The 101,562-nt window shown below is 41.4% G+C and overlaps 2 protein-coding genes and 1 long non-coding RNA gene across 5 annotated transcripts; all 3 read left to right on the forward strand.

Moving 5' to 3' along the window:
• Positions 1–4,424: 4,424 nt before the first annotated feature.
• SUPV3L1 (Suv3 like RNA helicase) lies at positions 4,425–39,478 on the forward strand. Of its 3 annotated transcripts, XM_050959389.1 has the most exons (16): positions 4,616–4,702; positions 5,098–5,225; positions 16,182–16,259; positions 17,674–17,781; positions 18,992–19,106; positions 20,985–21,153; positions 24,314–24,425; positions 25,575–25,652; positions 26,684–26,775; positions 27,706–27,886; positions 28,302–28,395; positions 29,534–29,753; positions 30,467–30,547; positions 31,626–31,802; positions 38,385–38,533; positions 38,910–39,478. In XM_050959389.1, exons 3-16 carry the CDS (start codon positions 16,226–16,228, stop codon positions 39,409–39,411), a joined length of 2,112 nt encoding a protein of 703 aa, XP_050815346.1. In that variant the 5' UTR covers positions 4,616–4,702; positions 5,098–5,225; positions 16,182–16,225; the 3' UTR covers positions 39,412–39,478. The 3 variants fall into 3 exon arrangements, with proteins under 3 accessions (XP_050815344.1, XP_050815346.1, XP_050815347.1); XM_050959387.1 differs by lacking the exon at positions 5,098–5,225 and having other exon boundaries at positions 4,425–4,695; XM_050959390.1 differs by lacking the exons at positions 4,616–4,702; positions 5,098–5,225; positions 16,182–16,259; positions 17,674–17,781; positions 18,992–19,106 and having other exon boundaries at positions 21,040–21,142.
• Positions 39,479–46,522: 7,044 nt separating this feature from the next.
• On the forward strand, positions 46,523–94,497 carry HKDC1 (hexokinase domain containing 1). Its single transcript, XM_050959337.1, has 18 exons — positions 46,523–46,744; positions 54,767–54,929; positions 60,327–60,475; positions 60,566–60,685; positions 63,801–63,896; positions 64,837–64,936; positions 66,166–66,349; positions 69,150–69,305; positions 70,933–71,166; positions 72,383–72,687; positions 73,330–73,478; positions 73,565–73,684; positions 80,365–80,460; positions 80,539–80,638; positions 83,213–83,396; positions 84,186–84,341; positions 86,767–87,000; positions 89,092–94,497. The coding sequence occupies exons 1-18, from the start codon at positions 46,682–46,684 to the stop codon at positions 89,234–89,236; spliced, it is 2,754 nt and encodes a 917-aa protein (XP_050815294.1). The 5' UTR covers positions 46,523–46,681; the 3' UTR covers positions 89,237–94,497.
• Positions 75,644–76,994, forward strand: LOC127054094 (uncharacterized). The gene is made up of 2 exons (XR_007775170.1): positions 75,644–75,737; positions 76,380–76,994. It is a non-coding gene; the product is annotated as an uncharacterized LOC127054094 (long non-coding RNA).
• Positions 94,498–101,562: the final 7,065 nt, after the last annotated feature.

The following is a 101,562-nucleotide window of genomic DNA, read 5'->3' on the forward strand; positions in this document are numbered from 1 at the left end:
GAAGGTTCATGTTGGCTCCTTTTTAATACAGAATTTTTTACTTATTTAAAACCATCTGCAGTCAACCCCTATCGCTTAGAAGTCTTTTTTTTTTTTTTTAAATAAACCTTTATTTTTTTGAATCAACCATCCTCCCATCTCTATTCCAGCTGGATTTATAACTTGTTATTTTCAAAGCCTTTCTAATTACTAGTTGGGGTGTTTCTTTACAACATATATTCCTTAACCAACTTAAGATAACTAATTTTTTAAATTTTAATATTTATTCTACAGCCTGTATCTGTTAACAGCTAGTCTCAATTGCTCTAACATGTCAAAAATCTGAATTAACTATACAAGAAGCCTTGATACTAACACATGAAAGTATATTCAGTCTGCTCCTTGGAACAGGTGTGTGGTGAGCTGTCAGCTGAAATTGCTTCTATGTAGTAGATGGAAGCTAAAAAAAGGCACCTATAAAAGGCATCAGTAAAGTTCAGTTCAAGCCCACCATATTAGCAGTGCAACTTAAATCATATCCTAACCCTATCCTTTGTCCTTGAATATTTTGCTGACCATGCTCAACTCCTACTCTGACTTATGTGAAATATTAAAATATGTATTCTAGAATCTCACAGAAACTTCCCAATACAGTATCTGCATTTATAATTCCCTTCTAATTTATCATCCACATGCCTGCATTTGATTAATTACTGGGATATAAGGCCTAGTTTTCATTAGCACTTTTTACTTGATAATCTTAGTGTTGTACAATGTTGATTACAACTGCATATACAAAAAATGCTTTAGTATTTGAGATTTTAAAATTCCCATAATTTGGGTGTAATTCATTTATTCATAACAAAACCCATAAGAGATACGGATTTTACTATTGTTGGCCTTCAAGCTCAAAGCTTTTCCAAGCGCATCACAGATCATGCATTTTTGCAAATGGTTGTTAAGAAAGTTGTGTGAAATCTGACTGGAGAAGAAAATAAGGCTAAAAAATGGGCAGCCTTTGGACAGGAACGTATGTCTTTCACCTAGGGAGGAGTTTCAAAAGGTCGCCTCAGGTTTTTTTACACAGTGAGTGAGTGGTGTCTAAATGGAGTTATTTTCTGCAGGAAAGGCTGTTTATTAGTGACAATCCAGGCTGAAATATATCCAGCAGCTGACATAACTAAACATTTTTGTGGCCACAAAACGCATTTATTGTGGCTTAGGCTTATGTTTTTCATTAATGAAAAGCCTGAGATGCAAGTCAAGGTAAGAAGGAACACCCAGCTTGGGATACATGTCGCACAGGGTGGATATAGGGTTGCCAGCTCGGTTTGGCTCTGTTCCGGAAGGTTCATCACATGATGTAATGGCAGTAATGACTGACCTTCTGTTCTCAAACTCATTCACTCCAGAGCCATCATTTTGCCTTCGGTGGAAATAAGGAGCATTGTATGAATCAATTTCACATTTTAAACATATTGCATAAAAAATCAGTATTACAAAATCTACAGTTGTAATGTGAATCTTATTTTTAAATAGCAAGATTGGGTTTAGGTTACTTTGCTTGTTAATGCATGCTTAAATGTTTGTGTGTTTACGTGTGTTAGTTAATTCCATTATTTAAAAATACAGAAAATAAAATACCGTACCATTAGAAAATGACAGATACAGCAAAAACATTGATTTGACTTGAAATAAAATATTATTGTATTTACATTATAGAAGCTGGGTTTCCTGTAGCAGAGTGCCTTTGCTCAGAGTTTTTCTTCTTAAATCTGTACTTTAGCTGGCTTCTTGCTGCTTTGAGCAACTCTGGAGACTTTTTGACATATTCATAAAAGTCAGTGCATGACATACTATAATTCAGTTGCACCTGTAACTCTGCTTTCACAACACTTTCACTCAGTCTGTTTCTTTCTTTGCTCCAAAGCTGAGTCATTAAGCTGAAGACCCTTTCACAGTACGCATTTGAGACTGGAATTGAAAGTGTGAAAGATACAAGTTTAAACATTTGGCTGTTTCCACTTTCTGGAATTTGTTTGAAAACTTCTACCCATCTTTGATCTATTTTTTGCTCCTTTGAAATGATTTCTCTTCTTACTTGCTGTAAAATGCAGTAATCATCAAACAGCTTGTCAAAATCAATCTCAATGCGAAGAACTTCAGCCAGCTTCTCAAGATCAGACCATTTTACTTCATTGTCCAGTGAGAGGACTGACATTTGTTTGAAAACAGATGTCTTGAAATCATACCATTTCTCAAGGTATGCAATGCATCTTGAAAACGCCTTATCTGCTTCTTCCTTAAATTTCCTCTTGTTAGATGGAGAGACATTGCACAAAATAGCCTGAACTGATCTTCCATAAAAGTTATCCTCTTTCCTTCTCTTTAGTTTAGAATGAAGACTTTCCATGACACAATCCAATTCTGTACAGCTGGCATTATTGCATTCTAGCTTTTTTAGTGCTTCATAAAATACTCCCATTAGGTTATGCAGAAAGTAAACATAACAAAGAGGGAGAGACTCCTGCTCATCCTCACTGAATGCTTCCCATACAATTTTGACACATTCTTCTTCCCCCTCTGATATGAAATATGCCTTTAAAGCAGGCCAGCATTGTAGGACTTGTTCTATCGCAGGCAGAAGGGACAGCCACCTAGTTGGTACATGATGCAGAATTTCCTTATATTCAATTTCTACAAATTCAAAAAATGAACTGAGAGATTCTGACTTTTTAGCAGAGGAAGAAAACTCGCTGTATACTTTCAGGACAAGACTTTCAACGTCAAAACTCAAAGCTTTCATGCCATTTTTAATACAGTTATGAATTACATGGCATTTGCATCCAACCTCAATAATTCTGTCATTCAATTGTTTAAGCTTCTGATAAACTGACCTGTGTTTCTCAAAATTAACAGATGCATTATCAGCTACATAAGAGGATACGCAGTTTATATTAAGGCCGTTTTCTTCTATAATATTTGAAATGCGTGCAGCAATGGCCTCACTTGTCTCATCATTATCACGGTAAAAATCAAGCAAGCCATATTTAATCCCTTCTGTCTTGGAAAAATAACGAACAGTTATTGGGAAAAACTTTCTATTTCCCTTATTAGAGGCGTCTGATCCAACTGAAAAAAACCCTGCTAATTCAAGATCATTAAGCAACAGTTCTTGTGATTTTGGTGCCAAAACATTCTCAGTTATACTAGTTGCTTTTGTCCGTCCACAAGACATTTTTCTTGCAATTTCTGAATCCGGTAGAAACCTTGGAAGCATATTGTTGCCACACTGACTAGCGTAACTTAAATGATGAACCACACCATGGTAAATTTCTCCAATTTCTGCTGCTGTCACTAGATTTACTTGAGGTGCATCCTTTTTTGTAAAAAAGGGTGCAATCTGAGGTGTTCGTTTCTGATTTTTTACAGCTTCCTTGTGTTTTGTACATTCTGCATGGATATTAACAGCTCGTCTCCCTTCATATTTAATGGAAAATGTCTGTCGACACAAAATACATTCAGCTGTAAATTCATCGACTTTGCGAAGCCAGTTTTTATAGTCTGGGTCTTTACACCAGTTGTCATTGTAACAACAATAGTATTTTTTCTTTTTTACGCTACCTTCAGAGCTGTTACGTTTCGAGGAGCCCTCACCCTCATCCATTTTCGTTCTCTTTTTCTGAAAGTGCGAGGCAGTGGAGCGTAGACTAAAGAGACCAGACAACGCAAACGTGCGTGCACGGATCAGTTACGGTGCACAGACTTTACCTCGTGACAAAACCCAATCACACAAGATGAAGAAATGCACGCACAGTGCACCTGGTGGGCAGAAAAACGCACATTGCCATGGCATTTAAAACCCCGGCGGGACTACTGCAGACATCGGATTCACCGTTCAGTATTCACGTGCAGAGTGCCCTAGGCGGTCTGGCCCCGGGTTCTCCCGGAGATTTAGATTTAACTCCCGGAGACTCAAAGGCAACGCTGGGGACTGGCAATCCGGAGCCAGCCCGTAGCTACCAGGCATCCCACGAGCCAGCACGGCAGCTGGGGGGGGGGTCCAGGCCGCCCCTGCTTGGGAGCGCTGCCCCCGCCCGCAAGTCCGGCCCCGCTGCCGCTGGGGCTCGCTGTTGACACCCAGGCAAGTCCCCGCCCTAGGCCCTTCCGCTCTAATCTCGTCATTGCTAATGGCCGGCGGCAGGCGGTGCTGCCTGTCCCGGTGTTAGTGACCCAGGAGGGTGCCGGCCGGGTATTGGCGGAAAGGGCGCGCCGGGTTCAGCATTTGCGCTCCCTGTGGAGGCGCGGCAAGCCCGGCGGGGCTGCTGCCGTCTCGGTGAATATTTTCCCCAGTCAGGCACTTGGCCGGGCAGCCCTGCCCGAGGGTCTGTGTCGCTCTGTGATGACGCAGTAGGGCTGCGCCGCCAGTTGCCGGCGGAGCGGAGTGTGTTGCGTCTATGAACCGCTGTGTGTGGCTGCTGGCCCGGCTGCCGGCCCGCCCGGGACCCGCGCCCCGTCATGCCGGCGCCGCCTCTGCCGTCTTCCGGAGCCTGGGGGGCCTGCGGCACCCGAGCCGGGCCGCCGCCTCCTCCTCGTCCGAGCGGAACGGCGGCAGGGCCCCGGACACCTCCCTGTTCGTGCCCCTGCACGTGCAGCCCGTGGCGCCGGGCCCGGAGGGGGACATCGGGGCCGAGCTCACCCAGCCGCTCAACAAGAGTAAGTGGTGCCGGGCCGTCCGGACGTGCGTCAGGTAACAGGAGAACAGCGTTTGGCGTAGTCCTGAATTGAAACAATACTAGCAAATAGCCAAGACAGCGTGTCTGAAGGGATCAGTCTAGTTCTTGGTATTGCTACAATTCAGGCCTATGCTAAACTCTCTTTACCTCCTACCTGACGCAGAAGTCCGTCTGTCGTGCTGTAGCAAGCAGCTGTTAGAATATTATCTATTTGTGGAGAACTGTAATGTCTTTTTAACAGTAGGGAAATGCAGTATTACAAGAACAGAAATGTATAAGAAATCTATTCTCCTTTACAGTGTCTTCATGATTAGTATAGGACATATCTACTCGTACATTACTGAATTATTTACCAGTTTCATTTCCTTTTAACGGACCTGAGGCAACGATCTCTGAGTTGTTCAGACAGAGTGATTGTTCCTTAAGCATAGTGGGGAGAAAAATGGAACCAGGAACCTACAAATCTTAATTTGTCAGGATTGGCAACATATTTTGTTAAAAGTCCACAAGGTGTGTTGTAATTGGAGGAGGAACCTGTGATTTTGTTTTCTTTGCCCCTTATTATGGAAAATGTTGTATTACCATAGAGGGCACTTCATTGGCTAGGTTGAAATCTTGTGGGCAGTCACTTTTATATGTGGTAGCTTCATAAGTTCACTGTCACAGATCCTAACCAGTCTGCATCTGAAATATTAGTTTCCTCAAATTTTCACTTTGTGATGGGCAGGTGGTAATACTGCCAGATGTCTGAATTTTCTCCAGATCAAAATCAAATATACCTGCTCATGAACATTTCTAGTAAATGCCCAGCTATGTAAGAAACTTAATACACACACCACTGTATCTTGGAGGATCGTCTTCAGACACCAGGGTGATGACTTGGGGAATCTGTTTATGTGCAACATATGAATTCTTGTTGGTGTTACAAAGCTGTTATGAATTATTGTATTATGGCAGGTGTATCCTCTGTGAATGGTGAATTCACTATTTGCTGAGAGGAACTGTAGCACATCTATCCCAGTCCAGATACAATGGTGGTTTATTAGATTGTTAATGGTTGCCTGTTCAGGTAAAACCATCTTGGGACAATGGGTATGCAAAGGAGGATGTCTATGCAAAGAAGCTGGTCTCTTCTTCTTCTCTGCAAGGGAAATGGAAAATCACCAAGGAGAGAACAAAGAGCCCAGGTGTTGATATAGGGATAGATAAACTCAGGAGACTCTCAGATAAATAGGAAGCTTTGTCAGGAGAGAAGAAGAGATGGGTAGGATTTTGTGGCAGGTGGTCAGTTTTGGGTGAGCAGCCAAGGTCAGAGATGATCAGCCCACATAGAAAAAGGTTCCAGGAGTCTGAAGAAGAACCATGATCTGCAGGGGAAAGATCCTGGACAGCCCAGAAAACTGGGCCCAAGGCAAAGGAATTCTTCAGAGTAGGGAGGAATCTGAAGCATGCATATTGATGTATTTATTATTTTGTATAGATCTGTGTATTTCTCATTTTAAATAAGTAAAGAATAATTGTGTTTAGAATCCTGTACAGAGTCTGTTTGTTTGCTTTCACTGTCATGTACCCTTGAAGAGAGAACCTGTAAACCAGAAGGCTCACAGCTTTGGTGGGATTCTGGGGAATGTGATAGAGCTGCTGGGGAGGTGGCACTAGTTTTAGGGCCTAGACAATTGGCCTGCAGGGTCCCCTGCCAAGAGTAGCATGAGACACAGATCTGGGTCTGTGCATGCCTAGAGGGCCAAAGCCAGGATGGTGCCTAAACTCTTACCAGTCCCAGGAAGCTAAGGGCACATTTGGTTCCCCTCACAGCAGTCTGATGAGCGTCCAGCAGGGGGAACTTGACCAGATCTGTGATAACCATAACGTTCTTTAACAGCTGTTTGTAAAAGACTGAGATTATTTTTTTCTTGGTTTTGGACCATTTTTAAAGATGAGCAGAAACACTTTCTAGCTGGAACAAAAGTGCAGGGTTCTGTGTGTGTTTCAGTGGTTAACATCATACATCTGAAGAAGTGAGGGTTTTTTTACCCACGATAGCTGATGCCCAAATAAATCTGTTAGTCTTTAAGGTGCCACCGGACTCCTTGTTTTTATCATTAACAACTAAACCCTTGTAGGGAACTGTATTCACATTAATGCACTCTGTGCTACTGAAGCTGTTGAGTGTTACAGGAGCATTATGGAATATTGAACTCTGGCACTGCAGAAAAGAAAAGAATCTCTTGCGCTAGTTTATTTTAGAAGTCATATATAGTAGTTGTAATTCCTGTCAGCTAGCATAATCCTTTAATTTATGTGGAGTTTAAATTAAAACAAAATAGGAAATGCTTTGTACCCTTTCAAACATTTTGTTTCTTTTCTGTTTTTCATGTCCCCAAATATGTGATCAGTATTTCCCTAGAACTTCAAGGCTTTTTTTGAGAAGCTCGGTATAATCCAGTTTTTCTTTTAAGTTTTTTTTTTTTTTAAACCATTCACTTATTAATTCTGAATATATTTGTCCTCTTCCACGCAGGAGCAATGTTATTTTATCAACACATGCCATAAAAACCTTAGGACTTGCTAAACATAGCAATTTTGTTGAGCTCTTGGTGCTGTATAAAACTGAAGATGACACTGGTGCTCTAAAGAGTGTAGGATCTAAATGAAAACAGTTTTAGATATATAATGCATTAGATTATTAGATGCAGTCCTAATCTAATGTTAGTTTAGACAGTAAATGGTCTGTGTGAAACATGTCAGTGGGAAGTGGGAAACATATCAAAATAATAAGAACAAAAGAGCGGCCATATTGGGTCAGACCAAAGGTCCATCTAGCCCAGTATCCTGTCTTCTGACAGTGACCAATGCTAGGTGCTCCAGAGGGAACAAACAGAACAGGGAATTATCAAGTGATCCACCCCCTGTCGCCCATTCTCAGCTTCTGCCCATTGTGGCTAATAGCCATTGATGGACCTGTCCTCCATGAACTTATCTGTTCTTCTTTGAACTCTGTTATAGTCTTGGTCTTCACAACATCCTCTGACAAAGAGCTCCAGACTGACTATGCGTTGTATGAAAAAATACTTTCTTGATCTTACTTTGTTTGGTATTAATTTATGGCAAGCTAAGTGGTTAGTGGAGCCTTTCCAGGAAGAGACTGCATGGGCTTGGTAAATAAATAAATAACAAAACAAAACATGATTATTGCCACACAGAGTGTTAGGTGGAAATCCTGAACTATTGTGCCTTCCTAAGGCCTTGGCTACACTTGAGAGTTACAGTGCTGGTTGTGGCTTTACAGCACTGTAACTCGCTCCCCGTCCACACTGACAAGGCACATACAGTGCTGTATCTCCCTGGCTACAGCACTGGTTATACTCCACCTCCACAAGAGGAATAAAGAGAGTAGCGCTGCTCTGCAGCGCTGGGTCGCCAGTGTAAACAGGGAATAATCTTACTATGCTGTAACTGACCTCTGGAAGCTTCCCATAATGCTTTTAAGTAAAGATAACTTTCTTTGTTTTGTTGTGATGCCTCTGTTTGTTTTGTTGGTGAACTGGGGGCTTCCAGAGCTGCTTATCAAAAAAAACAAACACAGCTACTGTTTGCTGTGAATGAGCTTCCTTTGGAACGCCCACAGCTAGTGTTTGCTTGAGGAGAGAGGAAGGAAGGGGCTTGAGGAGAGAAGCACTGTGGCATACAGGAGCGAGGTCATTTCTGGGAGGCTGCTTATCTGGTCTGTGAGGAAAAAAACAAAGAGGGCTATTTGCTTTCAGTGAACAGGTCAGAACTTGCAAGGCAGCTGCTGACAGAGTGTCAGCTCCAAAAATCCACTCTGTCTCTCCCCCACGCTCCCTGTCACATTCCACCCCACCCCCTCTTTTGAAAAGCATGTTGCAACCACTTGAACTCTGGGATAGCTGCCCATAATGCACCGCTCCCAGTGCTGCTGCAGATGCTGCAAATGTGGCCACGACAGTGCGCTGGTAGCTGTCAGTGTGGCCTGATTGCAGCGCTTTCCCTACTCAGCTGTACCAGACAGGTTTAACTCCCAGTGCTGTACAACTGCAAGTGTAGCCATGCCCTAAGTCTGAGGTGTGTGAAGAATCCTCCTTGAGTAGCAGCTGGAGCTTGGAATTGGCAGTAATTGAGAACTCAAATACCAGTAAACCAGAATATTCGTATCTTTGTTACATCTTCTAGTTTCCTTCACATGCCTTTAAAGGGCAAAGAGTGTCTCCATACAGTAGAGCTATACTGAAAGGTGATAGCAAGTAGAGCCAGATAACTGGCTAAGTGGGTAGTAGCAGTGGTCTTTATTTGATATGTATTAGAAATGAATTTCAGTATTTTTTGTTCAAAATTATAACTTTGAGAAATGGTTTAGGAAAAACACACATAGAATCTGTTTGATCTCCAGTACCTGTGGGCAGAGAACAAGGCCTACCTTGACAGATTAGTTAAATTCTTCACCTTTCCACAAATAATTGATTACTTTAAAATGTCTAGAAGTTTTTGTGCTCTGTTTGTGAGGAATGCAATGCAAGAACCCTCAAGCAAATGCCTGACCTCTAGCTTTCTCTGTTCTGCTCCCAATAGATTCTGTATTTTAAAGTGCAGCAGTAATAGTAAGAAGATCTAATAACATTTATCTTTTCAAACATTCATCCCTCTCTTTAAAAAACAAGATACTCACAGCCCTCCAACCTTTGCTCTCTATGAATATGCTGAACATGTACTGTGTGATTCCTTTCATTATTAGCAATGTTTTGAGCATAAAGAGTCTATACAATCGCATTCTCAAAGTAAAACTTAGGAAAGAGTTGTAAGTAGATTAAAAGATGTAATAACTGATCCTGTAAATAACGAAGCTGACCATTTTCCACAGTGTGCGTAATTCTGTAATTAATCACTTGTTAATTTTAATGAGTAACAGTTATGTAGTAGCCAAAAATTCCAGAAAACTCAAAGGGACATTGGCAGCTTAACAATTAAGGTTATGAAGGCTTTGATAACGGGCATGCTGCTTAACTTTAAATTCTAAATTCCACACATCATGCAGACTCAAAGATGCACACTATTAAATTTTGTACATACTGTAACTCCATAGGACCTATAGGTGCCATAGGCTTTTTATGCAAGAGTGGGTTAAAATTGGAAAGGCTATAGATTCTGAAGTCTCCTTACATAGATTTGCTTTACATCTTTTCAAACAACAAAGTTTATTTGAAATATGTTCCTGATAGTTAAACTAAGTACATTTTAAACATAGAATGTCTTTCAATCTGCCTATAACTAACTGGAAATCCTGAGTTTCTTTATCAAGTTCACTAGAAGAAGTATACTTTTTAATTTTAATTTTCTGTCCTCTCAGAGTTAGGGCAGAGTTAGGGCAGGAAGGGCAGCCAGCACATCCCCCTGTCCGCGCCGCTTCCCGCAGCCCACGTTGGCCTGGAGTGGTGAACTGCGGCCAGTGGGAGCAGTGATCAGCTGAACCTGCGGACACAGCAGGTAAACAATCTGGCCCGGCCCGCCAGGGGCTTTCCCTGAACAAGCGACGGACTGACTTTGAGAACCACTGCTTCAGAAAATGAAATTTCAAGCCTAGTAAAGGAGATGGAAAGGCACAAACTGTGTCAAGTAAAATATAACATGAAAGTTAATTGTTAAAGAGGGTTTGAAGAATAAATAGCCAAGGACATAAAAATAAATAACAAGAAATATTTTAAGTATATTAGGAAACCTGAGACACAGTCAGTTGATCCATTGGTCTACCAGCCATGTTAGTCTGTATCCACAAAAAGAACAGGAGTACTTGTGGCACCTTAGAGACTGACACATTTATTTGAGCATAAGCTTTCGTGGGCTACAGCCCACTTCATCGGATGCATGCAGTGGAAAATACAGTAGGAAGATATATATAATATACACACACACAGAGAACATGAAACAATGGGTGTTACCATACACACTCTAACGAGAGTGATCAGTTAAGGTGAGCTATTACCAGCAGAGGAGAGAGAAACTTTTTGTAGTGGTAATCAGAATGGTCCAATTGCAGCAGCTGACACGAAGTAGTGAGGAACTATGTGTGTGTGTGTGGGGGGGGGGAGGAAATAAATATGGGGAAATAGTGTTACTTTGTGTAATGACCCATTTTTTAAGCCTAATTTAATGGTGTCCATTTTTCAAATTAATTCCAATCAGAGGTCTCTTGTTGGAGTCTGTTTTTGAAGGTTTTTTGTTGTAATATTGTGACTTTTAGGGCTGCAAGCGAGTGTCCAGGGAGATTGAAGTGTTCTCCAACTGGTTTTTGAATGTTATAATTCTTGATGTCTGATTTGTGTCCATTTATTCTTTTACGTAGAGACTGTCCTGTTTGGGCAATGTACATGGCAGAGGGACATTGCTGGCACATGATGGCATATATCACATTGGTAGATGTGCAGGTGAACTTACCTCTGATAGTGTGGCTGATGTGATTAGGTCCTATGATGGTGTCCTCTGAATAGATATGTGGACAGAGTTGGCAACGGGCTTTGTTGCAAGGATAGGTTCCTGGGTTAGTGTTTTGTTTTGTTTTTGTGGTGTGAGGTTGCTTGTGAGTATTTGCTTCAGGTTGGGGGGCTGTTTATAAGCAAGGACTGACCTGTCTCCCAAGATCTGTGAGAGTGAGGCATCATCCTTTAGGATAGGTTGTAGATCTTTGATGATGCGCTGTAGAGGTTTTAGTTGGGGGCTGAAGGTGATGGCTAGTGGTGTTCTGTTACTTTCTTTGTTGGGTCTGTCCTGTAGTAGGTGACTTCTGGGTAATCTTCTGGCTCCATCAATCTGTTTCTTCACTTCAGCAGGTGGGTATTGTAGTTGTAAGAATGCTTGATAGAGATCTTGTAGGTGTTTGCCTCTGTCTGAGGGATTGGAGCAAATGCGATTGTACATAGAGCTTGGCTGTAGACAATGGATTGTGTGGTGTGGTCTGGAGGCATGTAGCGGTCAGTAGGTTTCCGGTATAGGGTGGTGTTTATGTGACCATCGCTTATTAGCACTGTAGTGTCCAGGAAGTGGATCTCTTGTGTGAACTGGTCCAGGCTGAGGTTGATGGTGGGGTGGAAATTGTTGAAATCATGGTGGAATTCCTCAAGGGCTTCTTTTCCATGGGTCAGATGATGAAGATGTCATCAGTGTAGTGCAGGCAGAGCAGGGGCATTAGGGGATGAGAGCTGAGGAAGCGTTATTCTAAGTCATCCATAAAAATGTTAGCATACTGTGGGGCCTTGCGGGTACTCATAGCAGTGCCGCTGATTTGAAGGTATATGTTGTCCCCAAATGTGAAATAGTTATGGGTGAGGACAAAGTCACGAAGTTCTGCCACCAGGTTTGCCACAACATTATCGGAAACACTGTTCCTGATGGCTTGTAGACCACCTTTGTGTGGAATGTTGGTGTAGAGGGCTTCTACATCCATAGTGGTTAGGATGGTGTTTTTAGGAAGATCACTAATGGATTGTAGTTTCTTCAGGAAGTCAGTGGTGTCTCGAAGATAGCTAGGAGTGCTGGTAGCATAGGGCATGAGGAGGGAGTCTACATAGCCAGACAATCCTGCTGTCAGGATGCCAATGCCTGAGATGATGGGGCTTCCAGGATTTCCAGGTTTATGGATCATGGGTAGCAGAGAGAATATCCCTGCTCGGGGTTCTAGGGGTGTGTCTGTGCAGATTTGCTCTTGTGCTTTTTCAGGAAGTTTCTTGAGCAGATGGTGTAGTTTCTTTTGGTAACCCTCAGTGGGATCAGAGGCTAATGGCTTGTAGAATGTGGTTTTGGAGAGCTGCCTAGCAGCTTCTTGTTCATATTCCAACCTAGTCAAGATGACGACAGCACCTCCTTTGTCAGCCTTTTTTATTATGATGTCAGAGTTGTTTCTGAGGCTGCGGATGGCACTGTGTTCTGCGTGGCTGAGGTTATGGGGCAAGTGATGCTGCCTTTCCACAATTTCAGCCCGTGCATGTCGGCGGAAGCACTCTGTGTAGAAGTCCAGTCTGTTGTTTCAACCTTTGAGAGGAGTCCACCCAGAATCCTTCTTTTTGTAGTGTTGGTAGGAAGGTCTCTGCGTGTTAGTATGTTGTTAAGAGGTGTGTTGGAAATATTCCTTGAGTCGGAGACATTGAAAATAGGATTCTAGGTCACTGCAGAACTGTATCATGTTCGTGGGGGTGGAGGGGCAGAAGGAGAGGCCCCAAGATAGGACAGAACAGAGAAGCTGAGTGATCTTATCTTTAGCTGCCTTCAGCATAGGAAGTGATGAAAAGATTCTGCTTTTGGACCTACACCTCTCAGGCTTTATTACCTGAGAGGTGTAGGTCCAAATGCAGAATCTTTTCATCACTTCCTGGTGCTCTTAGAGTTCAAAGTGTCAAGATAGGAGGTGCTAGAACAAATTTTGATTAAAATTAAGAGCAAGAAATCACTAGGATTTACTTAATAGTGTATATGCAAGGGTTCCGAAGGAATTTAAGAATAAGGTGGTTGAGTTTCTAGTGAAAATATCCAATCTGTCATTGAAATTGGCTGCTCTTCAATAAGACTGGAGTGTGGGAAATGTTGATCCTGTCTTGGAAAAAATGGAGGGGGGAGGGTAGTAGTGATGCTAGGAGTTGTGGTCTGGTGAACTTTACTTCAGATTTAGGATAAAGGTTTAAAAATAGAACTAAAAGCACCTAGATGAATATGACATGTTGGGGATAAACCTGCAAAGCCTCTGTAACTTACTTGGAATGTCAAAAAGCCAGTGACAAAGTACATCACAAAATGCTCTTAAAGAAGCAAAGTAGTCAAGGAATGAAAGCTAAGGTACTGTCCTCTGACTAGAGATTGGCTAAGAGAAACAAAGTAAAGAATAGGAGTAAATAGTCAGATTTTCAACTATGCTAGATTGGTCAGAAGGGGAAAGTTCAGAGGTAAATTTGGGGATCATCTAAATTAAGTGCATATATACAGAGAGAGACGAGAAGAGACCAGAGAATAGATCACTATGGGGATTCCTATAGATAGGAAGATGAAGAACCCCTAAAGGTGATGCTGAAAAAACAATTAGAAAGACAGAATAATAATCAGAAGAACACAGATTCATGTGAGTATAGAACATAAATGGTGAGTGCTCAGTTGTGTGAAAGACAACAGAAAGATAAAGAATAATTAAAGCGAAATGCTCTTTGACTTAGCTGGGAGGAGGTAATATTGTTTTATTATGTAGCATACTATCTAGAGGTCCCAATTAAGGATCAGGGCTCTGCTGCCCTTAGGTGGTGTACAGACATTAAGGCTAGATCTGTGCCGTGGACTTTTACTGGCACAGTTCTGTTGGTCAGTTGTATGAAGAGTTGTGATCCCTGACTGACAGAGCTGTGCAACAGAAGTCCCTAGTGTAGATGCAGTTTTACCAGAAAAGTGCAGCTTTGTTGGTATATCTTGTTTCATGTGTGAGGAGTGGTTTTACCATACTGGTAGAAAGTGCAGCTCACAGGCAGACAAACTTATTTTGCGGCTTATGCTGCATCTACTCTTTGGCTCTGCTGGCATTATTATATTGGCCAAGGCTCTGTAATGTAGACAAGCCCTTAGAAAGGAAGAGAGTATGCTTAAAGTCTAGAGGTATGGTGTAGTCCCAATGCCTTACTGCTTAGGATAATAAATAACACTGACCTTTTAAGTTTCGTAACTGAATTTAGATTCATGGACATACTTAATGTCAAACATTAAGTGTATTTCCTGCTCTCCATACTCTTCTCAAAGCTAGTTCTGGAAAGTCCAAAGAAGAATTTAGGGGTTTCATTTTTTATTTTTATTTTTTTTTAGAGAGAGCTCTAGTGAATAGAACATTCTCACCGTGCATTCATAGATTGTTTGAGTGCTGTTCTAGTTCACTCAGGGCTTGGGGTTGGTGTCACTGTATTACATTTTTTGTTCAAAGTCTCCCCTGCAGTATTCTGCTGGGACTTTGCCTTTGCTAGCTGATGCTGCAGGGTACAAGTTAAGGCATTCAACTGTTGCAGTCAGTGTTGGCACCAGGAGATACAAAATAACAAAGAAAAAAATGGAAAGGCTGGCAAAAACGTGGCTGATGGGAATGTGTACAGATCTAAACCAGTTGTACTTAGTGGCCAGGTCAGCTGTTCCATAAAATATATTATTCTTTTTGTGTTTCTGTTTAGGTTTTTAAGCATAAACATTGTTGTGCAGGTGTGCACTATTCTTATGTGGTTCATATCCTGACTACACAGTACTGCCTTTTAAAGGACTTCTTGTATGCTATCAGTACTCTACTTGCTCAAAATAATCTAATGGGCAGAGTGGAAGGATAACATGATGTAGGTGCTTGTCACTTGACATGATGTATGAGCTACTGAGTAACTGGAGGGGAAATCTGCTAATAGTACCACAAGTCCTATTGGAGCTGTACTGCCTGATGAGGAGGACAGTCAGAGCAATAACGCACAGCTCCATGCAGCATATCTCTTCTGATCTAGGTGCTGTCTTCCCTATGGACATGTGAGGTTGGGAGCTTTCATCCCTCCAGTTCCTCTTTGATTCTTGGTGCAGCCATCTTGAGGGATAGTTTCCAGGAAACTTTTTGGTGTGAAATTTGTAGAATTTTCTGTCCTTGGGCCACTACCAGCTGCAGGGGAGGCTCCAGCCCTGTCTTAAATATATTTCATTATTGTATATTTAAAGAATTATTAAGCAGTTTGGAAACTGGCATATTCTTTTTGATTGGGCTGACATAATGTTAGTGTCACAGATTGTCGTTATAGAAGAAATAAGTGATTTGAACAAGCCTTTGACAAAATCTCCAGATTAATAGGAAACTAAGTGGTCACGGTTTTTCTATATCTATATGTGTGTGTGTGTGTATGTATGGGATGTAAACCATTATGCTTTGGGTCACAGCCTACCATTAACTAACAAGAGTAGTAACTGTGCACTACAGATTTTCTTGAACCTTCCTATAAAGTATCTGAGATGGGCTTCTGTCAGAGACAGGATACTGGACTAAATGGGTCACTGGTCTGATCCAGTATGGAGATTCCTCTGGAATCACTTGAGATGACTGTCATCCCCAGTACTAGGCTCAATGTTAATTGTAACTAAACTTAACGAAAGTAAGAGTGTGTTCATGATGACAAGTGCTCATTTTTTTTTACAGACATTTAGACCCACATTTTTAAAGGTATTTAGTTGTTCTGCTCAGTGTGGCAAGGCCTAAATAGACAGCTTTCAACAATGACTTAGGAGCTCAAATACCACTGACTTTCAGTGAGACCTAGGCTGCTAAGTCAAGTTAAGCAATGCCTAAATACGTTTTAAAATCTGGACCTTAGACTGAGTTGAACAAAATAATTGCAGACTTTCTTAATTCTATTTGAGCAAAGGTTAATCTGACATGTCAATTAAGTTAAGAAATTCTAAATTTTTATCTTACAGGTGAAGTCCTGAAAATCTTAAATAAGTTTTACAAGCGGAAAGAAATGCAGAGACTGGGAGGAGAAAATGGACTGGATGGTAAGAAAAATGTAATTTCTGGCACCAACCATATTTTAAAATGAAGTTTATTATCTGGATGTTTTTTCTTGTGTTTTTTTGCTTTCTACTAGAATAACTCACACACATTGTACATCAAACAAATATGTCATCTGGCTGGATAACTGTACTCAGAGAGTAGTTATTAATGGCTCCCAATCCTGCTGGAAAGGCATAACAAGTGGGGTTCTGCAGGGGTCTGTTTTAGGACCGGCTCTGTTCAGTATCTTCATCAACGACTTAGATGTTGGCTTAGAAAGTACGCTTATTAAGTTTTCAGACGATATCAAACTGGGAGGGATTGCAACTGCTTTGGAGGACAGGGTCAAAATTCAAAATGATCTGGACAAATTGTAGGAATGGTCTGAGGTAAACCGGATGAAGTTCAATAAAGACAAATGCAAAGTGCTCCACTTAGGAAGGAACAATCAGTTTCACACACACAGAATGGGAAGAGACTGTCTAGGAAGGAGTACGGCAGAAAGAGATCTAGGGGTCATAGTGGACCACAAGCTAAATATGAGTCAACAGAGTGATGATACTGTTGCAAAAAAAGCAAACGTGATTCTGGGATGCATTACAAGGTGTGTTGTAAACAAGACACGAGAAGTCATTCTTCCGCTCTACTCTGCGCTGGTTAGGCCTCAACTGGAGTATTGTGTCCAGTTCTGGGCACCGCATTTCAAGAAAGACGTGGAGAAATTGGAGAGGGTCCAGAGAAGAGCAACAGGAATGATTAAAGGTCTTGAGAACATGACCTATGAAGGAAGGCTGAAAGAATTGGGTTTATTTAGTTTGGAAAAGAGAAGACTGAGAGGGGACATGATAGCAGTTTTCAGGTATCTAAAAGGGTGTCATCAGGACGTGGGAGAAAACTTGTTCACCTTAGCCTCTAATGATAGAAGAAGCAGCAATGGGCTTAAACTGCAGCAAGGGAGATTTAGGTTGGACATTAGGAAAAAGTTCCTAACTGTCAGGGTAGTTAAACACTGGAATAAATTGCCTAGGGAGGTTGTGGAATCTCCATCTCTGGAGATATTTAAGAGTAGGTTAGATAAATGTCTATCAGGAATGGTCTAGACGGTATTAGGTCCTGCCATGAGGGCAGGGGACTGGACTCAATGACCTCTCGAGGTCCCTTCCAGTCCTAGAGTCGATGAATCTTGGGTTTTGCCTTATTTTTTAGCTGTGTTTAGCAAAACTGTTACAGGCAAACCCTGTTTGAGTAGCTTGCTTTTCTTTTTTAATCTGAATGTTTGTGTACAAAAGATCTGAAAAATATATTATTTCTAGTTAAGTAACTAGATTTAAATTAACATTTTGCGTGTTCTGTTGGGTATTTCAAAGTGAAACTTCGTATGTAACAGTGAAACATTTTTTTTCTCCCCTTCCACAGCTCGTCTTTTTCACCAAGCATTTATAAGCTTTAGAAAGTACATTATAGACTCCAATTTCCTGAGTGCTGATGTACATATTATTCTAAATGATATCTGTTGTGGTGCAGGCAAGTATATAGAACATCTTTTAAAATAAAACTTACCGTTTGTGAATATTTTTGCTTTCTGCTCTGGCTTGTATAAAGGTAAAGAAAACTGGGTCTGAATCTGAGGTGCTCAATGCCCTTGAAGCCCCCTGAAGTGGGAATGGAAGGAGTAGAGATGTACTTCACTTTGTGGGATCTGGTCCTTTAGCACTTATTGCTCTCCAGACCACCATGAAGATGCATCCCTTCCACAAAAATATCTATTCCTTGCAAGTTACAGATTTTTAAGAAAAAGACTTGATGATCATGTTTACTTTTTCCATTCCATATATTTTTCTGTTATGGCTTTACAACTTGTGTGATCTTTAAGGGGCTGTTTGAGAATATTCTGTTGGATTACTAGTTTTAATATTGCTTACTTTCTCTTGATTTTTTGAGAATATGGAGAATATACTTTTGATCCTTTGCGTTGTTTCTTTTGTGTGTTTTTTTGGTCAGTACTAACACTGGCATACGTGTTCTGATAATTACATTCTGTAACATAATTAATAATGCTTGTGCCTGTGAAGAGGAGATGCTAGTTGATGACTGTAGAAACAGCACGGAAATGCACACAGCTCTTCTTTAGTATATGTTCTACAAAAACAGTAGTGCTGCTTTATTTTTAAATGGTAGCAATTCTAAAGTGTTAAACGTGTCAAAAGCTCTGTATACTTGAAATATAATGTAACCTACTGTACTTTAAATTATGGACCGAAAGTATTTGCTAGCGTCCTTTTAAAATTTTCATGAGCTTCTAAAATAGTATATGGTGGCACATAAAATATTTGTCAAAGCAAGTCACCCCCAACAAACCAAATATGAAAGTTTCAAACTCATCTTAATTTTAATACAAAATACTCAGTTATGGTAGTCATACCACACTAGTTGAAAAGTATCAAAAATAAATTTAAATTTTTATTTGGTTTATTCTCAACAAATAATCCTAAAAATCTGCCTGTTCTGGAAATCGTCTGTAACAAAGTTCAGTAAAATGCTGTGGAATAGCCAAAGTCACTGTATTGAAGTTAGAATTTTTTTCTTAGGTTTTTTTTTGATACTAGATTGTATTGCATTATAGGCTTAATGAGTCTATATTATATTATTACTTTTCCGTTTTTCAAAAAACTCATCTCATGAACCCATGACTTGTTAATAGTAGCAAACTTCCTTAAAAGTGTTTGTCTTCCAGGTCACGTTGATGATCTCTTTCCATTTTTTCTGAGACATGCTAAGCAAATCTTTCCTATGCTGGACTGTATGGATGATCTGCGCAAGATCAGTGATTTAAGATTGCCACCCAACTGGTTAGTGTACTTAAGTGTCAGACTTTCATATTATTGCTGTCCAGTGACAGCAGTTTTCATGCTAAAGACTATACTCATTTCATTGTCTGGAAGATGTTGTTATAGCTAGTTATCAGAATTGATACTGTGCATACCTGTCTACTAGTATCAATATAAATTGGAAATAACGTATAGCTAAGAGTAACAGGTTTTGATTAATCCAGTACGGTTTAGTCATGAAAGCTTTGCTATATAATATCTAATCCTAAAATGGAGCTCAGTTTCACATCTGTGGTTGTCCAGTCTTTGGTGGGTAATGATTTCAGAAAAATGTGCAAAACCTTGAAATCAAGGGTCATAGTAGCATAGAATCATAGAAATATAAGGCCCAAAGGGACCTGGAAAACTCAAGTGCAGCCTCCGGCAGGATCAAATAAACCTCGACTGTCCCTGACAGGTGTGTGTTGAAGCTTTTTTTAGAAACTTCCAATCATAGGGATTCCACAGCGTTCCTTGGAAGACTATTTCTGAGCTTAACTACCTTTTATAGTTAGAAAATTTTTACTAATACCTAACCTAAATCTCCTTGCTGCAGCTTAAACAGATTACTTCTTGTCCTGTCTTCAGTGGGTGTGGAGAACAATTGATCACTATCCTCTTTAAAGCAGCGCTGAACACATTTGAAAACTGTTCCCCCCCGGTGCCCATTTTTTTTAAACATTTCTTCATATACTCAGTTTTCCAAACCTTTTGTCATTTTTTTTGCTTTCCTCTTGACTCTCCCCAATTTGTCCACATCTTTCCTAAAGTGTGGTGCTCAAAATTGGGCAGCAGTGCCAAGTAGAGTGGAACAATTGCCTCCCGTGTCTTATATACAACACTCCTGTTAATACACCTTGGAATCATATTAGCCTTTTTTGCAGCTGCACTGCATTTTTTACTTTTTTTTCAATTTGTGATCTGCTGTAACTCCCAGATCCTTTTCAGCAGTATTACCATCTAGCAGTCATTCCCTATGTTGTAGTTGTGCATTTGATTTTCCTTCCTAAGTGAAGTATTTTGTCCCTGTCTTTATTGAATTTCCTCTTGTTGAATTCAGACCAGTTCTCTAATTTGTTAAATTTGTTTTGAATTCTAATCCCATTCTCCAAAGTACTTGCAACTCCTTCAAGCTTGGTGTCATCTGCAAGTTTTATAAGCACACTCTCTCCATTATCCAGATAATTAATGAAATGAGACATTTGCTGGAGCATCAGGTATCGGGAAGAATTGTTTCTAAGAAAAACCAGTTTTGCAGATGCTTTGGACCTGTGCTTCATGACATAAAAGTTCAACAGTGGCTGTCAGACCACTTTTACAATCCTTTTGTGCCAGGAGTCAGACTTCTTTGATGTGATGTCTGTTACTATCAGTGTTCTTTGCCAAAGAATTAAAATTTAAATGAGAGGGCTTCAGCTATGAAATCGTTGTTCCATTATCTGACATTCTTTCTTTCTCCTCCCCTGTTAAATTATTTTAGCTTGTTGATAGCTTTGTATAGAGGTAGTTTCTGTCTTTTACTCACATCCTATTCAATAGATATTAAGTCAAAATCTAAAAAGTAAATAAAAAAGAATGCAGTATTAAAACAACAATAGTAAGAATATTATTTGTTGACAACAATATTCACATATTCGACTTTAAACTTTCTGAAATGTGAAATGGTCAAGAGGTCTACTAATATTTGAGGATTATATTGAAACCTCTTTGTACTTGTTTAAGAACTATCCTCCCAGTCTTTTGTTTTATTAAATAACAATTTAAAATAAACGGGCAAAAAGCACAAATTCATTTGGGATTTCACCCAAATCTATATCTGGATGATAGATTATAATTATTTTTCTTTGTTTTGTATTTTAGGTATCCAGAAGCCAGGGCTATTCAAAGAAAGATAGTCTTTCATGCTGGCCCTACAAATAGTGGAAAAACTCATCATGCTATCCAGAGATACTTGGCAGCAAAATCAGGAATATACTGTGGTCCATTAAAACTGCTGGCCCATGAGATCTTCCAAAAGAGTAATGATGCTGTCAGTGTGTTACTTAAACAATTTCTCTTCAACTTTACATGCATTCATGTCATTATATGAAATATTTTGTTTTAATAAATGTAAGTCTCTGCTAGTCTCTGCTAAGATGTAGTCTTGAATTATGATACTGTCAGTGTTCATTAATACTAGTGGTTCACAGAAACAGATGGAACAGTGTCCGGAGAACTCCATACATTCATGCATGTAGCAGTCTGTTGCCCTTCAGTCATTGGCTCACCCCTGTGACATTGGCTCTTGCTAGGTTTCTTGTAGGACTGTCTGGGGAGTGGAGATGATTGCCTCTGTTCCCCTTGACCTTGCATTAAGGCAGCTGTCCATGGACTGTAACCTTGGGAAAGCAAGGACAGTGTTAGGTTGGGATGAACACCGATTGACATATCAGAAAAAACACCTAATTCAGGTTGTGTTAAATAAAATAAAATTTTTCTTTAGCAAATTACAGAAATAGGAACATGAAGAAAAGTTGATTTTTATATAAATCACTTTATTGGGTCACTGTGTAAAGCAGTGCTAGATTTAATTGGAGAAGTGTTTTTAAACCATGAAAACCATAAGTAGTAGCAAGTTGATTTCTTGCCTTCCAGCTGCCACATTATGTCCATCTCTCTGCTAAAAGCCCTCCAGATTGGTGGACCACTCTCAGGAGCTTGTTGCATGTATTTGCAAGGAAGTATTTGTGTCAGGGGACACCATGTCTACAGAATTTCCTTTCTTTTTGGAGTGGAGGTTTATGCATCTCAGAACGTCGATAGGGGAGGGCATTGCTCTGTAATCAATATATAATATAGAATTATTTATTCCTGTTATATGACGACTTGATAAGCTAGTTTCATTTCTATTCAACATAGCTACCCTGGCATATACTAACTTCTCTCTTCCTGTTTTGAAGTTTATATTAGTACTAGTGGGCATTGAATAAAATGTTTTACTGCTTGCAGCAAATGCTTTGATTTAAAGGGCATTGCCATGGTGTTGCTTTAGGTGGCTTAAATAAGATTTCATTAGTCCCACTGATTGCCTCCAAAATCTTTGTAGGTCTTTTTCTCTAGCTTGTTTCCAGCTGCATAGAATTTGCAGGGAGGCAAACAGAAATGGTATTACAAAGCATTAATTTAAAAGACTAAGTATTAAAATCACCAATGTTTATATAGTAATTACATATAAATCTGTCATAATAATCTGTCAATTAAACATGCTGAGTTTTGGTTAATTCTTTAACAATAGTGATTTTGTAATTCTCATCATTTTAATTTCTAACATATTTTACATTAATAAGAAATTCTAATCCCTAGGACCAAACATATGCCTTTGAATAAGTAGTCTGCAGCAATATATAGTGCGTGTGTATGCATGTGCACCCCTTGTTAGTGGAATTGTCATGAAAAGGTTCCCTAATCTATTGAGGATTATTTGTGCTCAGTGTATTGTATATGGTTTCTAATATGATTAAAGCATATACCTCGTGGGGATGGAGAAATACCAAGTTAAAGCATAATGATACTACATTGCAGGAACTGGGGAATGGCAGGGGAGGGGAGAGCTTCTGATTACAGAAATTAGTAGCCTCTAAATGCTGCATTCAGCATATTAGAATGTAATTGAACATATTAGAACAAAATATTTACTGTAGTCCATTGTCTGTCTTCTGTAAATTACTTTTGGCAGGGATTTCTCAAGGATAAATCTATCCCTGCTCTAAAAGAAATCAAACCAGAGATGGTAATCTTTCTCCCTCCTACCCATCCCTGTGATCTAGTAGATGTTGTTAAGATAACTTATTTTGTTTTAGAGGTAACTATACCAAAAGGCTCCCTTCCAAAGTTTCAGCCACTTTGATGGACTTGTAAAAAGAAAGCACCATAGGAACTGTAACAAAATTGAGCTGAGAGACGCTTTACACCCCTCCCTTGTCCTACTACATCTCATTTAATCAATAGACAATGATCAGTACAATTTAAACCACCCATCAGAGGGAAATTGTATCCTCAACTTCCTCCATCTTCCTCCCCTCCATGTCTAGAAGGTCAACAAAATTGGGCTCCATCCGACCATGTAGGCAGTCATGTAGTATGCTTGGGTTTATTTCTGTGACATACCAGCAAACAATCCAGATATGAGCAGCTGTGTCACCCCTGCCTGGCAACCTTTGTTAACTTACAAAGACTTGCAAAAGTAGCTCCCACCTGGGCTGCTCACAGCATTCCATCAAGCAAACCACATTGCGTGTCACTGTGTAAGTGCAGCCAGTCAGTCACCCTTGGGTTACACTCTGGCTTTCACCAGCTTTGGTTATACGCATGGTGACCCCAAGACGCCTCCAGTCCCATATTTCCCCCCCAGAAATGTGTGTCCAATACTGCTCAGCCCTCTCCTGGACAGTACGAAGTATTTTAAATCTGTTAGTCTTTAAAGGGAACAATGTGCCATCTTATTATCTCAAATAGTTATTCAGACACTTTAAATTAAACACACTGGATTAGATAACAGTAAAACAAGTTTATTAACTGCAAAGAGATTTTAAGTGTTAGAAGTAATGAGGCAGAAAAGTCAGAAATGGTTACAAGAAAAATAAAGGTAAGATATTTATTCCTACCTGATTTGACTTAAATTATATCAGATTGAAGCAAAGTTTCTCACCAAATGCTTTCAGCACTGTTACTGACCAAACCCTGTAGGTCAGGACCCCACCCCCGCGTCCAGGGAATGCTTCCTTTGTTGAGTGAGTTGCTGTGAATGCGATGGGCAGGGAGAGACGGGGTGGTGCTTTGGGGCGTTTGTCCCTTATTTTTACAGTTTCAGTCCCTCTCTTTAAAAACATTTCCAGCTAGGAGACAATCTCTATGTGAGAGGATGTTCCCTGCTGGCTTTTTCTCACCTGTTTGAGTTTTTTGTTTCTGTTCATGCTTCATGACTCTGTTTACTGCTTAAATGTAAGTTAAGCAGAACATACATTCCTTTATCTAGAACAGACCTGTTGCCCAAACTGAAGATATGCCCTGTGCAGTGATTATTACATAAGTTTGTAGGGTGTGAATACAGGGGCATAGTCTGTCACATTTTCCCAATTGTTTTCCCCTTTGGAAAATATTCTAATTCTATTTTTAAGATAATTTAACTTCTACTTCCCTTATTCTTTTAGTGTGTGCCATGTGACTTGGTAACAGGAGAAGAGCGTGTTCTTGTTGATCCAGAAGGCAGACAAGCAACCCATGTTTCTTGCACTATTGAGATGTGCAGTGTTACTACGCCTTGTATGTATGCATGGTTATTTTCTTCATATGCATGGGTTTCTTTATATGCAATGATGCTTACACTCCATGTTGAAATTAGTAATATTTGAAATTATTAATATGGAAAACTACCAAACACTAATTTAATAATAAATTCCTTTATTCAATCCAAAGGCCGAACTTATACAATTGGTCTAAACATGCTTATTAGTTAGGCTTTTTAGCCAGTTTACTACATCCAAAAAGTAACACATCATTTATCAGAATTTGATCAAGATACTTACAAATGGGCTGTTAAACCCAGGGGTGTTTAGACCCATATAGGTCACCTCCAGTGTGGTCAGGCAGGTATTAGCAATGAACCCTTTAAGAGTTTATCTTTTATATCCTTTAACAAGTAGGTGATGTCATTGCCAATTACTGACTTCAGCTAAAAGACAATTCGAGACAATTCACCCTTATTTCCAGTCTTAATCCAGATAAGATTTACAACCTCCTTTCTTCTCAAGGCATTTCCTCCCCTCCTTCTTGCTGTCGAACAGCTTTCCCATTGCACCTGAGTTCACACAGGCTTTAATACTAGTTTGTGGGTTGGGGAAGGGTCGTGTTGGCTCATTTTAAGACAGATTGTCTGTGTTTTATTTAAAACCACCTGCAGTCACCCCTGTTGGTCAGAGGCATTCTTTTTAGAAACGTCCTGTTATCTCATTAGTTGTTCTTTGAACCAGACATCTTCCCTATTTTATTCCTTCTGGCTTTACCACTTATTATTTTCAAGGCCTGCCTTCTGCTTGCCAGGCAGGGTCTTCCTTTACAATGCACATATATTTCCTTAAGCAAGCACAAGCTGACTCTAATTCTTTAATTTCATTTTTATCCTACCCCCTGTAAGAGGTTAAACTTAAGCAATTTATTCTAGTCTTGCAAGTGCTGTATGTATTCTTATTTCTAACTTAGCAATTTCTGATCTCTGCTATAGCACTGTCATCTGAGAGTAATTAAATCTGGATACTCTCAGAGCAATCTTGGAATGCAGAAGAAACTGAGTTTGAATAATTCTTGTAGGAAATAACTTCTATTTTGTATTGTGCTTCTTGGAGATGTTCCTTCATATGTAGTTGTGTCATCTAGGCACTCGTCACCTAGCATCATAATTTTCTTGTTTTTAAGATGAAGTGGCTGTCATTGATGAAATTCAGATGATCAGAGATCCGGCTAGAGGATGGGCTTGGACCAGAGCACTTTTAGGTATGTCCATCAGTGTTGAAACAGAGCCATTTGACATTTAATAAACTAACTCCAAGTGTGTTAAACTTACCACTAATTATGTTGAAAGAATTTGTTGTTTTGTTTACCTGCTTGATTAGTAGAGAAGTCTCATTTTATCATATAATCTACTTATTACACTTTTGTAAATTGAAAAATTGTAATTATAGGTAATCCAACAGAATTTTAATTTAAAGCTTAGTGTTAAATGTGTCTGGCTTGGCAAATAATAAACATTTCTATAATCTTTTAAATTTTAGATTTGGCTGATTATCTCCTCCCCGCGCCCCCCCCCCCCATGGGTTTAATTATAAACCAAATTTCTTGCAGGCACGTGTTTTCAATTTTATGGGGTTTTTTTTCGGTGGGAACTTTTGAATTTTCTTTTGTCTTCAAAGCTTGGAAATCTCACATTTTGGGGTTTTTCTCTCCCCTTTCTTTTACCACTGAATTCAGCAGAATGATTAAAAAAAAATTCTCTCCCTTAATTTTACCTCTTTCCCCACTCTGTGACTTTTGAAAAGTTAGAGTGGAAAAAGGAAACTCTAACTTTTCTATATTTGAGGAAATTTTGAGAAGTTAGAGTAGAAGAGTTAGTTTCACTTTTCCTTTTACAAGTGAAGCAATGAAGCCTTAGGCATGTGTTCCCATGTTGGGCAAATATGAAGATGATGGCATGGCACCAAGAGGGTGTCATCAGAATATTAACTTTTAAGGTAATTATCAGATGGATGATTTGACATTGGCTAATAGTTGGTAAGGTCAAGAATTGCTCCATTAAAACTTAGCAGTGTATATAGTGGTGGTTTAGGTAAATACACAAGAAAAAGTTACAGTGACTACGGATATGTAGGAAGAAAAAATAAACAAGGAAATAAATCCCATCCTTTATTGCCTTCTTCAGTAGGCAGGATTTTTTTATTTTTTTGTAACCACCTCTGTCAGCTGTCAGTATTGCTGATTTGTGTGAACACTTATATTTTAACGCCTTATTTCACTACACTTTTTTTCAGGACTCAATGCAGAAGAAGTTCACGTTTGTGGAGAAGCTGCTGCTATTGACTTGGTGACAGAGCTCATGTATTCTACAGGAGAGGAAGTGGAGGTAGATCTTATACTGTCCCCTTTTTTCTCCCCTGTCCAGTGGCTATAAAGTTGTACACACTTTACTATCTACTAAGATGGCTAAAATTTTGCAGGTATCTACTGGATCCCTCATTTGAGAAAATACTGATCAAATCTACAGGAGTCAGAGTTTGTGTTTGATATGTTGGCTACGTAAGCCTCCTGAATCAAAAGGAGGTTTCTTAGAGATGTTGCAAAATAAACCTTTATTGGCAAAAATATTATTGCCCTTACCAGGAGAACAATGGATCTTACAATTTCTACTGACTTACCTAGAGAGAGTGCTAGATCTATGCTGAGACTTCCTTCACATACCCATTTTCCTTAGAGGTCACAATGCCTACCTTTTGCTCAGGTCACTTTATTTTTAGTTACTTGTTCTTAAGAAATCAAAAATCAGTAGAAGAGTATAAAATACTAAAAGGGTTAACATATGCCAAGGAAAAAAGCTATAAAAAGAAAAACAGACTAACTCCGGCTAGCTACCTCCATGTGCTCGCCTGCAAGGGACATTTTACAAACACAGGTCCCGACCCTGAAAGCATTCTGCCTGCAGGACTCCCATATTGGAGAGCACATTTTTTTCTCCCTAGTATTAATACAGTTTTACTTACATTATATATGTCTGCAGTGGAATCTAATTTAAAAATAAAAGTGGCTTCTTTTCTGTCTCCTGAAAAGGTCTTTAAGTCCCCGGTTTGGAAATGCTCATGAGAATGTTCATTACTGTTTGGAAGGCAGAAGGGGATGCAACCTTTTCTCTTAGTGCTTCTCTTATTGGGATTGTGAGGCACAGCATAATCTTAAAGTTATGATTGATTTTTTCATATGAAGTTAAATGTTCATAGTATTATACATTTTGCAAAGGATTTTTGTGTTTTGCCTTGACAAAACGGCTGTTTGATCCTAGGTCAGAAACTACAAGAGGCTTACCCCTATTACCGTGTTGGATTATGCGCTAGAGTCTTTAGATAACCTCCGTCCTGGTGACTGCATTGTCTGTTTCAATAAGAACGATATTTATTCTGTGAGTCGGCAGATTGAAGCCCGAGGACTAGAATGTGCTGTCATATATGGCAGTCTCCCACCTGGTAAGATACTAGCTTTATCTTACTTTTAAAGAGAACGCTCTGTTTATTGCTGCTACCATATGAAAAGTATTTAATAAAGAGTCTTTACGTTTTTCAAGCTCTATATCTAGATATTGAATTAAGACAATACTGAGCACATTTTCTTTGTCTTGTTTTATAATCTTGGAGTTAGATCTTTATCAGCTGTGTAATCTTAATTTTGTTCTTCCAACAATAAGTTTTATTTTTTTTTGATTTATTTAAAATGCCACCCTTCCATTTTTCTGGCAACACTTGCAAAAATTAACATTCATGTTTCTTCAACCTGTTATGCTTTTGTTCAGTGATATGTAAGAGCACACAATCTTTTTGTATAACCTCTTTTTGTGTTGTAAGTCTGTTACATAAAATCTACTTGTGATTGATTCTGTTCTAGGGACAAAGCTTACCCAGGCAAAGAAATTCAATGACCCTGATGATCCATGTAAAATTCTAGTTGCTACAGATGCAATAGGAATGGGGCTTAATTTGTAAGTACTCTGAATAGGTTAAGGCTTATTTTTCAATGAGACAAGTGTGCTGGTTTTCCTCAGTCTTTGACAGTTTGTTTAATATGGATAAAAACCCTTTATGTACAGTGTGCAGTATGTGTGTACATGTGTTCTCACTAGAATTAAGTGGTGGCTGATCTGACTGGGTTGAGCTATACTTTCTAGATAACTGCTCATTTAGACTGCATCCTGGGTGGCACTGAGCATCTTCAGTTCAGTGGCATTTGAGAATGCTCCGCTCCACACAGGATTAGATTCCTATTCTCTGATGTGAAAACTAGAGGTGTGCATTTCAGAAATCTTAGTGGTCCTAGTCAGGTCCCAGATGTTGCCATATTTTTTTGTGATGTGGTCACCATTGGACTCTGCTGAGACTGCCAACCACTGAATCAGTGGATATCTAATTACTCTGGGGGTATGTCTTCACTATCCGCCAGATAGGCAGGTAGCGATCGATCCAGCAGGGATTGATTTTATTGCGTCTAGTCTAGAGGCGCAAGCAGAGTCGACGGGGGAGTGGCAGCAGTCGAGACACCGCGGTGAAAACAGCACTTAGATCGATCTAAGTACGTCCACTTCAGCTACGTTATTCATGTAGCTGAAGTTGTGTAACTTAGATCGATTTCCCCCCCCCCGCCCACCTTGCGTAGACCAGGGCTAAGTATTCCTTCTTAAACAGGACTGATAGGTGTTGGCCTAGTGCTGTGGGAAACTTGCAGTGCTGCTGCCCATGCTGTGTCTGTTCCATGGCTAAAGGAAGGCCTTCTGTTTCCAAAGCCTTCAGTCTGGCAACTTTGAACAGTAAATTCATATTAGAATAACATCTACAGTCTGAAGACCTCCTGCTTTGTGAAAAGAAGGGACCTTGATAGGAAAAAGGAACTCCTTGCTCTGCAGTAATTAGCTCTATGGAAATAACTTGCATGACTGAAGAGAAAGTATGCAGTGTAGTTGTAGCTGTGTCGGTACCAGGATATTAGAGACACAAGGTGGGTGAGGTGGACCAATGCTCTCATCCACAGAAGTTGGTCCAATAAAAGATACTAGCTCACCTACCTTTTCTCTGCAAGAGAAAGTAGTCAGTGATTTTTGTCTGTTTTTTGTTTAAATGTTTCAGGAGTATAAAGAGAATCATTTTTAATTCTCTAATAAAGCCAAGTATCAATGAAAAGGGAGAGAAGGAAATGGATGCAATTACAACCTCTCAGGCGCTACAAATTTCAGGCAGAGCTGGAAGATTTAGCTCTGTGTTCAAGGAAGGGGAAGTCACTACAATGCATCGTGATGACCTTGTATTGCTGAAAGAAATTTTGAATAGGTCTGTGCCTCCCATAGAGGTAAGAGTCTTAAGTGTTCTGCTCTCACCAAAATGTTCTGGAACTGCCTTGGTATATTGTGATCCCGTATTCTTCTTCACTGTACACTGGGGTGGGCAATCTATGGCATGCGCGCCAAAGGTGGCACAAGAGCTGATTTTCAGTGGCACTCACACTGCCTGGGTCCTGGCCACCGATCCGGAGGGCCCTGCATTTTAATTTAATTTTAAATGAAGCTTCTTAAACATTTAAAAACCCTTATTTTACTTTACATACAACAATAGTTTAGTTGTATATTACAGACTTAGAAAAAGAGACTGTCTGAAAACTTTAAAATTTATTACCGGCACACGAAACCTTAAATTAGAGTGAGTAAATGAAGACTTGGCACACCACTTCTGAAAAGTTGCCGACCCCTGCTGTACACTATTGAATCTGAGTAAGAAAATTGAATTGTACAGTGCTGTCATTCTGAATGCCTGGGGCATCTGCAGGTTCCAGAAAACTCTTGAAGTCTCTCACTCAGATACTGCAGCTGCTCTTCTAGACTCTCTCTTCTTGAGCTTTGTTTTCATTTTGGTTCTTAAAAGTTCAGGATGGTGGTGCTCTGTGATAGGTTCCATGGGGTACAGTGATTTCTTGCATGCTATTCTGCTGGATTTTGCTTTTGAGACAACCTTTTAAAATAACTTTCTTTTGTTAAAAAGCAATGTTCATTTGTTCTTTTTCCCTAGACAGCTGGCCTGCATCCTACTGCTGAGCAGATAGAAATGTTTGCATACCATCTCCCTGATGCTACTCTATCAAATCTAATGGTAAGAATGATTAAACCTATAGGAACATGAGCTTTCATTTTTAAAATCACATAAATGTTACCTTATAATTATTACTACACTGCAGTGCAATGTAATTTAAAAGCCAAGGTGCTGCTTTGTGAGGTTTTTATTAAGCAATTAGACTTTTCTGTCTACCAGCATAATGACAACTGATGAATTCAGAATGCTCATGGTGTAACACTCTGAGTCACTACTGACCTGGAAGTCTCCAGGTAATCTTGTTTTGTTTTTAAGAGCATTTGTTGCTGCAGCCGCTGCTGTTCACTTGTTTTGGTATTTTTAAAAGTATACTTTTTGCTCTGAAGTTTGAGACATGCACTCAGATATTGAAGCAAAAATAATAGTTTTGGAAACTGCTTTTTGTGGGAACTCTTCAAAACTAAACTAGTCATCTAGAATGGTTGAATGTATCTCTACTGATGATGTCCATACCGGTAAGAACTAATGCTGTGGACACTTTAGATTTTATTTTATTTTTTTAAAATCTTAAATATGTTTCAGGCACAGGTGGGGAGGAATTTGTCTTTATACTCTTTGATCTCAACTCCTGCAACATTTTAGTTGATCTGTTTTCTCACTACTTTTTCCTGTAATCTCAAAATCCTAAAGCCAGCCTTAAAATAATGTAATGGTTGAATGATCTACTAAGATAAAAAGAAATCTACCTTGTGTTATGATGGTGACACAAATTTACAACAATTGAATGTAGAAATAACTGACTTTGAGATCATACTATGTGCCTTATTATGTATGCTCTTATATTATATTATTACTTTATTATACATTTTAAGAAGCAGTTGTTTTACTTTTTTTAAGTAGCGTCACATACTACTGAATCTGCATTACAGATGTAATTTTTAAAGGTAATTATGCAAGGAGAGAACAAACAAAAATGATTGGTTTTTTTTTAAGGTACCATTCTAATGTAATCAGACTTTGAAAGAGCTCATCAAGTATTCAGTTGTTAGCATGGCAGTATAAAAGCTGACGACCATCATTTATCATAATCTTAACGTGAACTTCAACTATTAACAGTATTTTAATTTTTTCTGAACAGGATATCTTTGTGAGCCTCTCACAAGTGGATGGGCTCTATTTTGTCTGCAATGTTGATGACTTTAAATTTCTAGCAGATATGATTCAGCACATTCCACTAAACTTAAGAGTAAGGTATGTGTTCTGCACAGCACCCATCAACAAAAAACAGCCTTTTGTCTGCACCTCTTTGCTAAAGGTACGTTCTTCAAATATACAGTTATTTATAATTTGACTAGATCAGTCTTAAGCAAACTGGCAGTTTCCAAGTGCATTTTAAAAAGCTCACATGGAAGTAGAAATACAAACTAGCTGGTGAATTTGTAAAGAATACAACCTCTATTAACCATTCAGATAAAGGTTTGTAAATGCATTAGCTCTTCACTCTTGGAGCTCAGCTTCCACTTTAGGATGTAAATTAAAAATAAAAAATAAAAAAAAGTTGTCTAAATTTTCCCTTTATTCACATCACAAAATTCCCATAACTTGCCCATTGGGAATTTCTGAACTAGCAGAGGTCAGGAATGATGTACATATTCAGAGTTGTATGGCATTAAGCTTTGCACAGCACCTTCTAGCAGTAGCTTGCCTACAACCAGCTGGTGCCATTATTAGTAACTCATTTTTTCTCAGCATCCAGTTTGTGAATAAAATAGAAGTACTTAAGCTCAACTAGATTAATCATTGATTTTATGATTGACTTTAAAAAAACCCCAAACTTAGCCCAATAGTGAATTCACATAACTAAAAATTGAAGTATTTGACCATATATGATCTATTTCATAGTGTAGTCCTGCAAAGCCTGACTTGAGTAATCTTTAGTCATGTGAGTAGTCCACTGAAAGCAGTGGAAACTACTCATGTAAGTTGGGCTTTGCAGGATCAGGCCCTTGCTCAGTGACTTCCTGTTAGTTTATATCAAATGCTGCCACATTTGTTTCTCTTTGTTTGGACAAAACACTTTTTCAGAGTAAAAAACAATTTTTTTTGCTGCATATCAGTGAAATGAGAAATCTCTTATTTGTGTGAAAATACAGATCTATATTTTACAAATTGGCTAGTGATTTTACTTTTCTCAAATTCTGAGTGCGTCATTTAAGCAGTAAAAAGGGCCTGATCTTCAGAAAATGCTTAGCTCTCGCCCTCTGAAAATCAGACCCCTGCCCAATGTCTGAATTTGGGCACCCAAAATCACTAATGACTTTTGAAAATTTAGGCCATAGCTTTTGTGATTGAGTTGTCTGTTGGCAAAACAGCTAAGATTCACAAGTGTCAGTGGTTAATTTCTATTTAAAAAAAACAAAAAAAACCCTTTTTTTTTTAAGCTGAGAATAGTGTCTTGATTACATCAGGGAATGAGTATCCAACATCACTTTCTCAACCTAGAAAAAATAATCTGAAATAAGAGAAGCGTTGTTAGGATTCAACAAAATGAGCTGGCTGCTGATAGATCTAAGACAATGGGCAAAGCCCAGCTGACCATGCTAGGAGGAGATCATCAAGCCATAAAACTCTGCTCTCATTTTCTGGATAGCCCCATACTTTGCTTCTTAGCTGTGTGTATGGCCCATAACAAATTGTTTTAATGAGGCACCGGAGGAGAGAGATGGCTCCTGGGTTGAATAGTTATGTAAAAAATGTGTGGTAGTTGAAGAAAATTCTGAGCTGCATAAAGTAAAATGTTGTTTGAAATATGTGCAGACAAACTTTAGATCACTTATTAAAATACAGTAGCTGTGAAACCCTCACACTTAGTTGTTCTGATACTTCTGTGCCTTATTCTCCAATAATAGATGTTGGTTTTCAACTCAGTAAATAGAATATGAGATCACAAAAGCAGTATTGCCTTGCTAGTGAAACTTCATTCGACATAGTGCTCTGACATAGACAGAATGTTAGTTCTTCGAGCAATTGCACCTGTCCATTCCACTTTGGGTGTGTGCACGTCCAGTGCACTAGTGTCAGAGATTTTTCCCTCAGCAGTACCTCTTAGAGCAGCTTATGTGCCCTTTTCTTCCTCACGCTCCTGTACGATGATATAAAGGGCAGAGCTGCCCCAGCCCCCCAAGTTACTTTTTCCATCTGTGATGGCTGTCGGAGTGTGCTGCCTTGTTACTACAAGTGTTTCCTCTTTCTAAATGTTTTCGATTGTATATAGCTAGTACTTGTTAATAGTCTTAGCGTAGTGTTTTAGTAGTAGTTCTCTCTTTTCCTTTTACTAGCATACTTAGTTTATGCTTCAGTTCCCACTGGTTCTGCATACAGATTACTGGGGCATGTCTTGGTCCCCAGGCTTCAAACCTTGCCATGAATGCAAAAAGCCAAGGTTGGTCAGTGACCTGCACTTCCATGTGCTTTGGAGAAGCTCACACCAGGGGCAGGTGCCAAATCTGCAGGGACTTTCAGCGCAGAACTAAAACAGATGGGGTGGTCAGACTAAAGCATCTTCTGGAGGCAGGCTTGTTCCCACCCTTGGAAACTTCCCGCTCAGAGTGAGCACTGAGCATCTTTAGTTTGGTTGGGAGTGCTCCTCCTGTCGTGACAGAGTGTCAGTGCTGATCTACTTCTCTGATAACAAAGAAACAACACTGGCAAATGTCATTGAGGAGATTGAGGTCCCTGGCACTGATGTTCAAGCTGCGAAGCACGATAGAGCATGCTCAGTGCCGAGGTGCTGTCTGGTGCGTATGGAGGCTCAGGCATGGTCATTGACATGGCACTGGTACCAGTGCCATTGAGACCAACATCTAGGGAAGCACCATCCTGTGTTGCCATTCTCTTTGGCTCAGCAGCAGCAAAAGACTCTCCCTGATGCCATCAGCACCTGAGGCGTATGCTGCGGCATGCAATCTGCTAAATCTGTCAGTGCTGCATTATGTAAGCTGTCACTCTACTCCAAGGGTTTTCATCCCTGGTGTCCAGCAGAGGCTCCACATTGGTTGGTTGGTAGGGAGCCTTGGCAGGGGAGAAATGGGGCTCCGGTGCCATATCAGTGGCCATATGGAAATCTGTGGCGGTTTCTGCCAACTCCAGACCCTCTCCTTGCTCACCCTCCTCTACATCCTCCAGTAGGTATTGTGAAGCTTCATGTCAAGAACTGCAAGAAGTCTCTCCCAGTAATGAGCTCCCAAACATGAGCAATCTGCCTGAGTGAATCCCCCTTCAGAAAAAATTCTGGAAGCACCACCTCAGCTAGCCTTAGGTTCTTCCTCATCACCCCCAGATGAGGCAGCAATGGTCAGTGTTTCCTCATATCCTGCTGACAATTACATCAGGACCTTCTAAAGAGGGTAGCTTTCACCACAGACATACAGGTGGAAGTAGAGCTCACATGGGTGGGTTGGTTGATATTTTGGGATCTGTGGGGTCTTCTCATGTGGCATTTCTCATAAATGAAACTATTTTGGAGCCCACAGAAATAGTGTGGCAAACACCACCTTCCCTGCCTTCCACTGCTAAAAGGACTGAATGGAGGTATTGTGTCTCCTCGCACCAGGGTCAGTAGGCGTCTACCTCAAAATCAAGGATGCAAAGAAACTCTTTTTAGGAGAAAAGTTTAGAAATCTTGAGTTGCAGGCCAGCTGTAGAATAATCAGTGAATATTGCTGGGGAACTGTTTCTCTCCCTCTGGGGCATATTTTTAAAATTTACAGACAAGTTGCCAGAGGAGGCCAGACAAGAGTTTTTTGCAATGGTGGACAAGGTAACCAGGACCTTGCTTCAGGTTGCATTGAATGCTTCAGATTCTGCTGCTAGAGCCATGGTATCAGTCATAACAATGCATTAAATGTTCATAAATCCAGTCATCAGGTCTTCCTGAGGAGGAACCAACACTCTTTTCACAGCAAGGAGATGACAAGTTTCACAGTCTTAACGACTCTAGGGCTATGCTGAAGCCCTTGGGTATTTACACTCCTCCCAAAGAAGCAGAAGTTTCACCCACAGTAGTCCTACCATGATATTTCCTTTATGCCTTATCAGGACCAGACTAGGAGAAAAGGGAAAAGTTACAGCTGGAGACCACCACCACCTCTTCTTTTCTCATCCTCTGCGAGCTTGTCCAGACAGCCTGGGAACACCAAACAGTCAGTTTGACAATCTTGGGAAGCATAGCATACGAGGAGTTTTGCTATATTCTCAAACTCCGTTTATTTTTCCAACAGGCTATCCCACTTCCTAAGTGCTTGGACCTATATCACTACAGACTAGTGGGTCTTAACAAGATGGAATTGGGATCCATCCTTCAGTTTATTTCTACCCCTTGTTCCCAGCCCCATTCTCCATCCCTTTTCAGGGACCTCTCTCAAGAGGAAGCTCTCCTTTGGGAGGTACAGTCTCTCCTCCTGTCGGGAGTCATAAAGGAAGTTCCTCCTTTACACAGAGGAAAGGGATTTTATTCATGCTACTTTCGGATTGCAAAGGAAAAAGAGGCCCCAGGCTCATACTAGACCTGTGAGAGCTGATGAAGTACATAAGGAAAATCAATTTTCACACAGTCACTTTGGCTTCCATTATACCGTCTGGATCTTGGTGACTGGTACGCTGCCCTCGACTTAAGGTGTATTTCATTGTGTTACTACGTCAAAGCCCCAGGAGATTCCTCAGATTTATGGTCAACCAATCCCACTATCAGCTTGCAGTCCTTGCCATTTGCCTGACTGTGGCCCCACCTGTCTTTACAAAGCATGGCATGGCAATGGTGGCTGCATTCCAGAGGAAATCAGAGTACAGATGTTTCCATATCTGGATGATCAGCTAGTGAGAGGCTGATCCAAGAGAAGAGAGGTGGTGCTGATAAGTGAGGAAAAGTCAATCCTTTGGCCTGTTCAGAGAATATAATTTATAGGAGCAATCTTGGTTTCTTCAGAAGCCAGGGTGTTCCTCTCTCACAAAGCAGATTCCAAGCAATGTTTGGCATTTTGTTAGATCTGAAAGCCCATTTTGCCATGACAGTATGGAACTGTCTCTCACTTCTGGGGCACATGGCCTCTTGTATTTACATGGTTTGGCATGCTAAAGGCTTCGTCTCAGGAAGGTGCAGGGCTGACTGAGCTTGGTGTACTTCCCAATTTGTCATCCAATGGACATGTTAGTTCGAGTGTTCAAAGAAGTCTTAGCTTCTTAGGACTGATGGATGGACCAATCAATGTATGTGTGGGAGTTCCTTTTGTCCTGTACAACCTACTTTGACTCTGGTTACAGATGCTTCTGCCTTAGGTTGGGGAGTCCACCTGGGAACTCTGCAGGCTCAAGGTATCTGATCTGTCCAGGATTTAGCTCTCCACATAAATGTAAGATAGCTGAGAGCTATTCATCTAGCTTGTCACGCTATTCTCCCCACATCAAGGGAAGGATTTTGCTAGTTCTTACGGACAACGCAGCAGCAATGTTCTTCATGAACAGACACATAGGGACCAACTTGACACTTCTATGCTAAGAGGCAATACTGTTTTGGAAGTTCTGTATTGCTAGCTTGATCCGCATCAAACTCTCTGACCTTCAAGGTGTCCAGAACAGTCTGGCAGATCAGCTGAGCAGATCTTTCACCAGTCCCCATGAGTGGTCTCTTTCTCTGGAGGGTTCTTGACACAGAGTTGTTTGCAATCTGGTACAACAGGAGGTGTCGTCAGTTTTGTTCTAGAACAGGTCACAGTCCAGGGTTTCTGACAGATGTTTTCCTGTTGCCTTGGAAAGGCAACCTCATGTATGCTTACCTTCTGGTTCCGCTCTTTCCCAGAATGGTGTTAAAAAATCAGACAGGATCATGCTCACAAGACCCTTGTTGCACCGGCATGGTCTCCAGCATGGCTTTTCCACTCACTATCCCTGCCAACAAGGGCTCCATTGACACAAAAAACAGATCCAGATTTGATTTGACAGACCATGGTCTCCTTCACCCCAAACCTGAGGCTCTTCATCTTACAGCTTGGATGCTCCATGGTTAACACCTCAGGAGTTTAACCTGCAGACTGAATTGGTTGAGAGTCACCCAAAGTGAAGTAGATAAGTGCAATCACTTGAAGAAAAAACTAACCTGGTGTTCTTTGAAATGTGTTACACATGTTCATTCTATGACTCACCCTCCTTCCCTTCTATATCAGAGTCTGTCCAGTAAGAAGGAAATGGGAGGATTTGGGGGGCAGCTCTACCTTTTTGTCATCGCTCAGCACCACAAGGCAGCAGAGGATGCATGTGCCACCCCAGTGGGTACCACCAAGGGAAAAATCTCTGACGCTAGTGCACATGTAATGCTGACAGACCCCGGTCATTGGCGGGTGGGATTGATCCCGGCATCTCTGGAGCTTAATTCATGAGCCTCTACCGCATGAGCTAAAAGCCAACTGGCTATTAGCTAAAGCTGTAGAGCAGACTCATTTAACTCTCTAAGTGGTCTCGGTGCCACTAGATGGGACAGAACACCACACCCAGAAGGTGTGTGGGTTACACCCACACACCTAAAATACAGTGGACATGTACAACATATCTCAAAGAACAAAAGCTACAGAGCAGGGTAGTAACTATTTTTTTTTTTTGTATTTGCCAGTATTATGATTTTCCATTATTATACTACATCACCTTTACTATATAAAAACACGTGTCAACACAGATAAAGAGGCTATAGTTAAAAAAAAGTTGCATTTGTAACTCATACTAGTACAGTCTATTTCTGCGGCTTTGGGATGGAAATTTGAAATGGTTTAATAAATTAATACATTGTAAAAATACTCAGTTCTTGCTAACAGACTTATACAAGACCCTGTTGAATCTGTTTCTTTTCCAGTTTGCAAGGCAGTTTAGTAGAAATGAGCCTTTGACATTTGACTGGATATGCAGGCATACTAACTGGCCACTGGTCCCACCAAAGAACATCAAGGATCTTGTTCACCTTGAAGCTGTTCATGATGTTTTTGACCTCTATCTGTGGTTAAGGTATTGAAACTGAAACTTAAGCTTTATTTTGGTTTTCTTCTGGTATATTTGCAGCTCATGGGTAAATGGAAGCTGTGTTTTTATGTTGGTGCAAATTTAGCACTATATGGGAGAATGCCACACTGACGGTTAAACAGATCTCTGTAGAACCTACTGATTGTACAACCTGAGCAGATGCAACACTTGTACTGTCAAGATCCTCTCTGGTAATGAGGCAATGTATAATATGATACGCAAAGAAGAGGCATATGGGTGGGAGCGGATAGACGGTCACTTTTATACCACAAAATAGTAAGACAGCAACTTGATCTCTACTTACTCCATTGACCTACAACAGTTCTTATATTGGCAAATTTAACACTTTTTTTTCTTTCAGTTACCGATTTATGGACATGTTCCCAGATGCCAACCTCGTACGGGACATCCAGAAAGAACTAGACAACATTATACAAATTGGTGTGCGCAGCATTACAAGGCTTATCAGAGCTTCAGAAGCTACTTCTGTTTCTGGTGCTATAGCTGTACCAGATGACTTTCCTCTTCAGAGAACTGAAGTTAATGACAGGATGCTGAACTTGGAAGATATTCCAGCAGCAAACCAAGAGCAATTCTCAAGTGCCACAAAGGTCCCAGGACAGAAGAGAATAAGGGGATCTAAAGCTTTGGGCTATAAACTTGCTGAAGTACAGTCGAATATGAAAAGTTACGGACAAGGATCTCTTGCTGCCAGACTAGTGCGTGAAGGACTCCTTACCCAAGAAATGTTGAAACAGCTGGAAAGAGAGTGGCAGGTTCACCACAATAACAATGGAAATTTCCCAACTGGAAAAAGAGAGAATCAGAATGGTTCAAAGGGGACAGGGAAAAAGAAGAAGTGAAATAATGACCTAATTCAATTTAATTTTTGTTCATAGAATAAAGCTATTTTAATAACCTTTTCTGGCATCTCTGGATTACACTGGTGCTGTTGCATTTTTTCCCTGGTGGCTAGTTCTATGAAACAAATATTCAGAGATGGAGTCTTGTAAGCGGAAAGGTTATTTTATTAATTCTGCTTTTTTTGACTTGTTACGCACTTTCTCACAACCATGACATTCAGCATAAGAAATACTGTGTGTTCCTATATGAAAGTTTGAATCTAAAACATCCTTACAAAATACACACTTAAACTGTTTTTACCATAATGGTCAGGTGTATTTCCTTAGTAATGAATTCGCTAATCATTCCACACCTTCATATAGTACATAGTTCAACAGATAAGTGCTATAAATGGTAATGTACCACTTCACAGGAAATCAGATTAGAATCTCATGCCTTTCAACCTTTGCCTTCCCTGAAAATGTGAAGTAATCAGGTGGAAAGCATTGATCTGTTAATGTCCTAGATGTGGGCAATTTACAGTATTTCTCTCTCTCAGAAATTCTGGAGGAAAGGTCATAGCCCTTTTAAGTTCTTTCTATCTGATGGCTTCTAGGGAAAAAATTGATATATTAAAAAAATTATTTTTACCATGGGGGAAAGTTAGACACAATCTTATTCAGGAGGAGAAGGATAGCTCAGTGATTTGAGCATTGGCCTGTTAAACCCAGGGTTGTGAGTTCAATCCTTGAGGGGGCCACTTAGGAATCTGGGGCAAAAATTGGTCCTGCTAGTGAAGGCAGGGGGCTGGACTCAATGACCTTTCAAGGTCCCTTCCAGTTCTAGGAGATTGGTGTATATCCAAGTATTACCTTTATTACCTATTACCAAAGCCAAAAATGTTATACTGTAAAAATACGACGTTGTGAATAGGTGGTTTTGTGGTGCTAGCTGTAAATTCCCCAGATTGCTTTCTTAATGCTGTGTCTTTACTTTGAGTACAATCAAAAGTCTGTATATTTTCCCCAACATTTTTTATATTCCCATCATGAAAGGCGATGGCTATGCTTGGAGCCAGGGGCTCCCATTGAGTTAATGTGCTAAAAATAATAGTGTAGCTGTGGTAGCATGGGCAGCTGCGAGTTGCCCTCTGTGCAAACCTGCTGGGGCCCTGTGGGTACATATTCAGGGTCGATAGTCCCTGCTGCCACTGCTTGTGCTACCATGTACAGTATAAAATACTGTAAATACAGCTACTATTTTGGCACGCTAGCTCAGTGAGAGCTAATGCGAGTATGCCTACATGAGCTGGGAATCATACTCCCAGCCCCCAGTGTAGAGGTAGCCAAAGTGGGCTCTGTTCTTCTATGTGTTATAATGTATTTTATTTCTTGTTTAATTTCAAGTTCATCCTTCATAATTCTTAATTGTTGGAGGAGGAAGTAATATACATTATTCTAGATTAACTAAAAATTGAGAGAGTGCAATGTGCAGTGCAGTGCAGTGCACTTAGACATCCATGACCTCTGTACATGCGACAGAGGTTTACCCAGCTAGCTTAAAATTGGCAAATTGGCTGTTTAGTTTGACCTTTTTTCAGTTTGTTGTTATCTGGCTAAGCTCGGCACAAACCTGTTTTCACAGTTTTTTTTTTTTTTTTTTTTAATGGAGTTAATCACTACATGATATTTCAAACAATTTGTAGAAGGGAAGGGAATGCTCTTGCCCTATTTCACATGCTCATCAGCATTCTAGCCCTGATAACTAAATTAGTTTGATTTGGATCATTTTAAGGTGACAGTCTTGATCTCTGGCCTTTCTTCAAAGACACCAACAAGTGTGTTTAGAGGCTGAAACGACTTTTGTCCAAAGAAGTGATTGTCAGCACTGGGACATGTTGTAATGGCTGTGAGAAGGAAGCTACACTACTTCTCTTGCTGTGTTTGTTTTGTGGAGAGGAGTTGTGGCACTTTCGGATGTTAGCGCTCTTCCCATCGATTTTTGAAAACTTGAAAGCAAGTTTGAACTTTCTTTTAACTGACTTCTGACTTTCTAAAATGTCTGGATACAAACCTACACTGATTGGGTTAAAGGTTTCATTTGCACCCCGTTGTATCGTATTAAACTCTAGTTGATATTGAGTACAACAGAATCCACAAGCTCCTGTATGGAAACAGGCATTGTGTCAGCATGTAGCAGTTCGAAAGCACCTGTTTCTTTTACTAGTTACTTCCAGTGCATTATATGTACCAGCCCCAGGGTAAGTATTTGATTAGGCTTGTGAAATGTGTGTAATTGTTTCTAAGTTCATGTAACTTTATTTTATTTACAAAGCTAAACAGCTGTCTGACAGATTATGGCAAAGGCTTTCTCTGGACTCTCTCTCTTTCTTTCTTTTTTTTTCTTTTTTAAAGGATGATCTCTCTGAGGCTTGAATTCAAAACGGTTAGAAATTGAGTGTTTGATGTGCAATGGTGAGGAGTGAAAACCACTGACCTTCATAAAGACAGTTCTGCACCCCCTGGTATGCTGTTGTGGAGTTCTCTGACCCCTTGCAAATCTATGCTTTTTCAAGTTTTAGGCTACAGCCTTCAGTCCAAATTTTAAACTTCAATTCAGAACAATGTTGTATAATGCTGACACTCCCCTCCCTGCTCTCAACCATCATGGGTATGTCACACACAAAATCCACATTCCTGCTATACTCCCTGCTTCCGTTATGTTTTGATAACCAGTTTATCCTTTAATTGTTCACAAGGCTGCTTTTTAATGTATATCTTTAGCAAGGAAAGGCTTCATTTGGGTACTTGGGGTAAGCTGAAATCTTTGTTTGAGCAACAGCCCCTTCTAATGAGAAAACAGCTAGGTAACTCTACAGCATTCTTTTGGTATTTTGCTGAGATTAGCACTACAGCTTAATTCACTGCTTGTTCCCATAGTGACTCCATAGTAACTGTTGTAAGAGCTCTGAAATTTATTCAGGCATTTCGAGGGCTGGTTTTCATAAGAGAAAGTTTTCTTTTCTTCTGAGCTAATGGCACTGTTGCCATTAGATCTAATTAACATTGCTGTCAAATTGGTCTCACATGGTATGATCAAAACTGATGTTTCAAAGCTACACCAGGAACAGATTTTTTAACGGGTCTAGTTTGCACAAAACAAGAACGCTTACAAATGGCCTGTGTCTAGTGTTTTTGTGCCTGGAGCCTGTGCTGTGTGCTCCTACATTTTTGAAAGTTCAACACGCTTTTCAGCCTACACTTTTAAATGAATAAAAGCTTGATTCCCTGATAAAATGTAAATTGTAATTTACACAGTACTTACCTTCAGTTGGAAAAGCCACTTTAAGCAACTTTTGTTTCTGAAAACACTGTTCCTAAGCCAGTTTGACCTTTCAATTCTTACACTGTTTAAAGGAAATGGAGGTTGTGTAGAAGTTAGGGTAAGACAGGTTTTTTTCCCCCTCTCTTGCTGGACAGGGGCTTCCAGGTGTTTTCTTCAATCTCTCTGATGATGTCTTAAGTGCACTTTTTATCTTATATTTTTGCAGCCTGGTGCTGCTAATGGTTATGTCTAAAGAGAACCCTAGACAAAACTGAGCTTTGTGCAGTTTGTCTCCACAAATGCATATATCCAATATGGTACTGAAGGTGAAATACATACTTATCTCCCACTTACTGAAATCTAAATGAGAGCTTTAGAATTTGACATGGGGTGAAGCCAAGTGATGACTGTTCACTTCCCTGATACTGTTATCGCTAAACTCCAGTGTGCAACTAAGATTGGACTCCTGAAGCTGAAAATGGAGCATTTGCTTTGGAGAGCGGTGCACCAGATAAACTAATAAAACTCGCCTTGTCAGAAAATAATGTGCTGGAGGGATGATTGGGGTATAACATCAAAATAGTTTGAACATGTTTAATAAATTAAGCTATTAGAAAGAGTTGTCATGCCTGGTAAAACCAAGTCAGGAGAAACTTAATATTGCCCCCAAGCCCAAAAAGTCTTCAGAAAGGTCACTTTTTTCCATCAAAGTTTGCCTGTCCTGCAGCTACTGAATAAATTTATTTTGCCCAGATTTGAGCTCATTCGTACGTGGTATTTTGTTGAGATGAAACTAAGGGAAGGGGGGAGGTGTTAATTTTTTTAAAAAAGTTTTTTGTAGTTTTTTTGTGTGTGTGTACCACATACGAAAAATAGCTGAGTTGTCAATCATTTGAGAAACTTCAAATGAGATTTATCTGAAACTTGTAGTAAGATTTAGGACACAGGAGCATTTGGAGAAAAGCAAATTTGGGGAAGTATTCATTGGCAAATGAGAAACGGTAGTGATCCATTGGGCTCCAACAGAAGGTATTGATCCTGCAATTAGATCAATATGATTGGAGGCCTGGGTCCATGCAGAGTTGTGATTATAGAGTTGGGGCTTCAGATTGTAAATTCTTCAGGGCAGGGCTTGTCTCTCTCTGTTCATGGGCAGTGTCTCTCACCCTGATTGGGGAAACTGGCCATGACTGCAGTAGAATAATTATTCCTTAAATAATAAGGAATAATTGTAATGGTTACTGAATGACTGAGGGAGACTTAGGCTTTCATTTGTATAGAGCTTTCTTTGGTCTTAAATGTAAAATATATGCTAGTGAGTCTGCTTGTCCTCACCCCAGGTACTCGACAGCTACACTCTTCGTCTCCAGTAGCCTGAGCTCCTACCTCAACTACCTATTCCTGGCATTTTACCACCTTTTCCCTATACTCTACCAAAGAGAGAGCGAGCGAGCACTGGAATCCACATTCTCCATGCTATGGCTTACATCAGCATTGCCACCAGGGGAAACTGAGTTAATACCTACCCTTGGTGCTTCCCTGGGGAAATGACATCCCACTGAAGGAGTTTCATGGAAGGCATTTGAGTGCTGAGATGACACTGTGGGATGAACCCACTCCACCATATTTGAGGGAAGAGGAAGTGGCTATCCCCTATCCTAGGACCAGACCTCTCTTTCCACCAGAAGCTTTGTCCTATGGGGGTCTGCTCAGAGGCAGCAGGCTGTAGATGCTGCTGTACATCTCCAGTGGGAGAATCTTTCGTCTGCTCCCCATAGCAGAGAGTGTGAGCCTTTAGCACTCTGAGTAAGAGGCTGGCAGGCAGCAGAACCATCACCAGCATCCCCTGCCTGTGGGAGGTTGGTGTTAACAGGTGTTTCCATTGATGTAGGGGCAGATGTTGGTTTTTTTTTCGAGGCATGCACACCTTTGTTAAAAGCTCTCCGTCCTGGTTATGAGCCTCTTACCTGATGGTCTTTGACTATAAGATAATTGCATGCTGGATTGGAGATGATCATCCGCCTTAGAACACTCCATAATTCCTCAGGATGTGGCTGCAAAGGGAGTATTACAAAGATATATAAGTCATGTTGTGATGCTTTACGATCTGAAAGTGGGAGGAAGGGATTGTAATTGGCTTGTTGGATAAAACACTGCTATATTTAATATGTATGAACAAGTAACAAACCATGACACAGGTAATTGAAGCTGGTATATTCATTTGAGCCTCAGTTGTCATTTGTGCTAATATCACTAGACTGCTCTGGCCAGAGTAGTGCCAGTTTCTTATTTTTAATGGCTATTAGTGTGTTGAAAAATCAGTTGAATGGAAACAGTAATTTTCTTTCTTTCCTCACCCTCCTACTTATCCAAAGCAAGGATGCACTGAAAGCCTGTGATTGATTGAATTTGCTATCAGAATGAAACCGACAAATACCACTTGATTAACAAAATTTGTCTGGTAATTAAAATCTTTGAGACCCTTTTCATGTGGCATTTATTTATATTCCTAATGAGAGAGTGAAAATTAAACCTGTATTAGACACACAACGAGCTTTGGATCAAAGAAGAATGAAGCTTTAAAAGGTGATGCTCTCAATTTAATTGGCCAGCCAGCACTGTAACTCAAATGAGAGAAGTACATAATGAGTAAAGAGACAGGTCGTGTGTGTGTGTGTGTGTGTGTCTTGTTAGTACTAACTAAAAGATGAATCTGGGAGAAATGAACCATGATCTCAGGCTGGCAAGGTGTTTTAAAAAAACAAACAAACACAATTTAAAGTGAAAGGTCTAGTTTAGAAATACTCTTATTTACAGCATGCTTATCTTCTTTGCATTGCAGTTGGCTTTTCTGTTCTTGTTTCTAGTATTTATTTGACAAAAACGTTAAAAGCTAGAGATATAGTTAAATTCAGCCCTGACGTCAATAGATGCCTCTCTCAATGAGAGCTGCACACCTTAAATTATGATAGAATTTCTCTCTGAGTAAGACTGAGTCTAATATTAAAATTGTCCGGCTGCCAAATGGGCCAAATTTTTCTCTTGCATATGCAGTTCTGAGCACATACGTCTTCAATTTTGTCATCACAAGCAGCCAGAGATGACACATACCTGTTGATTGCAGGGGGAGGGGTACAATTTAAAGGTTCTGGTGGTATGCAGCAGAGTTCAGGGCAGGGCATATAAGCCCTGGCAGAAATAGGGGGGTACATGACCCCCCATTCCTGCACCCTCCACGCATTGCCTCTGCAAGCAGAATGGACAAAGGGAGAATGATGTGTGCAAGTTGGGAATTGTAAGGGGGTAAAACTTGGGGCAAATGTTGCTTGGCCAGGGTGAGTGTGAGTGCTTACTGAGACTAGCCCCAGGGAATAATGTGCTGTGTGTACCAGAAAGTGATATACACCTGATTCAGAAACACCAATTTGTCTCAAAAACTGGAATGCTAACCAGATGAAAGAAACATCCTGAATTCCAACAGCTCTGCATAACTTTCTAAGTGATCTAAAGTTCATTGAAGCAGCTTGTGTTTGTCACATTCTTGTGGAAGTCTGTCAAATGCTGCGCAAGATGGTGCTGGGTTAAGCAAAGAACATTGCATAGTAACTGGATTGTTAAGTGGTAAAAATTCCTGAATGGGCTAATACGCATCTTTCCCCCCCCCCCTTCACCTTGGCAGCTAGCCAGATGCTTACTATTAGACAATAAAGTGTGTACCAGGGGAAGGGAGGGACTGGCTGGGGGTGGGAAAGAGAGAGAGACAGACTAAAGTTTAATCATTGAACCAACCAAACTGAATGGATTAAGTCCTGGACTTGATTTCGCAGGAGCTCTAATATCTCAGTCTGGGAAAATGGCTTTGTTGAAGTCTTTCTAATACTTAGCTCATGAATAAGATCTGCCACTTTGGAATTAATTATTCACAGCAGCTCTGTCACCACTGAGGCACCAATAAGCTTCAAGAAAATGTTTGCTGTGCATTTATTAGCTTTTTATTTTACAAAACTAAAAGAAGATCAAATCAAAAAGGTAAGGTCCAAATTTATTTGTTGGTAGGATTGATTTGGGTTACAGGAGAGCAGAGACTATTTTACTGTATGAGCAAAAAAGAGTGTGGATGCTGTGTAGTATGCTCCTGGCAAAGAGGTGGAGATCAAAGGGTTGGTAAATCTTTGGACTTTAAAACAGTCCTTATTTTCCTTTAGTCTTCAGATCTGATAAACGTAGAATAGCTCTAGGAAACAAAACTCTGTATATAGTGAATGTGTAAATAATCTTCAATAAGAGAAGACTACAATATTAGCTCTGAGGCTTCTTTTTAAAAACGCTCAAGAACAAAGTGCTCTCCGGCATACTGCTGTAGTGAAGCATAGTATGAGAAACTTACCCTCTTGTTTGGTTGCATTGTCACTTTGATTTAGACAATGAGGTTGAGGTTTTCAAAACTGAGAAGGGGTCTGAGTCAAAGTTCACTGAAACCAATGAAAAGACACCCATTGTCCTCAGTGGGCTTTGGATCGGACCCAGGGGCATTTGGATACACAACTCCTGTTCGTTTTAATGGGAAAGTTTTTATGTCCAGATCTTCTGGCTGGCTTTGAAAATCTCGGCCAAGATGTTTGATTATTGTTAATTAAAACTCAGATTTGTAAACTCCTGAAGTCCTAGACAGACCAGACTTTCAGCTTTTGATGTGTGAACAAACTAGCTGATGGTGCCCTGCCTCGGGCACACAGCAGATAGCGAAGTCTAGTCTCTTGGCAAAGTGCTGGTATGTGGGCTCATGGCACTGCAGCATAAAACGCTTACACACTCTGCACACTCCTTGAGTTAGTCTTCTGCATCTCTGTTAAACCCCTGATTTCCCACCTCCTGACCTACCACCGCACCCTCATGTTCTGGCCACCTGTTTCTGGCGAAGAGGGATCTACACTAGACTCCCTTTGGGCCCTGTCATTGCCACTCTTGCTAATGAGCTGGAAGAATGGCTGTTAAGATACATGAGCAAACCAGAAGCAAGAGTGGGCTGTTAAGTAAAGGAGCAAGAGGAAATGAGCCAAGATCCCCATGAGTGACATAAGCCCCAACTCTGGGCTACTCCAGCAATAGAACAAGGTTGGATCTCCGCCCCCCCCCCCCCCCGAAAAATAGAGTGCCTTCTGCTGGAAGGGCTTGCTGGGTGCTCTCTCAATGGCCTTCCTTTTAGAAAGAGGATGAGTGGACATTGCAATGGGTAACATGCTGCCTAGATCATAACAAGCAGCGCTAAATCTCAGATTTTCCCCTCGATCTGTGATAAACCTCAGTTTGTGTTCCAACATTTTTTCGTGATCATAACTAAGGAAACAAGCAATGGCACTTGGAACAGCATGTTTTCTGGAATTGTTTATTTTTTTTCCTGGAAAATACCCTGAGTTTATTGATGTACAATTTTAATGAATGAGTCAAGCTGTTGTCGAGTTTCTGGGAGTGACATTTAAAAAAAAAAAAAGCAGCCTGCTACTTGCTGCAATCAAAGCCAACCACTTGGAAGTATTTTTATGGAGCCCAGATATAAGCTGTCTCTGGTACAGCTGATTTTTCATTAACCAAAGATGTGGGGAGACTCTAGAGCCCTCCTCAGCTCATCACTGCTACAATGACAGTTTCACAGGAAAGGCAAGACACGGAATACAAGGGCTGTATTGGTCCAATAGGATGAGAGGGAGCTGGTTAGATAGAATTTTACTTTCTATAGAGATTTTCCTGATCTTATGAAGGTCCCTATCTTTATAATCAAACCACTTAATGATATGACCTTGCTTTGGTTGTAAAGCAGTTTAGAGATCACAGGAGGCTGTGCTTGGCTTTTCTGGAATGTTTTGTTTTGAAGAGCTCTCTTATCTTAAGTGCAGATGCTCCTAAAGGGTTTATGCTTGTTCACAGTCTGCTGCTAAACAAGGTGATTGTCCAAAGTGAGCCAGAGAAAATGCAACTAGAATACACATTAAGCCTAACCAGCACGTACACACACACCTTAATTGGTTTTTTTTCTAAAGGCGGCTGATGATCAGGGGGTGACCTTTGCAAAAGAAGAGATGTAATAACTTTTTTATCACTATTCAGATAGTTCCGTCAGAGACTTATCAGCTTCTCTGGAGAAAAGTGTGTGTGTGTGTGTGAGAGAGAGAGATGGCAGTGCCTTAGAGAACTTGCCCTTTCTCTTTATCTTAAAACATATTTCAATATAATGTTTTCAGCGGTCTCTCGTTTAGATGATAAATTTCTAAATTTATTCCCAGGGTCCTGGCTGCACCTGATATATTTGCCTGTTTCTTATCTGGGTTTTCATCTTGTGCTTTGGATAATTTTGGCTCATTGGTTTTAAATGGGACTGTGAATGAGTCATTTTAGTTTCCAGAAATGGTCCATCCAAATATCGGTATCTGACGATAGAACAGGCCAATCTATCCCCAATCCCATTTAAATGAAACTGTCTCTTAGCGGCTCACCCTTACTTTACCATAACTTGCTGTACAAGCACTCCAATCTCCACTGTTGAACCCCTTTCATGGCCAATGGCCAGGAAACAGCTCAGACAGCTAAAGTAGGGCTGCAGTTTAAAACAGAGAACTCCAAAGATGGAAAAGAAATTAGCCTTTGGTTCCCTATGGACCTGCTCCTCTGAGGAGGAGAGCACACTCAGCTCCCATTGGTCCAGTGCTCACCATTCCAGGCATCATTCAGCACCTCACAGCACGAGGTCCTATTTAAATCGTATGGTTATGCTGCCACAGGCAAGGCTGAGATGGCCTTTGGGTACAATCCACCTGTGCTGTAATCAGTGGCTTAGCTCTCTGGTGCACAAATATGTAACTTAGCAAGGTAAGCTGGAAATGAATTTTAGAAGCTGGAGAGGGGTGGGGAAAGGCTTAACACACTTGCTGATTGACTGTTCAGAAAAGCCTGGATTTGACTGGGCGAGGAGAGTGAACCTTCACCCTGAAAGTGATTCCTCCTACTGAGAGCCGAGGAACGGTGGAAATGTCAGAGTGGGAGGGAGCTTGATCCTCTATGGCTTTGCCAAGCCCTTTCTGTGTATAAACAGACTTCTGCTTGTAATACTCTGCCATCACTCTGACAGCTCTGCACAAGCACAGAAACATGTTGCCAGCACCAGCTTAGCTTACAAACCATCAATCCTTGGCAGAATTGGAAGGGATGCTGCAAAAGAAGGGAATCTATATAAACAAATGACAGATTCTTCCTTTGCTGTCAGGTTTCAGAGAGGTAGCCGTATTAGTCTGTATTAGCAAAAAGAACAAGGAGTCCTTGTGGCACCTTAGAGACTAACAAATTTATTTGAGCATAAGCTTTCGTGGGCTACAGCCCACTTCATCGGATGCATGCAGTGGAAAATACAGTAGGAAGATATATATACACAGAGAACATGAAAAATGGGTCTTGCCATACCAACTCTAATGAGACTAATCAATTAAGCTGGGCTATTATCAGCAGGAGAAAAAAACCTTTTTGGTAGTGATAATCAGGATGGCCCTTTTCCAACAGTTGACAAGAAGGTGTGAGTAACAGGAGGGGAAAAATTAGCATGGGAAATAGTTTTTACTTTGTGTAATGACTCATCCACTCCCAGTCTTTATTCAAGCCTAATTTAATGGTATCCAGTTTGCAAATTAATTCCAGTTCTGCAGTTCATCCGATTATCAATACAATTTTTTTTCTCTTGCTGATAATAGCCCACTTTAATTGATTAGTCTTGTTAGAGTTGGTATGGCAACATCCATTTTTTCATGTTTTCTGTGAATATATATCTTCCTACTGTATTTTCCACTGCATGCGTCTGATGAAGTGGGTTTTAGTCCATGAAAGCTTATGCCCAAATAAATTTCATTTCTAATGTGCCACAAGTACTCCTTGTTCTTTTTCCTTTGCTGTGTTAGAATCATAGAATCATAGGTTTTTAGGGTTGGAAGGGACCTCAGGAGATCATCTAGTCCAGCCCCCTGCCCAGAGCAGGACCAATCCCCAACTGGCCCCCTCAAGGATTGAACTCATGTCAAACCAGTGTGAGCACCTGGATAGATACTCATATTTTGGTTTGTGTGACTTATTTTAGTTTCTCTTATGCCGATTCCTAATCAATACAAGTTGATTGGAATGCAGAGGGATGGGGTGCCTAGCCTGGAGGCATGGTGGACGTGGGAGTGGGGACTGTGGTGAGCAACCAGGGGGGTGAGTGGTATGTAGAGTGAAGGAGGGGAACTGGAATAGGGAGCTGAGTGGTGTGGGAACACTAACGGGGGCTGGTGGGGCAGAGGGATGAGGGCAAATGGAGCAGGAGAGGGGCATAAGCACCTGTAACCACTAGAACACTCTCCCATTAGAATCTGGAATAATATCAAGGGTTTGTGAGTCAGCAATCCTCTGCAGTCAGCAAATATTTATGAACTCCACTGGCAAAGCATGTGGCTCATCTTCTAATGACTACCCCACACAGAGGATGCCAACCTACTACTGCTTTCAGTTACTCTGTTAGGACAGGTGGTAGAGATCTGTGCAGTGGTTCTAATTATTCTAACCTTGTTAAGGATCCATGTGGGTGTCAATATGATGCATAGAGTTTTAATTGTGCTCACATACTATTTTTTCCAAGAGACTGTGTTCTCATTCAGTGAACAGGATGGATGGGGCTCTGGGATGAATTAGCGATGTGTAGTGAATGAAGCTGTTGTCTGCAGGACCCCATCTCATTTGCTGCAGAAACTGCAAAAGATGTCTAGGGAATGAGACAGAACAGTGGAGGGAGACAGGGGCCTGTGTCGTGGTTAAGGCTGTTGAATGCCACACCAGACAATAGAATTCTATCCCTGGCTGTGCCACAGAGTTCCTGTGTTATGCTGGGCAAGTTATTTAAACCAAGCTCTTCATAGATGGCCAATAACTATGTGTGCACCTCATTTGCTGGGTGCCTGACTTGAGACCATCAGATCTGATTTGCTGAACTGCTGAACATTCACAGCTGAAACTGAAGTCAATGGGAGCTGTGCTCCGAACATAGATAGTACTATACAATTCTAAAAGTCAGGCCATAGGCATCTCATATTGGGGCACCTGAAATTAGTATAATCTTGACCTTAATCTCACTGTGCCTGAGTTTCCCATCTGTATAATAGGGACTGGTAATGCTTTACCTCACAAGAGTTAAGTGAAGATAGATTTATTAATGTTTACGAGACAAGGTGGGTGAGGTAATATCTTTTATTGGACCAACTTCTGTTGGTGAGAGAGGCAAGCTTTCAGGGCACACAGAGCTCCTCTTCATGTCTTGGATAGGTACTCTGAAGGTCAGAGTTAAATGCAAGGTGGAACAGGTTGTTTAGCATGAGTAGTTACTTTAGCCACATTTTAAGGGACCTTTCAACTGGGCCGGCTCCAGGCACCTGCTCAGCAAGCAGGTGCTTGGGGTGGCCAAGGGGAAGGGGCAGCACGTTGGGCTCTTCGGTGGCAATTCGGTGGTGGGTCCCTCGGTTCCTCTCGGAGGGAAGGATCTGCTGCCGAAGAAGAAAGCTGCGCTGTGGAGCTGCCGCCGATCGCAATCACGGCTTTTTTTTTTTCCAATGCTTGGGGTGGCAAAAATCCTGGAGCCGACCCTGCCTTTCAAGATAGAGTGGTCTCTTAACACATCTGCAGTTGTGGGACAAGAAGAGGGGGTTAGTTGGTTATGGATAGTTGTATACACCCATAATTCCAGTGTTTCTGCTCAGTCCATGATTTTTAGTGTCTATCAGAGTTATGAATTTAAGCTCCCAGGCTCATCTTTTGAAAGTGAAGTGTTTTCACAAAGTGATCACTCTGTCTGAACTATCAGTCCTTGTTCTGAAAAGAAACCCGCACAACACTGTAGCATTTCACGTGTAGACACACTATAAGTGAGTAGCATCGATTATTTGCACTAAATGAAGCAGGGGACCATGGGGAATGAATAAAGTATGTGATCATGTAATTAAAGAGGGTATCATAATGCATGTGTAGAAGAGAACTGAATTAAAGTTGCAGACGATCTTAATTTTACCATTTCCTAACTTTTTAGTGCTTAACTTTGCAGCCTGAAAGTTCTGTTTATGTATTACATAGAAAGAACTACATTAAGTGTACAAGGAAAGTCAATAGAAGGTTGGATTGAGATGACATTTATAGATGCATCCTTTCAAATGATCAAAGGATAATCTTCCTTCTCTGAAAACTCAGATATGTATAATGGTATAAATGTGAAAGTAAGAACAACTACCTTCCTTGTAACATTCACAACTGCAAGTGTGTATGTGTGTACACAAACATCAGATGGGTTACCTATATTTGGCCTTCTTTAACTGTAAACATTGCTATATGCAATGTAGAAATATTTGAATGTGGTCAAAATGGTAAATGTGATGACTAACAACACAAAGGCCATCAGTACAGCACTCATAAGAAAATATGTATTATAATTCAGCAGACCAGAGGGAAATTAAAATACACATAGTAAAATGTTTCTCCTAATTTTTAAAGTCCTATGCTAATTAAAATTTAAGGCTGATTTTTTTTAAAAGCCACAAACTTCCCCCTTATATACTTGGTAAGGATTTGATCATACCACTCATGCAGCAAATATAGGCAAAAGATATAGGTGTGCTTGGCTGGATGTGAGCAGCTACAGGAGACCAGGTAAGCATTTAAAAAGAGTGGTGCTGGTGATAGGGAGAGATGAGGAGTTTGCAAAGTTGGGTATGTGGGATAAGCTAATAGCACCAGTAACACCTAATTCTTCTGAAAGATTCACAAATCTATTCAAGTGTAAGTAACTTTTTACTACTGTTTGAGGCTCATGAATTGGTGAATCAATTGGTCCTGGGTGAGGAGACTTAAGGTCACACAATGTCCTGGTCTACGCTTAAAATGTAGGTCAACATAACTATGGTGCTCAGTGAAAAATCCATATCCATGAGCTATGCCACCCTAACTTCTGGTGTAGTGGCAACTAGGTCAATGGGAAGAATGCTTTCTTCAATCTAGCTGTTGTCGTTCAGGGAGATGGTGTTCCTGCAGTAACAGAAAAACATCTACAATACAGGGTTATGCCAGCATTGTTAGAATGCTATAGCTGTGCCGCTGTAGTCCCTGTAATGTAGACATGGCTAAAGTCTTTATTCCTATTCAGTTCTTTGTTGCCCAAACACATGTATATAGGAGAAAAAAATTGCACAAAACAGCTGATTTCTGGTTAGAGCAGTGTAACTCCAAGACTTGGGATCTTACATTGAACAGGCCAGACCTTTTCTGATGGACAAATAACTAATATTTTTTGTGACAGTATTTTACTAATACTGGGTTAAACGTCTTTACAAATAGATTTCATAGGTTGAAGCATTTCTTATATAGGCCATCCTCCTTCTGACACTGAAGTCAATGGAAATTTAGCTATTCGTTTCAATGGGGCAGGACCAGGCTAACCCTATATCATATGACTATAGCTAATGTTATAGAAAATCTAATGGAAGCAGAGGATCAGGGTAAATACCCATTTTACATGTATGTAGGATGCTTAACTTCAAAGCACTTTATAAACATTTAACTCTTTCTCCCACCTCTGACAGTTAAGTACATACAATCATCTCCATTTTACAGACGTAAATTGAGGCAGAATAGTGAAGTGAGTTACCCAAGGTCATTCAGAAGTCAATGGCAGATTTGGGATTAGAATGTAGGAGTTCCTAGTCCTAAACTCTGTGCTCAGGACACTGCACAAAACCCTTGTGATTAGTGGTTGTATATAGGAAGCATTTTCTGTGTAACTGAACACTAATGATGGTGAGAGAAATCCTGCTCTAGTGACTTCTAGTAGAGATAAATCATCCCTTTTGTACTTACATTGTAAACTCTTTGGGGCAGGGACTATCTTTTGGGGAGAGTGTGTGTGTGTGTGTGATACATAGCACAATAGGGTCCTGATCCTAGGCCAGGCTCCCTAGGTGATATTTCATCATAAATAATATTCTGACTGTCCCGATTCAGGTTGACAGGTTCCTTTACCACATGCGCCTTTCAGATGATATATTGCTTGACGTGATGACACGCTTCCAAGCAGAGATGGTGAAGGGCCTGGATAGAGATGCACACCCAACAGCTGCTGTAAAAATGCTGCCAACATTTGTACGGTCGATTCCTGATGGGTCCGGTGAGTGATCCTGGTGCATTATTACTTTTGCTTTGGTTTAAGGAGTTGATGGATTACAACAAAGTATGTCCAAGCATCTTGGATTTGGAACTTGGAGCTCTGTAACAGTCTCAACCTGTGTGGATGGGTTGGTGCCATCCCAGAGTTCCCCCTTGTGCCCTAGGTTGGCACTGCAGGTACCATGTCCTCAGTTCCCTCTTGGTTCTTTGCAATGGTTAATAATGCTCGAGTCTGAAGACCAGAATCTTTACAATAAGATTCCCTTCTGTGGGATCTTATTTATTCACTCTTTTATCAACTACAACTCCTTTGGCCCCACAGTCCTAGCCCTTTGTCTCACTAGTTTAGGAGTCTTGCATCCCTCTGCCCCGGGGCGTTTGAGATGGTCCAAGAGAAATTCCACTCCTTGACACAGGAGTCCTGGGGCCCAGTGGCTTTTGGTCTTCTCAGGCTCTCTCCAGTCTTTCCTGGGCTGCTTTGTGGGTGCTCCTGCTCTCCAGTGAGCACCAGTTCTCATAGCTTGCTGCTTCTTCTGGTGTCTTCTCTCTCACACCAGCCAGGCCTCTCCATTTTTTATCCCAGAGGCCTAATTGGGTCACGTGACCCATTTTCTCTACCTTGGGAGGTGATTTAACTGTCACAGTTGGGGCTGAGGCGTCTTTCCCCTTGAAGGGTCAACTACGCTGTGACAAGCTGCTCCCTGCTCCAAGCACAACTCAGCTCAGCTGTTGAGTGAGCTGTGCAGGTACAGTCCAACATTCCCCTGGTTTCAAGGGGATGTTAACGCTCAGCTGCAGCACAGCAGGGAGCGTAGAAGACTAGGGATTAATATTAACGTGCTAAATGGCCGCCTAGAGTAGCTGTCATTCATGGAGAAGATAATTGTGGCTCATTAACAAAAATGTCTAAACACACCTAATATTTTTCAGGTACAATGTGCTGTCAGATGACGTGAATATATACAATGCCTTTTGTGTGGGCGTGTTTTGCTTTTATCAGGACAACACTCAGCTAGCTCTAAAAACCTTCATCTTACTGAATACAAAAATACTAATCTAGTCTTAGCCACTGGCATGAAGCAATGCTCAAACCAACACCGGACTTGTGATTAAATAGGATGAGGGGACCCTCTACAGTCCAGTAACATCAATGCAATTTGGAGACAATATGAAGTTTTCATTTTGAGGATGTGTATAACTTCAGGCAAATGGATGCTTTTTCTCTTGAGTTGGATATACAAGAGGAAAAATATTTAAATTAATGGAAGCCAGAATGGTGCAGTATGAGGAGGTCTGGATCCTGTGAGGTGCTACATGCAGAACTCAACAGAGCTTGGAGTGGACACAGGGGATGGAGTGAACCCCACTGCAGGACTGGAGCCTTCATCTTAAACCCCAGCTATTGTATTTCAGTTCTAATAACTTCCTCTCCTGCCCGGATCCATGATTTCCTGACATGGCTACATAGCCCTTATGCAGTTTGGTTCCCAACAGTGACTTCTGTACCTCTATGTTTATCTCTAAAAATACATGTTTCCACATTGTGAAAACTACAGAACACAGAAGGAGCTTTCCCCAACACAGTCTATATACTTTGTCAGGAAAGTGCTCATTAGATTTGATGGAATTAATCCTCATTTCCAGCAACAGGAATAAATCAACCATGCACTAGCAAACAAATTGACTGAAGAAATAATCTGTGCTTCAGTCCATAATGAGACATGCAGAATGATGATTGAACTGACCAGACAAAGGAGACTGAACCCACCAAAGCAGCTCTGTTAGTTTGCAGAAGCCAGCCATAGCAGGTTCCCTCTAGCAGACATTGGCTTTGTGATGCTCATCCAGCAGGAGAGGACTAGCTTCTGCCTGGTAGAGCAGGAGAGCCTCCTTCTGGAAGGCAGGCATAGGTTTGGGTTCACTCAACTACCAAACCCTTAGCTTCTGAGTACCCCCATCCCCGCCACACACAATATTTAAAGGGTTGCATCTTCAAACCAGAGTTTATTATGGAAAATTTCAAACTCTACCTAAATTTCTGAGAACTGATTTTCAGTTTCCTGCACAGTTTCAACTGCCTGCTACCTATTAATATTAATAGGATTTGGTGGTTAAAGCCCTACTCAATCTGTTAAATATCTCCCTCTCACACATCCTGATGAGACTCCTGGTGGTTTGTCTCATGATTGGCTGCTATTTGTTTTATCCAGCATGCATATTAAAGCTATTTATTTTCCAGTAAGTACTGTAACAGGCTTAACAAAAGGTGAAGTTTCTCCCTGAACAAGCAGACTTCTCAGCCTGCCAAGGCCCAGATGCAGCACTTCTGGTCTGACATAGTGCCTCATGGCCAGGGGTGCCTCTGTGGTGGCTGCTAATAATTTCTCCCTCAAAGAGCTCCTGACATGGACTCCGCATACTTTTTCTGAGGTCAAAATACCCCTCCTTGGCGTCTGGGTTTATTCACAGAAAATAATTCAAAATCCCAAATTCAAATCCCACAAACAAACAGTTCTCTTCCTACTCCCAGGCCTCCCTGGCTGGAAAGCTTTGCACTATTCCTTGCCTGCTCAGGGTCTCTCCTGAATTAGCAGGCGACTTCCAGCCCTTCCTGCTTGGAGTCTTAGGGTATGTCTGACCTGCAGCTGGCCCAGGTCAGCTGACTCAGGCTCATGGGCATGGGCTATAGAGTGGTTTAATTGTGGTGTAGATGTTTAGGCTCAAGCTGGAGCTCTGGAAACCTGTGTGGGGGAGGGGTCCCCGAGCTCTGGTGCCAGTCTGTGCCTGAATGCTTGCAGCGAGAGCCTAAGGCAGCTGACCTGGGCCAGCCACAGGTGTTTAATTGCTCTGTAGACATAGCCTTAGTCCAGAATCCCAGGACTTTGCTGGAACCTGCTCACTCCTAGCAGAGTCTGTTCTCTCTGACAATGTCCCCCCCATGCAGCTCCCAGCTGCTCTTTATAATGGAATTACCTGAACCCTCTCGTATGGGGCTCATCCTTGAATCAGGACTGGCTTAGCCCCAGGCTCTCCAACCTGAGAGCAAGCCACTCAGTTACAGATCCAAAATGGGGGACACAAATTATTCATGCAAGAAATTTAAAATGATGTGGGGCTGTATCCCTTTCACGTGAATAACTCTTCTTCCTGTCACCTCAGTTCCATGGCTCTTTGTTTCTGATGATAGATCATTTTCAACAATAGAAGTGGAGATAGCAAATTTGTAGGGAACATAGAAAACTGTGGGATTAAGATCAGTGCTGCTCCTTGAAATGAGGGACATTTGAAGGGTCTTGTACACTAGTGTATGTATATAACCCTTCGAGGTCACCCTGCTGGAAATTAGAGCTTGCTCTGTCTCCCAGCACCAAAACAGAAAAGTAAATCATGGAGTAAGTCCTGTTATTCCTTGGCCTTTCATAGCTTTAAAATGACACTCAGCCAGTCTTGAAATTCTGAAGTCGCTTCAGAGGATATCTGATTTCAGCAATTGTCTCATTACTGTTTCCAAACTTCTCTTGTCTCAAGGCCAACTTTAGGCAGTTTCTCCTGGCAGATAACAGTCCCTCTCTCTCTGGTGTCAGGGACTTGTTGATATGGCACATTGTGAGGTACCTTACTGTTAAATCAGGGCTGCCCGGGGGGAGGGGAGAAGTGGGGCAATTTGCCCCAGGCCCCGGGCCCCGCAGTGGCCCCCACAAGAATATAGTATTCTATAGTATTGCAACCTTTTTTTATGGAAGGGGCCCCTGAAATTGCTTTGCCCCAGGCCCCCTGAATCCTCTGGACGGTCCTGTGTTAAATTATGTCTTGCATAACGCCGTTTTTGCACTCTCCCTGAATTCTCCATTGATTACTGGAAAAGAGCAGTTTTCTCTGCAGACAAAACTTCTGGCAGATTCTGAGGTAACTGGAATTTGTTTACATTTTCAAGTGTGCTGTTATAATTAACTTTCAGAATATCTGCACCTTGAGCTTCACTCTTTGAAATAGTTCTCATTTAATAGCACACCATTAATTTCAGTCATTGAGCTCTTAATTTCCTGACTAGTGTCATAGTTTACTGACTAATCCAGTTTATCTCCTTCCCTTCATGGTATCAGCCCCTAGAATTACTGAGGTATATTTCTGGCTTTGCTTTTCAAGGTCAGAGCCAATAAAATCTCGGTCTGGCATGGAGTTTAGGTCACATAGGTCTACACAGACTCCTGTGGGTAAGGGAGTGAGAGTGAGAGAAGGGGGTACAAGTAGGGTTTTTTAATTTTAAATTTAATTTTTTGATGAAAAATGTCTATGGTGTGAATTTTGACAAGCTCTAGCTGTCTGATGGTTTCATGATAAGGCCAAGTTTAACTTCCAAATTCCTCAAAAACAACTTAGTTTAAAATAAGTAAGTAATACTTTAAAAATTCATTTTTTGTTGAAATTTCATATGTGAAGGCTCTGAGTAGAGGGGAATTATTGGAGAAAATTTGTTAGTGGGATAGAGAGGTGCGGGCAGTGCTGTTTGGGGAAGATGACTCCCCTTCAGTGGGTATGTGTACACTTCAGCTGGGAGCAAGCCTTCAGCCCTGGTAGATAGACTCACACTGGTGGGATTTAAGCTAGAGCACTAAAAACATCAGCTCGGGCTCTGAAGCCCAGGGGGTTGGGTGAGCTGGAAAGTCTGAGCTGCAGCCTTCACTGCAACATCCAGACGGTTATTTTTAGTGCTCTAGCTTGAGCCCCCTAGCAGGAGTCTGTCTGCCGGGGCTGGGAGGCTTGCTCCCAGCTGCAGAGTAGACATACTCAATATGGCCTAGGCAGTTTCAGTCTGCCTGGGAAGGGACTGCACTGGCCCTTCACCTACCTGATCAGGTCTTTCTGCTGCTATTCAGAACAATGGAGCTAAGGAAGGGAAAGGAGAATAAACAAAAGCAAGGGAGACAGTTAATATATAATAAAATGAAATGCTGAATGTCAAACTATTACACAAGCAATTTCACCTCGATCCCCTTTGTGGAATATATCAGCTTGCATCAAATTCAAGGAGAGAACATCATCCCACCCCTACACTCGACACTAGGGCCCCAGTTCAGACAGGCACTTAACCATGTGTCCAAGTTGAAGCATGTGTGTAGTTCTGTTGATTTTTTTTCAATAGAAATGCATTTCCAATATGGCCTACAACTATTCATACCACACAATACAATAGTCCTTATTTTCATTGCAGAATCTAGTGAAGAGCTAAAGAATTTACCGCTTCAATTCCTTTAACTACTGGTAACAATCCTGCTCCAAATGATAGATGATGTACATTCATTATCCCACGCACTTACCTTAAATATGTCTTCAGGTCATGCTTCACATTACTGTATGCTGCTGTAGCAGTAAGTAACCTTTATTGTTTTTATTGCAGAAAAGGGGGATTTTCTTGCTCTAGATCTTGGTGGCTCCAAGTTTCGAGTCTTAAAAGTGAAAGTGTCTGACGATGGGAAGCAGAATGTTCAAATGGAGAGCCAGTTCTACCCAACCCCGAAGGAGATCACACATGGGAATGGAACAGAAGTACGTGGTGCATTTTCCTCTGTGGAATGGCTTTCTGTGTTGCATATAATTGACATTATAGACCTGTCCTGTTCTTTCTCTTTTATACAGCTATTCGATTATGTCGCTGACTGTCTGGCAGATTTCATGGAGACCAAAAACATAAAACATAAGAAATTCCCTCTTGGGTTTACATTTTCTTTTCCTTGCATACAGACTAAATTAGAAGAGGTGAGATTAAAAAAATATTATTGGTAGTTATATTATAGTAGTAGTAGAACTCAGAGAGAATTTTTGAAAGGACTGTTAACATATGGCAGTGTAGGAAAAAGTAATCTTTGTGTGGCTTTCTGAGGAAGAAAAATATTCATAGTTCAACCAAATTTCATATTACCCATCACACTCTGCATAGTGTTATAAACCTACAAGAGGAAAAGATGGGAATCACAATTATGTGCTGAAGTAGATCTCAAGGAGTAGTTATCATATTTCAGTGCAACTGAAGCAGTAAACTAAAACTCTTCTTTTATGTGTCAATACAGGATTTAAATAACCATCTACTCAGCTGATAGAAAACACTACATGGATTTCAAAAGATGTATTTCTGTGCTATAAAGCAGGCGTATATTTTAATCCCTCTTGTTTGGGATATTTATAGTAGATTTGAAATACTGAGGGGCACATGATTGAAATAATCAGATAGCATATGGGGGTGGGAACAGAAGCTGCAGTGACTGCCTTTATTTGAGTGCCTGTTTTTTGCTACTTCTCTTAAAATAATAAGTTAGTGTATTAGGCCCTGACATTGCAAAGGCTATGCACATGTTTCACTTAAAGTATGTAAGTAGGCCCATTGAGGTCTATATTGTCCCTGCCTGCAGGTATATGGGATCTTGGGGAGCAATTACCACACAGCTGGGGTTCCAATTAATTTCTTTATTAAAGGAAAAAAAAGGAAGTGGTGGGAATTTAATAATGAAGTACGATGGGATGGGGTGTATAGGGTGTTTACAATAGACAACGATGGGGGGGTTCTTCTTATTGAACAGTGTAGGGAGTTCTAATAGTGGGCTACAGCAAGTGGGGTTCAGCACAATGGGATACAGTACAGTCAATAAGCAACTCTAGATACAGTGTGGAAATGCAAAGCGTACCCAAAAGAAATGCAAAATAAAATGGTAGCTTCTATATGAGTTAATAGCTAGATACACAATGTAACACAGTGGCATCAATGTAAATACAAAGTATATCAGAAAAGTGGAGGCAACCAATGGGGTGTTATAATTACAAGTAAAATGTGAGTTACAGTACAACAATACAATATCAATATAAAGGCTGGGTCAAGAAACAGGAGTGGGGGGGTGAGTGATTAGTGGTATGCAGATGAGTGGCTGGAAGCAGCGAGAGACTCTGAAGCCCTGCAGGGTAAGGACAACGGAGCAGTGTGATGGTGATCTTCGGTAGGGGAGGGGCAGCGGAGAAGTGTAAAGAAGGGCTAGAGAGAGGTTTAAGCAACAAGCGGACACCAAAAACAAAGGTAAAAAAAAAACAGCAAAGGGTTTGGGAAGTTTCACAGGGGGAGAAGCAGCAAGGGGTTTGGGAAGTTCGGAGGGTGATGCAGACGCAGAGGGGGAAGCAGCAAGGAGTTGGGAAGTTCGGAGAGAGTGCAGATGTGGGGGAAAAAGCAGCAAAGGGTTATAACAGGGAGACACGGAGGAGTACACAGAGGGGGAGATTGGAGCGGGGGAAAAACAGACACGGGAAAGTTCAGGGAGAGATCGGGACAGCAGGAAGGCGAATTTAAACAGCAAAAAACCTTATCTATCTTAACCAATGACTAGGTAAAACAACAAATATCACAATTCTAAGCAAAGCTATAACAAGCAACTATACGGAGCAACAAAACAGTAAACTATAACAAGGCAGTTGAAACTTACAAGCTCTACAATCTTAACAAACTATGACTTATTAAACTAAAAAAAAACAAGACCTATGGTGCACCTTATGCTATGGGGAGGTTACAGAGGGCAGAGTGGTATGTGTCCAGGACCCAGCTCCCAAGGAAGCCAAGGGATGGTGGCTACAGCGGCGGATACAGCTGAAAGCAGAGAGCCCCAAGGCAAAGCCCACAGGAGCAGAGCTTAGCAGCGGCACAAACTTATTTTTAGCGGCAAAGAGCCCTGGAGTTTAAGAGAGGTTTTAAGACACAGACCAAGGTTTAGCTTGAGTCTGTGTGCTGGGGAAACAGAGCCAGCAGCTAAAATAATAAAATAAAAGTATAGAAAGTTTTACAGAGGGATTCTTACCAGTCCCCAAGGCAGCAGCAAAGGCAGAAGCAGCAGCAACATCAGAAGAGGCAAGGAGGGCTCGGTACAGTCTCAATAATCAGGAGATCTCTCAGTTAGCAATTCATTCTTCGTGGGGGGGGTACGCTCAAAAATAAAACGAGAGCAGAGAAAGGACCCCCCAGAACCCCTGGCTGATCAGACCAGGCAGCAATGCAGGAACCTTTCTGAGGTGTGTTTCAAAAATGTCTGGTTTTAAAGGCAAACTTGGGCAGTTTCCCGCCAGTAATCCTGATAGGCTCCCTCTGTCACTGGGGAGGGGGCACAGGGAAAAAACTGAAGACAAGCCCAGAGACATGCCTGGACATAGTCCTGTGCAATAGGTAACTCAAGAGCACATGAGGCCTGTGACTCATGCCCAGGATCTTAAAAACACATTAGGTCTTGCAGCTCTGGACATTGCCTACCCTACACCAAGCCCAGGCTCAACGAGGTGATAACAGGACTAACCCTTTGAACAGGGCAGTGGTCCCACTTAGCACGCAGCACAAGTGGCCATCCCTTTGAGAAGGCAATGGCTCTTGTTAAACAACTTAAGGGGCCCTCCCTTTGAGAAGGGCAGTGGCCCTGGTAAACAACTTAACAGCCAGGGAAGGGTGGCCACAGGAGAACAGAAAACAAAATGGAGTCTGGGGACAGCTGTAAGAAACAAAATGGAATAGGGGATAGCTGTAACAGACATATATGACAACCCATGCTTAAAGCGAAGCATGTGCATACTTGTTAACAGGATTAGGGTCTTAGTTTGACCACTTCTGTAGTAGTTTTGGTGGTAGCTATAGTTGACAAGGCTGCTTATATGAAAAGACCTTTACCTTGCATCCCAGTGGATTGCCAAGGGGTGATTCTGCTACTTCTGCTCAAATTCTTACACACGAAGTAGTGGCAGTGAAATTCTTCAAAAGCCAATGATAAAATATATTCTATTGTCTGCTGCCTCTATAGTTATTAATGCTAAAAGTTATTTTTAAATTTGTAACATAGATTGACTATTTTTAAAGGGTGTGCTGCTTTCCTGGACAAAGTACTTTAAGGTACGAGGAGTGCAGGAGACAGATGTGACCAGCTCTCTGCGCCATGCCCTCAGAAAGCGTAAGGCAAGTTTTATAGTGCAGAAGTCTTAATAATAAATAGAATAAAATCATTTCATCATATAGAAATAAATAGCCTATGTTTGATAATGAAGGATAGCGTACATATTTTTATAGTCTTGAAGGATAGTTTATTTGTGCTTGACTTTGCTGTACTTGCAATAAAAAGTACTAACTATGGGATGTTTGATTTCACATTAAAATTAGTAATGAAACATAATTAAAACCTAATTTTTAGCATTCTCCTTTACGTATTCAATGGTGCTTTAAAAAGCTAGTTTCCTTTACACCTTCTCTGTCCCTTGTAATGTTTACAAAATATGAAAAAAAAATTGTTTGACCTCCTTTTAGCATATACTATATTTCACTGTTTCTAACATGGCAAAAAACTCAACTCTGCTTTGCTTTTCATTTGTTCTCTGTCTGTGTATTAGTGTCACTGACATCAGCAAGAACCTGTGCAGTTCTGACATGAATGTTTTGTTAATTAGGGCCTGAGTCTAGTGCACTTACTTAGGTTGAGTAGCTCTTTACTCCCCAAATTCCCTTTGGCTTCAGTGGGGCTATGCAAGAAAGAAGGTGCTACTTCACATGAGTAAGGATACCGGAACCTGGTTTTTAGTGACTTGCATGGTGATCTTTGGTGCCATCGCATCAGAATTGGAGCTTTTTGTTTTTCTTTAATTTCTTGACTATGGACTGGTGGATTGGAGGGAATGGGAGAACAACCAAAGATTCTGGCCTTGTTTCAGCAAATACTTATGCATGTGCTTAAGTCTATCCTTATTAAGCATATGCTTAAATCTTATTGAAGTAAATTAATCTTAGTCACATCGACTAACTTTAAGAGGGCCCAATTTAACAATGTTGTGTCTAAACATTGTTACTTAACTACAAGGAAGAGTGTAAATGTTTTTCTATTCACTAGTGGTCTTTATTTTCTTAGGATGTTGATGTAGATGTTTTAGCACTGGTAAATGATACAGTGGGAACAATGATGACCTGTGGATATGATGATCAGCGCTGTGAAGTTGGCATCATAATAGGTAATTTTATTTTATTAAAGCAGGGTTGAAAAAGCAGGCTTATGATTTTAGCAAATCTGGGGGATGGAGGCATTTTCAACTTCACAATTCAAAAATAAACTGTTTGAAAATGAAAAACATAAAAGATTGGATTTTCAAGCACTAGTCTCTCACATTTGGATACAAAATGGAATGTAAACATTTAAGTGACCACCTGCACATCCAAACAATTGCAAATGCAAAAATAGTGGCTTGGTTAAAGCTGGCTTGAAAAAATTTTAGTCCTAAATCAGTAAAATGAGTGTTGTCATCTTATATACTGTACAAATTTATATTTTAAAAAGAAGTTACTTGTCTTGTTTTAGTTTGCCTGGGATCTTCTACAAATGATCACTTCCTGAATGCTTCTACTTACTCTTTTTCTTAGACAGATGCCTGCCTGTCTGTCTGTCTTCTAGTGACTTCTGCCTAACCTTGGGACAATTCAATATATCCTAAAATTTTACCTCTGCATGTACATATTTAGTTCTGTTAAGAAAAAATAGACAAGACAACATTGGCAAGTCCTGAGACATTGGAGAGCTCTTGGGGTTAGACCCACAGTGAACAGCTGTTTTTGGCCAGCTGTTTGGAAAATGTTTCATTACAGTTAGTCTTTTCAAGACTTTTGATGACTGCAACAATAGTGCTTAAAAATGACATTGTTTATAGTTTATACTGTAAGGAAGTGAGAGGTCCATAATGGTAAAGGAATTTCCGTCCTGTTCATATACAGATAGATCATCAAATAATAAAGCAGGCTATAGTTGTGTTTCTATCCAATTCTTTCAGGAGATTCTGATCTACAAAATAAATGTTTCTGCTAATGCTATAGAAAATCCATGTATTTTTGTCCAGAGAAGGAAAACCTCTTCTCACCTTTCCCAGCAGGAATCATATACTCTTTTCATAACATGTCCGCTTCACATTTTCCTAATTTTATTCTTTTAAACTGTCATATATGAGTGAATATGAAATAGCACAAATATTTTGAATGACTCAGCCCTTATATTCATTTCATTTCATTCATTCACTATTTCCTTGATATTCAATGGTTATTTAATAGGTTTCAGATACAGACAGTTTTGTATAACATAACATGTAACTTAATTAAAGTACATTTTCTGGTAAAGAAAATATTGAATCTGATTCTAAATTGTATTTTCAATTAATTCTTCATGTTTAAATTTGTTTGTTTCTGATACAATCAGGAACTGGCACAAATGCCTGCTACATGGAAGAAATGAGTAACATTGATCTGGTGGAAGGTGATGAGGGGAGGATGTGCATTAACACTGAGTGGGGAGCCTTTGGAGATGATGGGTCACTGGATGATCTCAGGACTGAGTTTGACAGGGAGATTGACTTGGGATCTATCAATCCTGGAAAACAACTGTAAGTATTGTTCCTCCTTCACTTACTAACATGAAGTTTTCTGTGACAGTCTCCGCATTTTGAGTCTGTTTACCAAGCTTACACTGAGCTATAGAGCCCTTGGGAATGGAAGTAGGGTTAGGTGAACTAGTTTAGCCATGATGGAAGCTGGCTCAAGCCTCCATCCATCCACCCATACCCAAAGTGTTCCTGGGACAGGTTCAGTTAAGATCCCCTTCCTTTCTGGTTGATGGTGGGATCTCTTACATGGCTGTGCCACACTGCTGCTGTGAGCCTTCACAGAACGGGACACCCCAAACTGCAGAGTGTGACTTGGAAGCCATAGACCTCATGCATTCTGGATCATTTTCTTCAACTTCGTTTCCTTTTATTTCAGATGGAAGGGTCTTGTTGGGGACTTTGGGTGAAATCCTGACCTGACTGAAGTCAATAGGAGTTTTGCCATTGACTTGACTTCAGTGGAGTCAGGATTTCACCTTCTGTCCCAACAAAGCAACCAGTAATGTTACTGTATTACTAGTCAGTAATTCTGTTGTCATTTTGTGATGGAGTAAAATGAGGAAGTGAGACTGATTTGTTATCATTTTTCTTCATAAGAGTACCTGTCATGTGTTCTTCTGAAATTACTTGCATGTTAATGAGGGACCACAGGACAGAGGTGGGGTTAGCTCCTCAGCAGTGACAGAATTAGGAATATTAGTGTAATCTCAGTCCGCTCATTCCGTATGAATGCCAAGAGTTCCTATGCAAGGTCAGTGATTGAAAACTGCTTCTCTATGATACAATATCTTCTAAAGTGTTCTCTGCATGTCACCCTGTAGGTGCTCAAAAGAGGAGTCCCCAATGCATATAGATGAAACCTGTGTTAAAAGTGTATTTCATCCAAGCTCCTCCAATGGCTGGGTTGCAGGCAAATATAGTAATACATTGCTTAAGAAGCATTAACGCAGGGATACCTGCTTTGTCCTTGTGTCATAGAAAGAAAATGCACACCCAAATTTAACAGCTACCATTTGAAAGGCTGGTAATCTGATGTTTTTCCCTCACATTATTCTTTTAATTACAGAAATGTATCATTTTATCACAGCGAAATTCCTGCATTATTACTTGTTAGAGCCTTTGGAGTGAAATGCATCATGTTTAATATGGTTTCAATGACTGTTAATAACCAGTTTAAAATACAGAGAGTTGCTGGTACCTACTTTTATGTAAGCTTAATTACATTTTACCTTTTAAACATATAGCAATTTTGGTGATCTGTAGAAAGAATTAGATTTACTTAGGTACCTTGGTGTTTTTGTCTATAAGAATATAAGAACATAAGAATGGCTACACTGGGTCAGACCTATGGTCCATCTAGCCTAGTATCCTGTCTTCTGACAATGGCCAGTGCCAGATGCTTCAGAGGGAATGAACAGAACAGGGCAATTACTGAGTGATCCATCCCCTGTTGTCCAGTATGAGCTTCTGGTAAGTGGTGATTTAGGGACACCTTGAGCATGGGTTCCATACCTGACCATCTTGGGTAATAGCTGTGGATGGACTTTATTTTTCATTAACATATCTAATGCAGATTTGAACCCAGTTCAATGCAGTTTTGTCAACAAATTCCCCAGGTTAACTGTGTGTTGTTTAAAGAAGTACTTCCTTATGTTTGTTTTAAACCTGCTACCTATTAATGTCATCAGGTGTCCCTTAGTTCTTGTGTTATGTAAAGGAGTAAGTAGCACTTATCTATTCACTTTTGTCCACACAATTCATGATTTCATAGACCTCTAGCATAGAATCGTAGGACTGGAAGGGACCTTGAGAGGTCATCTAGTCCAGTCCCTGCACTCATGGCAGGACTAAGTATTATCATATTCTCCCCCTTTTTCTATTTTCTAAGCTGAACGGTCCCAGGCTTTTTCATCTCTCCTCTTATGGAAGCTTTTCCAGATCCCAAATCATTTATGTTTCCCTTCTCTGTATTATCTACAATTCTAATACATCTTTTTGAGATGGGGTGACCAGAACTGCACAGAGTATTCAAGGCAGAGCTGAAAATAAGCTGGTACGCCCCGGTACAGCATACCCAACCAGCTTCCCCAAGTGGCAATTTAAAGGGCCTGGGACTCCCAGCAGTGACTGAAGCCCTAGGCCCTTTAAATCACCACCTGAGCCCTGGGGTAGCAGTGGCAGCTGGGACCCCTGGGGCTCCTTTGGCAATTTAAAGGGCCTAGGGGCTCCGCTGCGGTAGTGGCGGCTGGGAGCCCCTGGCCCTTTAAATCACCGCCCGAGCCCCGGCTGCCTCTGCTACCCTAGGGATCTGGCAACAGTGCTCAGGTGGCAATTTAAAGGGCCCCAGGCTCTGCTGCGGTAGCCCTGGGCCCTTTAAATGGCCCCCAAGTCCCAGTCACTTCTGCAGCTGGTAGCTCTGGCAGTGATTTACAGGTCCCGGAGCTCCCAGCCACCACTACTGCAGCCAGAACCCGGGCCCCTTTAAATCTCTAATGGTCTCACCCCTTCTGGTTGAGGCCACTCTCCTTCCAGTTGAGGCCCCTCCCCCTGCTCAGGACTCCGGCATACTGGTAAGTCCTTTAAGTTACTTTCACCCTTGATTCAAGATGTGAGTGTACCGTGGGTTTATATAGTGGCATTATTATATTTTCCTGTTATCTATCTCTTTCCTAATGGTTCCTAATGTTCTGTTTGCTTTTTTGACTGCCACTGCACACTGAGCAGATATCTTCAGAGACCTAGCCATGATGATGCCTAGGTAGCTTTCTTGAGTGTAACCATTGCTTGTATTCACTAACAGGTTTGAGAAGATGATTAGTGGATTGTATTTAGGAGAACTTGTAAGACTCATTCTTCTAAAAATGGCAAAGAAAGGCCTTCTCTTCAGTGGCAAGATATCAGCAGCCCTCCGTACTAAGGACAAGATTGAGACAAAACATGTAGCTGCTATGGAAAAGTAAGAGCTTTAAAAACAGTCTTCAGTAATCACTTTTTAGCCTTTCCATAAGTGCAACTAGTCATCTTCCATGCCATTATAATATGCAAATATTCAAAATTGATTGTTGAGATTGATCCTGGATTGATGATCAAATTTCTGCTCAAATCAATTCAGTGCTAGAATCAATAGGAGAATCTAGTAGATCAAACTGGTCTTTTAATAGGTAATAAAGTAATACGGAGGCAAACACACACTAAACTATTTAAACATATTATATTTATCATATGCAACAAATGGAGAGACCTGGCCATGTGTAGGGTGACCAGAGGTCCCGATTTTATAGGAACAGTCCCAATTTTTGGGTCTTTTTCTTATATAGGCTCCTATTACCCCATATCCCCTGTCCCGATTTTTCACATTTGCTGTCTGGTTACACTAACCATGTGTGTAGATCCACCAAGCTGTTTTCAGTGTTTCAGAAGAGTGGAAGGCTTTATGTATTCATACTTGTTGTTATGTTTGGGTTTATAAGGCTGGATAAAGAGCATTATGAATCTGCAGACAGCCCATGTCATTGATGACTGTCTGTAGTGTTTGAAAACTGTTTCTGGTGTTTTGGTTTTAAACATGGGCCATATTCCAGCCACAGAATGGACCATGACTTTATTATGTTCTTTAAGAGAAAAGCAACAAATGCACATTTATCTGTAAAACAGAGCATTTTGTCTTGAATATTAGCATGTAGTGCTCCAGTTCTACTTCTAATAGTAATCTAAAACATAGATTCATAGATTCTAGGGTCAGAAGGGACCAATGTGATCATCTAGTCCAACCCCCTGCACAAAGCAGGCCACAGAACCCTACCCATCCACTTCTATAACAAACCCCTTACCTATGCCTGAGTTATTGAAGTCTTCAAATTGTGGTTTGAAGACCTCAAGCTGCAGAGAATCCACCAGCAAGTGACCCATGCCCCACGCTGCAGGGGAAGGCGAAAAACCTCCAGGGCCTCTGCCAATCTGCCCTGGAGGAAAATTCCTTCCCGACCCCAAATATGGTGATCAGCTAAACCCTGAGCATGTGGGCAAGACTCACCAGCCAGCACTCAGAAAAGAATTCTCTGCAGTAACTCAGATCCCATCCCATCCAACATCCCATCACCAACCACTGGGCATACTTATCTGGCGATAAGATCAATTGCCAAAACCTGAGAACGCAGACAAGGGTGAAAGTGATACAGAAAAGGAGCAGCCTGTTTAATGTTTGTTAAACATAACTTGCCCTCCCCTGTTTATTCAAGGGTCAAGTCAACTTAATGGGAATCTTTTCATTGACTTTCATTGGAGCTGTATCAGGCCTTCTGAGACTCTCTAATTTTATTTTGGTTGGACAACCTGATTCACGGCAAGAAACCTTAAAAGATGAAAAATGAACAGGAGAAGCTTTCAAACTGTAATCAGCCTGCTCACTGCAGATTGGAAGCAAATCATCTGTGGACCACTAGTAATCTATGAAGCACATAAAACCAGTGCTCTCAGGAAATTGCCTATCTCTTGTGACCTAAGTCTGTGTTGTTTTCTGTTAGTCACATCCGAACACAATTATTCTGGTATAGGTTAATGTATGTTTCTTTGTTTGGTGTTAGACATAAAGAAGGTCTCCAAAACACTAAGGAGATACTGATGGAACTGAGCCTGACTCCTTCTGAAGAAGATTGCATTGCTGTTCAGCATGTCTGTACCATTGTTTCATTTCGCTCCGCAAATCTCTGTGCTGCTGCCTTAGCAGCAATACTGACCCGTCTGAGAGAAAATAAAAAACTACTACGACTGAGAACTACTGTTGGAATAGATGGAACTCTGTATAAAACACACCCTCAGTAAGTAAGCTGCCTAGCTGCTATATTATTTTGTCTGGGTTATTTGGCAAAGGTTACGAACATTGTCCGTCCCCTCCCCCAATCTGTTCACCACATGTCTTGTTTACCATTCATCCTTCTGAGACAATACTTGAACATGAAATCTATAAAGCTGAAAGAATTTTTTGTAAAATTGCCCCTCTAGCAAACAATCAACAAAATACATTTTATTATGATCTATCACATGGAATTTTCAAACTAACTTTCTATCCTAATTCATTTCTCTATTTTGAACCTTTGATTTATTAGCTGTAGCACCATTTCTTCTTAACTAGAGGTGTACCTGAGTAGAGAAGTTTGGGTCCAGAATCTAATCTAAATCAAGCTTACCCAAATTCTAGAGTGTTCAGAGTTGGCACGTTATGGAAAGAGGGGCCCGAATTCAAAGCTTGGCTCTGAATCTACACCTACACTTCCACAAAATTGAGAAGGTGGCAAGTTGTAACTTGTCTGGTTAAGGCCTATCTCTACACCCTCCCCAATGTGTCTCATAGGGGCCTCCCTTCTCCCCAAGATCTTCTGGCAAGACATGAAGGTGTAATTTCATTATAGCCTATTTGTATGGATTTGATCATGGGGGATGTTGCCAATAATTCCTTCTCGCCTACAGTAACAACTACAGCTTCCAATAAACAGAAACAAGAGTTGCACACTCATTCCCCCTCTTAATTTCTGAGGTTCCATCAGGGCTGCCCAGAGGGGGAGGGCAAGTGGGGCAATTTGCCCCAGGCCCCGCAGGGGCCCCTACAAGAGGTTTTTCAGGGCCCCTGGAAGGGGGGCCTTCACTCACTCCGGGGGCCCTGGAAAACTCTCGCAGAGCCCGGGACCCCAGAGCTGCTTCCAATCTGGGTCTTGGCGGCGGGGGGTCGTTCCGCTCTGGGTCTTTGGCTGCGGGGGAGGGGTCCTTCTGCTCCAGAACCTGCCGCCGAAGTGCCCTGAAGACCCACGGCGGGGGGGTCCTTCCGCCCCAGGACCCGCCGCTGAAGTGCAGAGTCTTCGGTGGCAATTCAGTGGTGGGGCCCCCTGAATCCTCTGGGCAGCCCTGGGTTGCATTTAGCTAATTCTCCTTTCGTACTTATGAAGTATTGTGTGTTTGTTATAGATGTGTATCGTTTTGTACATGTATATTATACACACAATATTTTGTAAGGGTCTAAGGCAATGATTTGTCTTCTAGATATCCTAAACGCCTGCATAAGGTTGTGAGAAGGCTGGTCCCAAACTGTGATGTCCGATTTCTTCTCTCTGAAAGTGGCAGTGGGAAGGGAGCAGCCATGGTAACTGCAGTTGCGTGTAGACTAGTATCTCAGCGCAAACAAATCGATGAGATTCTAGCATCATTTGAACTTTCCAAGGAGAATCTAATAGAAGTGAAAAATAAAATGAGGGGAGAATTGGAATATGGACTGAAGAAAGAAACACATGCGACTGCCACAGTGAAAATGTTACCAACTTATGTTTGTGGAACTCCGGATGGAACAGGTAAGGATCTTTGTAAAGCACACAAAAATGTAAGATTACATAGTAGAGCTGATTGGAAATTTTCCTCTGGAACATTTTTCTGTTGGAAGTTGCCAATTCATCAGAGTTTAAATGTCTTATGAAATGCTCCTGTCTCCTTGGCAGTTCAGTCTCCCAGGGCTTCCAAACTCCCGGCTACTTGACAGCCTTGACAGAGTCCCTGGTTCTGTGGCAGTCTACCAGGCAGGCTGCCATGCAGGCAGGTTTCCCAGAGTTTCCAGGCTCTCCTAGCTCTTTGGCAGCTTGGTAGCCCTCAGAGTCTTCTCTCCCAGGCTCCTTGAACCGCTGAGCTCCCCACTAGGCGGGCTGCTGGGGCTCCCGGAAGCTTAGGAAGCTTTTGAAACATTTTTAAAAGTTTCTAAACAAATATTTGGAATTCCCATTCTACAGAAATTTTGATATTTTATTTTGCATTCCCTTTTGGAACACTTTTTAAACTTTGGGAATTTTCTGCAGAATGTGAATTAGAGTTCCCAGTCAGCTCTTACGCGGTATTTATGGTGTGCTGTAATGGCTCCCATAGCTTGCATGTTCTGACTAGGCAGATGTACTATGTCTAACTGTTGAGAAGCACTGAAAAAAATATTTGTTTTTCCGATACAGAAAAAGGAAAATTCCTTGCACTTGATCTTGGGGGAACAAATTTCAGAGTTCTGCTTGTCAAAATTAGAAGTGGGAGAAGAAAATCTGTGAGAATGTACAATAAAATCTTTGCCATTCCTTTGGAAATTATGCAAGGAACAGGGGAAGAGGTAACATCCAACCTGGTTATTATTTTTGCCACGTTATTGTCCATTAAATGTGTGCTGGTTTTTATACACGGCTTTTGTTCTTCCAGCTCTTTGATCACATTGTCCAGTGCATAGCAGAGTTTTTGGAGTACATGGGAATTAAAGGTGCATGTCTCCCTTTGGGCTTCACATTCTCTTTCCCCTGCAGGCAAGCTAGCATTGATAAGGTAAGGACTGGAACACAAAACAGTGTTGAATAGCTACAGTAGGTCTGATTCCTATTAGAAAATTGCTGGATCATTTTGATGGATTTTTTTAACTAGTCTCTGTTCAGTCATTTAACGTAGAAACCCTTCATTTTAAATCCAGCATTTAAAAAATTGTATTTTTTACAAGCAAGGATTTACAAGGTTTTAAATAAGATTCAGGGCAGATCCTTAGACTTATGAATTGCCTCACATAAAATAGAGATGAAAAAAACACCATAAACACACACAAATATTCTAAGTATATATACTGCCAGATTTTGCCACCCTTGCTCATTCAGCCAGCTGTCTACTTACAGAGCAAGAAGAGGAAGCCATAATGGACTATTAAATGATCTTGTATATTTTTTAATGGGTCAGAAATCTCTTGCTCTTCTTCGGATTGATAATATCAATGGAGATTAGTCTCCTAATTATATTTTTTCAGCTACAAATTGAGTGTTTTCAGAAGTGTGCAACAGGAAAAAGGATATCTGCACTCAGTGTCTTCTTTCACACTTTATTTATTCCATTTTGTGGTGCACCAGTGGGCAGAGTTGAACTTAGTCATTCACAGAAAAGGGTTGAATTTTGATTGATCATCAAGCAGCTTTTCACGATACTTCCTCCCCCTTTGTGCTCTGATTTGACACTTAGACTGTAAAAATTTGGAAGGAGATTCAATGCTTGGTTTATTTTAAACCTGTTGTACCAAGGGGGTGGGAGTGGGGGGTGAAGCAACAGCAAAAAGAAAAAAATCCCCAACCACACACATTGGAACTTCAGCCTAAGGACTTGGTTATAACTAAGAACTATATCGCTCTGCCTTTCAAATATGAAGCAAATTAGTGAGTGATGGGAAAATGGGCCAGTTTGTTTCACCTCTTCCAGTGACAAGAATTTTCTATCTTAAAGTCATCTTGTTTTGTTTTTTTTTAAACTTGGTGTAATTAACAGCTATGATTTCAGCATTGTTCATAAACTGTCATTGGTTCATATTGAGCAGTCTGTATAATACTGGTTGCGCAATGGAAAGCTAGTTGCATAACTTCAAAACTTCATCAGTGGGATCAGATTATTTATCTTCAAGTTAAAACAACTCACAAGTTAACCGAGGGCTTGGCTACACTGGAGAGTTGCAGCCCTGGTGGTGGCTTTACAGCGCTGCAACTCACTCACTGTCCACACTTGCAAGGCACATACAGCTCTGTATCTCCCTGGCTACAGCGCTGGCTGTACTCCACCTTGGCCTGGGGAATAACAACTGCAGCGCTGGTGATGCAGCGCTGCTCCACCAGTGTGGCCACCAAAAGCGCTGTTATTGGCCTCCAGAGGTATTCGGAGGTATCCCAGAATGCCTGTTCAGCCACTCTGCTCATCAGTTCGAACTCTACTGCCCTGGCTTCAGGTGACCCGCCCTTTAAATGCCCTGGGAATTTTAAAAATCCCCTTTCTGTTTGCTCAGCCAGGTGTGGAGTGCAATCAGTGAATCTTTCCAGGTGACCATGCCTCCACACGCCAAACAAGCCTCAGCATGGAGCAATGGCGAGTTGATGGACCTCATCAGTGTTTGGAGGGAGGAAGCTGTGCAGTCCCAGCTGTGCTTCAGCCGTAGGAATTACGATACCTTTGCGCAGGTATCAAAGGCCATGCTGGAAAGGGGCCATGACCGGGACGCACTGCAGTGCAGGGTTAAAGTGAAGGAGCTGCGGAGTGCCTATTGCAAAGCCCACGAGGGAAACCGCCACTCCAGCGCTGCCCCCACGACCTGCCATTTTTACAAAGAGCTGGACGCGATACTTGGGGGTGACCCCACTGCCAATCCGAGGACCACGATGGACACTTCAGAGCTGGAGAAGGGAGCAGGAGGAGGGGGAGGGAAAAGAGGAAACTGAGAGTGGGGGTACTGGGGTGTGGGGAGACACCCTGGAGTCCCTGGAGGCTTGCAGCCAGGAGCTCTTCTCAAGCCAGGAGGAAGGTAGCTAGTCGCAGCAGCCGGTACTTGGTGAAGGACAAGCAGAGGAGCGGGTTCCCGGTAAGCGGCTTTTATTTTCAGGATGGAAATGTTTCAGGAGAGGAGGGAGGGTTAGGGCTGCATGCATGCATGCCTAGATGTGGAATAGCGCATTGATGTGGTCTATCACGTTGCGGTAATCGGCCTCGGTAATCTCTTCAAAATTTTCAGCCAGAGCTTGGGCAATGTGCTTGCGCAAGTTTATTGGGAGATGCACCGTGGACCTTGTCCCAGTCAGGCTAACACGTCCGTGCCACTGTGCCGCGAGGGGTGGGGGGACCATTGCTGCACACAGGCAAGCTGCATAGGGGCCAGGGTGGAATCCGCATTGCTGTAGAAGACCCTCCTGCTCTTTCCAGGTGACCCGCAGCAGCGAGATCTTCCAGGATCAACTCCTGTGGAAAATGTTGGGAGAGTGTTCAGTGTAGGTGCCCCCTGCAGCTGTTTGCTTTCCCCAACACACAGAAACCCCTGCACAGCCCTGAAGTAATCAGTCCCCCTTACTCACCATTTCGGGGCTCCTGTGGGTTATGTGCGCTCTCTTTGGTATGGGAAAATTATGCTGTTGTGAAGAATGTTACTCCTTCACTGTGTGGGAATGACTGTCTGAGATATAAACAATGCTGCCTCTGTTAAGTGTTGCCTTTTTTGCCTTTCCACAAGCAACCTTGAGTTCTCAGCTGCCCGTGTTATCAACACCTCAAAGACTCCAAAACCTCCGAAAGAAGCCGCGAAAAAGCAAAGACGACCTGCTGCAAGCAGTTATGGATCACTCTGCCAGAGAGAATCAAAAAGTGCAGGACTGGAGGGAAAGGGAAAGCAGGGTCCGCCAGAAAAACGCAGCGGCCAGGAAGAAAAGCACAGAGCATCTGATAAGCATCCTGGCATGCCAAGCGGACTCTATCCAAGCGCTCATAGCCATGCAGGCAGAGCACTACCGCGCCGGCCCTCCCCCCCATCCCAAAGCTCTTTCCCTTGTGCCTCAATGTCAGCTCAAAACCCCCTTCCCCAGCATTCAGGTTCTTACCACCACCAGTTGCCTCCAACACCTGTACGTTCACCAACCAGCCCTGAGAACTACGACCCTTACCCACTGCACTCAACCCCCATCACCATGCAGTATAGGCATCCTGAAGTGCAGCAGTCATTGCACAGCACTCCAGACAGGACATATTCAAACCTGTGACTGTACAGTTCCCCACCACACCCCCCTGCCCTTTTAGGTTCCCAAAATGTTGTGTGTCTGTCAATAAAGTTATTTTCTTTTCAATAAATGAATTCTTGGCTTTGAAAACAGTCTTTATTATTGCAGAAAGTCAAAGATACCTTAGCCCAGAAAAGAAACAGGCACTGGAAATCAGCTTAGGAAAAACAGATTCCTACTAACATTGTAACCACTGCACTTCACTCCCGTGCAGGGCACCAAACATTACTGTTGGTTTTCAGCCTCAAATTCCTCCATCAAGGCATCTCTAATCCTTGCAGCCCTGTGCTGGGCCTCTCTAGTAGCCCTGCTCTCTGGCTGTGCAAATTCAGCTTCCAGGCATTGAACCTCAGAGGTCCATGCCTGACTGAATCTTTCACCTTTCCCTTCACAAATATTATGGAGGGTACAGCACGCGGATATAACCACAGGGATGCTGCTTTCCCCCAAGTCTAGCTTCCCATACAGAGATCGCCAGTACCCCTTTAAACGGCCAAAAGCACACTCCACAGTCATTCTGCACCGGCTCAGCCCGTAGTTGAACCGGTCCTTGCTCCTGTCAAGCTTCCCTGTATAAGGTTTCATGAGCCAAGGCATGAACTGGTAAGCGGGGTCTCCAAGGATCACAGTGGGCATTTCAAAGTCCCCTACTGTGATCTTCTGGTCTGGGAAAAAAGTCCCTGCAGCTTCCTGAACAGGCCAGTGTTCCGAAAGATGTGTGCATCATGCACCTTTCCAGGCCAGCCTGTGTTAATGTCAATGAAATGCCCACGGTGATCTGCAAGCTCCTGGACAACCATAGAGAAATACTCCTTCCGATTAACGTGCTCGGATGCTAGGTGGGGTGGTGCCAGAATAGGAATATGCGTCCCATCTATCGCCCCTCCATAGTTAGGGAAACCCATTTGTGCAAAGCCATCCAGAATGTCCTGCACATTCCCCAGAGTCACGGTTCTTCTTAGCAGGATGCGATTAATGGTCCTGCAAACTTGCATCAACATGATTCCAATGGTCGACTTTCCCACTCCAAACTGGTTCCCGACCTATCAGTAGCTGTCTGGAGTTGCCAGCTTTCAGATTGCAATAGCCACCCGCTTCTCCACTGGCAGGGCAGCTCTCAATCTCGTGTCCTTGTGCCGCAGGGTGGGAGTGAGCTCAGCACACAGTCCCATGAAAGTGGCTTTTCTCATCTGAAAGTTCTGCAGCCACTGCTCATCATCCCAGACTTCTATGACGATGTGATCCCACCACTCAGTGCTTGTTTCCTGAGCCCTAAAGCGGTGTTCCACGGTGCTGAGCATTTCCGTGAATGCCACAAGCAATTTAGTTTCATATGTGTCAGGCGACTCGCTATCATCGTCAGACTCCTCATCACTTTGTATCTTAAGGAATGGCTCAACTGCCAAACATGATGTGCTGGCGAGACTTGTCAGCATACTCCTCAGCAGTTTGGGTTCCATTTCCCACAGAAATCGTGCTGCAGAGAAACCGTTGAGAGTCAAGATGGTGCCAAACGTGGACTGAAAAACAGGGATTGCTGGGATGTGAAGCGATGCATCACGGGGCGTTGGGACAGGAAACAGAATGACCTGCACCCTCCTCCTCCTTCCCACAACCCATGGCGCCAAAATGGGACGAGGTGCTCTGTGGGATAGCTTTCCGTAATGCACCACTCCCAACACCGCTGCAAATGCTGCCAATGTGGCCACACTGCAGCAAGGCTGGTAGCTGTCAGGGTGGCCACACTCCAACGCTTTCCCTACACAGCTGTACTAAGACAGCTTTAACTCCCAGCGCTGCACACCTGCAAGGGTAGCCAAACCCCTAGATAAGAATCCCCAGTATCACTCATCAAATAAGCAGAAATTTTGCAATGGAAATTTCTTAAAACTCATTAAGTTGATTGCTTAATTATTTACAGTAAATATAATTCTTGTCATAGTTCACTCACAAACGTGGTCAAATAATAATGGCATATGTGAGGCTATCTTCTTCCGATCTAATTGTGTCTCTGTTCTGGTAACAAGGTACACCTTGGTAATGTCTAGTATTTAGGGACATAACTTTACAAATTGAACCACTGTTTGTGCTGCAAGCATGGTTCAGAATCTTAATAAACCATGGAGTAAAGCTGTCAACAGCAAACCAAGTGGACAGTGGGGGATTTAGAGTTAGTGGGGCCTTGTGCGTAGCTTCATTTTTGGGGCTCCCCCTCAGGACCGAGCCAAGAAAAGGAATATTCTCTCTTATCTCCCCCCTCCATGTTTTTCTTTCTTTTTTTCTTCCTCTTCCTCCTCCTCCTATATTATAAGTAATAGGAAGTAAATGAAAATAAAGTGAGGTACCTCTATTGAGGCACAGAGTTGAGGTGTAGGAGTCGGGCTCTGGGAGGGAGTTTGGGTGCTGGGTCGGGCTCTAGGCTGGGGCAGGGGGTTGGGGGTGGGAGGGGGTATGGGGTGGGCTCTAGGCTGGGGCAGGGGATTAAGGTGAGGGGTGCAGGCTCTGGGAGAAAGTTTGGGTGCGGGCTCTGGGCTGAGGCAGGGGGGTGGTGCTTACCTTGGGCTTTGCAGCTCTAAAAGCAACCGGCACACCCTTCTGGCAGCAGCTTCTAGGTGGGGGGCAGGGGAGTCTCTGCACACGGCTTCCGCAGTTCCCATTGGCTGCAGTTCCCAGCCAATCAGAGCTGCGGAGTTGGTGCTCAGGGTGGGGGAAACACATGGAGACTCTCTTCCCCCACCCCCCTATCCCCAGAGCCGCAGGGAGATGCCGGCTGCTTCTGATAGCAGCGCAGAGAGAGGGAGGCAACGCAGGCAGGGAGCTGCCTTAGCCCTGCTGCACTGTTGCTGGTACGTCTCTGTTTGTCCCTTGGGGGGAGGGAGGCAGTGGGTCTTCGTGAGCTGCCTGGGGTGGGGGGCAGCGCACGGAGCTGCCCCCAGGGGCATGCAGAGATATGCCAGCAGCTGGCCATTTCCAGGAGTGGCGTGGAGCAACTCGCCATGGAATGCAGGCAGCCTGCCTGCCTGAGCCCTGCTGTGCCACCTGCCGGGACTCAGGGGCAGGTTGTCAGATGAGTTTTGTCCTTCATTTTGGCACCCCCTGTCACTGAGGGCTCTGTGCCACCGCACTGTTTATTATATGGTAAATCCGCCTTTGCAAGTGGAGTCAGCACAGTGGAAGCTGGGTTTTACACAGGCCGAAAGTATATTATACATAAAAAAACTACATTAAGAGAACATTATTAAGTTTGCAAAAGTCAAGCACTCAAATGTTAGGAAATGGCAGAATGAAGATTACCTGTGTAACCTTAATTTAGCCCCCTTGTATAAATGATACAGTCATTAATTACATGCTTACATACTACTTTTTCCACAGGACCCTGCCCCATTCAGTGCACAGGATTCACATCTAATTACATTTGTCATTTTTGTTGCTGTTTTGTTATAGGGAGCACTTGTGGAGTGGACAAAAGGTTTCAAGGCAACAGACTGTGAAGGAGAGGATGTTGTTGATATGCTAAGAGAGGCCATTAAACGCAGAAATGTAAGGAATTCTATTCCTATCTATTTGGTTTGTTTAAACAGTTGCACCTCTTTCTAAATAATATGATTTCCTTTGCAGGAGTTTGACTTGGATATTGTAGCAGTGGTAAATGACACTGTTGGGACAATGATGACATGTGGCTATGAGGATCCAAATTGTGAAATTGGCTTTATTGCAGGTAAAATACTAGTCAAATTACTTGTTTTAAAATGAAAGCAAAATATTTAAATGATCAGTTGATTTGTGATAGAAAAAAAATCTTACCGTTGAAACAGATAAAGTCTGTCATAAGAACTATTAATGTTTGGAGAATTTGTGCTGGTTTGATAGCTCAGTGGTAATGATCTGCCCCAGGATGTAGGAGAATGGGATTAACTAATTTTCAGTCACTGTACTGATAGTCAAGTATCAGAGGGTAGCCGTGTTAGTCTGGATCTGTAAAAGCAGCAAAGAATCCTGTGGCACCTTATAGACTAACAGACGTTTTGGAGCATGAGCTTTCGTGGGTGAATACCCACTTCCTCAGATGCATGTAATGGAAAAATCCAGGGGCAGGTATATATATGTGTGCTAGCAAGCAAGCTAGAGATAACGAGGGATAACGAGGTCAGTTTAATCAGGGAGGATGAGGCCCTGTTCTAGCAGTTGAGGTGTGAAAACCAAGAGAGGAGAAACTGGTTCTGTAATTGGCAAGCCATTCACAGTCTTTGTTCAATCCTGAGCTGATGGTGTCAAATTTGCAGATGAACTGAAGCTCAGCAGTTTCTCTTTGAAGTCTGGTCCTGAAGTTTTTCTTTACTTCAGGGAAATTGAGTCTGTACTCACCAGGGAATTGGTGGGAGGAAAAAACTTCAGGACCAGACTTCAAAGAGAAACTGCTGAGCTTCAGTTCATCTGCAAATTTGACACCATCAGCTCAGGATTGAACAAAGACTGTGAATGGCTTGCCAATTACAGAACCAGTTTCTCCTCTCTTGGTTTTCACACCTCAACTGCTAGAACAGGGCCTCATCCTCCCTGATTAAACTGACCTCGTTATCCCTCGTTATCTCTAGCTTGCTTGCTAGCACACATATATATACCTGCCCCTGGATTTTTCCATTACATGCATCTGAGGAAGTGGGTATTCACCCACGAAAGCTCATGCTCCAAAACGTCTGTTAGTCTATAAGGTGCCACAGGATTCTTTGCTGCTTGTACTGATAGTGTGTTATGTTTCACAACCTACAAAAGATAAATTGGATACAAACATTAAATGTTTTCTACTGGAAAGCTTTAAAATAAGACTACTTTATTTCTTAGAATTCAGGACACAGAAAACCCCCCAAAAGGAGGGAAACAAAATAGGCTGATCACTAAAACAGAGCAGCACAGCTCACCCCACCTTACTCTAGCTTTCTGCAAACTGACTCTGCGAGGTATAGTTGATCACACACTTTCCTACAAAGTCTCTAGCCTGCAAGCTGGACCAGGATTTAAAGTGACGGCTTGTAATTTTTATTGTTTCTAATACACCACCCTGGGGCTGTGAATATAGCTGGGGGAAAGGCTGTGACATGTTCTGGATGAAGTTTCATCTCTTCCTCTAGTGTTACAATTTAAGGCTGTGTCTACACTGCTACTTTCAGTGCAAAAACTTTAGTCATTCAGGGGTGTGAAAAAACACACCCCTGAGCAAGAAGTTTTAGCGCTGAAAAGTGCCAGGATAGACAGTGCTGGAATCCAGCAATAAAGCTACCTCCCCTCGTTCTGGGTGTTTTGTTTTGTTTTTTAATCACTGGGAGAGCTCTCCCCCAGCGATAGAGTGTGACTGCACTGCCCATGTCTGCCATGGCCACACTGTAACATGGGCAGTGTAGACACACCCTTAGTGGCTAGCCTGTAAGCCTTATGTGTGGTGAGGACAGGGAAGGGTGTTTAAAGCAGAATATAATGAGGGAATCCTTAGAGACTGTGCTTAATATTGTAGGAAGATGATTAGTGCTTAATGCACAATGAAAGAGGTGCCATGGCTCAAGCAATTAGGTGCCAGGGCTTAAGCAATTGATTTACTTTCATAACTGATGTGGAAAGCCCAGAGATGCCAGGACCCAGCCCTGGCACAAATTAAGCACTGAAGATGGTACTCTGCCCGCTTAACTATTTTTAGATTCAGATGTTATGTTCTTTTGGAGAATGTTTTCACATGCAGAGATGAGCTGTGAATCTGGTATATCCTCCGAATAAAAGGACTCAGGGTTCATTGTAGTTGGGCAGATAAAGATGCCTGGCCAGTGTGTAACAACACTGAACAAGCAAATATGACGTGGGATAAAACAAAATATGATTGAGCCAAATAACTTTTACAGTAGCGTGAGTTGTCTGGCCTGCAAAATGTGATGCAAATATCAGTTGGGTAGTATTCAGTCACCTGACTCTGGGCCTTCCTACCCCATCTCCTTTTCTCCAGTGAGCTTCCCATGAGGGCATTGCAGTAATAGGAAATCTCCAGTACTCTTAATTTCTATGGCAAATTCTGTGGAAAACCTACCTCAGTTCTGAATGTTTGTATTTCAGTGATGTAGAAGATACTATCAGAAAGGCCACTTGTTGACACTGATTTCTATTAAGATCTTGGGATATCTTTGTAATACGGATCTGGTTCAGGAGAGTGACATTTAAATATTTCACAGTGTAGACACCATGATTTCCTTCTATGCATTTCAGCTACTCTGTAACTAGATGTGACTGAAGCCCTGTTGCTTTCTCCCAGGAACAGGTAGCAACGTGTGCTACATGGAAGAGATGAAGAATATTGAAATCATGGAAGGGACTGAAGGGAAAATGTGCATTAACACGGAATGGGGAGGATTTGGTGACAATGGGTGCATTGATAGTATCAGAACAAAATATGATAAAGAAGTGGATGAGGGTTCATTAAATCCTGGGAAACAGAGGTAAAGCTGATTTTATTGTTTTTAGATGTTGAATGGGTTACTGCAACTTCCCTGAACCTGAACTGCTTTTTTTTTTTTAAACAAGTAATTTACAAGGAGATTTTGGTATCGTAATTCATTTGCCAAACTATAAATCATGCAGATTGCCTATGTTCTTTATATCTGGACTAAGTTATTTCTCTGTCCCCACATCAACATTGCTAAAACAGGTGATTTGCAAAACAGAACATCTTTTAAGACACATATGCAAAACATAAGCATGACTGTGTCGTCCTGTCATCCTTTCACTTTACTGTTCCACTTGGCTTGACACTAGGATAAAATACTCAACTGTGAATACTTTCCAGATAAAGTTAATTATGAAAGTTTTGTATTAAAAACAAACTTCAAAATAAATCCTGCAAAAAATGAGTTGAGGAGGCTGAGTTTGGTTTTGCAAGGCCAGAACTTATCTGGATTTAATTTATATCAGCCATCAATGTTAAAGGTGGGGGAAGCTTGGTAAAATGTTAGTTAACCTAAAACTGGGACTTCAATCAATGCATTATATTTAATTTTTTGTGTGTTCTTTCTCATTTCTTTATCTTCTTTAGAACATGAAATATTGTAACTAGTGTTTGCGTTTGAAGTAATTGTAATATAATGTGTTGGTTTTTTTACAGCCAAGCAACAGTGCTTTTAGGTAGTGGAATTACCCGAGTTTTAAATATTTTTAGGGGGTGTACTACCAATGGTATTAAACAGAATTTGCCATCTTTTAATTATTTGTATTTATGTTTTGTAAAATAGGTATGAAAAAATGACCAGTGGAATGTATTTGGGTGAAATAGTGAGGCAAATTTTGATTGACTTAACCAAACATGGACTTCTGTTCAGAGGTCAGATTTCAGAATCGCTCAGGACAAGAGGAATATTTGAGACAAAATTCCTGTCTCATATTGAAAGGTAAAGTAATTCATTAGAGTGAGGTGGTTTCTGTCTTCTTTCATTGCCAATTGCTTCTGTGCAAATAGGAGCTATTGAGGTCAGGAAGTGACAAAATTCTGGCTCAAATCTTGAAATCTTGCCCTGGGCTCTGCTCCCAACTGAAGTAAATGGAATTTGTCTGAGGGCTGGTCTACACTGGGAACTTATATTGGCATAGCTATGTGGCTTATGTGGAGTAAGTATTATATCCATTTTAAAGAGAGATTATCTGAGGCACAGAGAGATTAAGCAACCAGCCAGGTTTACATCGAGACTCATCATTTTGTAAGAGTGTTGGCCCCGATCCCTTCTATAACCCCTAGTCAATATTCCATGGCAATATTCAATAGTCAAGGGCAAATATAGTGCCTATCTATAAAAAAGGGAAATAAGGACACCCAGGGAATTACACACCAGTCATCTTAACTTCACTACCTGGAAAGATAATGGAGGATATAAACACCTAGATGATGATAAGGTGATAAGTAATAGTCAGCATGGATTTGTCAAGAACAAATCATATCAAACCAAGGTTTTTTTTGACAGAGTAAAAAGTGTTGTGGATAAGGGGGAAGCAGCAGGTATGGTATATCTTGACTTTAGTAAGGCTTTGGATACTGTCTCATATTTTCTTAATTTGTTTGTTTATCAGACGGTCATGCAATCTAGATGGAGCTATTATAAAGTGAGTGAACAACTGGTTGGAAAACCATTCCCAGAGAGTAGTTATCAGTGGTTCACAATCAAGCTAGAAAGGCATGCCGAGTAGGGTACCTCAGGGATCAGTCCTGGGTCCAGTTCTGTTCAGAATCTTCATCAGTGGTTTAGATAATGGCATACAGAGTACACTTACAAAGTTTGTGGATGATACCAAGCTGGGAGGGGTTGCAAGTGTTTTGGAGGACAGGATTAAAATTCAGAATGATCTGGAGCAATGTTCTGAAGTAAGTAGGATGAAATTCAATAAGGACAAATGCAAAGTACTCCATTTAGGAAGGAACAGTCAGTTGCACACATACAAAATGGGAAATGAATGCCTAGGAAGCAGTACTGTGGAAAGGGATCTGCGGGTCATAGTGGATCACAAGCTAAATATGAGTCAACAGTGTAAAACTGTTGTCCCCCCACATTCCAAAAAAGCTTTCTGGGATGTATTAGCAGGAGTGTTATAAGCAAGACATGAGAAGTAATTCTTCCACTGTACTCCACAGCTGGAGTATTGTGTCCAATTCTGGGTGCCACATTTCAGGAAAGATGTGGACAAACTGGAGAAAGTCCAGAGGACAGCAACAAATATGACTAAAGGTCTAGAAAACGTGACCTACGAGGGGAAGATTGAAAAATTGGGTTTGTTTAGCATGGAGAGGAGAAGACTGAAAGGGGACATAACAGTTTTCAAGTACATAAAAGGTTGTTACAAGGAGGAGGAGGTAAATTGTTCTTAACCTCTGAGGACAGGACAAGAAGCAATGGGCTTAAATTGCACCAAGGGAGATTTAGGTTGCACATTAGGAAAAATTTCCTGTCAAGGTGGTTAAGCACTGGAATAAATTGCCTATGGGGGTTGTGGAATCTTCATCACTGGAGATTTTTAAGAGCAGGTTAGACAAACACCTGTCAGGAATGTTCTAAATAATACCTAGTCCTGCCATGAGTGTAGGGGACTGAACGAGATGACCTTTCCAAGTCCTTTTCAGTCCTATGATTCTGTGATTCCCCCACAAAAACATGGAGTAATCCTCTTCCTAGAAGGCTGTTAAAAATAGGAGCAGGGATAGGGAGGGAGTTGCATAACTATTCTGTAATTGTTAGGTAAGAATGGGGATAATCACTCCTAACCATGTCATCTTAAAAATCCTACCACCATGCACAGCCTTTATCTCATTCACTGTGTTTGCTGAGGCACTCAAGTGTTACTACCTTTACAAAAAGAGTATTAATAATGGATTATAAAAAAGAACTGTGCTCTGAATGTACATGTGTATGCATGTGTGTGGGTGCTTGTCCATGATCTTCAGAGTAAAATCACTTTTTGATCCTGAAGGAAAAGATGCTAAAAAAAATAGAGTGGCTGACTTGTGACCCTTTGGTGGTAGATTTTCAAAGGCAGAAATGGCAGTGAGGTGCCTAATTCCTACTGATTTTCAATGAGAAGTGCCCAACAGCTATTTGTGCCTTTTAAAAACTCATTCCTCTTAAGTGGTATTCATAGCAATTACAGATGGGCTCAAGATGTAAAATTTGGATTTGGATTCCAATCAGAACCACCCTCCCAATTAAGGGTGTTTGGGCTTTTCTTCAGAGCTAATCTCTAACAATTCGGTTTCATTTGTAAGACTAAAAATCCAAAAGTACGCACAGTATCTCCTAACCAAAAGTTGCTGTTGTGTTTGTATGAACACAGTGACCGGCTCGCCCTTCTTCAGGTTAGAAGAATTCTGCAGCAGCTTGGATTGGACAGCACTTGTGATGACAGCATTATCGTAAAGGAGGTGTGTGGTGCTGTTTCAAAGAGAGCAGCCCAGCTATGTGGAGCAGGACTGGCTGCTATAGTAGAGAAGAAGAGAGAAAACAGAAATCTAGAGCATTTGAAAATCACTGTTGGAGTGGATGGAACTTTATACAAACTACACCCGCAGTGAGTACTTTGTTCCTTCTTTGCTTTAGTGTTGACTTAAGAGTCCATTAAGAAAACAAACAAAACTGTATTCAATAGTCTGTTTAGATTATAGAAACTGAAAGGTTATCCTCAAGAAATGAACGTGTATCCCTGAAGTCTACTTATTAATTTGGTCTAAGGGTTGAAAACTGCCAAGAGAGAGGCTCAAAGCAGTGCCGCCTTGTACTGTATTAGTTCAAAGCAGCTTGACTGAAGAAAGGGAAACTTGCTGCTGAGGTTATAATGATTGATTCTGAGTTAAACAGAAGAGCTAGTTTCCAATCTTTTAGCTTCCACAGCAAGCAAGAAATTAAGGTTTCTCTTTTTAGTTAAATACATTTAGAAACTACCTAAACTCTTTTTATACAGCATAAATGCCTAGATACAACGGGCGCTGACCTGGTTGGTCCTAGAAGAGAATACAGTATAAATGTTAACTAATAAAGGCATATTTATCATCTCATTAATTTATAGTAAGTCAGCTCTATTCTTGTGCCAAGCCAACAGCTGCATCTGTCAAACACTGTGTACTTCTCTGGTTCATTTAGCACATGTATTATCCTTAACATTTCCTTTTTTTATGGCCTTTTTGGATGCTTAAAATGTATTAAAATTCCAGTTGGGGGAGAAACCCGGCCCCCCTCCCAATCTCAGTTAAAAGGAAATCTTCATGCTGGAAACCTGTAACGGAAGAAGTTTCTAATGGTTCTAAATGAATCTTTGGCATTTTGGACCTTTAACATTTTTGGTGATGACTTTGGCCAAATTTTTGCCAAACAGGTGGCCTTGTTCAAATGGAAGGTTACATCTATGTTCTGTGAATGAGGTCTAACGAGGGTAGAGGAAGGTGTAGAATTTGCTGCCAAACTAGCCGCATCAGAAGACCCGCTTTGCAGAAGGAAGACTGCCTATCATCCTCAGTAGTTTCTAAAATATGAGGCTTCTCTGCTCTCTTCAGTTCATGATGGTAGGGAAGGTAGGAAAACTGAATAAAAACTGTGACCAAGATGGGAAGTGCCACTTTTTTTTGTTTGCAGTTAATATGTTTCCAGATTACGTTAACTTTTCACACATTTTATAGAGAGGAATTTATAGTTGCCATTTCCCAACTGACCAACTTAGGGTATGGAAATGTTTCCATAGATTTAACTACACTTCTACCCTGATGTAACGCTGTCCTCAGGAGCCAAAAAATCTTACCGCATTATAAGTGAAACCGCGTTATATCGAATTTCATTTGATCCGCCGGAGCAGGCAGCTCCGCCCCCCCAGAGTGGGGCTGTTTTACGGCATTATATCCGAATTCGTGTTATATCAGGTGGCGTTATATTGGGGTAGAGGTGTACTTTCTTTTGGCATCTCTTCTTCCCTTCTTTTCTCTTCTGAATTACCTGCAGTACAAATTCCTGCATTAGCTCCTGATGGGACTTCATCATCAGAACCCCTTGGCACCTAAAAAGCTCCATGTTCACTATTGCACCCCTTGGAACAGGCAAAGTGAAATTCCCATAAAGTACAATGGGTGAGATGGCAAAGAGCTGGCCAGACTAGTAGCGCCAGAGAAGGCCTCAGTGCTTCTTTATATTAAAAGAATCTGGAACCCTGTGTTGCCTGCTGCTGCGTGCTAGAGAGAGAAACAACATTAAGTGACACATGGTTCCCTCTGAGGAAATGGGTCCTCTTCTCTCACGATCTCACAGAATGGAAGAATTTGTTTCTGTTTCCTGTTGTAGGAGGCAGAACATACTTAAGGGATGGGGGGAGAACCAAAGGAAGATGTTGTTTGATGCGCTCTAATTTGTTTGGCCCCTTGCTTCCTATAGGTGAAACAAACCTTTTTTAGTCTGCGTTAGTGAAGAGAGGATGTGAACAACATGGATGCACTCAGGATCCCTTATTCCTGGGGGTACATTATGGTGGTCGTCTATGATAATCATGAGCATAAAATCAGCTAACTAAAAATTTCAGAATACACAATTAAATAAGTGGTGATTTAAATAATTTATAAACATGTAGAAATGATCACTCCATTTACACATTGTAAAGTGTTGTGTTTTTTTTTTCTTTTAGTTTTTCTGGGATTTTACGGGAAACAGTGAAAGAAATGGCACCTCGGTGTGATGTGACTTTCATGCTGTCTGAAGATGGAAGTGGAAAGGGAGCTGCCCTAATTACTGCTGTGGCAAAAAGATTGCATAATGTTGGAGAAAATTAAAAACAAAGATAAATATTTAAGTACATTTGTACAAGTGCATTAGAGATTTTGCTCAATGACTACACAAAATAACTTGGGTGGAGATTAATAAGAAATACCCACTATTAGCTAGCAGCTAGACTAGAACCACCACCAGTGCAGAACAAGTCAAATCTTTGACCCTCAGCAACTTGAGTGGAGGTTGGGGTATCCTCATGCTAGTTAGCACTATATTCTGGGTTGTTACAATAGACTCATTGCTGCTACATGACCGAATGCCATACATAGTGTGATAGAGCAGGTCACATAAATGTAATTTTTTCCCCCAAAAATCAGCTTTTGAAGTGCTTAATTGATCTCCTGCCCCACTAATGTTAACCTGTGTTTGTCACCCAGTTTTTCAGGGTTTTAGGGGTTTTTAGCCTTAGCTTGGTCTGCCTCAGTGAGTATCGAGATTCTGGTACTGTACATCTCTAGTGGGTATATTTGTTCATTTTTGTTTTTTAAAATAGATATACAAATTGGAATAAATTAATTAACTTTGTCCAATGAAACATTATGTTCAATGAAACATGTATTACTACTAGGGCTGTCAAGTGATTAAAAATTCATCTCGATTAATCACATGATTGAAAAAATTAATTGAAAGATTAAAAACTTAATCGTACCATTAAACAATAATAGAGTACCATTTATTTAAATATTTTGGATTGTTTTCTACATTTTCAAATATATTGATTTCAGTTACAATGCAGAATACAAAGTGTACAGTGCTCACTTTATATTTTATTTTTTAATACAAAAGTGCCATGTGAATGCCTGTTCTCACTTTCAGGTGACATTGTAAATAAGCAGGCAGCATTATCTCTCGTAAATGTAAACAACCTTGTTTTTCTTAGCGATTGGCTGAACAAGAAGTAGGACTGAGTGGACTTGTAGGCTCTAAAGTTTTACATTATTTTGTTTCTGAGAGCAGTTATGTAACAAAAAAAGCTACAATTGTAAGTTGCACTTTCACGATAAAGGGATTGCACTTCAGTGTTTGTATGAGGTGAATTAAAAAATATTTCTTTTGTTTATCATTTTTACAGTGCAAATTGTAATAAAAATAATATAAAGTAAGTGCTGTATACTTTGTATTTGAAATAAATATATTTGAAAATGTAGAAAAACATCAAAAATATTTAATACATTTCAATTTGGGCCTTTTTCTTATATAGAATTGGTATTCTATTGTTTAACAGTGTGATTAAAATTGTGATTAATCACTATTAATTTTTTAATCACAATCTTTTGAGTTAATTGGTGAGTTAACTGCAAGTAATGGACAGCCCTAATTACTACATTTTTACTGTCTTGGTTCCAGACTAGTTATAATACAGTGCACCCCCCATACGGTTAGAAAGTGGATGTACTGTACAAAAATCAGCTGCAGCCCATAGGAGAGTGTATTCTCAGCTGGTTTTTGGTCTCAGGCTTTTTCATGGCCTGGAGCCCTTATTTATAGCCTTCACCTGTGAATCAGATCCAATCACAAAATGCTATCTTGCTGGATTGGCCGCTTCCCAGCACCTGCCTGCTGTGCTTCTGTTCAGAACAGGGCTCACTGCTCCCTGTAAGGTGGCCAGATAGCAAGTGTGAAAAATTGGGACGGGAGTGGAGGGTAATAGCCACTTATATAAGAAAAAGGCCCAAATATCTGGACTGTCCCTATAAAATCGGGACATCTGGTCACCCTAGCTCCCTGCCCCTCAGCCTTTAAAGGGACAGACCACCCCATTACACCTCTTTCAATCTCCATGTCCCAGGAATGTTTTCTAGAACAAGGCCACATTAATTTCTCTGGTTCTTGTTTTCCTTCTAGTCTTTCCTCCCCATTCAAATTTTAAAAATCAGATTGTTTCCATTTTGTGGAAATGTTTCTTTCCATCTTTCTTAGTCCCCTGGCTGCTGATCTGCATGTCTCCAATCATGCTAAATTAACTCTTGTGGGAACAACATGTTTTGTTGCTCACTTCAAAAATGACTCTTCAGTGACATGGGGTGAGCAGCAGAGACACAGGCTGATGTGAACTTTTTAAACCTATCAGTAGTACCTGAGCTCAGCAGCCAGGCAGTTGATAAAGATGGTTTATTAATGGGCAAGTGCCAACCAGCGGCGGATGAAACAGGAATGTCTGTTTGATATTTATCAGTGGGACATGGACAGTAAAATAGGCTGAGATTTATAGAAATCTTGAAAATAGTCAGTACCCTTCGGTGTGACTTAAAAAAATCACACTTTTATTTAATGGATTGCCAAATGAAATGAAATAATATGTAGCACAAAGAATGAAAATGGCAAACCTCTGGTTTCCAATCTCAGCTGCTTCCATACCCTCTTAATCCTCTGTCCAAACATAATCCTGTGTACTTGTAGTGGGAGCACAGCAAGACACAGCATTTGTGCTGACAGCAGGGGCTTGGATTCATCCGTAACTATTGTGCACTGTGTTTAAATAGTTGGCTTCATGTTAACCATAATATAAAAACTGAAATAGGATTGAAAATTAAGCCTAGCAACAATGAATCACATTTTTTAAGCTACAGTACATTCACTATATATTTTTTAAAAGCTGGTCAATAGCATCTTTCACTGTGACATATTGAAATTACCGAATGTATGAAAAAAATAAAACAAACTAATGAAATTGAAAATGATTTTCACTTGCTAAAGAGCTAATGTATCAATTTTGTTTCTGGGCTAGCTGGAGAAGGTAAATGCATATTTAATATTTAAGAACAGACTACTCATGCAATCGTATTACAAACAGAAGCTAATGCATCACATACATGTTTTCATGATCTCCCACAAGTAGTTTAATAATTTTACATTTATTTTCATTATAACTTTGTTCAGATTTAACAATACCACTTGATCAGATTTTCCCATGAAATACTGAGTCTTCACAGAAAATTACTTTAAGTATAATAAGCAGGCACTATTTGGAACCAACTTTTTCAAAGAAACAAGCAGTGTAAATCATGTGGTGATGACCATCTTAGAAAAACATTAGATAGGGTGAATGGGTTTCTTCTTTCAGAGCTATAGGTACTAATTCAAACATACCGTACAGTACTCCCTACTGAAAAAAGGTGGGTAGTTGGAGACTAGTGACCTGCATCAAATCTTTTTTATATACATTCAAATGTTGCTGCGGGAATAATTACATGATCCCTGCATAGCCAATTTTAACTTCAATAGCAATCCCACAACATCAGCTGACTCAAAAGTATCCCGGCTATATATGACAGAGGATGAATATTTGATTTGTATTAGTTTTGTATAGGAATACTAGCAATTGTCAGGCCATAATGTTAGCGTGAATATTTAAAAACAAGTAGGTATTAACTGGCGATAACAGAAATGGTCAATGCTGCCACATCCTGAGTCCACACCCAACCCAGGATCAGAGGAATTAAAATGACTGCGGCCTTTAGGGAAAGAATTGCAATGTTCACCTGACAGTGCTGGGACCTGATAGCCTCTCTTGGGTCCTGCTAAACTCCTGTACAAATGGGCTTAAACTCGTATTTATGTCCCAGAGTGAAGAATGCTCTTGTGAGAAGTGCAGTGTGTTCTGGACTATTGGTACCGGGGAACCCCAAAGTGCAGAGGAATTTGAATGGAGCTGTGGGACTCAGTGGAAAAGCTACTGGCTCCCACTGGAGGGAGATGGGTCTTGGCCGGCTCCCACTGGCATTGTGAATGGGGGGATTCATTATAGTCCCCTCAAAGAGGGGAGAGAGTATGGTCCAGTGATATACGATACATTCTTAGGTTTAAAGAATCACTTTTATAGAGCCCCTATTTTATTTATACAACTGTTGGTTTGATTTCTATTAAAATATGTAGGATTTTCCTGTAAAATATGTAATATTCATTTATCTAAAAAAAACCGAACAGTCCCTTTATCATCATCTTTAATGGATTAGAGATGTGTGTACCGGCAACAGCATATTATTTGGTTGGGAAGTAGGAGCCTAAGGGTTGATCTACACCAGGGGTAGGCAACCTATGGCACGCGTGCCAAAGGCAGCACGCAAGCTGATTTTCAGTGGCACTCTCACTGCCTGAGTCCTGGCCACCGGTCCAGGGGGCTCTGCATTTTAATTTTATTTTAAATGAAGCTTCTTAAACATTTTAAAAACCTTATTTACTTTACATACAACAATATTTTAGTTATATATTATAGACTTAGAGACCTTCTAAAAATCTTAAAATGTATTACTGGCACTCAAAACCTTAAATTAGAGTAAATAAATGAAGACTTGGCACATCACTTCTGAAAGGTTGCTGACCCCTGATCTATACAGTTTGAGTCTCAATTTAACAAAATCAGTATAGTCAAACTGGTGCAAAACTTTTGTACGGACACTTTTATTTTAGATTAGAAAAGTCCTATTTCCCTCTTTTTTGTATATAAATAAGCCCTTAGAAAACTGGAGCTGAGTAGCGCACACCTCAGCTGCAGTGTGATATGTTAGGCCAACAATATAAAATTTTTGTGGCTTCATTTTACACTTAGTGTAGGTGTTGTGGAATCTGATCATGTGATTGCGAAATGCTACTCACACAGTAAATGGCAATCATTGTCTAAAGATATCTCAAAATGCCAAGGACATTGTTCTAGTCCACATTTAGTCTAACCTTCATTTAAGCAGCAGGGGCACCGTGAATCCAAACACTGCCCACACAGATATGATAAAACATCAGCAGAACAATGACACGTCATAGCAGCAGGGGAGGCTCTGATTTCTGAAGGTGGGTAGGGAAATAATGAACAAGGTTCTGACCTGCAGTCTCTCGCTCTCTCTTTCTCTAAAGAGATGAGGATTGGCAGCTATTGGGCTATGGAAAGGAGAGGCGAGGTACTTCACAGAGATTTCCTAAAGAGCCTGTTAGCTACAGCTTTTAGGATCTATACACTTCATTACTTTCAGCTTACGCTAAAATAAGATAAATTCTTCTATAACCAGCTAACAATATGGTTCATTGTTTCTGACAATGCCAACATAAAACGTGAAAGGAATGTTGCAAACTTGCAGTCTCACATGTACATGTTTTAAGAAGTTGAACTAAAATCCTTTACACAGCAATACCTTCTTTTGCTTTAGCTGGGATTTAAAATAAAAAAACTTCAGATGAATATCTGTTACCCACCACACAGTACATTGAAAAAGTATGCAGATTAATTATGTATATAATTAGCATATAAACTCTTGCAGCAGATTTACAATAAAGTGAGTTACTTCAAGTTGTCTGTGTTCTTGATTCCTTCATTTTGTTTTTTCCCCCTTCAATATCTTTTTGGTTTTTTTGTGCTTCAGGTTCTTTAGTGTCTTCCCTCTGTTTGCCTACTTTTTGAAATTGCCACTTTTTTTTTCTTGGTGACAGGAGAGCTGACAATTGCAGCCTTGATGCAAAAATTATTGGGTGAGGTTCATTGGCTTGTGAAGGAGATCAGATAAGACCTATGACTCTGTGAAAGAATGGTCTCAAAGATACCTTCCTCTCCCATTTCCCCGCTCCTCCTTGCTATTTATCCTGCCTTAGATGAATGGATGTACACTGGCTACCAGAAGGTTGTTACATTTGCTTCTGACTTAGAATCTAGAGTAAGTGGGTGTAATAGATCACTACTGAGACGTTTCCCTTGGTAACTATGACAAACCAGTGTTCAGAAGTGAATATAGGATCACTTGTAAATCCTTCAGAAATCCCGATTATAGCAAATCACTGAATATCTAGTCTTGGGAGCTCAGTTTTATATAGGATTAGAAGAATCATGTAAAGAAGTGTAGGGCCAAAATGTAGTGGTCCTCAAAACTTAATACAAGAAGAAATGTTTTCATGATGTTTCTTTAGATTTCAGTGAAAATACATGTTCCTGGGGGATTTAAACATTCTCTTGTTGTGTTAAGAACCCAAACACAATGGTAGTGTGCTAGAGAGAGAGTGAGTTCTCACTTCCTTTTCCTGCCAAGGTGTCTCCTTCAGCGAGTTCTCTGGATGTGATGGTGGAAGAGTGAGTCTGTTTGGAAACTGATGCAGAAGTTACTGTGCACAGATTGGTGGATCTTGTGATGCTATCACTTGATGTTATGAGCTTTGTTCCTGTGGGTGCCTGGGGGTTTGTGCCCATAGGCTGGAGATACCTGTGTGCAGTGATGAGCTGACAAAATATTAACAACCAGTTCCCTCCTCCTCACTCCATGAGGGGGTCGTGCCCCCCTGGGACCCCTGCCCCATCCAACCACCCCTTCTCTCTGTCCCGACTGCCCCTGGAACCCCTGCCCCTGACTGCCTCCCACAGCCCCATCCAACCCCTGCTTCTTCCTGACTGCACCCCCCCGGGACCCTTGCCCTCATTCAATTCCCCTGTTCCCTGCCCTCTGACCACCCCAAGTCCCAACTCTAATCCCCCCCGCCCTCTATCCAACATCTGCTCCCTGCCCCCCTTACCGCGCTGCCTGGAGCCATGCCGTCTGGCCGGCCGGAATCAGGGGCCGGCCCGGAGCCGCGCCGGCCAGCTAGTCGGCTGGAGTTGGGGCCGGGGCTGGAGACGTGTGGCGCCTAGAGCCCTCCTCGTGCCTCCTGCCCCAGCTCACCCGCAGGAAGCTGCTACTTCCTTCTCAGCCCTCCCAGGCTTCCCGCGCTAACAGCTGATTGGCGGGAAGCCCGGAGGGGGAGCCTTCAGAGGAGGAGGCAGAGGTAGAGCTGGAGCAAGGTAGGCTGGGGCCCGGGGCAGGGAGCTGCTGGAGCTTTTGTTGGATTTAAAAGCCCTTTACACCAGTTCTAAAAGGGTTTCTAAATTTAACAACTGGTTCCCGCGAACAGCCGGTGGGAACTGGCTCCAGCTCACCACTTTCTGTGGGGAAGCTGACATGGGAAGTGTACTTGGAGTGAGGAAGGATTTGGGGTGAAGGGACAGATAATAGGTGTAAGTACTGAAAAGGGGAAAATTTGCGTTGCAGCTGCTGGCTGTTGGGGAGCAACTGCCAACAGGAGCCTGTGGTATGAAGGTGGTGAAACTACATTCCCTTACTCTGGGAAGTGGTTTGCAAAGCATGTCCACCACTTCAGACTCAGTATGGGGTCCAGAGGAGGGGAAGGAATGCAATGGATCTCTGCCACAGTTGGATTGTATCAGAAATGTAGGGGTAAAAGGCAGTTTAGCAGCAATACCTGTAGTGTCCCCTTCCTCTGTAAGTGGACGGGGGGTAATGCTGCAGTCTCCTCTGTTGCCGGGCTCCATTCACTTTAAGGACCTCCACCCAGGGGAATATTAAAGGTATGAGTCTACCAGAGGGCAAAATAGCTCAAAAGAAGCATTTTTTAGAATCTGAAGTGGGGTCTTCTGATGAGGGAGCACAAAATCCAGTTGTGAGTGAGCAATGAAGGAATAAATGACAGAATGGAAGGAGCTAAGTGGTCTGTTTCCAGACATGGGTCTCTTGAAGGGCTGTTTAGGAAGAAAACTTGTGCAGCCGTCAGTCCGTTAAGACCAGGCTTCTGGGGAAGATGTTATGCAATGGAAACTTTATCCTAGGATGCCTTTGCAAAGATACGTGATTAAACTGCACTATGCAGGGGACACATGCAAAAGTCTCACTATGGATAATGTTGTTGGAACTCTGTTAAAATATTTTAGGACTGTCTCCTGCACAATTGTAAGCTGTGATACACCTGTCAGGTAGCAGAGAATTCAATGTCAGCTTTTACTCTTGTGGTGAAGTTGCATTTTTCTGGGAGCAGTTTGGCAAACAAAAGGACACAAGAACTTAAAAAAACACTGACTATTGTATTTGCAACCTTGTTCTTTCATGCCTGGTTATGAATATAAAAAGAATAGAAACTTCATATTTTTGAAAGGAGAGGATTAAAAAAATCCAAACCTTAAATTAGAAAGAAATTGACTGGACAGAGATTTAAATAAAAACTTTTTTCTTTTTTGCAAGGGAGGATGGATGCTATTTGGAAAAGGAGTAGAAGATGAATGGGCAGAATTGTAACACTAGGGCCTGATTTCCTTCTCGGTTATACCACTGTACATCAGTATAACAACTGAAATCAATGGAGCTACACTGGTGCAAAGGGGTGGAGAACTGGTTCCCTTGAATAAAAGCAATAGAGAAAGAGGCAAAATAAGAAGATAAATTAAAAACAATGAAGCTCTGTGATCAAGGATGCAATTGACCTAATTGTTTATTGGAAGGGCTGGGGAGATGGGAAGTTGCTGCTCCACTCTGTCCCTGCACTCTGTCCTTTCCCTTGTGTAAGTTCTCTTACCATTGGTTAGCTCCCGAGGGGTGGTTCTCTTGGTCAGAAGATGAAAAGTGGTGTTCTCCTTAGGGGCCAGATTCTCCACGACCTTTGCAGCTTGTGTAGTCATTGACACCTGTGCAAACTGGGTATAAAAGGATACTACTGGTGTAAGTGAATGGAGAATTCTGATCCATTAGCATTTTACATGTAATCTGTTTAGGTGTAAAGGACACAGAAAATGCAAGGTAGTGAGGAAGCAGGACCACAAAGTCTCCCCCGCTTTGATGTGCATTGTGTAGCTCTCCGCCCATCAACGTCTGTATTGTCTCTGCTCTAACCCCGTCTCCAGATGTGAGGTGCCAGCCTCAAATGTATAAAAATCACGATACAGGTCCCCAAAATCATGAGATTTCAAAAAGTAATAAAGATTGGGTTTTATTTACCTTCTGGCTTTGGAGCCTTTAGGACTCATGTTTTCAAGCTTTTTCTCTGTAATTAGAGGGCTAAAGCTTAGGTTTTTTAAATTAAAACTGACTTTTTCAAGTAACCAAAGGTCTCCTGGAGGTAGGGATTTAAGAAAAATCTCAGACACTGAGCGACACAGCAGCACACTGTCTAGTGGCTCAGCTGTGGGCCTACAGCTGATGCTTACAGGGCAGTCAAGGGGAAGGACATCAGCTCTTCACATCTGCTGCAAGAAAGAAATAGGTGGGCCAGCCAGCCCTCAGGACCAGAGCAAAGGAGACAGCCTGGAGAAGTAAAGGAAATGGGACCAGAGGGAGTGTCTGTTTTCCTGGGCAAACAAGACTAATCTCTGCCCATTCACAGCCTAGCCTGTCAAGCTTGCTTTCAACTCAGATTTCGCACAAGCGCTCACTCAGCAGGGATGAAGTCTCCTCTTCCCTGCTTAATGGCAGCCTGCCGGGCTCAAAGACTCTGTGTCCTCTGTGGTTGAGTGTAAATCAGTAGAGCACTGGCAGCAGCATCTGGACCATGAATTACCTGTCAGGTATCACTCAGCTAGTGTGACTGTTGCCTACTCACACTGCCTTTGCTCTGCCTTTTATCCCAGCCCAAGTGACTCACCAGCAGAGCTGTGAGGAGCGAGGAAGTGTTCTCTCTAGTTCTTATGCTCAGCTCAGCGGCTAGAGGCTCAGCTCAGATCTGTTGAAAAGTCAGTCAAAGCTTGCCACTTCCTCCCCCTCTTCCCTTCACTGTCCCAATACAGACTCCGAGAGTGCAACAGAGGGAAGAGGCATGAAGTGAGGAGGAGGAGAAAGAGCTGGTTCACACTGGTTTGGTTCAGGCTTTCTCGCTCGCTTGTTTCCTGGCCTTGAAGGGTCATCTGCTGCCACCATATATTCCAACCTCCCAGGAGCCAGTCATCATGGTAGGAAGGAGCAGACAGACAATGTGGGGGAGAAGGAACCAGTAAGTGAGAGAGTAGTGGTGGTGGTGGTGAGGAGGTGGAGAGCGGAGAGAGTGAGAGGCATGAGAGAAAACACTGAAGATAAAATAAGAGAGGGTGGAAGTGTGGCTAATCCAAAGTTCTGGTAGTCAGGAATTCAGGAGTCTATTTCCAGCTCTCTGTGTGATATCTTTGATAGGTCATGGCCACCTCACCCTGGTTGTGGTCTTATAAAGTATGGTAAGAATGAAAATTATGGTGCTTGGAACTTAAGTGGTTAATTAAGCAAATAAATCACATGACTGACAATTTGCTCAAGGGAGGGAGCTTGCTGGGGAAAATATGAGAAAAGCTCACAGGGAAAGCTTTAGAAAGCTTAATCAGATTTATGATTAAAAGAAGGTAAACAAGGAAGATGCTGTCCCTATAGGTGCCTCATCAAAATTTCAGTGAGGAAGGTTAAGGACAGTGATGTTAGAACTGTAGCTGATTGTGGAAAATGAATGGGATCAATAGTGACATGAGAAAGAAATTGTTTAAATGCCTGAAGGGCACATGTGCTGCAGGCAGTAATGCTGCAGGAAATTAACTTAAACCAAAAAGAGCTTAGGGAGTTGTTACGAAGTGTGGGGGAGTTAGGGCCCTGCACTCCCCATTTCTTGCGATTCACCGTGACTCTCAGCCAGCCAGTACAACAGAAGGTTTATTAGACAACAGGAACACAGTCCCAAGCAGGGCTTGTAGGTACAACCAGGACCCCTCAGCCAGGTCCCTCTGGGGGCAAGGATCTTAGACCTCAGACTTGGGGTTCCCTGCCTCTTCCCAGCCAGCCCAAAACTGACACCAAAAACCGCTCTAGCAGAGAAAGAATTGATTTTATAATGTAGCCAAGTTTAAGTCATGGGCCTGTTAAGGATTCCTGAGTTGTACTGTAATCACACACTGAGAAATTAAGTAATGCTTCGGCTGTTGCTACTTAACTTTTAAATGAAGCATCTGTGTTTAGTGCAGGCATGATTCTGTTTGTGCAGACTGAATTTTAAAGATTTTATTATATATTCAGAAACTGTGGTCTAGAAACTTTTCAATTGCTTTCAAGTTTGTGTTTTCAGTGCAAGGGAGCAGCATTGTATCTCTAAAGCCCAGTCTGTTAGTCTGAAATTTAAATAATTGCATGGTCATTAAATTGTAGACAAAAAGGAATTGAGTCTGAAACCAGCTGATATGTTATCATGATTAGAGCAATAGCAATGCCTTCATTCATCACAACGAAGTTACACTGTTGGAGAACATGATTCACATTTTTTATTGAAAGATGAAAAAGATTTTGTTTACAGCTTTCAAATAAAGAACTTTTAATTCAGCAAACTACAGCAGGAATAAGCAGTAAGTAGCATTTTTACCTAGCAGGTGTTTAGCTCTTTAACTATGGCTTGCTGCCAATAGAGAAATATGAAAAAATTAATTGCTCAATATGTTGCCCAGTTGAGCATGTCCCAGGCTGACAAACATCAGAAAGCTGATGGGGAGAAACTTTGAGTGGAAAGAAACAGGGGAAACATTTAATGTTAGCATTCTTTTAGAAGTCCCATTTCAGCATTCAGTTTGACATTGCTATAATAGATATGTCAAGATATGATGTTTCTGAGGATGTCTTTGCTAAAGAGCTTTCAGGACACCTGTCAATTTAAGTGTGTACTAAAGTATCTAGGTTCCTTTTTTATTTTGTTCCTGGGATAATTTTATAGTACACTGGAGTATGGAACTAAATGTTATTGGTAGTTAAAGGTGGTACTTAGGGATGGTTTGAAGTGTGTGTGTGTGTGTGTGTGTGTGTTCATTCAAATATTCTGAACACAAGCAGGGCATCCCCAAAACTTGAACTCCTGTCTTCCTTCAGTCGAATGATAAACTTAAGTATAGAGAAGTCTCTGACTAATTAAATGAGTCTGGGATTCTGCTTCTGCCAGTGGCCTATGCTTCTATCATTCTCTGGGTATCTGTTACAAATCTCAGTCTTATCCCCCCAGATAAAAACAGGGGAGTGTGAAATTGGTATTTCCAGACTAAAATGAGAGTTTCCAGCCCCAAGAAACTAACAGTAGAGTTTATTACACAGATCAGATCAAAGATTTTTTGAGGCAGGGATCTATTTTCAGAAGGAGGTGAAAATCCCACATAATATACTAGGATTTTTGGTGCTGGACATCCTTACTTGAAAGAGTATTTGTTACATTACATTGCTATACATGGGGGAAGGGGATTTTTTCTGACCTCTTGGCATGATCAGCTAATAATCTGAAATCTGCAATTTGATTACCTTTATATTAGTATGAATATATCACTTTTTATATATTTTTTTTTAAAAACAGCAATGGAAAGAGATTGATATCGATGCGGTGTGATATCATAACTTTAGGAGTCTTCTGGCTTTAAAAAGTCAAGTCTTTTGGAGAAAAAATGGTTCTTCCTCAGCATTGTTAAAACATGGTTACATCTTATACTATAGACCCTAGCTCCAAGTGCCCTACCCTTAGGAACCCTAGCCCTGGGGTGGGGTACCCTACTCATAGGAACCCTAACCCTCGCTCCAAGTGCCCTAACCTTAGGAACCCTAACCCTAGGGTGGGA

This window comes from Gopherus flavomarginatus, chromosome 6 (assembly GCF_025201925.1).
Source record: "Gopherus flavomarginatus isolate rGopFla2 chromosome 6, rGopFla2.mat.asm, whole genome shotgun sequence".
In the NCBI taxonomy this organism is placed as follows: domain Eukaryota; kingdom Metazoa; phylum Chordata; order Testudines; family Testudinidae; genus Gopherus; species Gopherus flavomarginatus.

Excerpts from the sequence above, each read along its gene's own strand:
- SUPV3L1 (XM_050959387.1), top strand. The coding sequence starts at position 4,437 with ATGAACCGCTGTGTGTGGCTGCTGGCCCGGCTGCCGGCCCGCCCGGGA. Across the intron at positions 25,653-26,683 it reads TTGGACCAGAGCACTTTTAG|GACTCAATGCAGAAGAAGTT; the intron begins GTATGTCCATCA and ends ACTTTTTTTCAG. Across the intron at positions 27,887-28,301 it reads ATATGGCAGTCTCCCACCTG|GGACAAAGCTTACCCAGGCA; the intron begins GTAAGATACTAG and ends ATTCTGTTCTAG.
- HKDC1 (XM_050959337.1), top strand. The coding sequence starts at position 46,682 with ATGTTTGCTGTGCATTTATTAGCTTTTTATTTTACAAAACTAAAAGAA. Across the intron at positions 63,897-64,836 it reads ATGCCCTCAGAAAGCGTAAG|GATGTTGATGTAGATGTTTT; the intron begins GCAAGTTTTATA and ends TTATTTTCTTAG. Across the intron at positions 73,479-73,564 it reads TGCAAGGAACAGGGGAAGAG|CTCTTTGATCACATTGTCCA; the intron begins GTAACATCCAAC and ends TTGTTCTTCCAG.